The 144,179-nt window shown below is 41.8% G+C and overlaps 1 protein-coding gene across 1 annotated transcript; it reads left to right on the top strand.

The window, feature by feature from the left end:
• Positions 1-30,589: 30,589 nt before the first annotated feature.
• Positions 30,590-141,753, top strand: TYMS (thymidylate synthetase). The gene is made up of 8 exons (XM_053714963.1): positions 30,590-30,741; positions 30,911-31,061; positions 33,687-33,760; positions 51,203-51,377; positions 66,537-66,638; positions 67,401-67,576; positions 97,703-97,774; positions 141,439-141,753. Exons 1-8 carry the CDS (start codon positions 30,697-30,699, stop codon positions 141,574-141,576), a joined length of 933 nt encoding a protein of 310 aa, XP_053570938.1. The 5' UTR covers positions 30,590-30,696; the 3' UTR covers positions 141,577-141,753.
• The last annotated feature ends 2,426 nt before the right edge of the window (positions 141,754-144,179 follow it).

The raw sequence follows: 144,179 nt of genomic DNA, 5'->3' as shown, positions 1-144,179 counted from the left end.
ACGTATTATGCTACGAAGCCAGAAAGAGAGAGAGGTAGCCGAAGCCTTTTGACCTCTCCTTTGTCCAGAATAAACGACAAACAGGGAAGAAGTTTGTCGAAAATCTTTAGTTGCCTGCAAATAAAATTTCAGGGCACGGACGACGTCCAGATTGTGCAGAAGTCGTTCCTTCTTTGAGGAAGGGTTAGGGCACAATGAAGGAACAACAATCTCTTGATTGATATTCCTGTTGGTGACTACCTTAGGTAAGAACCCAGGTTTAGTATGCAGAACTACCTTGTCTGAATGAAAAATCAGATAAGGGGAATCACAATGTAAGGCTGATAACTCAGAGACTCTTCGAGCCGAGGAAATAGCCATTAGGAATAGAACTTTCCAAGATAACTTGATATCAATGGAATGAAGGGGTTCAAACGGAACACCCTGTAAAACATTAAGAACTAAGTTTAAGCTCCATGGCAGTTTTAAACACAGGCTTAATCCTGGCCAAAGCCTGACAAAAAGCCTGAACATCTGGAACTTCAGACAGATGCTTGTGCAAAAGAATGGACAGAGCTGAGATCTGTCCCTTTAACGAACTAGCAGATAAACCCTTTTCTAAGCCTTCTTGTAGAAAAGACAATATCCTAGGAATCCTAACCTTACTCCATGAGTAACTCTTGGATTCGCACCAATGTAAGTATTTACGCCATATTTTATGGTAAATTTTCCTGGTAACAGGTTTCCTAGCCTGTATTAAGGTATCAATCACTGACTCCGAGAATCCACGCTTTGATAGAATCAGGCGTTCAATCTCCATGCAGTCAGCCTCAGAGAAATTAGATTTGGATGTTTGAAAGGACCCTGAACCAGAAGGTCCTGTCTCAGAGGCAGAGACCATGGTGGACAGGACGACATATCCACTAGATCTGCATACCAGGTCCTGCGTGGCCACGCAGGCGCTATTAGAATCACCGATGCGCTCCTAGACCCAACATACAAACTAGAGTGTCTGGTTATAGTGTATCCCCACACAATATTTCCCAGCGCTTCTAGGCCCATAATATAATGCTAGAGTGTCTGGATAAATCTATTATTTCGGCTTTCTACACATACCCCAGCGCTTCTAGGCTATTAACTGCCAGAATGTCTGGAACTGTTAAAGAGAAACCCCTCAATATAATAGTGCAAGTACAGTTAATCTGAGATAAAAGTACAAAGTGTAGAAAAGGCGCTCTGGGAGAGAGGAATATAATGCTGGAAGTGCTGTAAAAAGCACTGTACGTGAATAGCAAAATAATGTTGAGTTCCAGGCAGCAGGTTAAAAAGTAAAGAACAACTTTATTCCAAAAAGCTTTAAAAAAAGGACACTATTAGAATGTCCTGTACAGAGCCAGCAAATAACGCTATAAATCAGGCAAGTGAGCAGATCCCCATGCAGACATGTTTCGTGCACCAGGTGCACTTGATCACTGCTTACCTGGGGATCAGCTCAGACGCCTCTTTAAAGGCTGAGCTAGATCATGACATCACACTAATTATATACCTGATTGGTTACCTATTTCCACTGTTAGAGCAAACAAATTTTACAACATAGTAAACATTTTGTGAAACATATAGTATAACCTATGAACATGTCCAACATATATTACCATATGAATACTTTCCTATATGTCCTAGATATATTACCATATGACTACTTTCCTAACTTGCTAAAAAAGAAAAAGAAAAATAAATTTAAATAAATCCTGACTAGAGTCTTGGAATTTCCACATTCAAATTCCTATTTCTCAAACAGGACATATAGAAAGCACAAAAGAATATTGTTGTAGCAACACTTCCATGTAATATATATTCAAACAATATAATGTTACCACTTTTCAAGATACAGATCAATTTACTGATATAAATATTAACATGTTTAAGTAAAGACATCAAGATCACGTCTGATGTTTAGCCCATCTGGTTCACTAGTTTGCAATCTAAACATCCAGAAAATCTCCTTTTTGTTCAGCAATGTTTCCCTATTTCCTCCTCTCTTCCATTTTGTGATATGATCAATTGCCTGTATCTTAAGGGAAGAAACATCTGAGTTGTGTTTTGTCTTGATACTAGGACATATAGGAAAGTATTCATATGGTAATATATGTTGGACATGTTCATAGGTTATACTATATGTTTCACAAAATGTTTACTATGTTGTAAAATTTGTTTGCTCTAACAGTGGAAATAGGTAACCAATCAGGTATATAATTAGTGTGATGTCATGATCTAGCTCAGCCTTTAAAGAGGCGTCTGAGCTGATCCCCAGGTAAGCAGTGATCAAGTGCACGAAACATGTCTGCATGGGGATCTGCTCACTTGCCTGATTTATAGAGTTATTTGCTGGCTCTGTACAGGACATTCTAATAGTGTCCTTTTTTAAAGCTTTTTGGAATAAAGTTGTTCTTTACTTTTTAACCTGCTGCCTGGAACTCAACATTATTTTGCTATTCACGTACAGTGCTTTTTACAGCACTTCCAGCATTATATTCCTCTCTCCCAGAGTGCCTTTTCTACACTTTGTACTTTGTTCTGTTTTCTGGCGTGTGTGGCTGTCACGCAAGAAAAGGCTGCCTACCTGATTGGATAGCTGAACAGAGGGGTGTGTCCCCCGCCCACTCTCCATAGTGCCGGGCTCCGTTCACTTCACCGCACAGCGAGAGGAGCGCAGTTTACACAGTGAAATACTCGTGTTTGGTTAATCTGAGATATGCTGCAGCGCCCCAGAATAAAAACTGCACTTACCTCCATGCTGAGGAACAGCATGACAACTTCAGTGTCAAGAGGTCCACTCTTCTGAGGTCCTGTGAAAGTAGAAGAGTCTTAGTTACAATCCTCTAAGACCATACACAGAAAACGCAGCACAACATGGGAGGCGCAGTGGAGTCAAAAAATCCACCAGTTCCCATAGTCTAAAAGACTATCCAGAAGCTGCTCTGTAATAAAATAGCACACTTTGATACCATTTAAAAATAAAAAACTCTTGATTGAAGAATCTAAACACCTCACTTTACCTCTTCCTATCACTAACGCAGGCAAAGAGAATGACTGGAGAGGGAGGAGCTATTTATGCAACTCTGCTGTGGAGCTCTTTGCCTCCTCCTGCTGACCAGGAGGCGATATCCCACAAGGATGAAATCCGTGGACTTGTCATCTTGTAAAAGAAAGGGAATTGTTATATCTTCATATCCTGCCAACAGGGCTTATCGGTATATATATATATATATATATATATATATATATATAATATATAATATATATAATATAAGGACAGCACATCCAGACTGGACCGGGTACACATCCCATGACCCACAAACAGGCCCAGCTTTGGTTGCTAACGCACTCACATAAAGCTCCCTCTATTTGCAGAGTCACAGGCAGTTAACCCGGGGCCTGCCAGGGTGCAGGTCCTTAGGGAGAGTTACAGAAACAGACAATACAACACACAAAGTCCAGCACTCACAAACAAGCTCTCAGCTAGGATTAAAAAGCAAAACCGGAAGAGTTAGTTACTGCATTTTGGCCAAATGGGACAAGCCCAGGTGCCCAGGTACCCCGACTTGTTCCCAGTTTGTTTATTAGCTTGCATTTGTGTGAGAGGTTCAGACATTCACAACTATAGAAAATAGGAGGAGCCCAATATTGGGAAAGCATACCAAGTTGCTTGAATATTGGTACAGTACAACCGGCACATAGCCAGGGACTCACAGTGGGATAGGAGAATAACGTTCAAAACATCCAGCAAAAGAAATGGCAACTCCAGTTAGGCCCACGCTGAGATCAATTTGAAGTGAGCACGCGCGTCAGAGGATCCTCAGACAGAACGCTCCGTGACAGCACGTCTGGTGATGTCACCAAACATGGCAGCTATTACTAAAGGCCTTTAGAGAAGACCTATACAGCCGCTTCCACCAGCCAGGATCCATCCACTGCAGGGGAAAAACATAATTTATGCTTACCTGATAAATTCCTTTCTCCTGTAGTGTAGTCAGTCCACGGGTCATCCATTACTTATGGGATTATATCTCCTCCCTAACAGGAAGTGCAAGAGGATCACCCAAGCAGAGCTGCTATATAGCTCCTCCCCTCTACGTCATACCCAGTCATTCGACCGAAACCAAACGAGAAAGGAGAAACTATAGGGTGCAGTGGTGACTGGAGTTTAATTTAAAATTTAGACCTGCCGTAAAACAGGGCGGGCCGTGGACCGACTACACTACAGGAGAAAGGAATTTATCAGGTAAGCATAAATTATGTTTTCTCCTGTTAAGTGTAGTCAGTCCACGGGTCATCCATTACTTATGGGATACCAATACCAAAGCTAAAAGTACACGGATGACGGGAGGGACAGGCAGGACCTTTACACGGAAGGAACCACTGCCTGAAGAACCTTTCTCCCAAAAACAGCCTCCGAAGAAGCAAAAGTGTCAAATTTGTAAAATTTTGAAAAGGTGTGAAGTGAAGACCAAGTCGCAGCCTTGCAAATCTGTTCAACAGAGGCCTCATTCTTAAAGGCCCAGGTGGAAGCCACAGCTCTAGTGGAATGAGCTGTAATTCTTTCAGGAGGCTGCTGTCCAGCAGTCTCATAGGCTAAACGTATTATGCTACGAAGCCAGAAAGAGAGAGAGGTAGCCGAAGCCTTTTGACCTCTCCTTTGTCCAGAATAAACGACAAACAGGGAAGAAGTTTGTCGAAAATCTTTAGTTGCCTGCAAATAAAATTTCAGGGCACGGACGACGTCCAGATTGTGCAGAAGTCGTTCCTTCTTTGAGGAAGGGTTAGGGCACAATGAAGGAACAACAATCTCTTGATTGATATTCCTGTTGGTGACTACCTTAGGTAAGAACCCAGGTTTAGTACGCAGAACTACCTTGTCTGAATGAAAAATCAGATAAGGGGAATCACAATGTAAGGCTGATAACTCAGAGACTCTTCGAGCCGAGGAAATAGCCATTAGGAATAGAACTTTCCAAGATAACTTGATATCAATGGAATGAAGGGGTTCAAACGGAACACCCTGTAAAACATTAAGAACTAAGTTTAAGCTCCATGGCGGAGCAACAGTTTTAAACACAGGCTTAATCCTGGCCAAAGCCTGACAAAAAGCCTGAACATCTGGAACTTCAGACAGATGCTTGTGCAAAAGAATGGACAGAGCTGAGATCTGTCCCTTTAACGAACTAGCAGATAAACCCTTTTCTAAGCCTTCTTGTAGAAAAGACAATATCCTAGGAATCCTAACCTTACTCCATGAGTAACTCTTGGATTCGCACCAATGTAAGTATTTACGCCATATTTTATGGTAAATTTTCCTGGTAACAGGTTTCCTAGCCTGTATTAAGGTATCAATCACTGACTCCGAGAATCCACGCTTTGATAGAATCAGGCGTTCAATCTCCATGCAGTCAGCCTCAGAGAAATTAGATTTGGATGTTTGAAAGGACCCTGAACCAGAAGGTCCTGTCTCAGAGGCAGAGACCATGGTGGACAGGACGACATGTCCACTAGATCTGCATACCAGGTCCTGCGTGGCCACGCAGGCGCTATTAGAATCACTGATGCTCTCTCCTGCTTGATCCTGGCAATCAGACGAGGAAGTATCGGGAAGGGTGGAAACACATAAGCCATGTTGAAGACCCAAGGTGCTGTCAGAGCATCTATCAGAAACGCTTCCGGGTCCCTGGATCTTGATCCGTAACAAGGAAGCTTGGCGTTCTGGCGAGACGCCATGAGATCCAGATCTGGTTTGCCCCAACGCCGAAGCAGTTGTGCAAATACCTCCGGGTGAAGTTCCCATTCCCCCGGATGAAAAGTCTGGCGACTTAGGAAATCCGCCTCCCAGTTCTCCACTGACAGGTGGCAAGAGTGAGACTCTGCCCAGCGAATTATCTTTGAGACTTCCATCATCGCTAGGGAACTCCTTGTCCCTCCCTGATGGTTGATGTAAGCCACAGTCGTGATGTTGTCCGACTGGAACCTGATGAACCTCAGAGTTGCTAGCTGAGGCCAAGCCAGAAGAGCATTGAGAACTGCTCTCAATTCCAGAATGTTTATTGGAAGGAGACTCTCCTCCTGAGTCCATGATCCCTGAGCCTTCAGGGAATTCCAGACAGCGCCCCAACCTAGTAGGCTGGCGTCTGTTGTTACAATTGTCCAGTCTGGCCTGCTGAAGGGCATTCCCCTGGACAGATGTGGCCGAGAAAGCCACCATAGAAGAGAATCTCTGGTCTCTTGATCCAGATTCAGCATAGGGGACAAATCTGAGTAATCCCCATTCCACTGACTTAGCATGCACAATTGTAGTGGTCTGAGATGCAGGCGTGCAAAAGGTACTATGTCCATTGCCGCTACCATTAAGCCGATTACCTCCATGCATTGAGCCACTGACGGGTGTTGAATGGAATGAAGGACACGGCAAGCATTTAGAAGTTTTGTTAACCTGTCTTCTGTCAGGTAAATTTTCATTTCTACAGAATCTATAAGAGTCCCCAAGAAAGGAACTCTTGTGAGTGGCCTTAGAGAACTCTTTTCTACGTTCACCTTCCACCCATGCGACCTTAGAAATGCCAGAACCAACTCTGTATGAGACTTGGCAGTCTGGAAACTTGACGCTTGTATCAGAATGTCGTCTAGGTACGGAGCTACCGAAATTCCTCGCGGTCTTAGTACCGCCAGAAGAGAGCCCAGAACCTTTGTAAAGATTCTTGGAGCCGTGGCTAACCCGAAGGGAAGAGCTACAAACTGGTAATGCCTGTCTAGGAAGGCAAACCTTAGGTACCGATAATGATCCTTGTGAATCGGTATGTGGAGGTAGACATCCTTTAAATCCACTGTGGTCATGTATTGACCCCTTTGGATCATAGGCAAGATTGTCCGAATAGTCTCCATTTTGAACGATGGAACTCTTAAGAATTTGTTTAGGATCTTTAAGTCCAAAATTGGTCTGAAGGTTCCCTCTTTCTTGGGAACCACAAACAGATTTGAGTAAAACCCTTGTCCGTGTTCCGACCGCGGAACTGGATGGATCACTCCCATTAGTAAAAGGTCTTGTACACAGCGTAGAAATGCTTTTCTCTTTAGCTGGTTTGTTGACAGCCTTGAAAGATGAAATCTCCCTTTTGGAGGAGAAGCTTTGAAGTCCAGAAGATATCCCTGAGATATGATCTCTAAAGCCCAGGGATCCTGGACATCTCTTGCCCAAGCCTGGGTGAAGAGAGAAAGTCTGCCCCCCACTAGATCCGTTTCCGGATCGGGGGCCCTCACTTCATGCTGTCTTAGGGGCAGCAGCAGGCTTTCTGGCCTGCTTGCCCTTGTTCCAGGACTGGTTTGGTTTCCAGCCCTGTCTGTAGCGAGCAACAGTTCCTTCCTGCTTTGGGGCTGAGGAAGTTGATGCTGTTCCTGCCTTGAAGTTACGAAAGGCACGAAAATTAGACTGTCTAGTCCTTGGTTTGGCTCTGTCTTGAGGCAGGGCATGACCCTTACCCCCAGTAATGTCAGCGATAATTTCTTTCAAACCGGGCCCGAATAATGTCTGCCCTTTGAAAGGTATGTTAAGCAATTTAGATTTAGAGGTTACATCGGCTGACCAAGATTTAAGCCACAGTGCTCTGCGTGCTTGAATGGCGAATCCTGAATTCTTAGCCGTAAGTTTAATTAAGTGTACTACGGCATCAGAAATAAATGAATTGGCTAGCTTAAGTACTCTAAGCTTGTCTGTAATTTCATCCAATGTAACTGAGTTAATGTTCTCTTCCAGAGACTCAAACCAGAATGCCGCCGCAGCCGTGACAGGCTCAATGCATGCAAGGGGTTGTAATATAAAACCTTGTTGAACAAACATTTTCTTAAGGTAACCCTCTAACTTTTTATCCATTGGATCTGAAAAAGCACAGCTATCCTCCACCGGGATAGTGGTACGCTTAGCCAGAGTAGAAACTGCTCCCTCCACCTTAGGGACCGTCTGCCATAAGTCCCGTGTGGTGGCGTCTATTGAAAACATTTTTCTAAATATAGGAGGGGGTGAAAAAGGCACACCGGGTCTATCCCACTCCTTGTTAATAATTTCTGTAAGCCTCTTAGGTATAGGAAAAACATCAGTACACACCGGTACCGCATAGTATCTATCCAGCCTACACATTTTCTCTGGAATTGTAACCGTGTTACAATCATTCAGAGCCGCTAATACCTCCCCTAGCAATACACGGAGGTTTTCAAGCTTAAATTTAAAATTTGAAATGTCTAAGTCCAGTTTACTTGGATCAGATCCGTCACCCACAGAATGAAGCTCTCCGTCCTCATGTTCTGCATATTGTGACACAGTATCAGACATGGCTCTTATATTATCAGCGCACTCTGTTCTCACCCCAGAGTGGTCGCGTTTACCCCTAATTTCTGGCAATTTAGATAATACTTCAGTCATAACATTAGCCATGTCTTGCAAAGTGATTTGTATGGGCCTCCCTGATGTACTTGGCGCCACAATATCACGCACCTCCCGAGCGGGAGACGCAGGTACTGACACGTGAGGAGAGTTAGTCGGCATAACTTCCCCCTCGTTGTCTGGTGAAATTTTCTTTACATGTACACTGTTATTTAAAGTAGCATCAATGCAATTAGTACACAAATTTCTATTGGGCTCCACATTGGCCTTTAAACATATTGCACAAAGAGTTTCCTCTGTGTCAGACATGTTTAACAGACTAGCAATGAAACTAGCAAGCTTGGAAAAAAACTTTTGAAATAAATTTTCAAGCAATATAAAAAACGTTACTGTGCCTTTAAGAAACACTAATAAACTGTCACAGTAGAATTACAATGAACCAAATTTGTTATAGCAACCAAATTTTTACAATAAATGCAATAAGTTAGCAAAGGATTGCACCCATCAGCAAATGGATGATTAACCCCTTAATACCCAAAAACGGATAACAGATATAAAAAACGTTTTATCACAGTCAAAAAGCACAGTCTCACAGGTCTGCTGTGAGTGATTACCTCCCTCAAAACTAGTTTTGGAGACCCCTGGGCTCTGTAGACGTCCTGGATCATGGAGGAAGGAATAGGAAGACTGTGAGTGAATTCTTACTGCGCAAGAAAGCGCCAAAATAGGCCCCTCCCACTCATATTATAGCAGTGGGGAAGCTCAGCAAACTGAAAGTATTCATAAATAACGACAGCCATGTGGAAAATAATGCCCAAAATTTTTTTATCACCAAGTACCTCAGATAAAAACGATTATCATGTTAGTAAAAACGTTTTAAAATAAAATTATGAAATGATACTAATAAGCCTGCTGCTAGTCGCTTACACTGCAGTGGGGGCTCAAGTATAAGTTAAATGTACACAGTATTTTCTTAGTGAAGTTCCATTCCCCAGAAATACCTCAGTGTAACATACATACATATCAGCCTGATACCAGTCGCTATTACTGCATTTAAGGCTGCACTTACATTATATGGGTATTAGCAGTATTTTCTCAGTCAATTCCATTCCTTAGAAAATAATATACTGCAACATACCTCCTTGCAGGTGAACCCTGCCCGCTGTCCCCTGATCTGAAGTTACCTCTCTCCTCAGAATGGCCGAGAACAGCAAATAGATCTTAGTTACGACCGCTAAGATCATACATAAACTCAGGTAGATTCTTCTTCAAATGCTGCCTGAGAAAAAACAACACACTCCGGTGCTGTTTAAAATAACAAACTTTTGATTGAAGATATAAAAACTAATTTTATTAACCACAGTCCTCTCACACGTCCTATCTATTAGTTAGGTGCAAGAGAATGACTGGGTATGACGTAGAGGGGAGGAGCTATATAGCAGCTCTGCTTGGGTGATCCTCTTGCACTTCCTGTTAGGGAGGAGATATAATCCCATAAGTAATGGATGACCCGTGGACTGACTACACTTAACAGGAGAAAAGTGCTTCCTTTATTTTGAGGGATGGGTGGGGGTAATGAAGAGAGGGGGTACTCATAAATGAAAAGCCTAATCAAGGGGTACAGGAGAGAAAAAAGGTTGGGAACCGCTGGTTTAAGGGGATGTTAAAAATATACCATTAATGGTTTGCTTTGTGGTTTATTAATTGTTTAGTATCCTAACCTCCAACTATAATTCAATTTTTATCCCTATAAGAAATGCAGGAGACATTATAATTATAATACATTATGTATTCTTTCTGAAGGAAGTAATATATATTATTTATTTGTCTCCATTTTGTGTTGCATCAAAGTTGTCATAACTTCTTATCTTATTTGAAAAGGCTGGTAACTATTATTAAAAATAGATATATTAAATATAAGAAAAGAAGACCCCTAAGTGTTTCTATTGATTAACACCTATTTGTTTTACATTCTTATTACAGAATTGTTCCGTGCATTAAATTAGATTTCTCATCAATATAAATCTCTTTAAAGGGACATAATACTCATATGCTAAATCACATGAAACTGATGCAGCATAACTGTAAAATGCTGACAGAAAAATATCACCTGAGCATCTCTATGTAAAAAAGGAAGATATTTTACCTCACAATCTCCTCAGCTCAGCAGAGTAAGTTCTGCGTAAAAAGTTATACTCAGCTGCTCCCAGCTGCAGGTAAAAAAAAAATAAAAAAAAAAAATGAAGAAATGAACAGCAGCCAATCAGCATCAGCAGTGCTGAGGTCATGAACTCTTTTACTGTGATCTCATGAGATTTGACTTAACTCTCATGAGATTTCATAGGCCTAGATTTGGAGTTTGGCGGTAGAAGGGCTGTTAACGCTCCGCAGGCTTTTTTCTGGCCGCACCATAAATTTAACTCTGGTATCGAGAGTTAAAACAAATGCTGCGTTAGGCTCCAAAAAAGGAGCGTAGAGCATTTTTACCGCAAATGCAACTCTCGATACCAGAGTTGCTTACGGACGCGGCCGGCCTCAAAAACGTGCTCGTCCACGATTCTCCCATAGGAAACAATGGGACTGTTTGAGCTGAAAAAAAACCTAACACCTGCAAAAAAGCAGCGTTCAGCTCCTAACGCAGCCCCATTGATTCCTATGGGGAAACACTTCCTACGTCTGCACCTAACACCCTAACATGTACCCCGAGTCTAAACACCCCTAACCTTACACTTATTAACCCCTAATCTGCCGCCCCCGCTATCGCTGACCCCTGCATATTTTTTTTAACCCCTAATCTGCCGCTCCGTAAACCGCCGCAACCTACGTTATCCCTATGTACCCCTAATCTGCTGCCCTAACATCGCCGACCCCTATGTTATATTTATTAACCCCTAATCTGCCCCCCACAACGTCGCCGACACCTACCTACACTTATTAACCCCTAATCTGCCGAGCGGACCTGAGCGCTACTATAATAAAGTTATTAACCCCTAATCCGCCTCACTAACCCTATCATAAATAGTATTAACCCCTAATCTGCCCTCCCTAACATCGCCGACACCTAACTTCAATTATTAACCCCTAAACTTCCGATCGGAGCTCACCGCTATTCTAATAAATGGATTAACCCCTAAAGCTAAGTCTAACCCTAACACTAACACCCCCCTAAGTTAAATATAATTTTTATCTAACGAAATAAATTAACTCTTATTAAATAACTTATTCCTATTTAAAGCTAAATACTTACCTGTAAAATAAATCCTAATATAGCTACAATATAAATTATAATTATATTGTAGCTATTTTAGGATTAATATTTATTTTACAGGCAACTTTGTAATTATTTTAACCAGGTACAATAGCTATTAAATAGTTAAGAACTATTTAATAGTTACCTAGTTAAAATAATAACAAATTTACCTGTAAAATAAATCCTACCCTAAGATATAATTAAACCTAACACTACCCTATCAATAAAATAATTAAATAAACTACCTACAATTACCTACAATTAACCTAACACTACACTATCAATAAATTAATTAAACACAATTGCTACAAATAAATACAATTAAATAAACTAGCTAAAGTACAAAAAATAAAAAAGAACTAAGTTACAGAAAATAAAAAAATATTTACAAACATAATAAAAATATTACAACAATTTTAAACTAATTACACCTACTCTAAGCCCCCTAATAAAATAACAAAGCCCCCCAAAATAAAAAATTCCCTACCCTATTCTAAATTAAAAAAGTTACAAGCTCTTTTACCTTACCAGCCCTGAACAGGGCCCTTTGCGGGGCATGCCCCAAGAATTTCAGCTCTTTTGCCTGTAAAAAAAAACATACAATACCCCCCCCCAACATTACAACCCACCACCCACATACCCCTAATCTAACCCAAACCCCCCTTAAATAAACCTAACACTAATCCCCTGAAGATCTTCCTACCTTGTCTTCACCATCCAGGTATCACCGATCCGTCCTGGCTCCAAGATCTTCATCCAACCCAAGCGGGGGTTGGCGATCCATAATCCGGTGCTCCAAAGTCTTCCTCCTATCCGGCAAGAAGAGGACATCCGGACCGGCAAACATCTTCTCCAAGCGGCATCTTCGATCTTCTTCCATCCGGTGCGGAGCGGGTCCATCTTGAAGCAGGCGACGCGGATCCATCCTCTTCTTCCGATGTCTCCCGACTAATGACTGTTCCTTTAAGGGACGTCATCCAAGATGGCGTCCCTCGAATTCCGATTGGCTGATAGGATTCTATCAGCCAATCGGAATTAAGGTAGGAATTTTCTGATTGGCTGATGGAATCAGCCAATCAGAATCTAGTTCAATCCGATTGGCCGATCCAATCAGCCAATCAGATTGAGCTCGCATTCTATTGGCTGATCGGAACAGCCAATAGAATGCGAGCTCAATCTGATTGGCTGATTGGATCAGCCAATCGGATTGAACTTGATTCTGATTGGCTGATTCCATCAGCCAATCAGAAAATTCCTACCTTAATTCCGATTGGCTGATAGAATCCTATCAGCCAATCGGAATTCGAGGGACGCCATCTTGGATAACGTCCCTTAAAGGAACAGTCATTAGTCGGGAGACATCGGAAGAAGAGGATGGATCCGCGTCGCCTGCTTCAAGATGGACCCGCTCCGCACCGGATGGAAGAAGATCGAAGATGCCGCTTGGAGAAGATGTTTGCCGGTCCGGATGTCCTCTTCTTGCCGGATAGGAGGAAGACTTTGGAGCACCGGATTATGGATCGCCAACCCCCGCTTGGGTTGGATGAAGATCTTGGAGCCAGGACGGATCGGTGATACCTGGATGGTGAAGACAAGGTAGGAAGATCTTCAGGGGATTAGTGTTAGGTTTATTTAAGGGGGGTTTGGGTTAGATTAGGGGTATGTGGGTGGTGGGTTGTAATGTTGGGGGGGGTATTGTATGTTTTTTTTTACAGGCAAAAGAGCTGAAATTCTTGGGGCATGCCCCGCAAAGGGCCCTGTTCAGGGCTGGTAAGGTAAAAGAGCTTGTAACTTTTTTAATTTAGAATAGGGTAGGGAATTTTTTATTTTGGGGGGCTTTGTTATTTTATTAGGGGGCTTAGAGTAGGTGTAATTAGTTTAAAATTGTTGTAATATTTTTATTATGTTTGTAAATATTTTTTTATTTTCTGTAACTTAGTTCTTTTTTATTTTTTGTACTTTAGCTAGTTTATTTAATTGTATTTATTTGTAGCAATTGTGTTTAATTAATTTATTGATAGTGTAGTGTTAGGTTAATTGTAGGTAATTGTAGGTAGTTTATTTAATTATTTTATTGATAGGGTAGTGTTAGGTTTAATTATATCTTAGGGTAGGATTTATTTTACAGGTAAATTTGTTATTATTTTAACTAGGTAACTATTAAATAGTTCTTAACTATTTAATAGCTATTGTACCTGGTTAAAATAATTACAAAGTTGCCTGTAAAATAAATATTAATCCTAAAATAGCTATAATATAATTATAATTTATATTGTAGCTATATTAGGATTTATTTTACAGGTAAGTATTTAGCTTTAAATAGGAATAAGTTATTTAATAAGAGTTAATTTATTTCGTTAGATAAAAATTATATTTAACTTAGGGGGGTGTTAGTGTTAGGGTTAGACTTAGCTTTAGGGGTTAATCCATTTATTAGAATAGCGGTGAGCTCCGATCGGAAGTTTAGGGGTTAATAATTGAAGTTAGGTGTCGGCGATGTTAGGGAGGGCAGATTAGGGGTTAATACTATTTATGATAGGGTTAGTGAGGCGGGTTAGGGGTTAATAACTTTATTATAGTAGCGCTCAGGTCCGCTCGGCAGATTAGGGGTTAATAAGTGTAGGCAGGTGTCGGCGACGTTGAGGGGGGCAGATTAGGGGTTAATAAATATAATATAGGGGTCGGCGGTGTTAGGGGTAGCAGATTAGGGGTACATAGGGATAACGTAGGTGGCGGCGATTTGCGGTCGGTGGATTAGGGGTTAATTATTTTAAGTAGCTTGCGGCGACGTTGTGGGGGGCAGGTTAGGGGTTAATAAATATAATACAGGGGTCGGCGGGGTTAGGGGCAGCAGATTAGGGGTACATAAGTATAACGTAGGTGGCGGTCGGCAGATTAGGGGTTAAAAATTTTAATCGAGTGGCGGCGATGTGGGGGGAGCTCGGTTTAGGGGTACATAGGTAGTTTATGGGTGTTAGTGTACTTTAGGGTACAGTAGTTAAGAGCTTTATAAACCGGCGTTAGCCAGAAAGCTCTTAACTCCTGCTATTTTCAGGCGGCTGGAATCTTGTCGTTAGAGCTCTAACGCTCACTGCAGAAACGACTCTAAATACCAGCGTTAGAAAGATCCCATTGAAAAGATAGGCTACGCAAATGGCGTAGGGGGATCTGCGGTATGGAAAAGTCGCGGCTGAAAAGTGAGCGTTAGACCCTTTAATCACTGACTCCAATTACCAGCGGGCGCCCAAAACCAGCGTTAGGAGCCTCTAACGCTGGTTTTGACGGCTACCGCCGAACTCTAAATCTAGGCCATGGTAAGCTGAATAGGGAAATAATATGAGAGTGCACGAGGCTCATCCCCTAAGCTGTCCTAGGACAGACACACTAAAATGCTGCTTAGAAATCCTTTACAATGGGAGGTGGCTACTGAGGAACTTTTGAGGTAAAATATCTTTCTTTTTTACATAGAGATGTTCAGGAGATATTTTCTAGTCAGCATTTTACAGCTATGCTGCATCACTTTCAAGTGTTTAAACATTTGGGTATTATGGCCCTTTAAGTATGAAAAATAATTATTATTTTCATTGAGGCCGTAATGTTGTACTGTATTGAGCTGCCTCAATGATTTTTTTAAGAAATAAGTAAGGATATATGTGATTTTTTTAGCCTGGTGGTAATATAAGAAATGATAAGCCATACTAGTAAGTCTTTACCATCTTGCAGATCTTTTTCAGCAGAGTTGATGTTTCTTAGATGTTCTAGAATCCTTATTTTGAGTTTTCTTGAGGTAATTCCAATATATAATAAATTGCATTTACATTTGATACTGTAAATAACCCATTCAGTATTGCAGTTTATATGAGATTTAATTAGATGTTCTTTACCAAATCTATCTTTGATGCTGTTGATATATAGCATGTTTACATACAAAGCAATCACCACAGTATGTACTGTATTTCCAGATTTTAGTTTCTTTGTTTTGGCTTTTTGATTCAAAATGGCTTTGACTAAATTTTTATTCTTTCTCCAATAATTTCTTTTAGCTGAATATCTGCTTGCAAATTATCTAATTGTTTATTGAGTATTTCAATAACTTCATGAATCTGAGGACTGTAGGTAATGATCAGTCTAGTTTCTCCATATGTTGTCCTTGTTTTCTTCTTTAACAGATTTTGTCTATCCATCAATGCATGCTGCTTTTCTTTGTGCTTTTTTGATGGATCTCTTACTGTGACCTCTTTCCATTGATCTTATAGACAACTCTTTAGCTCTTATTTTTTAATGTAGTTAAATCTGTACAGTTTCTACAAATTATTAATAAATTCCCCAATTGGGAGTGCCTTCAATGTATGAGGTTATTGGGTGCTGGAATGAAGTAAGATATTGTTAGTTGCCATTTCTTTCCTGTATATGTCTGTATGAATTTCTCCATTTTCTTTTTTCATGATTTTTAAATACAAAAATTATACTTCTGTGGCATCTACTTGCCATATTAGTTTGATGTTTAGATTGTTCTTATTCAGAATTTACAGTAAATGTTTTGAGCCTTCCCATATAAAGAAAATATTGTCTATGTACCTCAGCCAGGTCAGAATAAATTCTGTAAATTTAGTATTTGTGTCAGAAAATACTAAATGTTGTTCCCACCAACCTAAAAAAAGGTTTGCGTATGTTGGGGCACATGCTGTCCCCATTGCCGTTCCTCTGATCTGCAAGTAAAAACGTTAGGAGCTCTATGATAAATCTATCATGGAGCAGTCATCCCGATGAAGATTCCAAATAGCTTTCCATAGCTTGGATGCCCAAGTTGTGTTCACTACTGGTGTACAACGCCTCTACATCTGCAGTAACCAGTAGTGTGTCTTCTTTAACTGTAATATTGTCCAGATGTTCAAGTACCTCTATATTTTATAACCCCACATCTCTGACATAAGATAGCAAAGTAACCACAAATTCACACAATCTTTGGTCAACATGTTGCCTTGCTTTTTCTGTCAGATTACTTAGAGTAAGAAACATATCTTCTTGATCTGTAATTAGTTCATCTTTTTTTACCTCTCTCACAATGTTGTTATATGTATTTAAAAAGTTTTCTAAAGGATTAAACATCAATTCTTTATAGCATTTCTTATTCTTGAGTTGTTGTTTTTTTACCTCTCTCACATACATACTAGTGGGCCAAATAATAACATTACCACCTTTATTTGAATGGTATATGATGATATCATCCCATTTCTCAATTTCTGACAGTGCATGTCTTTCTTTTTTTGTTAGATTTTGAGACGGTCCCTTAGGTGTTAATTTCATAATTTCTTCACAAAATGTCTCATTAAAGACTTCAATGTGTTTAATATTGTTTAAAGGGACAGTATACAATAAAATAGTTTTTCCCTTAATGTGTTTCCAATTACTTTTTTTTTACCAGCTGCAGAGTATAAAATGTATAAGTTTTGCTTTTTAAGGTTTATTTGTGTATATGAATTAGCTGATTTTGTTTTTTGAAGCCACAACATAATAAAATGGGTTGGGCTTGGAAGGTATAATCAGATCTCATTACTTTATCACATTGTGTACATATACATACTTTCTATCTTAAATCTGTCCATAAACCAATCACAAATACTTGGAGAGAACAATGGAAAATTAACATTTGATTACCTTATCTCTTCTATACCCCACTAGGAGTGTAATTTCTTCTACTGGCTATCGCCTAGATTTAGAGTTTTGCGGCCAAAGGGGTGCGTTAGCTACGCATGCTTTTTTTCCCCCGCACCTTTTAAATACTGCTGGTATTTAGAGTTCACAGAATGGCTGGGTTTTCAGTGCGTTACGCTCCCTTTTTGGAGCCTAGAGCATAATTTAACGCCACTGCAACTCTCGATACCAGCGGTGCTTACGGACGCGGCCAGCTTCAAAAACGTGCTCGTGCACGATTCCCCCATAGAAAACAATGGGGCTGTTTGAGCTGAAAAAAAACCTAACACCTGCAAAAAAGCCGCGTTCAGCTCCTAACGCAGCCCCATTGTTTCCTATGGGGAAACACTTCCTACGTCTGCACCTAACACTCTAACATGTACCCCGAGTCTAAACACCCCTAACCTTACACTTATTAACCCCTAATCTGCCGCCCCCGCTATCGCTGACCCCTGCATATTATTTTTAACCCCTAATCTGCCGCTCCGTACACCCCCGCCACCTACATTATCCCTATGTACCCCTAATCTGCTGCCCTAACATCGCTGACCCCTATATTATATTTATTAACCCCTAATCTGCCGCCCCCAACGTCGCCTCCACCTAACTACACTTATTAACCCCTAATCTGCCGACCGGACCTGAGCGCTACTATAATAAATGTATTAACCCCTAATCCGCCTCACTCCCGCCTCAATAACCCTATAAGAAATAGTATTAGCCCCTAATCTGCCGATCGGAGCTCACCGCTACTCTAATAAATTTTTTAACACCTAAAGCTAATTCTAACCCTAACCCTAACACCCCCCTAAGTTAAATATAATTTTATTCTAACAAAATAAATTAACTCTTATTAAATAACATTCCTATTTAAAGCTAAATACTTACCTGTAAAATAAACCCTAATATAGCTACAATATAAATTATAATTATATTGTAGCTATTTTAGGATTAATATTTATTTTACAGGCAACTTTGTAATTATTTTAACCAGGTACAATAGCTATTACATAGTTAATAACTATTTAATAGTTACCTAGTTAAAATAATAACAAAATTGCCTGTAAAATAAATCCTAACCTAAGTTACAATTAAACCTAACACTACACTATCAATAAATTAATTAAATAAAATACCTACAATTATCTACAATTAAACCTAACACTACACTATCAATAAATAAATTAAATACAATTCCTACAAATAAAAACAATTAAATAAACTAACTAAAGTACAAAAAATAAAAAAGAACTAAGTTACAAAAAATAAAAAAATATTTACAAACATAAGAAAAAAATTACAACAATTTTAAACTAATTACACCTACTCTAAGCCCCCTAATAAAATAACAAAGACCCCCAAAATAAAAAAATGCCCTACCCTATTCTAAATTACAATAGTTCAAAGCTCTTTTACATTACCAGCCCTTAAAAGGGCCCTTTGCGGGGCATGCCCCAAAGAATTCAGCTCTTTTGCCTGTAAAAAAAAACCATACAATACCCCCCCCCCCCACATTACAACCCACCACCCACATACCCCTAATCTAACCCAAACCCCCCTTAAATAAACCTAACACTAAGCCCCTGAAGATCTCCCTACCTTGTCTTCACCATGCCAGGTTCACCGATCGGTCCAGAAGAGGGTCCGAAGTCTTGATCCAAGCCCAAGCGGGGGGCTGAAGAGTGACGTCCATCCTCGGGCTGAAGTCTGGATCCAAGCGGCGGCTGAAGAAATCCATCATCGGACTGAAGTCTTGATCCAAGCGGGCGCTGAAGAAGTCCATCATCGGGATGAAGTCTTCTATGAAGCAGCATCTTCAATCTTCTTTCTTCCGGAGCCATCATCTTCCAGCAGATGCAGAACATCCTCTTCTACCGACGCCTACTCGCCGAATGACGTTTCCTTTAAATGACGTCATCCAAGATGGCGTCCGTCGAATTCCGATTGGCTGATAGGATTCTTAAGCCAATCGGAATTAAGGTAGGAAAATTCTGATTGGCTGATGGAATCAGCCAATCAGATTCAAGTTCAATCCGATTGGCTGATCCGATCAGCCAATCAGATTGAGTTTGCATTTTATTGGCTGTTCCGATCAGCCAATAGAATGCAAGCTCAATCTGATTGGCTGATTGGATCAGCCAATCGGATTGAACTTGATTCTGATTGGCTGATTCCATCAGCCAATCAGAATTTTCCTACCTTAATTCCGATTGGCTGATAGAATCCTATCAGCCAATCGGAATTCGACGGACGCCATCTTGGATGACGTCATTTAAAGGAACCGTCATTCGGCGAGTAGGCGTCGGTAGAAGAGGATGTTCCGCGTCGGCTGGAAGATGATGGCTCCGGAAGAAAGAAGATTGAAGATGCTGCTTCATAGAAGACTTCATCCCGATGATGGACTTCTTCAGCGCCCGCTTGGATCAAGACTTCAGCCCGATGATGGATTTCTTCAGCCGCCGCTTGGATCCAGACTTCAGCCCGAGGATGGACGTCACTCTTCAGCCCCCCGCTTGGGCTTGGATCAAGACTTCGGAACCTCTTCTGGACCAATCGGTGAACCTGGCATGGTGAAGACAAGGTAGGGAGATCTTCAGGGGCTTAGTGTTAGGTTTATTTAAGGGGGGTTTGGGTTAGATTAGGGGTATGTGGGTGGTGGGTTGTAATGTGGGGGGGTATTGTATGTTTTTTTTTACAGGCAAAAGAGCTGAATTCTTTGGGGCATGCCCCGCAAAGGGCCCTTTTAAGGGCTGGTAAGGTAAAAGAGCTTTGAACTTTTGTAATTTAGAATAGGGTAGGGCATTTTTTTATTTTGGGGGTCTGTTATTTTATTAGGGGGCTTAGAGTAGGTGTAATTAGTTTAAAATTGTTGTAATTTTTTTCTAATGTTTGTAAATATTTTTTTCTTTTTTGTAACTTAGTTCTTTTTTATTTTTTGTACTTTAGTTAGTTTATTTAATTGTATTTATTTGTAGGAATTGTATTTAATTTATTTATTGATAGTGTAGTGTTAGGTTTAATTGTAGATAATTGTAGGTATTTTATTTAATTAATTTATTGATAGTGTAGTGTTAGGTTTAATTGTAACTTAGGTTAGGATTTATTTTACAGGTAATTTTGTAATTATTTTAACTAGGTAACTATTAAATAGTTATTAACTATTTAATAGCTATTGTACCTGGTTAAAATAAATACAAAGTTGCCTGTAAAATAAATATTAATCCTAAAATAGCTACAATATAATTATTTGTTATATTGTAGCTATATTAGGGTTTATTTTACAGGTAAGTATTTAGCTTTAAATAGGAATAAGTTATTTAATAAGAGTTAATTTATTTCGTTAGAATAAAATTATATTTAACTTAGGGGGGTGTTAGGGTTAGGGTTAGAATTAGCTTTAGGGGTTAAAAAATTTATTAGAGTAGCGGTGAGCTCCGATCGGCAGATTAGGGGTTAATACTTGAAGTTAGGTGTCGGCGATGTTAGGGAGGGCAGATTAGGGGTTAATACTATTTATTATAGGGTTATTGAGGCAGGAGTGAGGCGGATTAGGGGTTAATAACTTTATTATAATAGCGGCGCGGTCCGGTCGGCAGATTAGGGGTTAATAAGTGTAGGTAGGTAGCGCAGACGTTGGGGGCGGCATATTAGGGGTTAATAAATATAATATAGGGGTCGGCGGTGTTAGGGGCAGCAGATTAGGGGTTCATAGGGATAATGTAGGTGGCAGCGGTGTGCGGTCAGCAGATTAGGGGTTAAAAAATTTTAATAGAGTGGCGGCGATGTGGGGGGACCTCGGTTTAGGGGTACATAGGTAGTTTATGGGTGTTAGTGTACTTTAGAGCACAGTAGTTAAGAGTTTTATAAACCGGCGTTAGCCCAGAAAGCTCTTAACTACTGTTTTTTTTCTGCGGCTGGAGTTTTGTCGTTAGATTTCTAACGCTCACTTCAGCCACGACTCTAAATACCGGCGTTAGAAAGATCCCATTGAAAAGATAGGATACGCAATTGACGTAAGGGGATCTGCGGTATGGAAAAGTCGCGGCTGGAAAGTGAGCGTTAGACCCTTTAATGACTGACTCTAAATACCGGCGGTAGCACAAAACCAGCGTTAGGAGCCTCTAACGCTGGTTTTGACGGCTACCGCCCAACTCTAAATCTAGCCGTATGTTTCCACAGCTTGGCCTTAAGGCCAAAAACTTTCAGGATAGGTGGGGATACCACAGGCTAAATCAACTATTTCAAATGCCAATATAAGGGTAATGGAAATACTTGTAAACAATTTAATATACTTTAACAGGTAAAGTGGATCATTGGGAACAAATTAAAGGGGAGAACATTTTTGAGTAAACTGTCCCTTTAACTTAGGGAAATATTTGGATTTATTTTTGATAGATTCCCACCAGTCTTGTTCTTTAGATCCTTCTTTAGATTGTAATAATTCTTCCATCACTTGTAAGGTAGATATTTCATCTTCTGACCAAAAATTGTTGTAATTTTTTTTTTTATATTGAGTCCAGTATCTTCTTTCTTCATAAATAGTTTTGACAATTGATGTCAGCATAACAAATGTCCCCAATGGCTTTATATTTAGAGCTTTAAGTGCCATGTGTATTGCCCAGCAAGGTAACCTCAGTACTAAATGAAATTACGTGTTTTTTGTTTAATTTCCCAAAAGCAGAACTCATTGCCTAATTACAGACATAAAGTGTGTGACGGATACCCGACTACCCCGACTGCGTAGCTCCGCCAAAAAGGTCCTGCTTCCTCCCTGCCGACTGCAGCTGTGTAGCCGCAGAGTGATTACAGCCAGTAGCCCACCCTGATACCAGACAGCACCAGTATTCAGGATCCCACCCTGTGACAGACTCCAGCTACCCAGACTGTGTAGCTCTGCCAGAGGGTCCTTCCTATCCCTGACAACAGGTCGCTATGTAGAAGAGAAAGTGATTATAGCAATCCCCACCCAAATAACTAGACAGACTAGCATTCAGGTGAAACAAGAACTGATTTTATTAGGAAACACACACTCCTTTTATACACAAACAAAGGGTCTTATCTTACTCCCAAATCTCCCGCCATTCCTGCCCCTCCAGACAGGCTGGCGCCTGCCATAGCAGCCACAGTTCCACAGAATCACAGGACCCAGAGGTGGTGGTTTTGGGGTGATCCCGGGGGTGATTTCCATGGTGTCATTTGAAAGCTCTCAGTCCCCAGATGCCACAGTCCAAAAAGCAGTGTGATTCATTACTGGGGACCGGAGTTACAGCCTGGTAAAGATAGGGGGTTTCGGGTTTCCAAAACCCCTGGTTCCCAAAGGAGCTCCCCTCCGGCAATTTCCCCCACCTCTTGTCTTCCCTAGGGGCTACCAATCCCCAAAAGAGCGGAGCTCTGGGGCAAAGGACCGCTGGAGCCACCAGGGGTAAAGTTAGCGGGTGTCTGGCGTGATGCAGCCGACCAGGAGTTCTAGGAGCCCGGCAAAGGGTTAGGCGAGTATCTGTTGCGGTGTAGCCGGCCGTTCCAGGAGCCACAGTTCCAGGAGCCCGGCCAGCCTAGAAGGGTTTTCCCGGTCAGAGATCAGCTCTTCTCTGACAAGGTTCACATAGTAAAAACAACAGATATCACAAATCTGGGAGATCCTGTAAGCCCTGAAATGGCCAAATCTGATGTAGAAAGGAGTCAGCCAGGCAGTAGGGGGGTAGCCTTGGTGGTCTGGTATCCGTGACACAGTGCAAAATAGCTGTGTGCCAGCAGCGAAGAGGGTACCTGGACCAGCCACGTCTCAACCTTGGAAAGTAGCAACAAATCAACCACAGGCGACGGGCAGGGGCCACATTGAGTCAGGGAGATACCTGCCGGTGTTTCCGGAGTAACCAGATTGGGCATCTGAGTGTTACCTGCCCAGAGAAAAATCAGCCTAAAGGGTGGGAAAGTGGCTGGGGGGCCAGCAGCTGTTTTGTTTGTGGGTGGGTCCTCAAAGAAGAAGCGGAGAGAGATAACCTACAGAGGGTATCTATGTGTGGCCATGTGGCAACAGGAAGAGTGGAGCTTTGATTACTTTGGTGCATCCTGGAATAGTAAATTGGAGGATATTATACCAGAGAGGATTGTGTTCATCCAAGAAATTGGGGAGTTTGTCCTGCAGTGTCTGTGACACAAGTGTACCTGGATTGGGGTGCCAGTTTTGTGGGTAGTGGGAATTTTGGAGAATATTTCTATTGAAGTTTTACTGGGGGATGATCTGGGCTGGATGTTTTGTCAGTATGCCCCAGGAGACAGACTGTCAGTGTTTAAACCAGTAATGTCTTGTTCCAGTGATAAGGGATGTATTGTAAATTATGGTTGCAATATTAAATCTCTTGAACATGGTTACTTAGACGGAGAGCCAAGGGTTAATGCAGCTTTGTGCCAAGGGTTAATGCAGCTTTGTGTTTGAACCAGTAGTGTCTTATTCCAGTGAGAAGGGATGTATTGCAATTGGTGGTAATAATGTGTGCCACGTAAAAAAGCAGAGCAACTGGTGGGAGAGCTTGGTTTGCCCCTGATGGGCGGAGAAGAGAGAGAAGGAAACCCTAGAGCAGAGCTTTCCAAACTTTTCATGTTGGTGACACTTTTTAGAGCTACATCATTTCGCGACACAGTAATTCAGTTGTACTAGCAAACAGTAAACTAACTTGTTTTAAGAGCTACCGAGACATACATAAATTGTATAATAACAAAATGTATTTACAAGTAACAGTATGTAAGTATGTGCAAGAATTAAAAAAAAGTTTAATAACACCAATAGCTTCTTACTATTTTAATGGGATGTATCAGGTTGATGGGATGAACACAGTTTCTGAATATTTGGTGGAATATTATATAAAGATACTCACATTTTTAAGCTTCCACTTCCTATCCATATATCAAGAGCAGGAGCAGCAATGCACTACTGGGAGCTAGCTGCAAACCGCCCCCCCACACTGACTTCTGACTTCAGCACAGCGTTTAAGCTGCCGCCCTCAGAGCTCTGTGAGTCTGACTGACTACTGCCCACGCTGCAAACACACTGCTGTTCCACTTATTGACTACACGTGCAGTCACAAGCCGATTGAGGAGACTACACGTGCAGTCAGGAGCCAATGTGCTGCCAACAGGAATAGTTTCAGTTCCTGAGCTGCGCCAATAGGTTAAGATGATCTGTGACCCACTAGGTATCAATCACGTGTCAACCATGTGATATGCATAGCAGGCAGGCGGAAAGTCGGAAACCCCAAAAAAATAAAAATTTAAAAAAATTTGTGCTGAAGCAGGGACACACCTACACACTGCCGCCGACACATTAATGTGTCACGACACACAGTTTGGAAAGCACTGCCCTAGAGGTTCCTGGACTCTGTAGCAGTGTTATGTCTGATGTATTGTATGCAAATGTGAGAAGGCAACATGGTTGGGAGGAAGGGCAGAATGAGTGTGTGTATCCATCTATTCTTGAACCAGTATTGCATGCCCAGGGGAGAGAGGGGTATTGTGTGTTAAAAGGACACTCAAGTAAAAATAAAATTTCATGAATCAGATAGAGCATGCAGTTTTAAAGGGACATTAAGCACTTTGAGATTGTAATATCAAATTATAAATCTTATATATAAATTAAAGTTTGCAATACACTTTTATTATTTATTTTGTCCCGTTTTCCTGTAATTCCATTCAGAAATTGTGAACTTTTCAGTTCCAGTAAGAAATGGAAGTGCAGAACACTGTAATTTTCCTCACAGCCATTGGCTGCACACTCCAGTGACCTATTTATAACTGCCCCTAATTGGCCACAGCAGAGAAGGTAACCTAAGTTACAACATGGCAGCTCTCATTGTTTTATAAACACTAAATCTTTACAATTATTTTGTCAATATTTAGAGAACTTATGAAACTTTAAAAAATACATCTACATGTTATTCTCAGGCTAATGTTCTTTTTGAATGCATCATTCTATCTAGCATTTATTTATTGTTTAATCTCCTTTAAAGATACTTTCCAATTTACTTCCATTATCAAATTTTGCACAATCTTTTTATATTCACACTTTATGGGGAACAAAATCCTACTGAGCATGTGCACAAGCTCAAATGGTATACGTATATTAGTCTGTGATTGGTTGATGTCTGTCACATGATACAGTGGGCCGGATAATGGGAGAAAATAAAAAATTTGTCGGAAAAAAATCTACTGCTTATTTTAAATTCAGAGTAAGTGTTATTGTATTGTCTTTTTATTATCCACTTGATAATTATGCAATTCTACTGCATTGAGTGGTCCTTTAAGCATCTAGTGAAGGAATGCTGGGGGCTGCAGTGGTGTCACTAGGGTTGGTGTCACCCGGTGCGGTAAGTTATGGTGTCAACCCCCCCCAGAAAACAGACACATACAAACACAAAAACACAGGCACAAACACATACAAACACTCAGACACACTTAAAAACACAATCAGATGCACACACAAACACTCGGAAACACACTGTGAAACACACACAAAAACACTCAGGCACACACACAAAAACACTCAGGCACACACACAAAAACACTCAGGCACATACACAAACACTCAGACACACACACAAAAACACTCAGGCACACACACAAAAACACTCAGGCACACACACAGAAACACTCAGGCACACACACAAAAACACTCAGACACACAAACAAAAACACTCAGACACACACACAAACACTCAGACACACACACACAAACACACTCACACAAAAACACTCAGACACACACACAAAAACTCAGACACACACACATACAAAATATGTAAACTGCACTGCATTAATTATAAAGCTCATGCCTAGAGCTGCTCCCTGGCTCAGCAGAGCATCAAATGAAAGATAAACAGAGCACTCTATAATCACTAAATAAATCACTAAAGAAAAGGTTTAGGTGCGCAAACTATGAAAATTCTGCTCTCTGACTCTGTCCCAAGTCTGTCAGTGCACAGCCCCGGGCCACGTGCCTACCGCTTCTTATGGCCAATCACCTCTGCACTCTGGCCACCCCCAGACCCCCCCTCCTACCTCTTCAGTGTGCACTTAGTGAACCGTAACCGTACCGGTCTGGTGGGCATCATACGTGGCTCCTTCACTTTAGAGACACTGTCAGACAGTCATGCGGTCAGGTGCCAGGCATCCCCATCATGATTTCCCGGTTCCCGTTTAGAGAGACAGCACAGCAGTGAGTGACTCCACTGCTCCACACGTCACAGAGCAGTGAGCACAGATAGGCAGGCAGGTTTAGGCTAGCAGCGCAACTTTCGCAAGCCCCACGGCACGCCCACAACATTCATAGTGAAATTGGTCAGGGGAGGAGCAAAGTACAAACAAGCAAAAGCAGCAAAACTATTTGTGGAAATTGCAGCGCTGGCTCAAGGGGCAAAAAAATTAAAATTAAGTGTCTACAACTTCCCCAGGCCCACTAATGTTCACAAATGCTGGCCCCTCTAATAAAAAAATCTATGCATCTCTACATTGTATTTCTTTGAATTTCAATACAATTTAAAAAAAAAAAAAAAAATTCTGGTGGTGTCACCCCCTAGAGGGTGTCACCCAGGTGCGGCCCGCACCCCCCTAGTGACGCCACTGGGGGGCTGGGTTTGATATACCCCAGGAAAAGGTAGAATGTGTGGAGTGAAATAAGACGGCTTATGTGACATGCCTGGTGCCTGAGTGTAGTGTGCCAGCTGAGTGTGGTGAACGGGGGCAGGAGAAGAGGCTTGTTATCTGGTTCACACTGAGGTAAGATGTACTCTTAGTGAGGGATGCCTGGCTCAGTTATGCAGCTGGCAAGGAGAACAGGCGACAGGGATGTGCCAGTCTCTCAAACAGCATTGCATACGCCAGTAGGAATGGCTGGTACAGCTGGGGTAGGGACCAGAGCACCCACCTGTACTGTTACAGAGGGTGGGACAGGATGGGACACCAAGTGTGTTTGTGCTCCCACCCTGCAGGGATGGTATATGGGAAGAAAAGGGGGAGGAGATGGTATTTTTATCCTATAGTTATATCTTTGTGCACTGGATGAATGTGTGGGCCCAGGAGCTACACTGTCGAGTAAACTGCTGTACCTACAGAGCATACAGGGGGAAAGGTGTTAACAGTGGGTTATCTGGCCTGAGCTGTGTAAGAACTGCCTTTAGTCCCCTTGAAAGTCACCATAAGGGAGTTCTTGTTCTCTTTATGAGTGCGTGTGAGGAGAGTCTGACATCTAACAAGGGAGTGCTAACTACTGCAGTGGGTGAGTGGATGCACAGGGAGTGCAAAATGGGCAAACCTGGTATTATGATCGGGAAAGGACTAGGTTTTAGGTAAACATAAGGGAACAGCGTAGGCTTGCCCCCTCTCTCCACTATCTTTAAGGGGAGGTGTCATGAGGAGTAGTAGATGCCTGTAATAGTTGTTGAGCAGAGGTAGTAAGATATCCCAGCATTGCCATGGTTAACTTCAATTGCTTGTTTTTGTGTGTAACATTGTGTGTATGTTTCTAGCCCTCCTTGTCTGTGCTTATGCAAAGATGTGAGATTATTTGATCAAAAGAACCGCTGCTGTGCATATAGCTCGAAGACTGTTCTTGGGGGCTCTAACAGATAAGGAACATGAGCTATGGGAATTCCATATCTAGGTCAAAGAAAGAACTCAAACTCAGAAATAAAGTGTCATAAACTGATGGTGTGAGCATGGAACACCCTCCCGCTGCACCTCAGACAATTCCCCTCCCTTACAAAGTTCAGAAAGGACATCTTTGACTGAACACTCATCCCCCCCCCCCATCTGCTTTCACTTAGCGCTTTGAGACCCTCACGGGTGATTAGTTTGCGCTCTATAAGTACCCAATAGATAGATAGAAAGGGGGCTGGCTTTGCTGGACAAAGGAAAAGGCTCAGGTATATAGTTGAATTCCAGCCCAAGATTCAGTTAGAGCTTCTCTACATTTTATTTGAACAACATCAGAAAGGATTTAACACAAAGTTCCCACTGACCTACTGTAAGGTTATCTGTGATACTTGAGTAACTGTAGGTTCTGTGTTTTTTTGTTGTTTTTTTAAATAAAACTTATTTTGAAATTTGTCAGGAAAAAAATCTACTATTCATGTGAAATTCAAACTAACTGCTTTTGAATTGTTTATGTACTATGCATTTATTAATTGTACTATTCTACTGTTTAGTGGACCTTTAAAGGAACAGTACACCAATTTTCATATAACTGCATGTAATATATACTACTATAAAGAAGAATATGCACATATACTGATCTGAAAATCCAGTATAAAACCTTTTAAAAACTTACTTAGAAGCTCCAGGTTTAGCACTGTTGATTACGTTTGCATGAACACCCAGGGAAAGTGACTAAATTGCAGACACTCCCCCCTCCCCTTTCCCTGCATATGAAAAGACAGAGTATACAAACAGAAGTCAGCAGTAGATTGGAAAAGTAAGTCTGCTTCTGACACCGTGGGGCTTGGTTAGGAGTCTGAAAATATGCACAATGTTATTAAAAGAAATAAGCAAAACTAAATATTGTTACAAAAACACTCCCTGATGGGCTATATAAATGGATCATCTACAAAACATTATGCAAAGAAAAGTTTGGTGTATAATGTCCCTTTAAAGGAGGGGTCACATATACAGGTGCCTATCTGATGACCACTATAGCAACAGCAATCACTTGACAGAAAACAAACATTAGGGTGGTGGTGTATCACCTTTTGCCCACCACAATATATAGACAAAGTTGAGACGTAATATTTAAAAGCAACAATGCTTGTCTTTCAGCATTTACAGCATTGGTTCTATTTTGAGGGTTCTGGCAAATTTTAAGTGGCATTTTTTACACTCTATCCATATAAATATATTATAAGACCCCTAATTTGAAAGTATAAAAAGTTCTCATTATTCAAATAAGGAGTTTCACGTCCTTGAAGCTATCAAGTGATCTGCATAGTAATACAGATCACCTCCTGGCAGCAACCGCCAGCCTAACCTTGTTGTGTTGTTGTTAGGTCTCAAAGATCCATGTTTCTATTAAATAATAATTCCAGGAATATCAAAATAAAAGGGAGACTTGGGAAAATGTAAAAATAGATTATATATGTTATGAAAGTCTTTATAGGATGATATTTAGCACAACTTTGTATTTTGTGTGGTTATATATATATATATATATATATATATATACATGCATATATAGTGCATTATTTAAATATAATTTTCATTTGTCTGATAGCTTGTCCATTCCTGACCACTGTCAAAATATCCTGTATGTGCCTAAAAGCTTACCAGGGACAGTCTCATCCAGAATCTGTATTGTTTAAAAAGATAATCTCTTTATTACTCATTCACCAGTTTTGCATAACCAACACGGTTATTTTAATATACTTTTTACCTCTGTGATTATCTTGTATATAAGCCTCTGCAGACTGCCCCCTTATTCCAGTTCTTTTGAAAGACTTGCATTTTAGCCAATCAGTGCTGACTCGTAAATAACTCTGCAGAAGTGAGCACAATCTTATCTGTATGAGACACACATGAACTAGCGCTGTCCAGCTGTGAAAAATGTCAAAATGCACTGAGATAAGAGGCAGCCTTCAAAAGGCTTAGAAATTAGCATGAATCTAGGTTTAACGTTCAACAAAGAATACTAAGAGAACAAAGCAAATGTTATGCTAAAAGTACATTGGAAAGTTGTTTACAATTACATGAACGTTTAATTTTGACTAATCTGTCCCTTTAACCATTAGGTCTGATGCCTAGTATAGATTTTTGGCATATTATTTGCCTACTGTAACATATATGTCAGAAATCTTCATGACAATGTTTCTGTTGTCTTCCTCTTGCTTAAAGGAACACTAAACCCAATTTTTTTCTTTCATGATTCAGATAAAGCATGAGATTTTAAACAACTTTCTAATTTACTCCTATTATAAATTTTTCTTTGTTCTCATGCTATCTTGATTTGAAAAAGCAGTACTGTAAGCTTTAGAGCCAGCCCATTTTTTGTTCAGCACTTGGGTAGCACTTGCTGATTTGTGGCTAAATGTAGCAAACCAATTAGCAAGCGCTACCCAGGTGCTGAACTAAAAATGGGCCAGCTCCTAACCTTTCATTTACTGCTTGGAGCAAAATTAATTATACAGTATATTATATACATCACATGCACCATTTATATGTACATGCATTCCCTGCAAGCTAGACAGCCGATATCATTATCTATTCTAATTTCCAGGGGTGGGGAGAGTAAAGTCACGTCAGGCGCTGGCGTTCAACTTCAAGAATAAAGCAAAATACCCGCGTAAACTCAAACTGGTATACTTCCTAAGCAAGAATGCCTGCTGTAACTGACGTGATCGCCCCCGGTTCCCAGGAGCGGGTAAATTATATGTTAGGAATTCTAATGCAAAAATACAAGTACAGCTAATAAGGAAAATATATGAAATGATTATTAAGATATCCTAATAAAATTGGCGGGATTTCGTTTTAACCCATCGACTACTAAAAAGACACGCCGTTGGTAACCAAAGGGTTACATTTTTTTGTAGGCACCAGAAGAGGCTAAAGAAACGCCACATGATGAGTTGCAGTATTTAAGCCAGTTAACGTACATACTGGAGAACGGCTACCGCAAAGAAGACCGGACCGGTACTGGCACCCTCTCAGTATTTGGACAGCAGTCCCGGTACAGCTTGCGAGGTGAGGATAACATTTGGGTAATTTTAACGATCTTATTATAGGTGCCCACAGAAGGTCCGTTGACATTGAGCAGTTTCATAAAACAGCAATTTTCCCTTCGTGACTGGTTGTGTAACAGCAGCTGTCACGTTCAGCATTATACACACAGGCCCCCTACTCATGGAGCAAACGAGAGGGGGGGGGAGAGTGTGTGTGTGTTGGTGGTGGGGAGAGAGAGAGAGAGTGTGTGTGTGTGGGGAGAGAGAGAGTGTGTGTGTGGGGGGGGGGAAGAGAGAGAGGGAGAGAGTGTGTGTGTGGGGGGGGGGGGGAAGAGAGAGAGGGAGAGAGTGTGTGTGGGGGGGGGGGAAGAGAGAGAGGGAGAGAGAGTGTGGGGGGGGGGGGGGGAAGAGAGAGAGGGAGAGAGTGTGTGTGTGGGGGGGGGGAAGAGAGAGAGAGGGAGAGTGTGTGTGGGGGGGGAGAGAGAGAGAGTGTGTGTGTGGGGGGGAGAGAGAGAGAGAGTGTGTGTGTGGGGGGGAGAGAGAGAGAGAGTGTGTGTGTGGGGGGGAGAGAGAGAGAGAGAGTGTGTGTGTGGGGGGGGAGAGAGAGAGTGTGGGGGGGAGGGGGAGAGAGAGTGTGGGGGGGGGGGGGAGAGAGAGAGTGTGTGTGTGGGGAGAGAGAGAGTGTGTGGGGGGGGGGAGAGAGTGTGTGTGTGGGGAGAGAGAGAGTGTGTGGGGGGGGGGAGAGAGTGTGTGGGGGGGGAGAGAGAGAGTGTGTGGGGGGGGAGAGAGAGAGTGTGTGGGGGGGGGAGAGAGAGAGTGTGTGGGGGGGGAGAGAGAGAGTGTGTGGGGGGGGAGAGAGAGAGTGTGTGGGGGGGGAGAGAGAGAGTGTGTGGGGGGGGGAGAGAGAGAGTGTGTGGGGGGGGAGAGAGAGAGTGTGTGGGGGGGGAGAGAGAGAGTGTGTGTGAGGGAGGGTAAGAGAGTGTGTGTGTGTGTGGGGGGGGAGAGAGTGTGTGGGGGGGAGAGAGAGAGTGTGTGTGTGTGGGGGGGGAGAGAGTGTGTGGGGGGGAGAGAGAGAGAGAGTGTGTGGGGGGGGGGGAGAGAGTGTGGGGGGGGAGAGGGAGAGAGTGTGTGGGGGGGGGAGAGAGTGTGTGGGGGGGGGAGAGAGTGTGTGGGGGGGGGGGGGAGAGAGTGTGTGAGGGGGAGGGAGAGAGAGTGTGAGGGGGAGAGAGAGAGAGTGTGAGGGGGGGAGAGAGTGTGAGGGGGGGGGGGAGAGAGTGTGTGGGGGGAGAGAGAGAGAGTGTGTGGGGGGAGAGAGAGAGTGTGTGTGGGGGGGGGAGAGTGTGTGTGGGGGGGGAGAGAGTGTGTGGGGGGGGGGGGGGGAGAGTGTGTGTGGGGGGGGGGGGGAGAGTGTGTGTGGGGGGGGGGGGGAGAGAGTGTGTGGGGGGGAGAGAGTGTGTGTGGGGGGGGAGAGAGTGTGTGGGGGGGGGGGGGGAGAGAGTGTGTGGGGGGGGGGGGGGGAGAGAGTGTGTGGGGGGGGGGGGGGGAGAGAGTGTGTGGGGGGGGGGGGAGAGAGTGTGTGGGGGGGGGGGGAGAGAGTGTGTGTGGGGGGGGGAGAGAGTGTGTGTGGGGGGGGGGAGAGAGTGTGTGTGGGGGGGGGGAGAGAGTGTGTGTGGGGGGGGGAGAGAGTGTGTGTGGGGGGGGGGAGAGAGTGTGTGTGGGGGGGGGGGAGAGAGTGTGTGGGGGGGGAGAGAGTGTGTGGGGGGGGGGAGAGAGTGTGTGGGGGGGGGGAGAGTGTGTGGGGGACGGGGGGAGAGTGTGTGGGGGACGGGGGAGGGGAGAGTGTGTGGGGGGGGGGGGGAGAGTGTGTGGGGGGGGGGGAGAGAGAGAGAGTGTGTGTGTGTGGGGGGGGGAGAGAGAGAGTGTGTGTGGGGGGGGAGAGAGAGAGAGTGTGTGGGGGGGGAGAGAGAGAGAGAGTGTGTGGGGGGGGAGAGAGAGAGAGTGTGTGTGTGGGGGAGAGAGAGAGAGTGTGTGTGTGGGGGAGAGAGAGAGTGTGTGTGTGGGGGAGAGAGAGAGAGTGTGTGTGTGGGGGAGAGAGAGAGTGTGTGTGTGGGGAGAGAGTGTGTGTGTGGGAGAGGGAGAGTGTGTGTGTGGGAGAGGGAGAGTGAGAGTGTGTGTGTGGGGGGGGGGGAGTGAGAGTGTGTGTGTGGGAGAGGGAGAGGGAGAGTGTGTGTGTGGGAGAGGGAGAGGGAGAGTGTGTGTGTGGGAGAGGGAGAGTGAGAGTGTGTGTGTGTGGGGGGGGGAGAGTGAGAGTGTGTGTGTGGGAGAGGGAGAGTGAGAGTGTGTGTGTGGGGGGGGGAGAGTGTGTGTGTGGGGGGGGGAGGAGTGTGTGTGTGTGGGGGGTGAGAGTGTGTGTGTGGGGGGTGAGAGTGTGTGTGTGGGGGGGGGAGAGTGAGAGTGTGTGTGTGTGGGGGGGGGGAGGAGAGAGAGAGAGTGTGTGTGGAGGAGTGTGTGTGTGTGTGTGGAAGGAGGAGTGTGTGTGGAGGAGTGTGTGTGTGTGTGTGGGGAGGAGAGAGTGGTGGTGGGGAGGAGAGTTTAAAAACTGATAAAAAATAAATGTTAAAGGTTACATTTGTCATTTTTTCCTCAGACCAGTTCCCTCTGCTGACGACAAAGCGTGTTTTTTGGAAAGGAGTACTGGAAGAGCTGCTATGGTTTATTAAGGTAATTAGAAAATAAATGATTTATTGAGGCTTAGAAAATGTTGCTATCTTGGCCCTCCCTGATAATGATTACCAGTGAGAAGCCCTCTCCCAAAGGGGCGTGCACAGAAATTACCACTCCCTGATTACCTATAAAGGTAATCTGGACCCATTCCCCGTCTCTTCGATCCCGGGCAGTGGTAAGCTGCGAGACTTACCTTGGGAGTTTGCTTTTCCCCTGCAGTGGATGGATCCTGGCTGGTGGAAGCGGCTGTATAGGTCTTCTCTAAAGGCCTTTAGTAATAGCTGCCATGTTTGGTGACATCACCAGACGTGCTGTCACGGAGCGTTCTGTCTGAGGATCCTCTGACGCGCGTGCTCACTTCAAATTGATCTCAGCGTGGGCCTAACTGGAGTTGCCATTTCTTTTGCTGGATGTTTTGAACGTTATTCTCCTATCCCACTGTGAGTCCCTGGCTATGTGCCGGTTGTACTGTACCAATATTCAAGCAACTTGGTATGCTTTCTCAATATTGGGCTCCTCCTATTTTCTATAGTTGTGAATGTCTGAACCTCTCACACAAATGCAAGCTAATAAACAAACTGGGAACAAGTCGGGGTACCTGGGCACCTGGGCTTGTCCCATTTGGCCAAAATGCAGTAACTAACTCTTCCGGTTTTGCTTTTTAATCCTAGCTGAGAGCTTGTTTGTGAGTGCTGGACTTTGTGTGTTGTATTGTCTGTTTCTGTAACTCTCCGTAAGGACCTGCACCCTGGCAGGCCCCGGGTTAACTGCCTGTGACTCTGCAAATAGAGGGGGCTTTATGTGAGTGCGTTAGCAACCAAAGCTGGGCCTGTTTGTGGGTCATGGGATGTGTACCCGGTCCAGTCTGGATGTGCTGTCTATATTATATTATAATATATATATATATATATATATATATATATATATATACCTCGTGATAAGCCCTGTTGGCAGGATATGAAGATATAACAATTCCCTTTCTTTTACAAGATGACAAGTCCATGGATTTCATCCTTGTGGGATATCGCCTCCTGGTCAGCAGGAGGAGGCAAAGAGCTCCACAGCAGAGCTGCATAAATAGCTCCTCCCTTCCCTCTCCTCCCTCCCTCTCCAGTCATTCTCTTTGCCTGCGTTATTGATAGGAAGAGGTAAAGTGAGGTGTTTAGATTCTTCAATCAAGAGTTTTTTATTTTTAAATGGTACCAAAGTGTACTATTTTATTACAGAGCAGCTTCTGGATAGCCTTTTAGACTATGGGAACTGGTGGATTTTTTTGACTCCACTGCGCCCTCCCATGTTGTGCTGCGTTTTCTGTGTATGGTCTTAGAGGATTGTAACTAAGACTCTTCTACTTTCACAGGACCTCAGGAGGAAGAGTGGACCTCTTGACACTGAAGTTGTCATGCTGTTCCTCAGCATGGAGGTAAGTGCAGTTTTTATTCCGGGGTGCTGCAGCATATCTCAGATTAACCAAACACGAGTATTTCACTGTGTAAACTGCGCTCCTCTCGCTGTGCGGTGAAGTGAACGGAGCCCGGCACTATGGAGAGTGGGCGGGGGACACACCCCTGTGTTCAGCTATCCAATCAGGTAGGCAGCCTTTTCTTGCGTGACAGCCACACACGCCAGAAAACAGAACAAAGTACAAAGTGTAGAAAAGGCGCTCTGGGAGAGAGGAATATAATGCTGGAAGTGCTGTAAAAAGCACTGTACGTGAATAGCAAAATAATGTTGAGTTCCAGGCAGCAGGTTAAAAAGTAAAGAACAACTTTATTCCAAAAAGCTTTAAAAAAGGGACACTATTAGAATGTCCTGTACAGAGCCAGCAAATAACTCTATAAATCAGGCAAGTGAGCAGATCCCCATGCAGACATGTTTCGTGCACTTGATCACTGCTTACCTGGGGATCAGCTCAGACGCCTCTTTAAAGGCTGAGCTAGATCATGACATCACACTAATTATATACCTGATTGGTTACCTATTTCCACTGTTAGAGCAAACAAAATTTTACAACATAGTAAACATTTTGTGAAACATATAGTATAACCTATGAACATGTCCAACATATATTACCATATGAATACTTTCCTATATGTCCTAGATATATTACCATATGACTACTTTCCTAACTTGCTAAAAAAGAAAAAGAAAAATAAATTTAAATAAATCCTGACTAGAGTCTTGGAATTTCCCACATTCAAATTCCTATTTCTCAAACAGGACATATAGAAAGCACAAAAGAATATTGTTGTAGCAACACTTCCATGTAATATATATTCAAACAATATAATGTTACCACTTTTCAAGATACAGATCAATTTACTGATATAAATATTAACATGTTTAAGTAAAGACATCAAGATCACGTCTGATGTTTAGCCCATCTGGTTCACTAGTTTGCAATCTAAACATCCAGAAAATCTCCTTTTTGTTCAGCAATGTTTCCCTATTTCCTCCTCTCTTCCATTTTGTGATATGATCAATTGCCTGTATCTTAAGGGAAGAAACATCTGAGTTGTGTTTTGTCTTCAAATGTCTTGATACTGGTGTGTCACTATCTACATCCTCAAACAGACCTTAGATGTTGCAAAAATCTATCTTTTAAGGATCGTTTTGTTTTCCCTGTATATTGAATTTTACAAAGGTCACAGGTCAGAAGATAGACGACATGTGTAGTCGCACAGTTGATAAAAAATCTAATATCATATTCCATTTGGGTTGTGCTAGAAACAAATTTGTCGCCCTCACATATGAAACTACAGGTTTTGCAAACGGGACGTCTACATTTGAAACATCCCTTTTTCTGTTTTAACCAGCATTTGTTCTTCTTGGGTTTCATATCTGAAGGCGACAAATGGTTGGCCAAAGTTTTTGCTCTCCTGGGGATAAATTCACATCCTGCATTCAAAATTTCTTTAATAATTGGATCAGAGTACAAAATTGGAAGAGATTCCTTGAGGATGTAGATAGTGACACACCAGTATCAAGACATTTCAAGACAAAACACAACTCAGATGTTTCTTATAGTAGTCATATGGTAATATATCTAGGACATATAGGAAAGTATTCATATGGTAATATATGTTGGACATGTTCATAGGTTATACTATATGTTTCACAAAATGTTTACTATGTTGTAAAATTTGTTTGCTCTAACAGTGGAAATAGGTAACCAATCAGGTATATAATTAGTGTGTCATGATCTAGCTCAGCCTTTAAAGAGGCGTCTGAGCTGATCCCCAGGTAAGCAGTGATCAAGTGCACCTGGTGCACGAAACATGTCTGCATGGGGATCTGCTCACTTGCCTGATTTATAGCGTTATTTGCTGGCTCTGTACAGGACATTCTAATAGTGTCCTTTTTTAAAGCTTTTTGGAATAAAGTTGTTCTTTACTTTTTAACCTGCTGCCTGGAACTCAACATTATTTTGCTATTCACGTACAGTGCTTTTTACAGCACTTCCAGCATTATATTCCTCTCTCCCAGAGCGCCTTTTCTACACTTTGTACTTTTATCTCAGATTAACTGTACTTGCACTATTATATTGAGGGGTTTCTCTTTAACAGTTCCAGACATTCTGGCAGTTAATAGCCTAGAAGCGCTGGGGTATGTGTAGAAAGCCGAAATAATAGATTTATCCAGACACTCTAGCATTATATTATGGGCCTAGAAGCGCTGGGAAATATTGTGTGGGGATACACTATAACCAGACACTCTAGTTTGTATGTTGGGTCTAGGAGCGCTGGGAAATATTGTGTGTGTGTGTGCGCACTATAACGCGCTGGCTGACGCTTGGGACAGTTTCCAGAGGGAATATGTTTTTTATGAGGATCCGGTACATGGCGGTATTCTGAGGTGATTGACGTGTTTACGCCCACAAAGGGCGGTGCTTAACGTTGCTCGCGCTTTGACAGCGCAGTTGCTATTTCTGTTCCGGTTGGCAGCATCTCCTCACGGCTCCTAAGTCCGCTTGTGATGATACTTTACAAGCTACTTTAGGAGTGCCGTGCTTGCGGAGTTAAGTTGGTCACGTGGAGGCAGGAAGGAGCCGCAGCGGAGCTGCGGTGAGGTGACTGAGTTATTTTTTTTTTAAAGAAAAAAAAGTGTACCAATATATTTTTTTCTAAGGCCATTGTGCAGGGTATGTGAAATTTGCCCTCTGCCTCATTTATTAGCTTAATTCAAATTACTTCCTTAAAGATACAGTATGATATATTATCAGTGATTTTGACCAAGATTACTTTTTGTTTCGGTTATCAAAAATGGATGACCTTCAACAAAGTACATGCCCTATGTGTTTAGATGCCATTGTGGAACCCCCAGTTACACTTTGTCCCCCATGTATTGAGAGGGCTTTACAGTGTAAAGAGCAAATTTTCTTTAATAAAGGGGTATACCGCATCTTTCTCCCCAAGCATCACAGCCTTTAACGTCCGCGCAAGTGACGCCATGTTCATCAACGGCGACTGCGTCATTTACTCTGCAGGATATGGCTGCAGTCATGTCATCTCTTTCAGAAGTTTTGTCTAAGTTGCCAGTGTTACAAGGCAAACGTAGTAGAAGAGAGGCCCAGGTGGTCCATGCGACTTCTGATTCTTTAATGGCGATCTCCGATGTACCCTCCCAGGGCTCTGAAGTGGGGGGTAGGGGGGAACTGTCTGACTCAGGCAGTGCATTACCTCAGACAGATTCGGACGTGATGTCCTTCAGATTTAAGCTTGAACACCTCCGCCTGTTACTACGGGAGGTTTTGGTGACTCTGGACGACACTGACTCTATAGTGGTCCCTGCAGAGAAATTGTGTAAGATGGACAGATATTTGGAGGTTCCTTCTTATTCTGACGTTTTTCCGGTTCCTAAGAGAATTTCGGAAATTATTGCTAGGGAATGGGAAAGACCGGGTATCCCGTTCTCCCCTTCCCCTATCTTTTTAAGAAGATGTACCCTATAGCTGACACCGTGCTACCCTGGCTAAGCGTACGACTATCCCTATCGAGGATAGTTGTGCTTTCAAAGACCCCATGGATAAAAAGTTGGAGGGTCTTCTCAAAAAGCTGTATGTTCATCAAAGGTTTCTTTTGCAACCGACGGCCTGCATTGTAACAGTTACAACTGCGGCGGCTTTCTGGTTTGACGCTCTAGAAGAATCTTTTAGGACTGAGACTAGAAGAAATACAGAACAGAATTAAGGCCCTTAAACGGGCTAATTCTTTTATTACTGATTCCGCCTTTCAGATCACCAAATTGGCGGCTAAGAATTCAGGATTTGCCATTTTGGCTCGGAGAGCTTTATGGTTAAAATTTTGGTCTGCGGACTTGTCATCAAAATCCAAGCTCTTGGCGATTCCTTTCAAAGGAAAGACCCTATTCGGTCCTGATTTAAAATAGATAATTTCTGATATTACGGGAGGTAAGGGTCACCTCCTCCCTCAAGATAAGACATCTAAGCAACGGGGACGACAGAGTAATTTTCGTTCTTTTCGAAATTTCAAGGGAATCCCTCCTTCCGCTTCCAATAAACAGGAGGGGACCTATTCACAAGTCAAGTCCACCTGGAGACCAAACCAGGCTTGGAACAAGGGTAAACAACCCAAGAAGCAGACTGCTGCTACCAAGACTGCATGAAGGGGCGGCCCCCGATCCGGGACCGGATCTAGTAGGGGACAGACTTTCTCTCTTTGTCTAAGCTTGGATAAGAGACGTTCAGGATTCCTGGACACTAGAAATCGTGTCTCAAGGGTATCAATTGGAGTTCAAAAATTCCTTCCCCAGAGGAAGGTTTCTCCTTTCACGATTATCTGTCGACCAGATAAAAAGAGGCGTTCTTACGCTGTTTAAGAGATCTATCCCTCAGGGGAGTTATATGCCCCGTTTCAATTCAGGGGCAGGGGTTTTACTCAAATCTCTTTGTAGTTCCCAAAAAAGAGGGAACGTTTCGACCCATTTTAGATCTCAAAAGTCTAAACAAGTTTCTCAGAGTTCCATCCTTCAAGATGAAAACTATTCTTCCATTGATCCAGGAGGGTCAATATATGACTACCGTGGATCTAATGGATGCATATCTTCATATCCCTATACACAGGGATCATCACAAGTTCCTAAGGTTTGCCTTCCTGGACAAACATTTTTCAATTCGTGGCCCTTCCTTTTGGTCTAGCCACGGCACCCAGAATTTTCACAAAGGTTCTGGGATCTCTGCTGGTGGTTCTAAGACAGCGGGGCATTGCGGTGGCGGCGTATCTGGACGACATTCTGATCCAAGCGTCTTATCAGCTAGCAAAGTCCCATACCAACATTGTTCTGTCCTTTCTAAGGACGCATGGGTGAAAGGTGAATCTCCAGAAAAGTTCACTACTTCCACAGACAAGGGTTCCCTTCCTGGGAACTCTAATCGACTCTCTAGACATGAAGATCTTTCTGACGGAAGTCAGAAAGTTAAAAATTCTGAACACATGCCGAGCCCTTCAGACCAATCCTCGGCCGTCAGTGGCTCAGTGCATGGAGGTAATTGGCCTAATGGTGGTAACAATGGGCATCATTCCATTTGCACGTTTTTAATCTCAGACCTCTACAACTGGACATGCTCAGACGGTGGAATGGAGATTATGCAAATTTGTCTCCTCAAATAGATCTAGCTCAGAAGACAAGGGATTCTCTTCTGTGGTGGTTGTCGCTGGATCATCTGTCCCAGGAGACTTGCTTCCGCAGGCCCACGTGGGAGATGGTAACAACGGATGCCAGCCTGATAGGTTGGGGAGCAGTCTGGAATTCCTTGAAGGCTCAAGGTGTATGAACTCGATCAGAGTCTCTACTCCCCATCAACATTCTGTCAATATTCAATGTGCTTCTGGCTTGGCCTCAGCTGGCTTCGACCAATTTCATCAGGGGGGAACAAGGAGTTCCTTAGTGATGGCAGAAGTGACCAAGATAATTTAGTGGGCAGAGACCCACTCTTGTTATCTGTCAGCAATCCATATCCCAGGAGTGGACAATTGGGAGGCAGATTTTTTGAGCAGACAGACTTTTCATCTGGGGCATGGGAACTCCACCCGGAGGTATTTGCCAGCCTGATTCTCAGATGGGGCAGGCCGGAGCTGGATCTCATGGCGTCTCGACAGAATGCCAAGCTCCCAAGATACGGATCCAGGTCCAGGGATCCTCAGGCCGAACTGATAGATGCCTTGGTCGTTCAACCTAGCGTACATGTTCCCTCCGTTTGCTCTACTTCCCAGGGGGATCGTCAAAAAGGAGAGGGCTTCAGTGATTCTCATCGCTCCTGCGTGGCCTCGCAGGACTTGGTATGCCGATCTGGTGGAGATGTCGTCTCTGCAACCATGGAAGCTTCCATTGAGGCAGGACCTTCTCATTCAGGGACCCTTCCATCATCCGAATCTAATTTCTCTGCAGCTTACTGCTTGGAGATTGAACGCTTGATTTTATCTAAGCGAGGGTTCTCTGACTTGGTCATTGATACCTTGATCCAGGCTCGCAAGCCTGTTACTAGAAAGATTTACCATAATATATGGCGTAAATATCTTTATTGGTGCGAATCCAAAGGCTACTCATGGAGTAGGGTCAAGATTCCCAAGATTTTGTATTTTCTCCACGAAGGATTGGAGAAAGGGTTGTCAGCTAGTTCTTTAAAAGGACAGATATCTGCCTTGTCTATTTTACTTCACAAGAGGCTGGCAGAGGTTCCAGATGTTCAATCCTTTTGCCAGGCTCTGACTAGAATCAGGCCTGTGTTTAGACAGATTGCTCCTCCTTGGAGTTTGAATTTAGTTCTTAATGTTCTTCAAGGGGTTCCGTTTGAACCTATGCATTCCATAGATATTAAGTTATCTTGGAAGGTTTTATTTTTGGTTGCTATTTCTTCTGCTCGCAGAGTTTCTGAGCTTTCGGCATTACAATGTGATTCTCCTTATCTTATTTTCCATGCAGATTAAGGAGGTAGTGTTGCGTACCAAACCTGGTTTTCTTCCTAAGGTGGTGTTGAATAAAATTATTAATCGGGAAATCGTTGTTCCTTCTTTGTGTCCTAATCCTTCTAAGAAGGAGAGACTGTTGCATAATTTGGACGTGGTCCGTGCTCTGAAGTTTTACTTACAGGCGACTAAGGAGTTTCGTCAATCTTCTTCCCTGTTCGTTTGTTTTTCTGGGAAGCGTAGGGGCCATAAAGCTGCGGCTACCTCTATTTCTTTATGGCTGAAGAGTATCATTCGTTTTGCATATGAGACTGCTGGACAGCAGCCTCCTGAACGTATTACGGCTCATTCCACTAGGGCTGTGGCTTCCTCATGGGCATTTAGACATGATGCTTCTGTGGAACAGATTTGCAAGGCTGCGACTTGGTCTTCTCTTCACACTTTTTCAAAATTTTACAAATTTGATACTTTTGCCTCTTCCGAGGCTGTTTTTGGGAGGAAAGTTCTTTGAGCAGTGGTGCCATCCGTTTAGGTTCCCTGTCTTGTCCCTCCCATTTCATCTGTGTCCTATTGCTTTGGTATTGTATCCCACAAGTAAGGATTAAACCTGTGGACTCGTCATATCTTATAAAAGAAAATGGAAATTTATGCTTACCTGATAAATTTGTTTCTTTTACGATATGACGAGTCCACGGGCCACCCTGTTTTTTTTATGAGACAGGTCTTTATTTTTGTTAAACTTCAGTCACCTCTGCTCCTTGGCTTTTCCTTTCTCTTCCTAGCTTTGGTCGAATGACTGGAGTGGGAGGGAAGGGAGGAGCTATTTATGCAGCTCTGCTGTGGAGCTCTTTGCCTCCTCCTGCTGACCAGGAGGCGATATCCCACAAGTAAGGATGGAATCCGTGGACTCGTCATATCGTAAAAGAAACATTTATCAGGTAAGCATAAATTTCCATTTTTTCAACTTTTTGGTGGAAGTGCTGCTGCAGCCACATTTTCTGGTGAACATGGTTCTGACGGTGTTAAACTATCTGACACTGATTCTGAGGGCAAGGCTTCAAGGAGGAACAATCTTCTGTGGCTTCAGACTGGTTTAAATCTGAGACAGATTCTCACATGTCAAATTGATTCATTCATAATGTCTATTTTTCTCCCTCCAAATTGGCAAAATTCTTTCCAAATGATTTTTTTCTGTCCAAAATGTCCAAAATTGATGCCGCAATTTCTAGATTACCTAAGAAGATGCTTTTCCCTATAGATGATGCTGGAGCTTTTAGGGATGTAATGGATAAAAAGATGGAGCATAACCTTAAGAAACTTTATTTGCAGCAGGGGGAGATCTTTTGCATCCGCTTTTGGCTTTATTTTCTGTCTTTAATGCTACCTAGTCTTCTAATATTATGCAAATTACTTCTGCCTCTCAAGATGTGCAAACATGCCTTTTTATTTCAGATTTAAAGAAAGCTTTTTGCCTTTTTCATTATCTGCTTTTTCTGAGATGTTAAATTTAACGGCCAGATCCATGAATACAACTAACATGGTAAGGAGAGCACTTTGGCTCTGTCACTGGGAGGCTGATTCCAGCTTAAAGATACATTTTTGGGCCTACCATTTGAAGGTAACATGTTATTTGGTAAAAGCTTGATACTCTGATTTTTAAACGTTCAGGATGGAAAATCCTTTTCTTTACCAGGCAAGTTTTTAATATTTTTTTTTTTTGTTACTCTCATAGACAGAAACATCAATATCAGGATTTTAAGACTTCTTTCAGAAGTGAGTCCTTTTGCCTTCCAGATTGGAAAAGGCAGGTACAAGCCAGAGGTATAGGTCCATACCAGGGCGGCACATTTTCACCAGAATAAAAAAAACAATAAAAATACACCTGTCCAGATGCCTTTGTGAGGAAGGCTTTCCAGGTTCAGGGACATCTGGATAAAGATCTTTTCAGACAAATGGGCCTTACAGATTCCCAGGAGAGGCTATACACTGGAATTCAAGAGGAGACCTCCAATTCCTTGCTTAATAAGCTCACCACTCCCAGAGAACAAATTGAAACTTCAACCCATTCACAAGTTTTTACAGAAACTTCAGGAACAGGAGGTAATTCAAGAGGTTCCAGTATGTCAGCATTTTCAGGGCTTCTCTCCTCTGGTTTCCATGAATTGTTGTTTTTTTACTAGAAACAGTCTTGGACCTCAGGTGTCTAAATTCCTTCCTAGATATCAAGAAATTCAAGATGGAGTCCCTCATTTCAGTAATATGCATTGTGCCTCCAGAGGCTTATCTGTTGTCAGTGGATTTAAAGGATGCATATTTTCACATCCCTATCACAGATGTTCACAGGCATTTTCTAAGAGTGCAATAGGAAGACAGCACTTCAGTTCACTGCTCTTCCCTTTGGCATATCCACAGATCCTCGAGTATTCACGAAGACCTTGGTCCTTCTAATTGCAGAGCTAAGGATCAGGGGTCTTTGTAAAACATTATCTAGAAGATTACATTCTTCTGATTTCAGCAGTCAGCGTCACAGGGAACAGTTACTTTATACCTTGCAGGAGTTTGGATGGTTGGTAAATCTCCAAAAGATTCAGCCAACTCAGTCTTACTTTCCGGGGGTCACAGTTCAATACAAAGAATGCTCTAGTCTCTGTGCCCCCCACAGAGAAGGAAAGGTTTTGATGACTTACTTCAAAAAGCCTCCTGTCTGAAAGCTTGAGTCTGGATGCAAATGTTTGGTCATATGTCTTCCCTCATCCACTTGGTGAAATTAGCAATATGGAGGATGCGTCCATTTCGGTTCCTTTTTTGAAAATGTTACCTAAAGCACTTGTGACTCGCTCAGCAAATCCATTTTCTGTTGGAGCTAAGAAGATGCCTACATTGGTGGTTTTTGGAGAACCACTACAGATTGGATAGTCATAAAGACAGATTCCAGCAAGCTTGGTTGGGGAACTATTTGCAAGTGGAAATATGCTCAGGGGTCCTGGCAATCTTCCTTCAAATGTACCGGAAATAAAGGCAGTTTCAAAAACAACTTCAGGGAAATTCAGTGAAAGTTTTGACCGACAACAGGATGGCAAGGTCCTACATTTTATTTTCAGGGAGGAACAAGGAGTCTGCAAGCTCTTAAGGAGGTGTCACCTATTTTCATTTGGGCACAGAAGTATCTAAAGAGGTTATCGGCTTCTTATCTTCCCGGTCTACAGAATGTTCAGGCAGACTTCCTCTTTCACAAAGGCAGTGGCAGCTGAACAGAAACCATTTCAGGATGATTGTGGAAAGATTGGGATTGCCGGAAATCTGATGGCTTCCAGTTGCCATCACCAGTTGCCTCTATTTGTCTGCTAACACCATAAGCATTGGGAACTGATGTTTCTTAGGTATGGAGCTTCAACCTGATATGTCTTTCCACCACCCCATCTCATTCCTTGTTTACTTCAAAGAATTTAAAGGGAGAAAGCAACATTTTTGTGGCAGTTCTTCCCTTTTGGTCTTGCAGATATGGTTTCCTCTGCTGTTGCATCTTTCAGTGGAACCTCTGTGGGTCCTTCCACAGTCTCCAGACATGTTGGCCATGCAAAACTTTAACCTGACGGTGTTGATTGCTGTGATCACAAGATATAGACAACTGAATATATCAGATTCGATAATTCAAACCTTTTACTTCAGGCTAGAAAGATGATCACTTCTTCAACCTGTTACAGAGTATGGAATACTTTTTTAGCTGGGATGATTAAACATAATGCTTCTACAGCCAAGATGGAATGACATTTATTGGATTTTCTTCTTGAAGGTTTTCCTAAGGGGTCTTTGTTCTACATCACTGAAGGTTCATGTATGACATTACTGGAGTTGAGTGGGCACAGAATCCTTTGGTTCATCAATTCTTTCAGACCTTGTCTCATATCCCAACCTTCTTCCAAATCTGCCATTCCAACGTAGGATCTTCCTTTTGGTTTTGGAAGCTTTGATGGAAATACCCTCTGAACCCATTAGGGAGATCACACTCTGGTTTCTTACATTGAAGACCTTTTTTTCTGGTTGCGGTTACAACTGCAAGACAAGACTCTGAATTGCAAGCCCTTTCTGTCAAGGAGTCTTTTCTCGCTTTTCATAAAGATAAGGTTGTTTTGCACACAGTTCCTGAGTTTTTACCAAAGGTTGTCTCTGATTTTCATAAATCCCAAGACATTGTGTGGCCATCTTTTTGTCCAAATCTATTAAAGTCTATCAAAAAGACAGATCGTTTGTAGTACCATGGGGTTTACGACAAGATCAAGCTCCTGCAAAATCCACTTTTGGTAGTTGGATAGTACAGACACTCTCACAAGCCTTTAAACAGAAGAATTATCAAGTTTCAGTTGGGCTTAAGAAACATTCTACATGGGTAGTGTCAACATCCAGGGCTTTGAAAGCAGATACTACACCTATGGAGATATATCAAGTGGCGGTCTGGAGTTCTTCATATATCTTTTGTCTCCCATAAGTTGCATGTGTGACAATTCTCTTCAGAAAAGCCTTCTGTGGTGGCCTAAGTAAACTTCTTTATACGAATGAAAAAGGTGTGGAAGGGAGCGCTAGAAGCTTAAAAGGCTGATGTGGTTTGAATAGACAATTAAATACATATAATTACGATATAAAAACAACGATAAAAGCATACAATAATACTCCTGAAGCAATGAGTGTCTAAAAGCTGCATGGATCCATGGTGTATCTAAAAATTAATATACGTTAAGATGAGCCATCAAAAGATTAAACAGTGATGGTTAAAACACATATGAATATCAGTAGTAAGATGTAGGTGACAGTCACAATTTGTACTGGAAATAAAATAAACGCTAGAGATGTCAAACAGATCCAATAAAAAATGTCAAGTTCAAAGGTGTCCAAAAGTTTGTGTATCCAAATAATAATATCCATACAATAATATCCAAATGCTGGTGTGTAATAGTCAATACAAAGTTGGATGTGTCGTCAAAAATTATGTGATACTGTGAAATGTTCTATGAATCTTCAAGAGGAATTCCAAATGATAAACTTGACTGCTGATTCTTATAGATGTGTACAGTATAAAGACGAAGAAAAAAAGGTACCAAAAATACAAAAGAAAAAATGAGCAATAGAAAAAACAAATAGAAAAAACAAAAATGAAAATAGACTGTCCTGAACCTGTGAATAAACAAGAAAATACAATGGTGCAATAAAGTTTTTACACTTAAAATTAGTAGAAATAAGCTCACCAGTATTTCAACGCGTTTCGGCCTTTCCCAGGCCTTTCTCAAGACTATACTGTTATGTGTCTGCTGGGAGCTTATATAGGGTAACAGGGTCAATTGTATCAGTTTTGGCGCCAAATTTGTTAGAAACGCTCCTTCCTGTTGGTCCCATTGCATTCTGGGAATTTATCTTAGTTGGCGATTTCAAGCTTTATTACTGGTTACTATATTATACATGAGATGTGTTTTGGTTTGTAGAATTGTGCTTAACATATACTGATGTTGGTATCTGTAAAAAGATGATTGCCCCGTAAGTTTATTATCTAATTTGCCATTATACTGTTACCAGTGCTGGGCATCACTTCCGGTACACCGTGCCGGTTCCGGTTTAAGAGCTTATTACATCACTTCCGATTTGGTTATTCGTTTTGTCGCTTCTGGTTTTAGTATAACCGAATATTTACCTTATGTCGGGCTTTTTATTGTGTAAAGGATCTTAAATTAGTGATAGAGTCAAATCTGTGGTACTTCTTGTCAGGTGGGTTATGATGAAAAAGTCGTCTGTATACAGAAGTAATAATACATCATAAAGTACATGGTATATATCAAACGAACATTTGTGATAATGTATCAAAACTGTACAAATGACAAAGAGGCACGATTGCCGGGGAAAATTAATGAAATATAAAAAGGTGTGAATGTCATAGATGCCTAACATGGGTGTATATTAAACAGATATTTACGAGAGAATGTGCAACAAGGTATGTGTATACAATAATGGATAGGCTTCTATTACTAGATCATAGTAAACCCATAAAGAGATTGTATTGAATGTAAAAAAGCTTCAGGCTTGTGTCCAGACAAATGTAACTTATCATAAATCTAATACATCATCGTGGGTCATAACAAACATATAATGTAATATGTAAAAACTAATGACAAGGGCAATTTAAAAAGGCTTAAAAACATAAACTGTATAGTTTAAAAACATAAACTAGAAATGTCATGAGGAAAAGAACATTGGGTTTTATAAAATAGATGGAGCTTTCAGGAGGTATAACAGATGAGAACATTAGGTTTTGGCAAGTGGATAGAGCTTTCAGGAGGTATAACAGATGAGACATGTTAGTGTTGTACATGTAAATGTAAATAATCTGTGTGTTATATCTCTGAAATATAACTAAGATCTCTAGGAACTTAAATTTCCTCTATTTCAATCAGATAGAGAGGACTTACATGAAATTATACCAAATAGATCAGATTGGTGCACATGAATGTATTTCTGTATTTTTCTTCTCAATGCACAAGATGTGCTCCCTGATTCTGTCCTTAAGGGCTCTTGATGTTTGTCCCACATATTGTAGATCACAGGTACAGGATATCAAATATATTATTCCCTTGTCATGACATCTTATGAGGTCTCAAATTTTGTACTGATCCCTCTTGTGGTGTGAGGTAAATTGGTTGGTCTTTAACCCACTTTTGCAAGCCTTGCAGCTGGGGCAAGGAAAGAATCCTTTAATTGATTTTCCTTGGTAATTTGTAATTTTTTGTGTCCTGTTTCTCGGAATGTTTTTCAAATTGTTAGTCTTCCTGTAAATGAACCTCGGCTGGGATATCAGTTTCTCGCCGATTACATCATCTTCCTTGAGTATTGTCCAATGTTTCTTGATGATTTTTTCAATAATGTGTTTGTTAGTGCAATACTCTGTAATCATGGGGACATTGATAATGTTCTCATCCCATCTTTCCATCCGCTTGGTTTTATATTTGATAAGTTCCCTTCTGTCAACTTTCCAGACTTCGTCTATTTCTTCCAAGGTCTCCTTAGCATATCCTCTTTCCAGAAATCTTTGCTTTAGTACATTCACTTGCTCTTCCCATTTCTTGGGATTAGAACAATTTTTTTTTCTCACCCTTCACAGTTGTCCCTTCGGTATGTTTGCTTTCCAGGTGAGGTGGTGACAGCTCAAACTGTGAATATAGTTGTTACAATCGACCTTAAAGAAGGTCAATGTCTCAATATTGCCATTTATAATCTCAATTGTCAGATCTAAGAAATGTATTTTACTGTAGCTGTGCTCATACGTAAATCTCAGGTTCATTTTGTTTTTGTTCATTACATCAAAATATATATCTATATATCTATATATCTATATATATCTATCTACAGGGAGTGCAGAATTATTAGGCAAGTTGTATTTTTGAGGATTCATTTTATTATTGAACAACAACCATGTTCTCAATGAACCCAAAAAACTCATTAATATCAAAGCTGAATAGTTTTGGAAGTAGTTTTTAGTTTGTTTTTAGTTATAGCTATTTTAGGGGGATATCTGTGTGTGCAGGTGACTATTACTGTGCATAATTATTAGGCAACTTAACAAAAAACAAATATATATACCCATTTCAATTATTTATTTTTACCAGTGAAACCAATATAACATCTCAACATTCACAAATATACATTTCTGACATTCAAAAACAAAACTAAAACAAATCAGTGACCAATATAGCCACCTTTCTTTGCAAGGACCCTCAAAAGCCTGCCATCCATGGATTCTGTCAGTGTTTTGATCTGTTCACCATCAACATTGCGTGCAGCAGCAACCACAGCCTCCCAGACACTGTTCAGAGAGGTGTACTGTTTTCCCTCCTTGTAAATCTCACATTTGATGATGGACCACAGGTTCTCAATGGGGTTCAGATCAGGTGAACAAGGAGGCCATGTCATTAGATTTTCTTCTTTTATACCCTTTCTTGCCAGCCACGCTGTGGAGTACTTGGACGCGTGTGATGGAGCATTGTCCTGCATGAAAATCATGTTTTTCTTGAAGGATGCAGACTTCTTCCTGTACCACTGCTTGAAGAAGGTGTCTTCCAGAAACTGGCAGTAGGACTGGGAGTTGAGCTTGACTCCATCCTCAACCCGAAAAGGCCCCACAAGCTCATCTTTGATGATACCAGCCCAAACCAGTACTCCACCTCCACCTTGCTGGCGTCTGAGTCGGACTGGAGCTCTCTGCCCTTTACCAATCCAGCCACGGGCCCATCCATCTGGCCCATCAAGACTCACTCTCATTTCATCAGTCCATAAAACCTTAGAAAAATCAGTCTTTAGATATTTCTTGGCCCAGTCTTGACGTTTCAGCTTGTGTGTCTTGTTCAGTGGTGGTCGTCTTTCAGCCTTTCTTACCTTGGCCATGTCTCTGAGTATTGCACACCTTGTGCTTTTGGGCACTCCAGTGATGTTGCAGCTCTGAAATATGGCCAAACTGGTGGCAAGTGGCATCTTGGCAGCTGCACGCTTGACTTTTCTCAGTTCATGGGCAGTTATTTTGCGCCTTGGTTTTTCCACACGCTTCTTGCGACCCTGTTGACTATTTTGAATGAAACGCTTGATTGTTCGATGATCACGCTTCAGAAGCTTTGCAATTTTAAGAGTGCTGCATCCCTCTGCAAGATATCTCACTATTTTTGACTTTTCTGAGCCTGTCAAGTCCTTCTTTTGACCCATGTTGCCTAATAATAATGCACACCTGATATAGGGTGTTGATGTCATTAGACCACACCCCTTCTCATTACAGAGATGCACATCACCTAATATGCTTAATTGGTAGTAGGCTTTCGAGCCTATACAACTTGGAGTAAGACAACATGCATAAAGAGGATGATGTGGTCAAAATACTCATTTGCCTAATAATTCTGCACTCCCTGTGTGTGTGTATATATATATATATATATATATATATATATATATATATATATATATATATATATATATATATATATATATATATATATATATATATATATATATAATATAAAAAAATTTTTTTTTTTTTTTTGCTTTATTCTCTTCTCACTGGTAAGCATTACCAGGGACGGCCAAGATAACTAGAAATTCACAAGCACATATAAGCAATTTCTTTATCTTGGCTCATATCCCTGGATAATGCTTACCGGTCTCCCTTCCCTCTTTTTCCTTTTACATTTTCCACCTTTTAAGGCTGGACATTACTAGGAGGATATGGGCAAGGGGTCCAGATTACCTTTATAAGTAATCAGGGGAGTGGTCATTTCTGTCCATGCCCCTTTGGGAGAGGGCTTCTCCACTGGTAAGCATTTTCCAGGGATATGAGCCAAGATATAGAAATTGCTTATATTAGTTTAATTTCCAGTTATCTAATTTTTGTCCATAAAGCTTTAATGCCCGTGGCCACAAGAGAAAGGCTGTGTGCAGGTCATATCTCACCTTTGTAATTTTAAACACAACTAAATGGTGTTACTTAATTTAGGGTTCCACAAACGCTAAAGAGCTGTCTGAAAAAGGTGTTAAAATTTGGGATGCAAATGGATCTCGTGAGTTTCTGGACAAGCAAGGTTTCCTAGACCGAGAGGAAGGAGACCTAGGGCCTGTTTATGGCTTTCAATGGAGGCATTTTGGAGCAGAATATAAAGACATTCATACTGGTAAGAACTAGCTTTGCTTATTAAGACCATGTGAGTAAACTTGCAGTTTTATACATTCTAAAAAGCTGGATTGATGTTTTATTATTCAAACCTGGAATAATTATTTTGTTTTGTAAAACATTCCATCAATGCATAGTCTACAGTGAGCGCATATATAGTGTCAGCAATGCACTGCACATAAACTACTGCTCTTTATATTAAAACATGATTGAGTTGGGGTGTGTGTGTGTATATATAATATATGTGTGTATGTATATATATATATATAAATAAATAAAGAGTATGAGACAAGACAAGCGCCCAGGGGCACACTTCGTGTAATACGTTCAGATCATTTACTTATAATGTAACAGTGGGAAAAATCCGCTCTCACCTGGTTCAACCTCAACGTATGAGGTATACAAAAGGCACTTCTGTTAGTGTACTCTCAGCTCTTGTAGTCCTCCTGTATGTCCTCAGGTGTCCAATGAATCCTTGGAGTCTGCAGCGTGTCCCTGGAACTCTGCAACCTTTATTTATAGGGGACTAGGGCATGGGAGTGGGGTGATGTGTACTATTTTAAAATATACACAACTACCAATTGATAAAGATAAAAACAGGTGTTTGTTTATATACATAAAATAACTTTTAACAGTGCAAGATAAAAAACCCCTACAAGAGTTTGTTTGTAGGAACAGAGAAAATGTTCCTCGTATTGCAGAAGATCACTATAGAGCTGTAGTCATACAGGTGTTACATCCAGCGTGCAAGGCTAGAAACACAAGTGGCTAATGCGCTCTACTATACATACAATCTGGAATGGAGCACCAAAGGATATTCGCAGATCTGCTTTATAAGAATTTGTAATAAAGCAGTCCAATCCTTTATGCAGCTCCGTGTAGATGTGTAGGCACAGCGTGCAATGTCAGCGGGGGGCGGGGGCGGAGCCTAACGCGTTTCGTAACCAATGGGTTACTTCATCAGAGGTGTGGGCCGCCCCCCAACCTAGATATATTTATACGCATTAGTGAGGCTGATTTGCCTCCTTAGTGCCCCTCTATCTCCATTTTGAATGAGGGCAAGTGGATTTTCGTTCCTGTTGTATGTAGAGAAGTGTGTAATATTACGAAACCACATATAGTATTAGGATCACTTCCTCGGTTGTTTACATGATTTGAGTGTTCTGTCAGAATGTGCTAAAGATTTTTGTCTATATTTCTATAGTGTTTTAGTCTCCTCACACATTTGTATACCAAATTGTCTCAGCTAGAAATCATGCCGGCTGGTATATAAACATAAGTAAATATTATCATTAAAAAACAGTTTAAGAATTCACACAGAAAATTAATAAATAAATATATCATTTAAAACCTTTAAAAGTACATTATAAAGGAACATGAGAGGTTATTCATTTAATAAGGTTGCCTGTTATTGTAGCAGGACCTATTTAAAAACCGCTGCTAACTTGTGGATATTTAGGAAGTTTTTTATTTTTATAAGGTTTAGAACAGTTTTTTTTTTTCTATCACACCCTTTGTATATAAAAACAGATCTTATTCTTATTTTATTATATTAATATATTTTATTATTTCTATTAATACGTATATAGGGTGGGACCAATAGGATGCTTTCTTGGGCTTTAGAGAAAGGCTGCAAGATCAATATCTCTGTTTAACCCTTTGGGTTCCAGAGTTTCTAGTTTGTGAATCCACATAGTCTCCCGTTTGCGTAATTCTAGGAGTCTACTGCCCCCTCTTTTTCCTGGTAGTATGTGATCTATTGCTTTGATAAAAAATTCATTTTTATTTTTTCCATGAATCTGAGAGAAATGGGTTATTAGTGGGTTTTTAAGAATACCGGCCTCAATATTTTTCATATGCTCAAGGCAACGGATTTTGAGACCCCGTGTCGTGCGCCCAATGTACCTTTTGGGATTACTGCATGTGCATTCTAACATATAGACGACAAAGTCTGATTTGCAGTTTAATAAACCTTTAATGGGGTAGTTATCTCCCTTTTATCCCACTGTCAATATACTTATTGTACTTTTTCTCCTTATGTGTGTGTGCACAACAGACGCAATTTTTTCTATAGCACTTATAGAAGCCTTGTAGATTCGTGATCTTACCACTACCTTTTTTCTTTGTCAGTTGTGTGTAAGAATTATAATCAGATTCAGAGAAGCAAATCTTGACAAAGTTACCGCTGTACTACAAAGAATAAGAACCTTACTGTTACCTTTTTAAAGGAGACACACACTATGACAAACTAGATAGTGATATAAGGGAAAGAATGAGCAAACTTAAAAGAGATTTAAAACTTAAGAAAAAGAAAAAACTAGAAAGAGACATCCAAAGGAAAGCTAGTGAACAAACCGGAAACATTGAAGTGGAAACTGATGTACCATTTACACCCATTACACCAGGAGGTAATGATTCACCTAACTCACCACTCACAGTACCTAACACCACTGGTAATACTCTGTATAGTGATATTATTCGAAACAATCACATAACAGAAAATAAAAGATCTGATTTAAGAACTCCTAAATCATCTAACATCAGATTCGAATTCCCCCCCTAGAAAACAAACTCCAAGACAAAATAGATATGACTCTTCTAAAAGAGAGTATCCATCCCAACACATAAATTACAAACAAGAACATTATAGGGATGAAGGATATAGTAGAAATGAATCATACCATTCCTATAGAGGAAACAATCACTACACGAGAGGTAGAAAAATGCATAACTACAATTCGAACAGGAATAATCAAAATTCACATAGGATGAGGAACTATAATCATGAATGGAGGGACACATGGGATAAAACAGGGACACCCCGAGAACAATACACCCAAAATAATTACAGAAATAGAAATAATCATCCAGAAAAGGATTTTCACGAAAGACACTTGACAGACAGACCCAGAAATATAGAGATACAAAGAGAAGGAAGGGAGACACAATATACACCCCTAGAGTGGAGACAACCACAAATACCCCCAGAAGGGAGAAGGGGAAAAAGACAAATGGAAGAAGAAGAGGGTGCAGGGCTGGAAGAAAATCTCAGCTTAAAAAGACGCAGGGAAATGAGTTAAGTTACAAAAGAAGATACTATTAAAATCTTTAACCTCTCCAAACATACACTAAGCCTAGAGGAGACAAGTCTACTAAAAAGGGGCCTATCCTTTGCACCAACTCAGAAACCTAACCCGTTTGAGCTGTTCATTGACATAAACAAATTCATACAAAAACTCACACTAGTCAGACACTTTGAAAAAGAAAAGAGGCTACAAAATTCTGATAGCCTAACGCAGACAGACATGGAAACACTAGAAGCCCTAATGGATTTAGAAAATGAGAGTGGGAATTACTATCATACCCAATTAGAACCCAATAATGATTCTGAAACAATAGAAGAACCTAAAATAATGAATAGTGGCTTACGACCAAAGCCCATATTTTTCCCGGTTCAATCACAGGGTAAATATATCAGTCAGTTTAAAGACAAAGTTACTCAAGATTGTATGGATCTGTGTAACAACTATAAGATCCATAACTATAACCTAAGCATAAAAGAAAAAAAATGTCCTAAAAGCATTAATGGACAATGAACAAATTATAATCCGTGAAGCCGATAAGGGAGGAGGGATTGTAATCCTAGATGGGATAGACTATCTGGAGGAAGCAATACGTCAGCTGTCAGATACCACCACATATGTAACACTGAGGAGTGATCCTACCTCCATATTTATAAGATCATATACAGAACTTATCAATAGTGGCTATCAAAATAGAGTACTGTCTGAAAGAGAGAGGAAATGTTTAGCCAATGACGGCAATATTTTATTACCTGCCGAAAATCCACAAGAGTCTAGAGAAACCGCCCGGGAGACCTATTATCTCGGGAATAGATTCTCTCACATCTAGACTCTCAGAATATGTGGATATATTTCTTAGACCAATGGTTGTAAATTTAAAGTCATACTTGAGAGACACTCCTCACCTCTTACAAATCATAGAGGGCCTAGAATGGAAGCCCACGTATAAATGGGCTACCTTAGACGTAACGGCGTTATATACATCAATCCCACACGAATGTGGGATTGATGCTATCAAAAGATCTCTAAACATGACAAATCATATTGCACCAATACAGAGAAATTTTATACTAGAATCCATCAGGTATATCCTAAAAAACAATTGCTTCAAATTTGAAGGAAATTTCTACCTTCAGTGCACAGGGACTGCAATGGGCACCAAATTCGCGCCCAATTTTGCGAACCTGTACATGGGAGTTTTTGAGGAGGATATGATCTATGAAGATTCTAAGTTTAAATATAAAAATGTAATCCGATGGCATCGGTTCATAGATGACATTCTAGTTATTTGGGATGGTGAAGTAGAATCTTGGAACACCTTTGTACAAGAGCTGAATACAAACTGTATGAACCTCAAGTTCACCCAAAGACTAGAAGAGTCCTCTATTGATTTTCTGGACGTTACACTATATATTTCTGAGGGAAAGACATGTAGTAAACTCTATAGGAAATCTACAGATACAAATGGCTATCTAGACGCAAGAAGCAGCCACCACCCGAAGTGGATAGAAAACATCCCCTTCGGGCAGTTTCAAAGGCTGAGACGTAATTGCACCGATATCAATAACTTTAAATTAGAAGCACAAATTCTGAAAGATAAGTTTGTAGAGAAACATTATCCTATAGAGACTGTCCAGGGTGCTTATGAGAAAGTAATTAAACTGGACAGACAGACAGACACTTATACAAGGAAAAGATACTAGTCTGGAAAAATCAGCTTTCAACAATAATAATAATAAAAATAAAAACACCGCCAGACACAAAAGGGATAATAGAATTAACTTTGTAACTACATTTAATGAAGGACGCTGGAGAATTAAAAATATACTACAGAATAACTGGTCAATATTGAGAAATGACCCCATACTTAAGGATACTATAGGAAATAGACCAAATGTAACATATAAGAAAAACAAATTTGAAGAATTTTCTGGCACCCAGTGACACACAACTGACAAAGAAAAAAGGTAGTGGTAAGATCACGAATCTACAAGGCTTCTATAAGTGCTATAGAAAAAATTGCGTCTGTTGTGCACACACACATAAGGAGAAAAAGTACAATAAGTATATTGACAGTGGGATAAAAGGGAGATAACTACCCCATTAAAGGTTTATTAAACTGCAAATCAGACTTTGTCGTCTATATGTTAGAATGCACATGCAGTAATCCCAAAAGGTACATTGGGCGCACGACACGGGGTCTCAAAATCCGTTGCCTTGAGCATATGAAAAATATTGAGGCTGGTATTCTTAAAAACCCACTAATAACCCATTTCTCTCAGATTCATGGAAAAAATAAAAATGAATTTTTTATCAAAGCAATAGATCACATACTACCAGGAAAAAGAGGGGGCAGTAGACTCCTAGAATTACGCAAACGGGAGACTATGTGGATTCACAAACTAGAAACTCTGGAACCCAAAGGGTTAAACAGAGATATTGATCTTGCAGCCTTTCTCTAAAGCCCAAGAAAGCATCCTATTGGTCCCACCCTATATACGTATTAATAGAAATAATAAAATATATTAATATAATAAAATAAGAATAAGATCTGTTTTTATATACAAAGGGTGTGATAGAAAAAAAAAAAAACTGTTCTAAACCTTATAAAAATAAAAAACTTCCTAAATATCCACAAGTTAGCAGCGGTTTTTAAATAGGTCCTGCTACAATAACAGGCAACCTTATTAAATGAATAACCTCTCATGTTCCTTTATAATGTACTTTTAAAGGTTTTAAATGTTATATTTATTTATTTATTAATTTTCTGTGTGAATTCTTAAACTGTTTTTTAATGATAATATTTACTTATGTTTATATACCAGCCGGCATGATTTCTAGCTGAGACAATTTGGTATACAAATGTGTGAGGAGACTAAAACACTATAGAAATATAGACAAAAATCTTTAGCACATTCTGACAGAACACTCAAATCATGTAAACAACCGAGGAAGTGATCCTAATACTATATGTGGTTTCGTAATATTACACACTTCTCTACATACAACAGGAACGAAAATCCACTTGCCCTCATTCAAAATGGAGATAGAGGGGCACTAAGGAGGCAAATCAGCCTCACTAATGCGTATAAATATATCTAGGTTGGGGGGCGGCCCACACCTCTGATGAAGTAACCCATTGGTTACGAAACGCGTTAGGCTCCGCCCCCGCCACACGCTGACATTGCACGCTGTGCCTACACATCTACACGGAGCTGCATAAAGGATTGGACTGCTTTATTACAAATTCTTATAAAGCAGATCTGCGAATATCCTTTGGTGCTCCATTCCAGATTGTATGTATAGTAGAGCGCATTAGCCACTTGTGTTTCTAGCCTTGCACGCTGGATGTAACACCTGTATGACTACAGCTCTATAGTGATCTTCTGCAATACGAGGAACATTTTCTCTGTTCCTACAAACAAACTCTTGTAGGGGTTTTTTATCTTGCACTGTTAAAAGTTATTTTATGTATATAAACAAACACCTGTTTTTATCTTTATCAATTGGTAGTTGTGTATATTTTAAAATAGTACACATCACCCCACTCCCATGCCCTAGTCCCCTATAAATAAAGGTTGCAGAGTTCCAGGGACACGCTGCAGACTCCAAGGATTCATTGGACACCTGAGGACATACAGGAGGACTACAAGAGCTGAGAGTACACTAACAGAAGTGCCTTTTGTATACCTCATACGTTGAGGTTGAACCAGGTGAGAGCGGATTTTTCCCACTGTTACATTATAAGTAAATGATCTGAACGTATTACACGAAGTGTGCCCCTGGGCGCTTGTCTTATCTCATACTCTTTCAGATTTCTAAGAGGAACCTCGCCCTGCGGGGGATCATTCTTCTCTCAGACGAGCAGCCTATTCCTCCACAGCACACAGGAACTAGCATTGTGGATATTAATGAACAATACACATCCATAGACTTGCCACATTTGACTGAATGAGACTGTTTGCTGCCTAACCTGCAAGTGTCTTGTGTACATATATATTTTCCAGTAGTGGATGGGAAGATATATTAAGACTAACAGCATACTCATACACTTCTAGCGCTGATTTCTCCTGTTAAGTGTAGTCAGTCCACGGGTCATCCATTACTTATGGGATTATATCTCCTCCCTAACAGGAAGTGCAAGAGGATCACCCAAGCAGAGCTGCTATATAGCTCCTCCCCTCTACGTCATACCCAGTCATTCTCTTGCACCTAACTAATAGATAGGATGTGTGAGAGGACTGTGGTTGTTAAACTTAGTTTTTATTTCTTCAATCAAAAGTTTATTTTAAACGGCACTGGAGTGTGTTGTTTCTTCTCAGGCAGCATTAGAAGAAGAATCTACCTGAGTTTGTGTATGATCTTAGCGGTCGTAACTAAGATCCACTTGCTGTTCTCGGCCATTCTGAGGAGTGAGGTAACTTCAGAACAGGGGATAGCAGGCAGGGCTCACCTGCAAGGAGGTATGTTGCAGTATATTATTTTCTAAGTAATGGAATTGACTGAGAAAATACTGCTAATACCGATGTAATGTAAGTGCAGCCTTAAAGGATTACTTTCTGTTATAATTTTTAAGCCAAACAACTAACATATTAAAGTTAATAAACATTAATTAAAACCTACTGACCTATATTTTCTCCAAAATGAAGTTTCATTACGTTATAAAAGTTATATCTTTTATTCGTTGATGATGTCACGTTATCCTGCCCACTATTTTCAGCACTGTGTGTTCAAAATACTTAAACCAATGAAATTGTGTTTAAAGCGCCATTTTGAAACCTAGGTATTGTAAATGGATTGGTACAGAGCAAAGGATACCCACGGAGTGAGTTTGGAAAACAATTAAATTTGCAGACAAGATTTCTGATATACGGTAGAGATATGTTAATGAAATGCTATTGATAAAAAGCATATTTTGGGTAGTTAGTTAGTAACAGGCATAGAAAATATTTACTTACAGTGGCCCTTTAAATGCAGTAGTAGAGACTGGTATCAGGCTGATATGTATGTATGTATGTATACACTGAGGTATTTCTGGGGAATGGAATTTCACTAAGAAAATACTGTATATATTTAAGTAATATTTGAGCCTCCACTGCAGTGAAAGCGACTAGCAGCAGGCTTATTAATAACATTTCATAATTTTATTTTTAAAACGTTTACTGGCATGTTAATCGTTTTTTTCTGAGGTACTTGGTGATAAAACTTTATGGGCATGATTTTTACCACATGGCTGTCGTTTATTTCTGAATAAAATCAGTTTACTGAGCTTCCCCCACTGTTGTAATATGAGTGGGAGGGGCCTATTTTAGCGCTTTATTGCGTAGTAAAAATTTAGTCAGTCTTCCTATTTCTTCCTCCATGATCCAGGACGTCTCTACAGAGCCCAGGGGTCTCCAAAACTAGTTTTGAGGGAGGTAATCACTCACAGCAGACCTGTGAGAGTGTGTTTTGACTGTGATAAAAACGTTAATATTAAATTGTTATCCGTTTTTGGGTACTAAGGGGTTAATCATCCATTTGCTGGTGGGTGCAATCCTTTGCTAACTTAATGCATTTACTGTGAAAATTTGGTTGCTATAACTAATTTAGTTCATTGTTATTTCAACTGTGACAGTTTTTTGTGCTTCTTAAAGGCACAGTAGCGTTTTTTATATTGCTTGTAAATTTATTTGAAAAGTATTTTCCAAGCTTGCTAGTCTCATTGCTAGTCTGTTGAAACATGTCTGACACAGATGAATCTCTTTGTTCAATATGTTTAAAGGCCAATGTGGAGCCCAATAGAAATTTGTGTACTAATTGCATTGATGCTACTTTAAATAAAAGCCAATCTGTACATGTAAAGAAAATTTCACCAGACAACGAGGGGGAAGTTATGCCGACTAACTCTCCTCACGTGTCAGTACCTTCGCCTCCCGCTCAGGAGGTGCGTGATATTGTGGCGCCAAGTACATCAGGGCGGCCCATACAAATCACTTTGCAAGACATGGCTAATGTTATGACTGAAGTACTATCTAAATTGCCAGAATTTAGGGGTAAACGCGATCACTCTGGGGTAAGAACAGAGTGTGCTGATAATAATAGAGCCATGTCTGATACTGCGTCAAAATTTGCAGAACATGAGGACGGAGAGCTTCATTCTGTGGGTGACGGATCTGATCCAAGTAAACTGGACTCAGACATTTCAAATTTTAAATTTAAGCTTGAGAACCTCCGTGTATTACTAGGGGAGGTATTAGCGGCTCTGAATGATTGTAACACGGTTGCAATTCCAGAGAAAATATGTAGGCTGGATAAATATTTTGCGGTACCGGCGTGTACTGACGTTTTTCCTATACCTAAAAGGCTTACAGAAATTGTTAACAAGGAGTGGGATAGATCCGGTGTGCCTTTTTCACCCCCTCCTATATTTAGAAAAATGTTTCCAATAGACGCCACCACACGGGACTTATGGCAGACGATCCCTAAGGTGGAGGGAGCAGTTTCTACTCTGGCTAAGCGCACCACTATCCCGGTGGAGGATAGCTGTGCTTTTTCAGATCCAATGGATAAAAAGTTAGAGGGTTACCTTAAGAAAATGTTTGTTCAGCAACGTTTTATATTACAACCCCTTGCATGCATTGCGCCTGTCACGGCGGCGGCATTCTGGTTTGAGTCTCTGGAAGAGACCCTTAGCACAGCTCCATTGGATGAGATTATAGACAAGCTTAAAGTCCTTAAGATAGCTAATTCATTTATTTCTGATGCCGTAGTACACTTAACTAAACTTACGGCTAAGAACTCCGGATTCGCCATTCAAGCGCGTAGAGCGCTGTGGCTTAAATCCTGGTCAGCCGATGTGACTTCTAAATCTAAATTGCTTAACATCCCTTTCAAAGGGCAGACATTATTCGGGCCCGGTTTGAAAGAAATTATCGCTGACATTACTGGAGGTAAGGGCCATGCCCTACCTCAAGACAGGGCCAAACAGTCTAATTTTCGTGCCTTTCATAACTTCAAGGCAGGAGCAGCATCAACTTCCTCCGCTCCAAGACAGGAAGGAACTGTTGCTCGCTACAGACAGGGCTGGAAACCTAACCAGTCCTGGAACAAGGGCAAGCAGGCCAGAAAACCTGCTGCTGCCCCTAAGACAGCATGAAGTGAGGGCCCCCGATCCGGAAATAGATCTAGTGGGGGGCAGACCTTCTCTCTTCGCCCAGGCTTGGGCAAGAGATGTCCAGGATCCCTGGGCGTTAGAGATCATATCTCTGGGATATCTTCTGGACTTCAAAGCTTCTCCTCCAAAAGGGAGATTTCATCTTTCAAGGTTGTCAACAAACCAGATAAAGAAAGAGGCGTTTCTACGCTGTGTACAAGACCTTTTACTAATGGGAGTGATCCACCCAGTTCCGCGGTCGGAACACGGGCAAGGGTTTTACTCAAATCTGTTTGTGGTTCCCAAAAAAGAGGGAACCTTCAGACCAATCTTGGACTTAAAGATCCTAAACAAATTCCTAAGAGTTCCATCGTTCAAAATGGAAACTATTCGGACCATCTTACCTATGATCCAAAAGGGTCAGTACATGACCACAGTGGAATTAAAGGATGCCTACCTTCACATACCGATTCACAAGGATCATTACCGGTATCTAAGGTTTGCCTTCCTAAACAGGCATTACCAGTTTGTAGCTCTTCCCTTCGGGTTAGCTACAGCTCCAAGAATCTTTACAAAGGTTCTGGGCTCTCTTCTGGCGGTACTAAGACCGCGAGGAATAGCGGTAGCTCCGTACCTAGACGACATTCTGATACAAGCGTCAAGTTTCCAAACTGCCAAGTCTCATACACAGTTAGTTCTGGCATTTCTAAGGTCGCATGGGTGGAAGGTGAACGTAGAAAAGAGTTCTCTATTGCCACTCACAAGAGTTCCCTTCTTGGGGACTCTTATAGATTCTGTAGAAATGAAAATTTACCTGACAGAAGACAGGTTAACAAAACTTCTAAATGCTTGCCGTGTCCTTCATTCCATTCAACACCCGTCAGTGGCTCAATGCATGGAGGTAATCGGCTTAATGGTAGCGGCAATGGACATAGTACCTTTTGCACGCCTGCATCTCAGACCACTACAATTGTGCATGCTAAGTCAGTGGAATGGGGATTACTCAGATTTGTCCCCTATGCTAAATCTGGATCAAGAGACCAGAGATTCTCTTCTATGGTGGCTTTCTCGGCCACATCTGTCCAGGGGGATGCCCTTCAGCAGGCCAGATTGGACGATTGTAACAACAGACGCCAGCCTGCTAGGTTGGGGCGCTGTCTGGAATTCCCTGAAGGCTCAGGGATCATGGACTCAGGAGGAGAGACTCCTTCCAATAAACATTCTGGAATTAAGAGCAGTTTTAAATGCTCTTCTGGCTTGGCCTCAGTTAGCAACTCTGAGGTTAATCAGGTTTCAGTCGGACAACATCACGACTGTGGCTTACATCAACCATCAGGGAGGGACAAGGAGTTCCCTAGCGATGATGGAAGTCTCAAAGATAATTCGCTGGGCAGAGTCTCACTCTTGCCACCTGTCAGCGATCCACATCCCAGGCGTGGAGAACTGGGAGGCGGATTTCCTAAGTCGCCAGACTTTTCATCTGGGGGAGTGGGAACTTCATCCGGAGGTGTTTGCCCAACTGCTTCATCATTGGGGCAAACCAGATCTGGATCTCATGGCGTCTCGCCAGAACGCCAAGCTTCCTTGTTACGGATCCAGGTCCAGGGACCCGGGAGCGGTACTGATAGATGCTCTGACAGCACCTTGGGTTTTCAACATGGCTTATGTGTTTCCACCCTTCCCGATGCTTCCTCGATTGATTGCCAGGATCAAACAGGAGAGAGCATCGATGATTCTAATAGCGCCTGCGTGGCCACGCAGGACCTGGTATGCAGATCTAGTGGACATGTCGTCCTGTCCACCGTGGTCTCTGCCTCTGAGACAGGACCTTCTGATTCAGGGTCCTTTCAAACATCCAAATCTAATTTCTCTGAGGCTGACTGCATGGAGATTGAACGCTTGATTTTATCAAAGCGGGGATTCTCGGAGTCAGTGATTGATACCTTGATACAGGCTAGGAAACCTGTTACCAGGAAAATTTACCATAAAATATGGCGTAAATACTTATATTGGTGCGAATCCAAGAGTTACTCATGGAGTAAGGTTAGGATTCCTAGGATATTGTCTTTTCTACAAGAAGGTTTAGAAAAGGGTTTATCTGCTAGTTCGTTAAAGGGACAGATCTCAGCTCTGTCTATCCTTTTACACAAACGTCTGTCAGAAGTTCCAGACGTTCAGGCTTTTTGTCAGGCTTTGGCTAGGATTAAGCCTGTGTTTAAGACTGTTGCTCCGCCGTGGAGCTTAAACTTAGTTCTTAACGTTCTGCAAGGTTTTCCGTTTGAACCCCTTCATTCCATTGATATCAAGCTGTTATCTTGGAAAGTTCTGTTTTTAATGGCTATTTCCTCGGCTCGAAGAGTCTGAGTTATCGGCCTTACATTGTGATTCTCCTTATCTGATTTTTCATTCAGACAAGGTAGTTCTGCGTACTAAACCTGGGTTCTTACCTAAGGTAGTCACTAACAAGAATATCAATCAAGAGATTGTTGTTCCATCATTGTGCCCTAACCCTTCTTCAAAGAAGGAACGACTTCTGCACAATCTGGACGTCGTCCGTGCCCTGAAATTTTATTTGCAGGCAACTAAGGATTTTCGTCAAACTTCTTCCCTGTTTGTCGTTTATTCTGGACAGAGGAGAGGTCAAAAAGCTTCGGCTACCTCTCTCTCTTTTTGGCTTCGTAGCATAATACGTTTAGCATATGAGACTGCTGGACAGCAGCCTCCTGAAAGGATTACAGCTCATTCTACTAGAGCTGTGGCTTCCACTTGGGCCTTTAAGAATGAGGCCTCTGTTGAACAGATTTTCAAGGCTGCAACTTGGTCTTCACTTCACACTTTTTCAAAATTTTACAAATTTGACACTTTTGCTTCTTCGGAGGCTGTTTTTGGGAGAGAGGTTCTACAGGCAGTGGTTCCTTCCGTGTAAAGATCCTGCCTTTCCCTCCCGTCATCCGTGTACTTTTAGCTTTGGTATTGGTATCCCATAAGTAATGGATGACCCGTGGACTGACTACACTTAACAGGAGAAAACATAATTTATGCTTACCTGATAAATTCCTTTCTCCTGTAGTGTAGTCAGTCCACGGCCCGCCCTGTTTACGGCAGGTCTAAATTTTTAAATTAACCTCCAGTCACCACTGCACCCTATAGTTTCTCCTTTCTCGTTTGGTTTCGGTCGAATGACTGGGTATGACGTAGAGGGGAGGAGCTATATAGCAGCTCTGCTTGGGTGATCCTCTTGCACTTCCTGTTAGGGAGGAGATATAATCCCATAAGTAATGGATGACCCGTGGACTGACTACACTACAGGAGAAAGGAATTTATCAGGTAAGCATAAATTATGTTTTCTATAATCTCTAATATAAATATATATATATATATATATATATATATATATATATATATATATATATATATATATATATATATATATATATATATATATATATACTCCAAGCTGACAATTCAAAACAATGCCCTGGGTACAGCAAATAGACATCAAAGAAAAAGCGCATTTCAAGGGATCCTTATTTTAGGCACTTTTAATAGTGAACGTTTTTGGACTCCTAACGTCCGTCCTCCGACCAAAAAAGTGACACTTTTTTGGTCTGAGAACGGACGTTAGGCGTCCGAAAACGTTCACTATTAAAAGTGCCTAAAATAAGGATCCCTTGGAGTGCGCTTTTTCGTATGTATGTATGATCTATATAATAAAAGGCCAAGTGTTTTTGTGCGAAGCTGTCATTAGCAGTAGAAACTGCGCGAGGACAAACGCACCAGGCCTTCCAACTGACCTGGCGTGGGCCCAGATGCCGACCGGGGCCGACTGCCGAGAGACAGAGAGCTCTAAAGAGAGGGGGGGTGAGAGACAGCAGAAGAGAGGGGGGGTGAGAGACAGCAGAAGAGAGGGGGGGTGAGAGACAGCAGAAGAGAGGGGGGGTGAGAGACAGCAGAAGAGAGGGGGGGTGAGAGACAGCAGAAGAGAGGGGGGGTGAGAGACAGCAGAAGAGAGGGGGGGTGAGAGACAGCAGAAGAGAGGGGGGGGTGAGAGACAGCGCAGAAGAGAGGGGGGGGTGAGAGACAGCGCAGAAGAGAGGGGGGGGGGTGAGAGACAGCGCAAAAGAGAGGGGGGGGTGAGAGACAGCGCAAAAGGGAGGGGGGGGGAGCGCGCAAAAGGGAGGGGGGGGGGGGGAGCGTGCAAAAGGGAGGGGGGGGGAGCGCGCAAAAGAGGGGGGGATAGAGAGAGAGCAAGGGGTGGGACCGCTGTACTGCAAAAAATGGCCCGTGTACATGGGCTTTAGGACGTGTGTGTATGTATATGTTTGTATGTATGTATATATCTCACTGATAACTTTGCATCATTTATACCAGTTTTATATAGTAGGGGCAGAAGGGCTGGTGTGCAGGCAGCTGCTGTTAGAAGAGTTAGTAACTGCTATGTAAGAGAGATGTATTTTAGCTCTCTTTGATATTAGATCTTTGCTGCTCCCTAACTTGTTAAATATCAAAATCGTTGGTGCCAGAGTTTTTCACTTGGTAGTGGGTGGGGGGTTTGACTGACAAACTAGCGCCACTAGCTTTTTTTTTTTGCTTTTTTTTTTTTTGCTTTTTTTTTTTTTAATGAAAAGTTAAACTTTGTTCAGATGCTGTTTGCAAGTACATTTAGGAAAACTTAGGTTTATAGCATATCCGTACGAGCGCTAACAGAACTATATATTTTTTTCTCCACATATCAGGGAGTAGATAAAATGCACTGATGCACCAACTGTCTTCATTTCTAGATTCACAGTAAAACCTGTAGCATTTGTTTTCTTACCTTGACCTTTTCACTGTTTAGTGTTTCAGTATTTAAATATAAATGAAGCAAAATGTGACTTAATGTTATAACATTGATTGTCCAAAAATCATTAATTATGGATACAAAAATTGTTGCTGTCCTCAGATTATTCAGGTCAAGGTGTTGACCAGTTGCAAAATGTGATTGACACAATCAAAAGGAATCCTGATGACAGAAGAATAATCATGTGTAGCTGGAACCCAAAAGGTAAAGTAATGGAGATTAGGTAGTTTTACGGCTCCATATATCAATTTGCAGATGGACAACATTCCCAGCTAAATACAGTAGTATTTAACAACTGACAAATACACAATAACAGGACAATGCAATAGCACTTTGAATTTAAAATAAGCAGTAGAATATTTTCTGGTAAATTTCAACATTCATACATTTTTCCCTACCCCTGAAGAGATGTGCATTCGGAGGTTTTGTGAACCTCAGAATGCAGAAGAAAGTGGCCCTTCATATCACTAGGCTATTTTCATTGCCGTATTCATCCTTGTGCAAATCATATTTTAGCTTGTCTCAAAAGAATGAATTCAGCAACAAAAAAAGCCGTGCTGTATGAAGGGCCGCCACATTCTGAGGTTCACAAAACCCCTGACTGCACATCTCTAACCCGCTGTAACATGTGACAGCCATTAGCCAATGACATAATGCATTTACTGTTTAACATATACTATGCACTTTTGCACATGATCAGTATGAGTTGGGTATTTAGAAAATGTGCAAATAAAACAAATGTTCACATTTTGATAATAAATGTTTATTGGAAAGTTATTTGAAATTGCATTTTTTTTTCTCTAAATCATCAAACTTTAATTTGAACTTCTAGTGTCCTTTTATCATGCATCTAATTTTTAGTCCTATTTGTGATTCCTTTTTTTGCAGTGGCTTTGAATGTGAGTTATAAGGTTAAACTCTTCCTATAAAGTGAACATTAAATAATAGTTTTTTGTTTATGCTTAGACATTTCTCTCATGGCTCTACCACCATGTCATGCTCTCTGCCAGTTCTACGTACTCAACAATGAGCTGTCATGCCAGCTATATCAGAGATCAGGAGATATGGGATTGGGAGTTCCTTTTAACATTGCTAGTTATGCCTTACTCACTTACATGATTGCTCATGTTACAGGCCTAAAGGTATTGTAAATCAAAGTTGATTTTAATTTTGTTCTTCATCTATGTGCTGTTTATGGAAACTTTTTAAATGGATAATGTTTCTCTTTTATTTACCTGTTAATGTTTTTATTTTTAAGGGGCATTTCACTGTAAAATGATCTCCCCTTTAATGTGTTCCCAGTGATCCATTTTTACCTGCTGGTGTTTATTAAAATGTTTACAAACAGATCCTTTATTTTACCATTTTAAATAGTTACTTTTTGTCTGTCCCAATAATTTATTTACATTTTTTGTCTAAATTCCCAATTCCAGAATTTAAGTGCACAGGAGCCTGCTGTATTTGCCTACTGACATTCTGGCAATGCACATCAGTTTTTATCAGTCTGTGCTCTATAGAAATGGTGTTCGTCTAAACAAGCATCCGTTAATTGGTGCCGCTCTATCACTAACTTATGGTTATAGTGGCTCACACAGTGCCGTCTATTCAATGCCCTTCACTCTCTTATTAAGACTGTTGTCTCTCATCCCTGTGCTAATTGTATTGATTATCCTAAGCAATAAGCCCCCTTCCCTTCTATTTGTGTAAATTACTCTGCGCAAGCAGTGGAACAGATCTCACCACCCCTCTGAGTTAGGGGACTTTTAATGCACAGCCGTCTCTCAGCTCACTTAACCCTGCTTTGTCTGTGTGCTGTGAACTCCTCAAGGTTTTGTTGTCATGAAGGGCATTAAACTCCCCCCCCCCCCCCCCCAAACATTTATTCTACATTGCAATATGCACAGCCCCAACAGCTTGCTGTGGCCCTGCCCCTCATACCATGGCCGCGCCCACTATGCACCTGGCCGCTGCTGCATGCTTCCCAGTCTGCGCTTAAACAAATATAAACTGAATATAACTCCTGAATGAATTGAAATGAAGATTTTAATAGTAACACCTTAGCATATTAGTACGAGGGTACCATGCACAGCCCAGTTATGGATCAACAGTTAAAAGTTCATAATTTATCAACGTGTAAAATATACGGAACACTCACATAGCCTGCAGTAGGGATTTTAACCATAAAAGTTAATCTGGAGAGAAAACAACATAATTACAATTAGAGTTTAAATATTATATGTGAATAGGTTTTCTATAAAGTACAGTATGAGTTATTTAATCAGTGTAATTACACTTAGGGCTTTATATGCTAAAGTTCTATACATCATTTTTGTGTCTTTCACTCTATACATCTAAGTTTCTGTATCATACATGTTAAATACACATATGAGTAATTAGTGCCTAAATATTTAGACAAACTCACTGTAAAAATATTTACTACTTATTCCCCTAAAGGGAAAATAAACCCTATTATAATGTTACTTTTCAGCTCATTTATAATTATTAATTGATCTCGGCAAGTGAACTCGCATAAGAACATGACATTCCCCTCTCCAATCAGTTTGGAAAAAGTTTTTGTATCTGTACTGCATTACTAGCTATGAAAAGCTATCAGGTAAATTACAAGTTATGCGCGCTATAGGGAGTTTAACGAATGCAACAATAGTTGCGTTATTTCACTCCCTATAGCGCAGCCATTACAAGTTTTGAAACAGCCGGCTTGTGCGTGCAATATGGTTGCGTTGAGCTCCATACCGCACAAAATACAAGAGCTGTTTTGACGTGCTCATGCACGCTTTCCCCATAGACATCCATGAGGAGAAGGTGTCAGAAAAAAAAACCTAACACCTGCGATTGCGGAATGAAAAGCTCCGTAACGCAGCCCCATTGATAAACCCTAAGTAACCCAACACCCTAACATAAACCCTAAGTCTAAACACCCCTAATCTGCCGCTCCCGATATCGCCACCACCTAAATAAAGCTATTAACCCCTAATCTGCCGCTCCCGATATTGCCGCCGCTATACTAAAGTTATTAACCCCTATTCACCTGCACCCCAACATCGCCCACACTATAATAAATCTATTTACCCCTATTCCGCCGCTCCCCGACATCGCTGCCACTAAATAAAGTTAACCCCTAAACCTCTGGCCTCCCACATCACTACCACTAAACCGCCAGCCCCCCACATCACAACAATCTTAATTAAACTATTAACCCCTAAACCTAACCCTAACACCCCTTATCTTTAACATAATTAAAATAGAGCTAAATTAAAGTTAGTTATTAACTTAATACCTATTTAAAAATAAATATACTTGCCTGTAAAATAAAACCGAAGCTAGCTAGACTAGTTAGTAAATAGTTATTAACTATTTACTAACTACCTAGTTAAAATAAATATGAACTTACCTGTGAAATAAAACCTAAGCTGTTTTACACTAAAAACTAACATTACAAAAAATAAAAAACCTACCATTATAACAAACGAAATTATCCAAAACAATAATTATTACCATTTTAATACCCTGTTTAAATAAAATAAAAAAAAATAACACCCCCAAAATAAAAAAGCCTAATCCTATATAATAAAAGGCCAAGTGTGTTTGTCCGAAGCTGTCATGCGCAGTAGAGACTGCACGCGAGGACAAACACACCTGGCCTTCCAACTGATCTGTTGTGTGATGGGTGGGGCCGTGGCGGGGCCGACTGCCGAGAGACAGAGGGGGGATAGAGAGTGCAGAAGAGGGGGATAAAGAGAGGGGGGGAGAGAGACGGCAAAAGAGAGGGGGGGGAGAGAGACGGCAAAAGAGAGGGGGGGAGAGAGACGGCAAAAGAGAGGGGGGGAGAGCGAGCAAAAGAGAGGGGGGAGAGAGAGAGCAATGGGGTGGGACCGCTGTACTGCAAAAAATGGCCAGAGCGTAAAAAAGAGGGGGGGGGGAGAGCGTAAAAAAGAGGGGGGGGGAGAGAGAGCGTAAAAGAAGGGGGGAGAGAGAGAGCAAGGGGTGGGACCACTGTACTGCAAAAAATGGCCCGTGTGAACGGGCTTTAGGACTAGTCTATAATAAACTACCAAGGGCCCTTAAAAGGGCCTTTTGTAGGGCATTGCCCTAAAGTTAACAGCTCTTTTGCTACAAAACAAAACCCACAAAATAAAAAACCTAATCTAGAATAAACTACCAATAGCCATTAAAAGTGCCTTTTGTAGGGCATTGCCCTAAGTTAAACAGCTCTTTTACCTGAAAAAAAATTGCAAAGACCCACTAACATTGCAAACCCCCCCCACCCCCAAAATAAAAAACCTAACTCTAACAAAAACCTAAGCTACCCATTGCCCTGAAAAGGGCATTTGTATGGGCATTGCCCTGAAAAGGGCATTTAGCTCTTTTGCATTGCATTTGCATTGGTTGGGTGGTGGGTTTTACTTTTTGGTGGGGTCTTTGTTTTTTTGTGTTTTTACAGGTAAAAGCTGTTTAACTTAGGGCAATGCCCTACAAAAGGCCCTTTTAAGTTCTATTGGTAGTTTATCCAAGGCTAGGGTTTTTCTTTTTTATGACCCAATAAGTCCACGGATCATCTTAATTACTAATGGGGATATTCACCTCCTGGTCAGCAGGAGGCGGCAAAGAGCACAACAGTAGAACTGTTAAATAGCTCCTCCCTTACCTTCCCTTTCACCCAGTCATTCTCTTTGCCTATGTTAGTGTTAGGAAGTGGTAAAGTGAGGTGTTAGATAAGATTCTTCAATCAAGAGTTTATTTTTAAAGTAGTGCAATATTGTACTGCTTTGTCCTAGGGTGTAGCCGTAGTCCATATCAGTCTCTTCAGTAGAGCAGTGGTGGCTTTAGAGCAATGGGAACTGGTGGGACATAATTCTCACTGTGCCTCCCATGTATTTCATGCTGCTCTATCTTCTATAGCCTGATGTGGTTTTACTCAGACTTTTATATCTCCACAGGTCGATGTGAGGGATAGGACCTCTCAAGCCTGTGAGCTGCCTTCCTGTCAGGCAGATGTAAGGGCTGCTTTTTTATTCTGGGGCCAAGAAATAAACTCAGAGGAAAAGTGTGCACTTTGTTTGGGACTACAGGCTCTCCTAGTCTGGAGAGGAATTTAGACAGCCATATCTGCAGGCGCTGGGGCTGGGAGTAAGGCTTTTTTATTTGCTCTGGTGGTTTGTCTCCCGACGGCTTTAAAGGGACAATCTAGGCCAAAATAAACTTTTATGATTCAGATAGAGCATGTCATTTTAAACAATTTTCCAATTTACTTTTATCACCAATTTTGCTTTGTTCTCTTGTTATTCTTAGTTGAAAGCTTAACCTGGGAGGTTCATATGCTAATTTCTTAGACCTTGAAGGCCACCTCTTTTCAGAATGCATTTTAACAGTTTTTCACCACTAGAGGGTGTTAGTTCACGTATTTCATATAGATAACACTGTGCTCGTGTACGTGAAGTAATCTGGGAGCAGGCACTGATTGGCTAAACTGCAAGTCTGTCAAAAGAACTGAAAAAAGGGGCAGTTTGCAGAGGCTTAGATACAAGATAATCACAGAGGTTAAAAGTATATTAATATAACTGCGTTGGTTATGCAAAACTGGGGAATGGGTAATAAAGGTATTATCTATCTTTTAAAACAATACAAATTCTGGTGTAGACTGTCCCTTTAATTAGCAAACGGGCCGATCGGGAGATGAGGTGCATACAGTAACGACCACGATGGGCGGTCATAACTGGTTTTGCGCGCCTTTTTGATTGCACAGTTGTCAGACATTTCTTCCGTTGCAGAGACGGCAAAGTAGCGTGTTACTAGAAAGATTAAGCAAGTGCTTCTAGTTAGTGCTATTCTTTTTACTGAGGTCCGGATCGTTCATGCTCCACAAGAGAAGGGGACATTGACTCCTGTTTAGCGGTCAGGTAGGCACCTCAGCAGGGTTGCTGAGATGTAAGGGTGTCTGTAGTGTTTACATTGATTTATGTTTATAATTGACATAGTTGGGTAAAAAAGTTACCTTTTTAAATTTAAAGGCACAGTAATGTTTTTCTGTACAAAAGTTTATTTATTTTTGAGTTTATTAATTTACTCATAGTGAACAATATGGACCAAGGAGCCTTGCAGGATTTCACTTGCTCATTATGTTTTGATGCTAATGTGGAACCACCTATCCCTTTCTGTCCCTCATGTATTGAGAGGACTTTAAATTATAGGGAAAATATTTTTTCTGAGCAAAACTTTTCAAAAGCGGATATTGTCTAAGAGTCTAATGACGAGTTTCAATATATGCCGCAGCTTTCTCCCCAAGCGTCCCAAATTTTACCGCTCCCGCTGGAGTTACCTTAAGACATAGCTTCTCTCATGTCTTCTACAATTTCTGATGCATTGTCTGCTTTTCCAATGTTGCAGGGCAAACTTAAGCGGAAAACCAGACATTCAGTAAGCAAGGTTTCTGACGCAATTGTTGCAATTCGGGGGTGCCCTCCCAAAAACCCTAAGAGGAGGATACCGCTGTAGCATCTGAAGGTGAAATTTCAGATTCAGAAAGTGTAATGCCTCTGACTGATACTGAGGTTGTATCTTTTTAGGTTTAAGCTAGAACACCTCCGTCTGTTACTTAGGAAGGTTTTAGTTACTTTGGACGACAGTGACTCCACGGTAGTGGTTGTCCCTAAGAAGTCTAGTAAGCTGAACAAATATTTTGAGGTTCCTGCCTCCAGACGTATTTCCGGTACCAGACCTAGCTTCTGAGATCATTGCTAAGGAGTGGGAGAGACCGGGTATACCTTTTTTCTCCCTCTCCTATTTTTAAGAAGATGTTTCCCATAGCTGACTATCAAGGAGGCTTGGCAAACAGTACCTTAGCTAAGAGAACTACTATTCCCATAGAGGATAGTGTTGCCTTCAAAGATCCTATGGATAAGTAGTTGGAGGGTTTACTCAAAAAGATATATGTATGCATTGCTACCGTCACTCGTGCCGCGGCGTATTGGTTTGATGCTCTGTCTGAGGCTCTCGGGACATAGACTTCTTTGGATGAGATCCAGGATAGGATAAAGGCTCTTAAACTAGCTAATGCCTTTATTACAGACGCTTCCCTTCAAGTTATCAAGCTGGGGGCTAAGATTTCGGGGTTCTCTATTCTAGCTCGCAGAGCCTTATGGTTAAAACCTTGGTCTGCGGAACGTTTCCTCTAAGTCTAAACTTCTGGCTATTCCATACAAGGGGAAGACCTTGTTTGGACCTGGCCTAACGGAAATTATCTCTGATATCACGGGAGGTAAGGGTCATCTTCTTCCTCAAGATAAGAGAAACAAACAGAAAGGACAACAGGGTAATTTTCGTTCCTTTCGAAATTTCAAGGGAAATTCTTCCTCCTCTAAGCAGGAACAATCTCTAAAACTGCATGGAGACCCAACCAGTCTTGGAATAAGGGAAAACAATCCAAGAAGCATGCTATTGAATCGAAGACAGCATGAAGGGCATGCCCCCGATCCGGGAACGGATCTGGTAGGGGGCAGACTTTCCTCCTTCGCTCAGGCTTGGGTTCGGGATGTTCAGGATCCCTGGGCAATAAAAATAGTGTCTCAGGGATACAAACTAGAGTTCAAAAGTTTCCCTCCCAGAGGCAGGTTTCTACTTTCAAGATTATCTGCAAACCAGACAAAGAGAGAGGCGTTCTTACACTGCGTAGGAGACCTCTCCGCCCTGGGAGTGATTGTCCCTGTTCCAGTACTGGAACAGGGTCGGGGTTTTTATTCCAATCTGTTCGTTGTTCCCAAAACGGAGGGAACCTTCAGACCAATTTTAGACCTCAAGAGTCTAAGCAAATTTCTCAGGGTGCCGTCTTTCAAGATGGAAACTATTCGTTCTATTCTTCCCTTGATCCAGGAGGGTCAATTTATGACCACATTGGATTTAAAGGACGCGTACCTACATGTTCCTATTCACAGGGATCATCACAAGTTCCTAAGGTTTGCCTTCCTGGACAAACACTTCCAGTTTGTGGCTCTTCCTTTCGGTCTTGCCACTGCTCCCAAAAATTTTTACAAAGGTTCTGGGGTCGCTGTTGGTGGTGCTTCGGTCACGGGGCAGTGCGGTGGCACCCTATCTGACGACATCCTAGCGCCATCCTTTTAACAAGCAAGATCCTACACTGAATGGTGTTATCTTTCCTGCAAACTCACGGGTGGAAGGTAAATTTGGAAAAGAGTTCCTTAGTTCCAAATACAAGGGTAACTTTCTTAGGAACCATAATTGATTCCCTGTCTATGAAGATTTTTCTGACAGAAGTCAGGAAATCAAAGATTATCGATACTTGCCTAGTCCTTCAAGTCTACTCCTCGGATGTCAGTGGCTCAGTGTATGGAGGTAATCGGGCTGATGCTGACGGCAATGGACATCCCGTTTGCTCGGTTCCACCTCAGACCTCTGCAGTTAAGCATGCTCAGACAATGGAACAGAGATTATGCAGACTTGTCTCCTCTAATAATACTAGAGCAGGAGACAAGGGATTCTCTTCAATGATGGTTGTCTCTGGATCATCTCTCCCAGGGAACCTGCTTTCGCAGAGCATCTTGGGTAATTGTGACAACAGACGCCAGCCTTCTAGGGTGGGGAGCAGTCTGAGGCTCCCTAAAAGCTCAGGGAGTTTGGACTCAGTCAGAGTCTGTTCTTCCTATAAACATTCTAGGACTGAGAGCGATCTTCAATGCCCTTCTGACCTGGCCCCAGTTAGCCTCGGTCCGGTTTTATCAGGTTCCAATCGGACAACATAACTTCAGTGACTTACATCAATCATCTGGGAGGAACGAGGAGTTCCTTAGCGATGACAGAGGTAACCAAATTAATCCAGTGGGCGGAAGCCCACTCTTGTTGTCTGTCGGCGATCCACATTCCAAGGGTGGACAACTGGGAGGCGGATTTTCTGAGCAGACAGACCTTTCATCCGGGGGAGTGGGAACTCCATACGGAAGTGTTCTCCAACCTGATTCTCAAGTGCGGTCAGCCGGAATTGGATCTCATGGCATCCCGACAGAATGCCAAGCTCCCGAGATACGTGTCAAGGTCCAGGGACCCCCAGGCGGAGCTGATAGATGCTCTGGCGGTCCCTTGGACCTTCGGTCTAGCATACCTATTTCCTCCGTTTGCTCTTCTTCCTCGGGTCATTGCTCGAATCAAACAGGAGAGGGCATCGGTGGTCCTCATAGCTCAGGCTTGGCCTTGCAGGATTTGGTATGCAGATCTGGTAGAGATGGCATCTCTGCCTCCTTGGAGACTTCCGTTGAGGAAGGACCTTCTAATTCAGGGGCCCTTCACCCAAATCTAGTTTCTCTGAAGCTGACTGCTTGGAGATTGAACGCTTAATTTTATCCAAGCAGGGGTTTTCTGACTCGGTCATAGAGACCATAATTCAGGCTTGTAAGCCTGTAACTAGGATTTAGCGTAAATATCTCTATTGGTGCGAATCTAAGGGCTACTCATGGAGTAGAGTTAGGATTCCTAGAATTTTGTCTTTTCTCCAAGAGGGTTTGGAGAAGGGATTATCAACAAGTTCCTTAAAGGGTCAGATCTCAGCCTTATCTATTTTGTTACACAAACGTCTGGCGGAAGTTCCAGATGTACAATAATTTTGTCAGGCCTTGGTCAGGATCAGGCCTGTTTTCAAACCAGTTACTCCTCTATGGAGTCTTAATTTAGTTCTTCAAAGGGCTCCGTTTGAGCCCATGTATTCCTTAGATATTAAGTTGTTGTCTTGGAAAGTTTTATTTCTTGTTGCTATTTCTTCTGCTCGGAGAGTGTCTGAACTCTCGGCATTGCAGTATGAATCTCCTTATCTTATTTTCCATTCGGATAAGGTAGTTTTACGTACTAAGTTAGGATTTCTTCCTAAGGTTGTTTCTGATTGGATCAAGATATTGTTGTTCCTTCGTTGTGTCCTAATCCTTCTTCTCAGAAGGAACGACTTCTGCATAATTTGGACGTGGTCCGTGCTCTGAAGTTTTACCTGCAGGCGACAAAGGACTTTCGTCAGTCTTCTGCCTTGTTTGTGATTTTTTTTTCGGGTAAACGTAAGGGACAGAAAGCTACGGCTACTTCTTTCTTTTTGGCTGAAGAGTATCATATGGTTTGCATATGAGACTGCTGGACAGAGTTACGGCAAATTCCACGAGGGCTGTTGCTTCCTCATGGGCATTCAAAAATGAAGCTTCTGTGGAACAGATTTGCAAGGCTGCAACTTGGTCCTTTCTTCACACTTTTTCAAAGTTCTACAAATTTGACACTTTTGCCTCGGCTGAGGCCGCTTTTGGGAGAAAGGTTCTTCAAGCAGTGGTGCCTTCCGTTAAGGTTCCCTGTCTTGTCCCTCACGTATCATCTGTGTACTCTAGCTTGGGTATTGAATCCCATTAGTAATTAAGATGATCCGTGGACTCATCGTGTCATAAAAAAGAAAAGAAAACTTATGCTTACCTGATTTATTTATTTTGACACAATGAGTCCATGGCCAACCCTGTTCTTGTAAGACAGGTTGTGGGCAATTGTAAACTTCAGACACACCTGCACCTTGGTTTCTCCTTTCTATCCTTAACTTCTGTCGAATGACTGGAGTGGGAGGGAAGGGAGGAGCTATTTAACAGCTCTGCTGTGGTGCTCTTTGCCGCCTCCTGCTGACCAGGAATATCCCATTAGTAATTAAGATGATCCGTGGAATCATCGTGTCAAAAAAGAAATATATTTTAGAAGGGAAGCATAAATTTTCTTTTTTTTTATTTTATAGGGCTATTAGATTAGGTTTATTCTTTTATTTTTGATGATTTTATTTTTATTCATAATTTAGTGTTTTTGTAATTTAGTCTTATTTTTTTTGTAATTGGATACTTTGTAATTTTTAGAGTAGTGTTAGGATTTTTTTTTTTAATGTGTATTTTTTTTTTTTTAAATTAGTAGTTTAATTTTAGTTTAATAGTTATATTAGTTTAATTGTTAGTTTAAACTTAGTTTTTTTTAATTTGACAGGTAAGTTTAAATTTAAGATAGGGAAATTGTAATTTTAATACAAGTTAGGGGGGCGTTAGGTTTAGGGGTTACTAGTTTAAATTAGTTTATTGCGATGTGGGGGGTGTTAGGTTTAGGGGTTACTAGTTTAAATTAGTTTATTGCGATGTGGGGGGCTTTCGGTTTAGGGGTTAATAGGTTTATTATAGTGGCGCCGGAATTGGGGGTTAATATTTAAATAGTGATTGCGATGCGGGAGGATGGCCGTTTAGGGGTTAATAATATTTAAATACGGTTTACGATGCGGGAGGGCGGCGGTTTAGGGGTTAATAACTTTAGTATAGTGGCGGTGATGTCGGAGCGGCGGAATAAGGGTTAATTTTTATTAGTGTTGGCGATGTCGGGAGCGGCAGATTAGGTGTTAATAAATTTAATTTAGTGTTTGCTATGCAGGAGGGCCTCAGTTTAGGGGTTAATAGGTAGTTTAGTTATGATATTTTTTGTAACAGTTTTGTTGCGTAAAACTCATAACTACTGCTTTTAGATTGCGAAACGGATCGTGTCGGTATAGGCTGGAACGCAAGCTTTTTAGCCTCACTGCAAAACTTGTAATTCCAGCGCTATGGAAGTTCCATGAAAAAACGTCATTTCTTTCTAATGACACAGTGAGTCCACGGATCATCATCAATTACTGTTGGGAATATCACTCCTGGCCAGCAGGAGGAGGCAAAGAGCACCACAGCAGAGCTGTTAAGTATCACTTTCCTGCCCACAAACCCCAGTCATTCTCTTTCGCCTGCATTGCAAGGAGGTGGTGAAGTTTTAGGTGTCTGATAGAAATTCTGCAATCAAGATTTTATTTTTTTAAAGCAGAGTAGGTTTGCTCTGATCTTTCCTGGAGTCTAGCTGTAGTCCACTTCAGTCGAGCTGTGGTGGCTTTTAAGCAATTGGGAACTTGTGGGGTACAATCCCCACTGCGCCTCTCAAACAGTTTTTGCTGCCCTATCTTGAAAGCCTGAGTAAGCTTACTCAGTCTTTCTTTTTTTCCCACAGGTCCATGTGAGGGAGGACACCCTCTCAAACCAGGTGAGCTGTCCTTCTGCCAGACAGATGTAGATTCAAAAAAAGTTTTTTTCTTTTTATAGGGAAAATATGGCACTTCAGCAGTTAAATCTGCATGGGACGTTAAATACCAGTAATCCTATTAAGGGTTAATTGTAGGCAGATTATGCAGGCACTGGGGACGAGAGGAAAATTTTTAATATTTTTTGGTTGGGCTCAGTCTCTGTCCTTTTCTCCGGTTTAGATTCGGACAAGGACTGTGTATGTTTTACTTTTATGGGTGCACAGAGTTTCACTGTTGCGGCTCTGCTGTAGATTTTAATGGCCGCCGGGAACACCCACAATTAAGGAGGCGGTTTCCTTCAGAGTCAGCAAGGCAGTTTTTGCGTGCTTTCCGGACTCACTTTCTGTGAGTTCCGTAATAGACTTGAGTTTAGTTTGTGGCTCTGCTGTATTAGAGGATCGCCCAGCCGACTGCGCAGTAGGAAAGGTAGGCACCTCAGCAAAATAGCTGAGGTGTAGAGGCTGTCTGAGGTTTTAATAAAGACCGCTGCTCTGTAGTTAAGTTTTCAGAAATAAAAATTTAAAGAGACTCGTTTTTTTCCGTGATAATATCCAGGGGAAATAAAGTTTTTGTTTTTTACCCTCCTTTTCTTGGTCAAAGATGGATCAAGAGGCCTTACAAAATGTTACATGTAGCCCTGTGTTTTGACTCCCAGGTAGAACCACCAATTCCTTTTTGTTCATGTATTGAAAGAAAATTGTGTTACAGGGATAGACTTTTTGATCCTGAGCCATCATTAGCTAATGCGGATGCTGTTCAGGGGTCTCCTGTACCAGATATGCCGCAGCTTTCTCCTCAAGCGTCCCAACTTTTTCCGTCTACACATGCAGTGCCCTGCGTTACCTCTCACGCTCTGCTTGGAGTTTCTTTGCAAGCTATTGCTGCCCATGTATCCTAGGCGCTGTCGGCTTTTCCCATGCTGCAGGGAAAGCGCAAGAGGAAATTTAAAGAATCAGTGAGCAAGGTTTCTGATCGTGTTGTGGCTACTCAAGGTGCTTCGTCTCAGAAGTTGGAGGAGGAAGACACTTTAGTAGCGTTTGAGGGTGAAATCTCAGATTCAGACAGTATAATCCCTTCTTCTGACTCTGAAGTTGTATCCTTCAGATTTAAGATGGAACACCTCCGTCTGTGTTACTTAAGGAGGTTTTGGCTACATTGGACGACTCCGATACGACTGTCCGTAGTCGATCCTAAGAAATCTAGTAAACTGAACAAGCACTTTAATGTTCCCTCCGCGGTGGAGGTATTCCCTGTACCAGACCGTGCTACTGAGATTATTGCACGGGAGTGGGAGAGACATGGAATTCCTTTTTCTCCATCCCCAATTTTCAAGAAATTTTTTCCAATAGCTGACTCTATTAAGGAGTCTTAGCAAATGGTCCCCAAGGTGGAAAGGGCAATTTCCACTTTGGCTAAGAGAACCACTATTCCCATAAAGAACCTATGGATAACAAGTTGGAAGCATTGTTAAAGAAGATGTATGTTCACCAGGGTCTGCAATGGCAGCCTGTGGTGTGTATTGCCACTGTCACCAACGCAGCAGCCTACTGGTTTGATGTGTTGTCTGATTCTATTCAGACAGATACTCCTCTTGAGGAGATCCAGGATAGGATTAAGGCTCTTAAATGGCCAATTCCTTTATCATGGATGCTTCCTTACAAGTCATTAAGTTGGAAGCAAAAATATCTGGTTTTGCTGTACTAGTTCGCAGAGCCTTATGGATGAAAAATCCGCAGTCCAGGATTTCAACCATAAGTACAAACTTTTGGCGATTCCCTACAAGGGTAAAACCTTGTTTGGGCCAGGCTGGACCAAGATTATTTCAGATTATCTCCCACCGGATAAGAGAAATAAACAGGGCATCAGAATAATTTACGTTCCTTTCAAAACTTTAGAGGTAAGCCCCCCTCTTCCAAGCAGGAATAGTCCAAACCTTCCTGGAAGCCCAATCAGTCTTGGAACAAGGGGAAGCCATCTAAGAAGCCTGCAAATGAATCAAAGTCAGCATGAAGGGCCTGCCCCTGATCCGGGAGCGGATCCTGTAGGGGGCAGACTTTCTTTATTCGCTCAAGCCTGGGTTCGGGATGTTCAGGATCCCTGGTCGGTGGACATCGTATCCCAGGGGTACAAACTAGAGTTAAAGACTTTTCCTCCCAGGGGCAGGTTCCTTCTTTCAAGATTATCTGTAGACCAGATAAAGAGGCATGCTTACATTGTGTCCGTGATCTTTCTGCTCTGGGAGTGATCGTCCATTTCCCATGCAGGAACAGGGTCTGGGATTCTCCTCCAATCTGTGATTCCTAAGAAAGAGGGAACTTTCAGACCAGTTTTAGACCTGAAATGTTTAAACAAGTTCCTCCTTCAAGATGGAATCTATACGTTCTATTCTTCAAGAGGGTCAGTTCACGACAACCATAGACCTAAAGGATGCGTACCATCATGTTCCCATCCACAAGGATCATCACAAGTTTCTGAGGTTCGCTTTTCTAGACAAGCACTTACAGTTTTTGGCGCTTCTGTTGGCGGTGATCCGGTCTCGGGGCATTGCAGTAGCACCTTATCTGGACGACATTCTGGTTCAGGCGCCATCTTTTCTTGTCTTCGCTTCCTTGGATGGAAGGTAAATCTGGGAAAAAGTTCCTTGGTTCCAGCTACAAGGGTAGTGTTCTTGGGGACCATAATAGACTCCCTATCAATGAAGATATTTCTGACATAGGTCAGGAAAACTAGGATCTTCGACTCTTGCCCTTCAGTCCTTTCTTCGGCCGTCAGTGGCTCAATGTATGGAGGTAATTGGTCTGATGGTAGCTGCCATAGACATCATTCAGTTTGCTCGGTTCCATCTCAGACCTCTACAGTTATGCATGCTCAGGCAATGGAACGGGGACTATGTGGATCTGTCTCCCTGAATAGATCTGGATCAAACGACAAGAGAATCTCTTCCATGGTGGTTGTCTCGGGAACACCTCTCCCAGGGAACTTGCTTCCGCAGACCTACTTGGGTGATTGTGACCACGGATGCCAGCTTGCTGGGATGGGGAGCAGTCTGGGGCTCGTTGAAGGCTCTGGGTCTATGGACTCGGGAGGAGTCAGCTCTCCCCATAAACATCCTACAGCTGAGGGCGATCTTCAATGCTCTACTGGCCTGGTCTCAGCTTCAGCCCGATTTATCAGGTTCCAGTCGAACAACATAACCTCGGTGGCTTACATCAACCACCAGGGAGGAACTCAGAGGTGGCCAAAATTATTCAGTGGGCGGAAACCCACAACTGCTGTCTATCTGCAATACACATTCCAGGAGTAAACTATTGGGAAGCAAATTTTCTGAGCAGACAGACCTTTCACCCGGGGGAGTGGGAACTCCATCCAGAGGTGTTTCTCCAACATTGGTGTGTCCGGTCCACGACGTCATCCATTACTTGTGGGAAATATTCTCCCCCACAGGGAAAGGCAAGGAGAGCACACAGCAAGAGCTGTCCATATAGCTCCCCCTCTGGCTCCGCCCCCCAGTCATTCTCCTTGCCGCTCTGAACAAGTAGCATCTACCACGGGGATGGCGAGGAGTTTGTGGTGTTAGTTGTAGTTTTTTATTCTTCTATCAAGAGTTTATTTTAAAATAGTGCTGGCTTTTACTATTTACTCTATAACAGAAAAGTGATGAAGATTTCTGTTTAAGAGGGCTATGATTTTAGCAGACAGTAACTAAAATCCATTACTGTTATCACGCAGGACTGTTGAAACAAGAGAACTTCAGTTGGGGGTAACAGTTTGCAGACTCATCTGCTTCAGGTATGACTGGTCTCTTTCTAACACAGGCTAATGCTAGATGACAGTCATATTTCCCCTCAGGGGAAAAGGTAAGCCATTTTTCTTTCACCTCAGCAAAAAAGATAACAGGCTTCCCCTTTTTGTTTTTTATGCTGGTAGACACTGTTAGGGGCAAAATCGATTGGTTTTTATTACAATATGATACCATTTTAAATATTTTATAAGCTCACATACACTGGGGAACGTTTTTTATTGATCTGGCTTGTTTTAGACACCTAAATCTAGTCAGGAAGGCCCCTTCACTCTAGTGTGCTGAGGGAGGAAGCCTCATTTTGGTGCTTCAGCTGCACAGTTGATTTACAAGGCAGTGCATGCAGATAGGGTCCTGTGGCTCAGAAAGTGACTCTAAAAGGCTTTTTTCTGTGAATGGTGACCCCTAAGGAAGGTAAAAAGCTGCAACAAGGCTGTAGCAGGGATTGTAGTGTATAAAAACGGTTAAATCCAACAATTAGCTCCGGTTTGCTTGTTTTAAGAGCTAGAGTCTCCATATTTGCTGTGCAATACTTTCTAAGCATTAAGACACTGGGGTCCAAATTTCAGAAAAATCGGATATTGCCTTCATAGTTTTTTGAACATTCAGAAATAAATGTCATTTTATTATTTAAAGAGACAGTAACGTTTTTGTTTAAAATCGTTTTTATTGCATTGTTTGCCTGCCTAAATCTGTTTAACATGTCTGTTCCGTCAGATAACCTATGTTCTGTGTGTATAGAGACAAATGTGGTTCCCCCTTCGAGCGTTTGTGATAATTGCGCCATAGCGTCCAAACATAATCAGGACAGCTCTGTTATTTTTCATAATGTTGCCCAAGATGATTTATCTAATGAAGGTAGTGGGGATAGCTCTACATCCTCTCCTTCTGTGTCTACACCAGCTTTGCCCGCGCAGGCGACACCTAGCGCGCCAGTGCTTATTTCTATGCAGCAATTATCAGTAGTAGTGGATAATTCTATAGCAAATCTTTTATCCAAACTGCCAGCTTTTCAGAGAAAGCGTGATTGTTCAGTTTTAAATACAGATAAAAAGGATGAACAATCAGACGCTGACGATGCCTTATCTATTTTACCCTCGCATCAATCGGAATTGGCTGTAAGGGAAGGGCTGTCTGAGGGTGAAATTTCAGATTCAGGAAAAATTTCTCAACAGGCAGAACCTGATCTAGTGGCATTTAAGTTTAAGCTAGAACATCTCCGCGCTTTGCTTAAGGAGGTATTAGCTACTCTGGATGACTGTGATTCCATGGTAGTACCAGAGAAGTTGTGCAAATTGGACAAATTTTTAGAGGTCCCAGTGCACGACGACGCTTTTCCAATACCTAAGAGGGTAGCGAACATAGTGGAAAAGGAGTGGGAGAAGCCAGGTGTACCCTTTGCCCCACCTCCTATATTTAAGAAAATGTTTCCCATAGTAGACCCTAGAAGGGACGCATGGCAAACGGTCCCGAAGGTTGAGGGAGCTGTTTCAACACTAGCGAAGCGCACAACTATTCCTATAGAAGACAGCTGCGCTTTCAAAGATCCTATGGATAAAAAATTGGAAGGATTGCTTAAAAAGATTTTTGTTCAGCAAGGGTTCATCCTTCAACCAGCTACGTGTGTTATTACTGTCACTTCAGCGGCGTCCTTTTGGTTAGAAGAACTAGAAAGGTCGCTCTAGAAAGAGACTTCCTATGAAGAAGTCATGGACAGAATTCACGCATTAAAGTTAGCTAATTCCTTTATATTGGATGCCGCCTTTCAAATAACGAAATTGGCGGCGAAAAACTCAGGTTTTGCTATAGTAGCGCGGAGGGCGCTTTGGCTAAAATCCTGGTCGGCAGATGTGTCGTCCAAGACTAAGTTACTGAATATTCCTTTCAAGGGTAAGACCCTTTTTGGGCCGGAATTGAAGGAAATTATTTCAGACATCACTGGGGGTAAGGGCCATGCCCTCCCACAGGATAGGCCTTTTAAGGCTAAGAACAAGTCTAATTTTCGTTCCTTTCGCAATTTCAGGAACGGACCGGCTAATAACTCCACTGCCGCTAGACAAGAAGGTAACGCGGCCCAGCCCAAACCCGCTTGGAAGCCCATGCAAGGCTGGAACAAGGGTAAACAAACCAAGAAACCTGCTGCTGCTACCAAGACAGCATGAAGGGGTAGCCCCCGATCCGGGACCGGATCTGGTAGGGGGCAGACTATCTCTCTTCGTTCAGGCTTGGGCAAGAGATGTTCTGGATCCCTGGGCACTAGAGAGTTTCCAAGGGATACCTGTTAGAATTCAAGGGACTTCCTCCAAAGGGAAGGTTCCACCTGTCTCGCTTATCTTCAGACCAGATAAAGAAACAGACATTCTTACATTGTGTAAGAGACCTATCAAAGATGGGAGTGATAAACCCAGTCCCCTCCGGGGAACAAGGTCTAGGTTTTTACTCAAACCTGTTTGTGGTTCCCAAAAAAGAGGGAACTTTCAGGCCAATTCTGGATTTAAAGATATTAAACAAGTTCCTCAGAGTTCCATCCTTCAAGATGGAAACCATTCGGACAATCTTACCGACAATCCAGCAGGGTCAATTTTTGACTACCGTGGATCTAAAGGATGCGTATCTGCATATCCCAATCCACAAATCTCATCATCAGTTCCTGAGGTTTGCCTTTCTGGACAAACATTACCAGTTTGTGGCTCTTCCATTCGGTTTAGCCACCGCTCCCAGAATTTTCACAAAGGTGCTAGGGTCCCTTCTAGCGGTCCTAAGGCCGAGGGGCATCGCTGTAGCACCTTATCTAGACGACATCCTAATCAAAGCGTCGTCCCTTTCCAAAGCGAGGGCTCATACAGACATTGTGTTGGCCTTTCTCAGATCTCACGGGTGGAAGGTGAACATAAAAAAAAGTTCACTGTCCACAAGGGTTCCTTTTCTGGGAACAATAATAGATTCTGTGGAAATGAAGATCTTTCTCACAGAAGTCAGAAAGGCAAAGCTTCTAAAAGCTTGTCGAGTTCTTCATTCTATTCCTCAACCCTCCATAGCTCAATGCATGGAAGTAATAGGACTAATGGTCGCAGCAATGGATGCTCAATCAGTGGAATGGGGACTATACAGACTTGTCTCCCCAAATTCAAGTAGATCAGGTAACCAGGGACTCACTTCTCTGGTGGTTGACCCAGGATCACCTGTCTCAGGGAATGAGTTTCCGCAGACCGGAGTGGGTCATCGTCACGACCGACGCCAGCCTCTTGGGGTGGGGCGCGGTCTGGGACTCCCTGAAAGCTCAGGGCCTATGGTCGCGGGAAGAGTCGCTTCTCCCGATAAACATTTTGGAACTAAGAGCTATATTCAATGCGCTCCTGGCTTGGCCTCAGCTAGCGGAAGCCAGGTTCATAAGATTTCAGTCGGACAACATAACGACTGTTGCGTACATCAATCATCAGGGGGGAACAAAGAGTTCCCTAGCGATGAAGGAAGTAACCAAGATAATCCAATGGGCAGAGAATCACTCCTACCATCTATCTGCTATTCACATCCCAGGAGTAGACAACTGGGAGGCGGACTATTTGAGTCGTCAGACTTTCCATCCGGGGGAGTGGGAACTCCATCCGGAGGTCTTTGCTCAGTTAACCCAATTATGGGGCATTCCAGACATGGATCTAATGGCGTCCCGTCAGAACTTCAAGATTCCTTGCTACGGGTCCAGATCCAGGGATCCCAAGGCGACTCTAGTGGATGCATTAGTGGCGTCTTGGTCGTTCAACCTAGCATATGTGTTTCCACCGTTTCCTCTCCTTCCCAGGCTCATAGCCAGGATCAAACAGGAGAAGGCCTCGGTGATTCTGATAGCTCCTGCGTGGCCACGCAGGACTTGGTATGCAGACCTGGTGAATGTCATCGGCTCCACCATGGAAGCTACCTTTGAGACAGGATCTTCTAGTACAAGGTCCATTCGAACATCCAAATCTAGTTTCTCTGCAGCTGACTGCTTGGAAATTGAACGCTTGATTTTATCCAAGCGTGGGTTCTCAAATTCTGTGATAGATACTCTGGTCCAAGCCAGAAAACCTGTGACTAGAAAGATTTACCATAAAATATGGAAAAGATATATCTGTTGGTGTGAATCCAAAGGATTCTCCTGGAGTAAGATTAAAATTCCAAAGATTCTCTCTTTTCTCCAAGAAGGTTTGGATAAAGGGTTGTCAGCTAGTTCTCTAAAAGGACAGATTTCTGCATTATCCGTCTTGTTGCACAAACGACTGGCAGCTTTGCCAGATGTACAAGCTTTTTGTTCAGGCTTTGGTTAGAATCAAGCCTGTTTACAGATCCATGGCTCCTCCTTGGAGTCTAAATTTAGTTCTTTCAGTTCTTCAAGGGGTTCCGTTTGAACCTTTACATTCCATAGATATTAAGTTATTATCTTGGAAAGTTCTGTTTTTGGTTGCTATTTCTTCTGCTAGAAGAGTTTCTGAATTATCTGCTTTGCAGTGTAATCCACCATATCTGGTTTTTCATTCAGATAAGGTTGTTTTGCGTACTAAGCCTGGTTTTCTTCCAAAAGTTGTTTCCAACAAGAACATCAACCAGGAAATAGTTGTTCCTTCTTTGTGTCCGAATCCAGTTTCAAAGAAGGAACGTTTATTACACAATTTAGATGTTGTTCGTGCTTTAAAGTTCTATTTAGAAGCAACAAAAGATTTTGGACAAACCTCATCTTTGTTTGTCGTTTACTCTGGTAAGAGGAGAGGTCAAAAAGCTACTGCTACCTCTCTCTCTTTCTGGCTGAAAAGCATTATCCGCTTGGCTTATGAGACTGCCGGACGGCAGCCTCCTGACCGTATCACAGCTCACTCTACTAGGGCTGTGGCTTCCACATGGGCCTACAAGAACGAGGCTTCTGTTGACCAGATATGTAAGGCAGCAACTTGGTCTTCTCTGCACACTTTTGCCAAATTCTACAAATTTGATACTTTTGCTTCTTCGGAGGCTATTTTTGGGAGAAAGGTTTTGCAAGCCGTGGTGCCTTCCGTTTAGGTAACCTGATTTGCTCCCTCCCTTCATCCGTGTCCTAAAGCTTTAGTATTGGTTCCCACAAGTAATGGATGACGCCGTGGACCGGACACACCAATGTTGGAGAAAACAGAATTTATGCTTACCTGATAAATTACTTTCTCCAGCGGTGTGTCTGGTCCACGGCCCGCCCTGGTTTTTTAATCAGGTTGAAAATTTTTTCTTTATACACTAGTCACCACGGCACCCTATAGTTTCTCCTTTCTCTCCTAACCGTCGGTCGAATGACTGGGGGGCGGAGCCAGAGGGGGAGCTATATGGACAGCTCTTGCTGTGTGCTCTCCTTGCCTTTCCCTGTGGGGGAGAATATTTCCCACAAGTAATGGATGACGCCGTGGACCGGACACACCGTTGGAGAAAGTAATTTATCAGGTAAGCATAAATTCTGTTTTTCCAGTCTGATCCTCAAATGGGGGCAGCTGGAGCTAGATCTCATGGCTTCTCTGCAGAATGTCAAGCTCCAGCGGTACCGTTCGAGGTCAAGGGATCCACAGGCAGTCCTGATGTGCTGGCAGTGCCGTGGAATTTCAGTCTAGCATACCTGTTTCCTCCGTTCACTCTCCTTCCACAAGTCATTGCTCGGATCAAGCAGGAGAGGGCTTCAGTGATTCTCATAGAACCTGCATGGCCTCGCAGGATCTGGTATGCAGAACTAGTGGAAATGTCATCTCTTCCACCTTGGAGACTTCCGCTAAGGAAGGACCTTCTGCTTCAAGAGCCCTTCCTTCATCCAAATCTTGTTTCTCTGAAGCTGACTGCTTGGAGATTGAATGCTTAATTTTATATAAGTGCAGGTTTTTGGAGTCTGTCATTGAGACCTTGATCCAGGCTCGTAAGCTTGTGACTAGAAAGATTTACCATTAAATATGGCGTAAATATCTGTACTTGTGTGAATCCAAAGGTTTCTCGTTGAGTAGTCAGGATTCCTAGGATTTTGTCTTTTCTCCAGGAAGGTCTGGAGAAGGATTTGTCAGCGAGTACTTTGAAGGATCAAATATCTGCCTTGTCTATTTTGTTGCATAAGTGTCTGGCGGATGTGCCAGATGTGCAATACTTTTGTTAGGCCTTGGTCAGAATCAGGCCTATGTTTAAACCTGTTACTCCTCCCTGGAGTCTTAACCTTGTTCTTAAAGTCTTTCAGCGGGCTCCGTTTGAGCCTATGCATTCCTTAGCTATTAAGATGTTATCTTGGAAAGTTTTGTTTCTTGTTATTTCTTCTGCTCAGAGAGTCTCTGAACTCTCGGCGTTGCAGTGTGATTCCCCTTATCTTTCATTCTGATAAGGTGGTTCTACGTACTAAGTTAGGGTTCCTTCCTAAAGTGGTTTCGGATAGGAATATTGATCAGGAATTTGTTCTTCCTCCTTTGTGTCCTAATCCTTCTCATAAGGAGGGTTTACTGCACAATCTAGATGTGGTGCGTGCGTTGAAATTCTATTTGCAGGCAACTAAGGATTTTCGCCAGTCTTCTGCTTTGTTTGTTGTTTTCTCTGGGAAAGGGTAAGAAAGCTACGGCTACTTCTTTCTCTCTGGCTGAAGAGTATAATTCGCTTGGCCTATGAAACTGCTGGACAGCAGCCTCCTGAGAGAATCACGGCTCATTCCACGAGGGCTGTTTCTTCTTCCTGGGCCTTCAAAAATTAAGTTTCTGTGGAACAGATTTGCAAGGCTGCAACTTGGTCCTCTCTACATACTTTTTCAAAATGTTATAAATTTGATACTTCTGCCTCGGCTGAGGCTTCTTTAGGGGAGAAAGGATCTTCAAGCAGTGGTGCCTTCTGTTTAGGTTCCCTGTCTTGTCCCTCCCTTATCATTTGTGTCCTCTAGCTTGGGTATTGATTCCCAACAGTAATTGATGATGATCCGTGGACTCACCGTGTCATTAGAAAGAAAACAAAATGTATGCTTACCTGATAAATTTCTTTCTTGACACGGTGAGTCCACGGCCCGCCCTGTAATTTTTAGACCGTTTTTTTTTTTTTTTTTTTTTTTTTGTGTAAACCTCAGGCACCTCTGTACCTTTGTGTTTCTTTCTTTTTAAAGACACGATGAGTCCATGGATCATCATCCTTGTGGGAATTCACCTCCTGGTCAGCAGGAGGAGGCAAAGAGCACCACAGCAGAGCTGTTAAATAGCTCCTCTTTTCCCTCCCACCCCAGTCATTCTCTTTGCCTACGTTAGTGATAGGAAGAGGTAAAGTGAGGTGTTGGTATAGATTCTTCAATCAAGAGTTTATTATTTTTAAAGTAGTGCAAGATTGTGCTGCTTTGTTCTAGGGTGTAGCCGTAGTCCATATCAGTCTCTTCAGTAGAGCTTTTGGTGGCTTTAGAGCAATGAGAAATGGTGGGACATAATTCTCACTGCGCCTCCCATACTTTTCTGCTGCCCTTATCCTGATGGCCTAAGCAAGTACTAACTCAGGCCTTATCATTTTCCACAGGGCTATAGGAGGGAGAGGACCTCTTAAACCTGTTGGACTGTCCTGCTGTCGGACAGCATTAAGGTAAGTGCAGACTTTTTTTATTCTGGGGAATACTAAAGACTCAGAGGAAAGTGGGCACTTCAAATTTAACTTTATTTTATATAAGGCAAATGGAGCCTTTGACTTGGGACTTCTGGCTCTCTATGTATGGAGGGTGCTCTTTTATGACAGCGTAATGTACAGGCACTGGGGCAGGGAGTAAAGCTGGAAAATAGTTTGCTTTTTCTCTCTCTCGTTATATTTTAAGCCGGTCGGACTGTGTAGTTATTGACGCCCACGAGGGGCGGGGCCAAAATTTTGCGCGCTTCATACTTCCACTGCGCAGTTTCATATAGCCCGGCATCCAGAGAAAGTTCCGGTTTAACTGTGGGGCTCATCGGCTATCAGACTTGCAGGACAGTGACGTCCTTTCTTTGCTCTAGAACTGCATGGTTTTTCCCAAACAAGCAAGCTGTTGTTAGCGCTCCTGGGTCTTGTCCTTCTGCACCAGGAATTTCAGCAAGACCATTCGGCAGGTAGGCGCCTCAGCAGAGCTGCTGAGGCGTAGAGGTGTCTGATTGTGTTTTAAAAAGTTTTTTATTTAGCTAAGAAAGTGATACGTTTTTGTTTTATACAGGAAAATAGTTTGCATTTAAAACTAGGCACAGTATCCTGTTATTTTTTCAAGTTTTAAAGGGCCAGTAACAATTTTTTTTTGTTTTTGTATTAAAAAATTGTACAATATTGTCTGTAAAAATATTGTCTCTAAAATGGATTTAGAAGCTGTGCAAAATGTTACTTGCACCATGTGTTTGGATGCCAATGTGGAACCACCGGTTCCTTTTTGTCCCTCATGTTTTTCATGCTCAAAATTTTTCAAAGGCGGATGCTTCTCAGGAGTCTGATGAGATGCAGAGTATTCCGCAGCTTTCTCTTTAAGCGTCCCAATCTTTAACGCCCACTCAAGCAGTGCCCTGTACTTCTACTCTTACTGGAGTTACTTTAAAGGACATAGCTGCACTTATGTCTTCCACAGTTTCTGATGCGTTGTCTGCTTTTCCTATGCTTCAAGGCAAACGTAAGAGGAAAGACAACCATGTGGTCAGTGAGGTTTCTGATGCTATGGTGGCAATCTCGGATGTACTCTCCCAGGGATCTGAGATGGAGGGTATAGAAGTTCTATCGGAATGCAAAATTTCAGGCTCTGAAAGTTCATTACCTTTGACTGATTCAGAGGTTGTATCTTTCAGGTTTAAACTTGAACACCTCCGTCTGTTACTCAAGGATGTTTTGGTCACTTTAGACGACTGTGTTTCTACAGTAGTGGTCGATCCTGCGAAGTCGAGTAAATTGGATAGATATTTTGAAGTTCCCTCTTACTCAGACGTTTTTCCAGTGCCAAAGCGAGCTTCAGAGATTGTTTCCATTGAATGGGAGAGACCAGTTATTCCTTTCTCTCCGTTCCCCATTTTCAAGAAGATGTTCCCTATAGCCGACGCTGTCAGGGAAACTTGGCAGACGGTCCCTAAGGTGGAAGGGGCTATTTCCACCTTAGCCAAGCGAACTACTATTCCCATTGAGGATAGTTGTGCTTTTAAAAATCCCATGGACAAGAAGTTGGAGGGTCTACTTAAAAAAGATTTATGTTCACCAATGTCTGCTATTGCAGCCGGCTGTGTGCATTGCCACTGTCACCAGTGCAGCAGCTTATTGGTTTGAGGCTCTGTCCGAGTATCTTAAGACTGAGACTTCTTTAGAGGAGATCCAGGATAGAATTAAAGCTCTGAAATTAGCCAATGCTTTTATTACAGATGCTTCTCTGCAAATTACTAAGTTGGCAGCTAAAAGTTCAGGATTCTCTATCCTAGCCTGCAGAGCCTTATGGTTTAAAACCTTGGTCTGCGGACGTATCATCTAAATCTCAACTTCTAGCAATTCCTTACAAGGGAAAGACCTTGTTTGGGCTTGGACTGAAGGAAATTATCTCTATCACGGGAGGTAAGGGTCATCTCCTTCCTCAAGATAAGAGAAGTAAACGGAAAGGACGACAAAGTAATTTTCGTTCCTTTTGAAATTTGAAGGGCAATTCCTTCTCTTCCTCCTCTAAACAGGAAGGAAACTATTCGCAATCTAAGCCTACTTGGAGACCAAACCAGTCTTGGAACAAGGGTAAGCAATCCAAGAAGCCTGCTGCTGAATCCAAGTCAGCATGAAGGGCTTGCCCCCGATCCGGGACTGGATCTGGTAAGGGGCAGACTTTTTTTTTTTCGACGTTCAGGATCCCTGGGCGATAGAAATAGTGTCTCAGGGATACAAATTGGAGTTAAAATTTTTTCCTCCCCGAGGAAGGTTTCTTCTTTCAAGATTATCTGCAGACCAGATGAAAAGAGAGGCGTTCTTACATTGTGTAAGAGACCTCTCCTCCCTGGGAGTAATTTTTCCCATTCCTGTACAGGAACACGGGCAGGGTTTTTATTCAAATCTGTTTGTAGCTCCCAAAAAGGAGGGAACTTTCAGACCTATCCTAGACCTCTAAACAAGTTTCTCAGAGTTCGATCATTCAGGATGGAAACTATTCGTACCATTCTTCCATTGATCTAGGAGGGTCAATTTATGACGACAGTGGATTTAAAGGATGCTTATCTTCATGTTCCTATCCAGAGATTATCACACGTTCCTAAGGTTTGCCTTTCTGGACAAACACTTTCAGTTCGTGGCTCTTCCTTTCGGTCTGGCCATGGCACCCAGAATTTTCACAAAGGTTCTGGGGTCTCTGCTGGCGGTTTTAAGACTGCGGGGCATTGCGGTGGCCCTTATCTGGACGATATTCTAATCCAGGCACCATCTTGTCAACAAGCAAGGTCCCATACCGACATTGTGCTATCCTTCCTGAGAACTCATGGGTGGAAGGTAAATCTGGAAAAGAGTTCCTTAATTCCGAAGACAAGGGTAACTTTCTTGGGAACTCTAATCGATTCTATATCTATGAGGATTTTTCTGACAGAAGTGAGAAAATCAAAGATTCTAGAAACCTGTCGAGCCCTTCAGTCCAATTCTCGGCCGTCAGTGGCTCAGTGTATGGAAGCAATCGGACTGATGGTCGCGGCAATGGACATCATACCGTTTGCTCGGTTTCACCTCAGACCTCTGCAGTTAAACATGCTCAGGCAGTGGACTGGAGATTATACAGATTTGTCTCCTCGAATAACCCTGGAACAGGAGACGAGGGACTCTCTTCAATGGTGGTTGTCTCTGGATCATCTATCTCAGGGGACATGCTTTCGCAGACCTTCCTGGCTGATTGTGACAACAGATGCCAGCCTTTTAGGATGGGGAGCATTCTGGGACTCCCTAAAGGCTCAAGGGGTATGGACTCAAGCAGAGTCTGTTCTTCTGATAAACATCCTGGAACTAAGAGCGATCTTCAATGCTCGCCTGGCCTCAGGTTGCTTCGGCCCAGTTCATCAGATTTCAGTCGGACAACATAACGACAGTGGCTTTCATCAACCATCAGGGAGGAACAAGGAGTTCCTTAGCGATGACCGAGGTAGCAAAGATAATCCGGTGGGCGGAGGCCCATTCTTGCCATCTGTCAGCGATTCACATCCCAGGGGTGGACAACTGGGAGGCGGACTTTGTGAGCAGGCAGACTTTTTTCATCCGGGAGAGTGGGAACTCCATCTGGAAGTGTTCTCCAGCCTGATTCTCAAATGGGGTCGACTGGAGTTAGATCTCATGGCATCTCGTCAAAATGCCAAGCTCTTGAGATACGGGTCAAGATCCAGGGATCCCCAGGCGGAACTGATAGATGCTCTGGCAGTTCCTTGGTCCTTCAACCTAGCATATCTATTTCTCCCGTTTGCTATTCTTCCTCGGGTCATTGCTCGAATCAAACAGGAGAAGGCATCAGTGATCCTCATTGCTCCTGCGTGGCCTCGCAGGATTTGGTATGCCGATCTGGTGGACATGTCATCCCTGCCACCTTGGAGACTTCCATTGAGGAAGGATCTTCTCATTCAAGGACCCTTCCTTCACCCAAATCTACTTTCTCTGAAGCTGACTGCTTGGAGATTGAACGCTTAATCCTATCCAAGCGGGGTTTTTCTGATTCGATCATAGAGACCTTGATTCAGGAGCGTAAGCCTGTAACTAGAAAGATTTACCATAAGATATGGCGTACATATCTTTATTGATGTGAATCCAGGGGCTACACATGGAGTAGTTAGGATTTCCAGAATTTTGTCTTTTCTCCAAGAAGGTTTGGAGAAGGGATTATTGACTAGTTCCCTAAAGGGTTAGATCTCTGCCTTATTTATTTTGTTACAAAAGTCTTGCAGATGATCCAGATGTTCAAACTTTTTGTCAGGCCTTGGTTAGGATCAGGCCTGTGTTCAAACCATTTACTCCTCCATTTTTGTCTGAATTCAGTTCTTAAAGTTCTTCAAGGGGCTCCGTTTGAGCCTATGCATTCCTTAGATATTAAGTTATTATCTTGGAAAGTTTTATTTCTTGTTGCTATTTCTTCAGCTCGAAGACTGTCTGAGCTTTTGGCGCTGCAATACAATTCGCCTTACCTTATTTTCCATTCGGATAAGGTAGTTTTACGTACTAAACTAGGGTTCCTTCCTAAGGTTGTTTCAGACAGGAACATTAATCAGGAGATTGTTGTTCTTTCCTTGTGTCCTAATCCTTCTTCTCAGAAGGAACGTCTTCTGCACAATTTGGACATAGTCCGTGCTTTTAAAGTTTTACTTACAAGCAACTTAAGATTTTCATCAGTCTTCTCTGTAATGTTCTCTGGAAACCGTAAGGGTCAGAAAGCTACGGCTACCTCTTTCTTTTTTGGTTGAAGAGCATCATCCACTGGACAGCAGCCTCCTGAAAGAGTTACGGCTCATTCCACTAGGGCTGTTGCTTCCTCATGGGCCTTCAAAAATGAAGCTTCTGTAGAACAGATTTGTAAGGCTGCTACTTGGTCTTCTCTTCACACTTTTTCAAAATTTTACAAATTTGATACTTTTGCCTCGGCTGAGGCAGCTTTTGGGAGAAAGGTTCTTCAAGCAGTGGTGCCTTCCGTTTATGTTCCCTGTCTTGTCCCTCCCTTATCATCCGTGTACTCTAGCTTTGGTATTGTTTCCCACAAGTAAGGATGATGATCCGTGGACTCATCGTGTCTTTAAAAAGAAACAAATTTATCAGGTAAGCATAAATTTTCTTTTCTTTTTAGACACGATGAGTCCACGGCCCGTCCTGTTCTTTTAAGACAGGTTGTTAATTTTTGTAAACTTCAGACACCAATGCACCTGGGCTTTTCCTTTCTCTTCCTAACTTCGGTTGAATGACTGGAGTGGGAGGGAAGGGAGGAGCTATTTAACAGCTCTGCTGTGGTGCTCTTTGCCTTCTCCTGCTGGCCAGGATTTATTATTATTATTATTATCGGTTATTTGTAGAGCGCCAACAGATTCTGCAGCGCTATAAACAGAGGCGGAGTACAACAAACCAATTATAGGGATCAAATGGGTAGAGGGCCCTGCCAAGAGTTGCACTGTTGTAGTCAGCTCTTAAGAAGGTGATCTACAAACAGCTGGACTTTTAGGCTTACATGCTAAAGGGGTTCAGGGGATAGCAATGGAGGAGAGGAACTGGCATAAAGAAAGGTTAGCGTAGGTTGTATGCATCCCTGAACAGTAGAGTCTTTAGGGAGCACTTGAAGCTTTTAAAACTAGAAGAGAGTCTTGTGGAGCGAGGCAAAGAGTTCCACAAGATGGGAGCCAGTCTGGAGAAGTCCTGTAAACAGGAGTGTGATGAGGTGACAAGAGAGGAGGAGGTCGTGAGCAGAGCGAAGGGGACGGGAGGGAGAGTATCTGGAGACGAGGTCTGAGATATAGGGGGGAGCAGTGCAGTTGAGGGCTTTGTATGTCAGAGTGAGAATTTTGTGTTTGATCCTAGAGGCAAGAGGAAGCCAGTGAAGGGATTGGCAGAGAGGAGCAGCAGATGAAGAGCGATGTGTAAGGAAGATGAGTCTGGCAGAGGCATTCATTATGGATTGTAAAGGAGCTAGGCGGCAGGTGGGGAGACCAGAGAGGACAGAGTTGCAGTAATCAAGGCGGGAAAGAATGAGAGAGTGGATTAAAATCTTAGTTGTGTCTTGTGTACGGAAGTGTCTAATTTTAGAGATGGTTTTTAAGGTGGAAGCAGCAGGCTTTAGCCAAGGACTGAATGTGAGGAGTGAAGGAAAGATCTGAGTCAAATGTGACCCCGAGACATCGGGCATGCGGAGTAGGGGTAATGATGGAGTTGTCTACAGTTATAGAGATATTGGGGGTGGAGATTTTGGAAGAAGGGGGGAAAATGAGGAGCTCAGTTTTAAAGAGATTTAGCTTGAGGTAGTGAGAGGACATCTAGGAAGAGATGTGAGAAAGACAGTGACACGGGTTAGCAAGGAAGGAGATAGGTCTGGTGCAGAGAAGTAGATTTGGGTGTCATCGGCATACAAATGATATTGGAAACCGTGGGACTTAATTAGGGAACCTAGTGATGACGTATTGATTGAGAAGAGAAGGGGACAGAGCCTTGCGGTACTCCGACAGAAAGTGGTGACGGGGCAGAGGAGGCCCCAGAGAAGGCTACACTAAAGGTACGGTTTGACAGGTAGGAAGAGAGCCACGAAAGGGCTGTGTCACAGATGCCGAAGGATGGAGGGTTAGGAGTGATATTCCCAACGGTAATTGATGATGATCCGTGGAAACACAGTGTCAAGAAAGAAAGAAATTTATCAGGTAAGCATACATTTAGTTTTTTACGTGTGCGGGACTGACATTGCGTTACAGGCTAAAAGGCTTGTGGTACAGCTATACCGACAACACTTGTAATAGCTGCGGTGCTGTTTTAATGCTAAAATGACCATTTTTTCAGCGTTAAAACACGAACGCAAAACTTGTAATCTAGGTGTATGTAAACAAGTGGGGAGAAAGATACCAGCCTATTTGAAAGGTTATTCCTGCAGCAGCTTTGAATAAAATGAACCATTAGCTGCTTGCCTGAGTACATCGCCACTTTAAAGATGCACTAAATTCATTTTTCTTTGCATCTAAAAAATAGCATTTTACAATGTGTAATTTTTTTATTTTTTTTTAAATGTTATGTCTCCTGTTCATTTAAGTATCTTCTTAAACTGTTTTAACAATTGAAACCTCTATTAACATACTTAATTATTAAATTGTTATTTAATGCTTAATTGCTACCTATTCATGCCCATAGGGAAAATTACAAAATGATCAACACAAACCTGGCACTCTTTCAAGTACACAGCAAGATTAATATGAAAAATGGAAGAGTTTGTTTACAGCATTTATCCAAAAGATTTAAGCCCAGGAATACATCATGGTCTCTTGCTCCTTGAGTCCCGACCTACAGCCACACAATACAGAGGTTAATTGCCTGATGGGATGTGAGTTTTACAGTGACATAGGATGTGTTCCCAGTCCAGTTAGAAAGTGCAGTCTATTTTCATGTTTTGTATGTGTCTACAGAAATTACACAAGGCCTGTGTTGACTGAAATCATGCATTGTGTGGCCCCAGGGAGGAAGAGTCTTCTACTTTTGCTTTTAACCTAGCTGTTTGCTTATCAGAGAGTGCCAGACTTTGTGTGTATGTATACACACACATAGATAGATATAGATATAGATATATATATATATATATATATATATATATATATATATATATATATATATATATATATTCTATCAAGCTTTCAAACATTGAGTCCTGATTTTATTAATTGTTTGACTTTCTACTCATTTATTTTATTTTTCTTTCAGCCTGGTGATTTTGTACACACGTTGGGAGATGCTCATATTTATCTAAATCACATTGAGCCTTTGAAAATTCAGGTAAGTTGTTTGAATTTACAAAAAGGTACAAGCCAAAATTTTAAATTTCATTCAGGATTCGTTCTTAGTATCCTTTGTTGCTCCTTTCCAAGAGAGCATAACTGAGGTAGGCTCAGGTGCGTGTACATTAGGATCTGGATTTGCACAGATCCTAGTGTGTTGAACTTCACAAGAAAAATTGTGGGCCTGGATGGAGCTGAATCTTAAGAGTGGTCTTTGCCTTGCACATTCGGATCTGAATGCACACCCCTATAAAAACAATATTTCTTCTATAAAGGTAAGACGAGTCCACGGATTCATCCTTTACTTGTGGGATATAGTCCTCCTGCTAACAGGAAGTGGCAAAGAGCACCACAGCAGAGCTGTCTATATAGCTCCTCCCTTAGCTCCACCCCCCCCAGTCATTCTCTTTGCCTACTCTAAGTACTAGGAAGGGTAAAGTGAAAGAGGTGATAAAATATTAGTTTTTAATTTCTTCAAGCAAGAGTTTGTTATTTTAAATGGTACCGGTGTGTACTATTTACTCTCAGGCAGCAGATGGATGAAGACTGCTGCTTGGAGGATGATGATCTTAGCATTTGTAACTAAGATCCATTGCTGTTCCCACAGAGGCTGAGGAGTACAGGAAACTTCAGTGTGAGGAACGGTTTCATGCTATGCAGCAATGAGGTATGTTCAGTCATATTTTTCTGGAGAGACTGTATTTCAGAAAGGCTGACATTATACCCAGGAGGGTAAGGGTAAGCAGTAATCCTAGAGCTAAAAGAAGGGCATTACTTAGCTTGCATATGGGGCCAATTACAAATATGGTTGACACTGACTTGCAAATGTTTGGGAGCAAACTTTTTTGACTGGGGAGTGCTTTAACATTTTTGTGGGCAATATTGTTTGGGCAGCTTTATTAAGGGCACACATGGCTTAACTTTTGGGTCTCAGAACCCACATGGCTAGTTATAACCGCTCTGGTGCGGTTCTGTAAGGCTGTGTAGACATCGAGTGAGATGGGCGGGGCCTATTTTCGCGCCTCAGATGCGCAGTTAGTTTGATCAGCAAGCTCTAACTCCTGAGGGCCCTGGTGTATGGTTTGGGCCAAATCGAAGCTTTTACCCCACATTTTCGATCCCTGAGGGCAGGTAGGGCCACAGCAGGGCTGTGGCAAGGTGCGGAGAGGGTTTTTTTCCGGATCTGGGCCTATTTTCGATCCGGTTTGCAAATTAAGGGGTTAATTGTTAAAATATTTTGTTGTGCAATCTTAACTACCTATATTGTGTCTACATACAAAATTTTGAAAAATTTGGTGCATGTTTAGGCTGTTTTGCAGAACGTGTATGCTTTTATTTTCTCTTAAAGGCGCAGTAACGTTTTTTAAGATTGTTATTTTTTTCACTAAATAAAGTGTTTTCATGCTTGTTTGTAGTCATTACTAGCCTGCTCAACATGTCTGACATTGAGGAAAGTCAATGTTCAATATGTTTAGAAGCCTTTGTGGAACCTCCACTTAGAATGTGTCCCTCATGCACTGAAAGGTCAATAAATTGTAAAGACCATATTTTAGCTACTAAAAGTATGTCGCAGGATGATTCTCAGTCAGAAGAGAATCAGGTTTTGCCATCTAATTCTCCCCAAGTGTCTCAACCGTTAACTCCCGCACAAGCGACGCCAAGTACTTCTAGTGCGTCTAATTCTTTCACCCTGCAAGATATGGCCGCAGTTATGAATACTAACCTCACAGAGGTTTTATCTAAGCTGCCTGGGTTGCAGGGGAAGCGCAGTAGGTCTGGTGTGAGAACAAACGCTGAGCCCTCTGACGCTTTATTAGCCATATCCGATGTACCCTCACAATGTTCTGAAGTGAGGGATTTGCTGTCTGAGGGAGAGATTTCTGATTCAGGAAATATGTTCCCTCAGACAGATTCAGATATGACGGCTTTTAAATTTAAATTAGAACACCTCCGCTTATTGCTCAGGGAGGTTTTAGCGACTCTGGATGATTGTGACCCTATTGTAGTTCCAGAGAAATTGTGTAACATGGACAGATTCCTAGAGGTTCCTGCCTACACTGATGTTTTTCCGGTCCCTAAGAGGATTTTGGAAATTGTTACTAAGGAGTGGGATAGACCAGGTATTCCGTTCGCTCCCCCTCCTACTTTTAAGAAAATGTTTCCCATATCAGACGCCGTGCGGGACTCGTGGCAGAGGGTCCCTAAGGTGGAGGGAGCTATTTCTACACTGGCTAAGCGTACAACTATACCTATTGAGGACAGTTGTGCTTTCAAAGACCCTATGGATAAAAAATTAGAGGGTCTCCTGAAGAAAATATTAGTTCATCAAGGTTTTCTTCTCCAACCTATAGCGTGCATTGTTCCCGTAATACTGCAGCGTCCTTTTGGTTCGAGACTCTGGAAGAGGCTCTTCATTTTGAGACCCCATTAGATGATATTCTGGATAGAATTAGGGCTCTCAAGCTAGCTAATTCTTTCATTAAAGATGCCGCTTTTCAACTGGCTAAATTAGCGGCGAAGAATTCAGGTTTTGCCATTTTAGAGCGTTATGGCTTAAGTCCTGGTCTGCTGATGTGTCATCAAAGGCTAAGCTTTTAGCCATCCCTTTCAAGGGTAAGACCCTATTCAGGCCTGAACTGAAAGAGATCATTTCAGACATCACTGGAGGGAAAGGCCATGCCCTTCCTCAGGATAAGACAAATAAGATGAGGACCAAACAAAATAATTTTCGTTCCTTTCGAAACTTCAAAGGTGGTCCCTCTACCTCTTCCCCTGCCGCAACACAAGAGGGGAATTTTGCTCAATCCAAGTCAGTCTGGAGACCTAACCAGACTTGGAACAAGGGTAAACAGGCCAAGAACCCTGCTGCTGCCACCAAGACAGCATGAAGGGGTAGCCCCCGATCCGGGACCGGATCTAGTAGGGGGCAGACTTTCTCTCTTCGCTCAGGCTTGGGCAAGAGACGTTCAGGACTCCTGGGCTTTAGAAATCGTAACCCAGGGGTATCTTCTAAATTTCAAGGATTCTCCCCCAAGGGGGAGATTCCATCTTTCTCAATTGTCTGTAAACCAGAGAGGCGTTCTTACGCTGTGTAGAAGACCTATATACCATGGGAGTGATCTGCCCTGTTCCGAAAACAGAACAGGGGCAAGGGTTCTACTCCAATCTGTTTGTGGTTCCCAAAAAAAAAGGGAACCTTCAGACCAATTTTGGATCTCAAGATCCTAAACAAATTCCTCAGAGTCCCATCCTTCAAGATGGAGACCATTCGGACTATTTTGCCGATGATCCAGGAGGGTCAATATATGACCACCGTGGACTTAAAGGATGCGTATCTACACATTCCTATCCACAAAGATCATTACCAGTTTGTGGCTCCCAGAATGTTTACAAAGGTGCTAGGGTCCCTTCTGGTGGTTCTAAGGCCGCGGGGCATAGCTGTGGCGCCTTATCTGGACGATATCTTAATCCAGGCGTCGACTTGCCAAGTCTCACACGGACATCGTGTTGGCTTTTCTAAGATCTCACGGGTGGAAGGTGAACGTAAAAAAAGAGTTCACTTATCCCTCTCACAAGAGTTCCATTCCTGGGAACTCTGATAGATTCGGTGGACATGAAAATTTTTCTGACGGAGGTCAGGAAATAAATTTTTTTATCCATCTGCTGAGCTCTTCATTCCATTCCTCGGCCGTCAGTGGCTCAGTGTATGGAGGTAATCGGCTTAATGGTAGCGGCAATGGACATAGTTCCGTTTGCTCGCTTACATCTCAGACCACTGCAACTATGCATGCTCAAACCGTGGAATGGGGATTATGCAGATTTATCTCCTCAGATAAATCTGGACCAAGAGACCAGAGACTCTCTTCTTTGGTGGTTGTCACAGGATCATCTGTCCAAGGGAATGTGTTTCCGCAGGCCAGCGTGGGTCATAGTGACGACGGACGCCAGCCTATTGGGCTGGGGTGCAGTCTGGAATTCACTGAAAGTTCAGGGTTTGTGGACTCAGGAGGAGGCTCTCCTCCCGATAAATATTCTAGAACTGAGAGCGATATTCAACGCACTTCAGGCGTGGCATCAGCTGGCGTCAGCCATCTATCAGCAATCTATATCCCAATGGTGGAGAACTGGGAAGCGGATTTTCTAAGTCGTCAGACTTTTCATCCGGGGGAGTGGGAATTCCATCCGGAGGTGTTTGCACAATTGATTCAGCAATGGGGCACACAAGAATTGGATCTGATGGCGTCTCGTCAGAACGCCAAACTTCCTTGTTACGGGTTCAGGTCAAGGGATCCTCAGGCAGTACTGATAGATGCTCTAGCAGTACCCTGGTCGTTCAACCTGGCTTATGTGTTTCCACCATTTCCTTTCCTTCCTCGTTTGATTGCCAGAATCAAACAGGAGAGAGCTTCTGTGATTTTGATAGCACCTGCGTGGCCACCCAGGACTTGGTATGCAGACCTGGTGGACATGTCATCTCTTCCACCATGGACTCTGCCACTGAGACAGGACCTTCTGATTCAAGGTCCGTTCCAGCATCCAAATCTAGTTTCTCTGCGGCTGACTGCTTGGAGATTGAACGCTTGATCTTATCCAAGCGGGGGTTCTCGGAGTCGGTCATAGATACCTCGAAAGCCTGTCACCAGGAAAATTTATCATAAGATATGGCGTAAATATCTTTATTGGTGTGAATCCAAAGGCTACTCATGGAGTAAGATCAGGATTCCTAGGATTTTGTCCTTTCTCCAAGAAGGATTGGAGAAGGGGCTATCAGCTAATCAGGAAATTGTTGTTCCTTCTCTGTGTCCTAATCCTTCCTCTAAGAAGGAGCGTCTATTGCACATTTTGGACGTGGTTCGTGCTTTGAAGTTTTACTTGCAAGCGACCAAAGATTTCCGTCAAACATCTTCTTTGTTTGTTGTCTATTCTGGAAAACGTAGATGTCAAAAAGCTACGGCTACCTCTCTTGCCTTTTGACTGAAAAGCATCATCTGTTTGGCATACGAGACTGCTGGACAGCAGCCTCCTGAAAGAATTACAGCTCACTCTACTAGAGCGGTGGCTTCCACATGGGCTTTTAAAAATGATGCTTCTGTTGAACAGATTTGTAAGGCTGCGACTTGGTCTTCGCTTCATACCTTTTCCAAATGTTACAAATTTTATACCTTTTGCTTCTTCGGCTATTTTTGGGAGAAAAGTTCTTCAAGCAGTGGTGCCTTCTGTTTAACCATCTGTCTTGTCCCTCCCGTTCATCCGTGTCCTGTAGCTTTGGTATTGTTTCCCACAAGTAAAGGATGAATCTGTGGACTCGTCTTACCTTTATAGAAGAAAACTAAATTTATGCTTACCTGATAAATTGATTTCTTCTATGGTAAGACGAGTCCACGGCCCGCCCTGTCATTTTAAGACAGATTATATTTTTTTGATTTAAACTTCAGTCACCTCTGCACCTTGTAGTTTTTCCTTTTTCTTCCTGTACCTTCGGTCGAATGACTGGGGGGTGGAGCTAAGGGAGGAGCTATATAGACAGCTCTGCTGTGGTGCTCTTTGCCACTTCCTGTTAGCAGGAGGACTATATCCCACAAGTAAAGGATGAATCCGTGGACTCGCCTTACCATAGAAGAAATCAATTTATCAGGTAAGCATAAATTTAGTTATTCCATAAAATGACAACCACTTCTCAAATTTATTAAAATACACCAAATATATTTGTCAGGATTTATATAACGGTTATAGGGATATGAAACCCATTATTTGAATGGTGGGATTTAGTGGCTAAGGATTTGTTTAGAACCACCAGACCCCATCAACATAGCCAGAAACGTGGAGTATTTTCTGTAGTCATCTGACAACTGAACAGATGCAGGACCACTCGTTTAAAATAGAAAGATTTTCTATTTTCTTCCATATGCTTATAGATAAGGTGATTGCTATTGTTGACTACATGATAGCAACCAAACATGTAGCTCCTCACTTAAAAAAGAAAACTTTCTGAGTAGTAACTTCCATCATTTTGGTTATTACATTTGTAAATGCCAGAGTCTCTAACCGGCCAGGGTACTGTAAATACCTTAATAGGTGATTATCACTTCTGTTTCAAACACCTACCTAGAAGGTTATGAAACTCTTTTTAGAAAAAAATATCTACAAGAAAAGAAATAGGGTACTTCAATTGGTTTTCTAGTATAGTAAGGGAACACAGTACTAGAGCTAATCGGCAATCTTTACATAGTTCATATACCACACTTTTAGCCCTTAAGCAAATGTTAGATTGTTAATTGCAATCCAAGCATGCGTTTAATTGCCATGCATGATTTACTAGGATTGTAACAGAATCTTATAAAATGTCTTTTTAAATGTTCTTTGTTCCACAGTCATAGCTTTCTGAGCTTAGCGTCTGAATATTATCCTATCACCCGCCTTCATATCATGCACTAGAGACACACACACACACACACACACACACACACACACACACACAAACACACATTCCTCCCAGGTGTTTTACATCCAAACAGGATTCCTGATTATTCATACCTGTATCATCAGTGCATTTTGTTTCCAAACAAATTATCCTCTATCCTGAGTTGTCATGAACAGCCCAGTAAGGCACATACCATTGTACAGACACACCACACTGGGAACCCAATGAAGGAGCTGGAGTGCAAAATAGCTGTGAGCTGGAAAAAAATAAATGGGAGCTCCCTAGAAAGATGATTACATCCTGGAAAGTAATATGAAGGTAAAGGCTTGTGTGTGATGAAACTACAGCCACTTTGGAAACAGCCAAAACATAAATTATGCTTACCAGATCATTTCCTTTCCTTCTGTACAGGGAGAGTCCACAGCTGCATTCCTTACTTGTGGGAAATACTGAATCTGGCCACCAGGAGGAGGCAAAGACACCCCAGCCAAAGGCTTAAATACCTCCCCCACTTCCCTCATCCCCCAGTCATTCTGCCGAGGGAACAAGGAACAATAGGAGAAATACCAGGGTGAAAAATGTGCTAGAAGAATAAATTAAAATGTAGGGCCCCCCATTGGAGAACACGGGCGGGAGCTGTGGACTCTCCCTGTACAGAAGGAAAGGAAATGATCTGGTAAGCATAATTTGTTTTCCTTCTTAATACAGGGAGAGTCCACAGCTGCATTTCTTACTTGTGGGAAATTTATACCCAAGCTCCAGAGGACACTGAATGCTAACAGGAGGGTAAAAAAGAGAGGCGGCCCCTAATCTGAGGGCACCACAGCCTGCAAAAACCTTTCTCCCGAAGGCTGCTTCAGTAGAAGCAAAAAACATCAAACTTGTAAAATTTGGAAAATATGGAAGGAGGACCAGGTAGCCGCCTTACAAATCTGATCCATAGAGACCTCATTTTTGAAGGCCCAAGAGGAAGCCACTGCTCTCGTAGAATGAGCCATAATCCTCTGAGGAGGCTCAAGACCCACTGACTCATGCTATGCGGATGATACTCCTCAACCAAAAAGATAAGAAAGTCGAAGAGGCCCTCTGACCCCTACGCTTCCCTGAATAGATAACAGAGAAGAAGTTTGTCTAAATACCTTTGTAGCCTGAAGATTGAACCTTAAAGGGACATTAAACCCAAAACATTTTTTTCATGATTCAGATAGGCCACAATTTTTAAAAAGTTTCCAATTTACTTCTATAATTTTTTTTTCATTCTCATGTTATTCTTTGTTTAAGAGATACCTAGGTAGGTAGCGTGCACATGCCTGAAGCACTACAGGACAGGAAATAGTGCTGCCATCTAGTGCCCCTGCTAATGTATAGCATTGTTACAAAACTGCTGCTATATAGTGCTGCAGACATGTGCGCACTCTTAAACTTCCATTTTTTTTTCTTTCATGATTTAGAAATGTGTTTTATGTCCCTTTTTAAGGCATAAACCACATCCAGATTATGCAGTAAACGTTCCTTCGATGAAGAAGGATTAGGCCATAAGGAAAGAACCACATTTTCTTGATTGATGTTGCGATTTGACACAACCTTAGGAAGAAATCCTAACTTAGTTCGTAGAACAGCCTTATCAGCATGGAACTCATGCATAGGCTCAAACGGAGCCTGTTGCAAACTTTAAGAACAAGATTTAAACTCCAAGGAGGAGCATTAGATCTCAACACCGGCCTGATCCTAGTCAGAATCTTAACAAGACTGTACATCCGGAAGCTCAGCGAGCCTCCTGTGCAGTAAAACAGACATGGCCAAAATCTGTCCCTTCAAGGAACTAGCTAAGAGGCCCTTCTCCAGTCCATCCTGGAGAAAAGAAAGAAAGAAAGAGAATCCTGGCAACCTTTACTTTGTGCCAGGACAAACAACGCTCTTTACACCAGAATAAGTAGGTCCTCCACACCTTATGATAGATGTGACGAGTAACTGGCTTACGCGCTTGAATGAGTATCAATAACACTCTCATAAAAACCCTCTCTTGACTAAGACTAAGCATTAAATCTCCACGCAGTCAGTCTTAGAGAATCTAGATCTTGATGAAGGGGCCTTGTTCCAGCAGATCCCTGCGACAAGGTAACCTCCAAGGAGGAGATTACATCCCCATTAGATCCGTGAACCATATTCTTCACGGCCACGATGGAGCAATCGGTATCACTGACGCCTGCTCCTGTATGATTCGAGCCACCACTCGAGAAAGGAGTGGAAATGGCAGGAAAAGAGAAATTAGATTGAACCTCTAAGGCACCGCTAATGCATCTATTAGCTCTGCCTGAGTATCCCTGGACCTCGACCCATATCTGGGTAGCTTGGTATTGAGAGGGGACGCCATGAGATCTATCTCTGGCGTTCCCCACCTGTTGCATATCTCCGCAAACACTTCAGGATGGAGAGCCCATTCCCCCGGATGAAAGGATTGTCTGCCGAGAAAAAACGCTTCCCAGATGTCCACACCTGGAATGTGGATCGCTGACAGCGAATAGTTGTGGGTCTCCGCCCACTCCAGAATCCAAGATACTTCCTCATTGCCAGGGAGCTTCTCGTTACCCCCCCTGATGGTTGATGTAAGCCACCGAGGTTATATTGTTTGATTGGAATCAAATAAATTCGGACGAACCCAGTAGGGGCCAAGCCTTCAGAGCATTGAATGTTGCCCGACGGTCTAGAATGTTAAACGGGAAGGAGCTCTCCTCCTGCGTCCACAGACCCTGCGCCTTCTTGGCGCCCCAAACAGCTCCCCATCCTGACAGACTTGCGTCTGTAGTCAGTCACCCAGGATGGTCTTAAAAAGGATGTCCCTCAGGACAAGTGATCTGGACAGAGCCACCAAGAGAGTGATTCTCTTGACCGGTTGTCCAGAGAAATCTGTTGAGACAGATCCAAATGACCTCCGTTCCATTGCCCCTCCATGCTGGACACCATTAGACCAATCGCTCCATACACTGAGTCACAGATGGCCTTAAGGAAGTCTGGAGGGCAAGACATGTTGAAGCTAGCTCGCAACTTCTCTGGTCTGTTAGAAATATTCTCATGTCTATGGAGTCTATTATCGTGCCCAGGAATTCCACTCTGGTGCTTGGAATAAGAGAATATATAGAAGAGAGATTCCGAATGGTCTTCCGCCAGACGAAACAATGGTGCTTGTACCAGAATATCCTCCAAGTAGGGAGCTACTGCTACACCCCGGGTTCTGGCGACTGCTAGAAGAGCCCCTAGAACCTTCAAAAAAAATTCTTGGAGCAGTAGCTGGATCAAATGGAAGTGCAATGAACTGGAAGTGCTGGTCCAGGAACGCAAACCTGAGGAACTGGAAGTGTTCCCTGTGGATTAGAAGGTGAAGGCATGCCGACTTCATATCTATAGTGGTCATAAACTGCCCTTCCTGAATTAAGGGAAGGATCGACCTTATTGTCCCCATCTTGACGAGAGGACAATTAGAAATTTGTTTAAGCACTTTAGGTCCATAACTGGACAGAAAGTTCCCTCCTTCTTTGGGACCACGAAAATGTTTGAATAGTATCCTAAACTTCTCTGACTCCAAAGGAGGACAGATCCCTTACACACCCCAGAAAAGCTCCCCTCTTTCCTAGTCTTGAAGACAGATTGAGAGGATGAATCTGCCCCTGAGTGGATGAGATTTGAAGCTATCTTGTAACCCTGAGCTATGACCTCCAGTGCCCGAGGATCCTGTGCGTCCCTGAACCAAGCCTCTGAAAGAGCGAAGTCTGCCCCCTACACGATCCAAAATAGGACCGGGGGCTGTCCCTTCATGCGGACTTAGTCTTGGCGGGCTTCTTGCTCTACTCTGCTTGGATCTATTCCAGGAGTGAGCCGGCTTCCAAGAACGCTTGGTTTGCTCTGGCTTAGCGGAGGCCTCTGACACTGGGCTTTCATCAAAACTAAAGGAACGAAAATACGAACTTTGTCCCTTAGATTTGTTCTCCTCATCTTATGGTATGAAGGCACCCTTGGCCCCGGAAACCGAGGAGATAATCAAACAGACTATTTCCGTTAAAGGAGAGGGAAAGAGACTAGACTTAGAAGTTATATCTGTCAACCTCAACAGAAAACCTGAAGTCTTAGCCTTAGGCTAATTAATCTGTGTAATAACAGCACAGATAAAAGAATTAGTAACCCAGAAGGCCGTAATTCTTTCCTGAAAAATGTCGAGGGAACCCTCCACCTCGATCAATTTCAAGAAGGAGACACACTAAAAGGAAACCGCTGCAGCAACCAGCACCGCGAGTAAAAGAAAATATCCCCTAGGTTGAAACACCCTCTTTAACAGAGTTTCCATCCTCTATGAACGACAAACTATCCTCACACGGGCTAGTATTACGTGTGGCAAGCGTAAAAATAGCGCCAACCAAGTAGGGATAGGAAAAAGAAAACCCACCCTCAAAGAGCCCGGAACCGGGATCCTTAAAAGGCAGACGGGGAAGAGAAATCTAATCCTGTCCCACTCGTCCTTAATAATTGCAATCAAATTTAGGACCCAAAGGTTCGCCTGGCAGCTCGACCTTTGAAACCTCTAATGTAGTTTAAATCTCCTTTAGTAGAAAGCGTAAAAGTTCTGTCCTAAATCTAAAAACTGGATCCTCCACAGGCGGAGGATTAAAGGGAACAGGCTCCAACCCTGAAAGTTCATACTCTGATGGTTATTTGAGGATTAGGTTCTCTCTAAAACTTTAGATATATCCAAAAAATTACATGATGCCCCCTGGGCAGGAGTACAATATTTAACCTTGCGCTTAGCAGTGCAAAGGAAATCGCTGATAGCCGCAGACACCACCATATGAAACTGCGCAGTAATGTCTGGTGAATAAAGGTCTCCTCCAGATGGAGGATTAGCAGTGCAATAGGAAGCTGCATGTGTATAAAAAGATGCATGTAGGGTGAGTACCTCACTGGACAAGGACTCCTCAGAGGTGGGCGGCTCAGTGGTATCAAACATGTCAACCTTATTTGATATAATCCCCTTATCAAAAGGCATATGGAACATAATTTTGAGGGCGGATATTCCAGAGCTCCCTCACAATATAAACAGGCCTTACTCTTTGAAATAGAGGGAGAACCCTATAATGAATCGGAATCCTCCATAGTTAAAGTACGATATGCGGAGGACTACAGAAAAAAACTAACTATTTTAAATAAACAAAATTGCACCTTTATACCCAAATGGCTGGGGCACTCACCACCTCCTATGACCCAGACAGAACAGAGATAAAACTCCTCTCTGGTAGTAACTCGGTCAATGGAAGCCTCGACCATTCTGGTCACATGGTGCGCAATGCAGGACCGTCCCTGCTATGAGAAAAAGCATGCCAAGTTTTTAAGCTGCGCAACCTTTAAAGTGAAAGTGAAACCTGTATGTTCCATCTCAGCCTATGAGCCCATAAACATCTTACACATAAAGCAGCATAAAATCAAATAAAGCATATATGATTAAACACAATTGTTCATAATCCCCCCTCCAGAAGATATTAACCCTTGATTCCATATAGATAAAAGTAGCCACACTGTAACCCTGTCTTCTAGCGTTTGCAATATGTGTAAAAATTGAAACGATCTTACCGGAATCTATGCCGTGGAACAGAAACATGATCCTTCACGTTTGACAGATTGTAGCAGCGCTTCTGACATGGCCTTAAGTAAAGAAAAGCAGGCAGCGAAACTTGTCAACGCTGATTGCTTAGGAGCTGTTAATGAGTCTGAGTGGTTTCGCAGAAAGATTCTCCCTGCATCTCAAGACTCTAACTTTCATCAATGCTCTCACTAAGAGGCTGACAAGACTACTTAAAACTCCAGTCCCATCTCGAAGGGTACTACTCTGAAATCTTTTGAGACTTCTCTGCCAACCTCCTGTGATGAAAGGCAAAGAATGACTGGGGGATGAGGGAAGTGGGGGAGGTATTTAAGCCTTTTGGCTGGGGTGTCTTTGCCACCTCCTGGTGGCCGGGTTCAGTATTTCCCACAAGTAAGGAATGCAGCTGTGGACACTCTCTGCATTAAGAAGGAAATGCACTTATGATACAGGTATGAATAATCAGGAATCCAGTTTGGATGTAAAAGCACCTGGCTGTAATGTGTGTGTCTAGTGCATGATCTGAAGGGTGGTGGCAGGATAATATTCAGACACTAACCTCAGAAATTTATGGCTGTGGGAAAAAGTATATTTAAAGAGACCGCTTTACAAGATATATATTCTGTTACAATCCTAGTAAATCGTGCATAGCAATTAACCACAGTATGCTTGGATTGCAATTAACAACTTAACATTTACTCGAGAGTAGGGCTGCACGATAAATCGCATATGCGATTTAAATCCGCGATTTAAAAACTGCCAGAGTTCGCGTTTTCCTCAAATTAGGCTGTTTGCATTAAAGGGACAGTCAACCTTCACAACAATGTATTATCTATCGTTAGTTTTAGCTTTAATTAGTTTTCCTACCGGTTTCCCAGCACGCTGCCCACAACGGTCTCACTGATATTTTCAAATGAATCACGATGAAAAACGATGTCTTCCTTTTACAAATGGCCCCTGAACTCCTCCTACCGCCGTCTTCTTCATTCACAGGCCTCTTGTATTTATTTTTTTCAAATTTCGTGCCTGTGGACGTTGATGACGTCATTGCGTTGTCCCCTATTAACTGCGCATGCGCAAACCCCGCCGGAAGTGTTGGGGATGGTATTTAGGAAACAAACATTCTGCCTGTGCCCCTAAGAAATATAGATTTGCCTGTTCTGCAGTGTCATGAAAGGAAACATAAAATATGTAACTAAAAAAAAAAAGTCCGGAACTGTTTTGATCACATATTAGGAAAATTGAATGTGTGTTATACTAAATGAAATGGAATATTTAGCTAAAATTAGAACTCGTAAGAAAGAAAGGATCTAAAATCATTCTGTTTCTGACATATTGCATCATTTTATTTCATCTGTAAACATAGTAAACACAGAATTATTACAATATAGTTACTGCATGTAGAATGTGACCAAATAAAATATCTCAAGACAACACAAGCAAGCAAAACAGTAGGGCTGCAACTAACGATTATTTTCATAATCGATTAATCGGCCGATTATTTTTTCGATTAATCGACTAATCGGATAAAAAGAGAATCAATAATAGTTTTCTAAACTTCAGCCTAAAACTTTACATTAACACAACTGTTTCTTCAATTTTTAAGCAGCAGAGCACAGTTTTATAATTAAACAAAACAAAACCACAAACTGTTTGAAAAGAGGTAGAACTAGAAAGAGTTAGACTATCACTGTTAATAACATTCTGTTTTTCACTCTTTCAGAAACTTTGCATTGAAATGCAAAAATCTCAACATGTCCACATGCTTCTGGCTAAGGCTGGTTCTCCGTTTGCAGCTATATTTCCTGCAGCAGAGAAAAGGCTGTTGAGGTGTATAAGTAGGGTTTTGCCAATTTTACCAAAGTGGTATATTTATCTTTGTTAGCTCTTCACCAATGCTAAGTGTTTTCTACCTTGGCAAGAGGCCTCTCAATAAAGTAACCCTTGACTTCATTCTAACATAAAAATATCTTGAATATCTATATGCAATGGTAAATAACCAGCTATAAGGTTAGGGGAAATATCTAGTCCGCTCTAAAAATAACGAGTATATACTTATAAAGGTTGACTCTGGTACATATCACAATTTATTAAAAATATTAAAAAAACTATAAAAAACAAAATCAAAAGCGCTAAGGACTATATATCAATAACAGGACAAAGCCTTACACATTTATTTATACAGTACATATAATCAGCAATAGCAAGCAATCTGCTAATAATTGTGCAAACAGATAATAGTGCACATCAATTTAAATAACTTCCATCAATCTAGGGGCAAGGTGTAAAAAACAAGCTTGGCACTATATCATGAAAAGCATAGTTCCAAATCACCTGATTTAAAATAAACAATCCAAATGATGACTATTATATCTGGGTTGCACATAAGCCAGGGGTAGTTGTAAACGTATACTGTCCTGAAAAAGTGAAAAGTAGACGTCCTTTAGGCTAAGGACATAACCATAAAACACAATACCATATGCATGAGTTCATTGGAGTGAAGCAGCTGGTGTTGTGCACAGACCAACTAATTGCAAACCAACTAATCGATTAATCTATTATGAGATTCGTTGACAATTATTTCCATAATCGATTATTATCGATTATGACGATTAGTTGTTGCAGCTCTACAAAACAGTTATTTTTCTCTTCTAATTCTGTTATTCACAAATGAAATACCTTGTAGCACATACATACATGTTATATACTCCCACAAAACTATTATTAGTGGCTGTAGGGACACCAAAAAATGGTGGTTCTTGGCAGCGAAAAAAAACAAACAAAAAAACAAAGATTGCAGGGGTTACACACATACATATACACATGCAACAGTGCAATAATAAAATGCCCCAACACATTACAGCTTTATTTATTTTGCACAGATTTTCTCTTTGTTGCGCTCAGAGTGATCATTGGCTCTATCATAATAATGGCACCATTATTACTGTGTACTCATGGGTTAGCGCTGAAAAAAATTGTACTTTAGGATCACTTGATTCCTTCAATTGCACTGGAAACTCAACTGTGCTTTGGAGGTTCAACATAATTTACTGTGGGACAAGAGACCACCAGTTTCTTAACTGAAAAACCCCTTCCTGCCTCTCACAGGAAAACTTATTTGTCCCATGCATGAATTTAGTGAGGAAGTGAACAGATCTTCTCTCTCATGAGAAATACTTCAATACACACTAAACCAATTTTTTGTGAGCTTTCTGCAGTTTGCCAAATGTTGAGTGAAACCATCTGATAAGAAACAGAAGAAGATGCAAAATTTTGACTTGAAAACTATAAATGTGCTGTATTCTACACTCCAGCACTACCATCTGTTGTGAAACACCCAGTATGTTTAATTGTTCTGTGTTCTAACTGTAGTCTATGAATGAAGGCATCCTTGCTGTCCTACCATAAATGATGTCAGTGTATACATCACAGAGAGAGGAGATGGTCAGTTTTTTGGCAAAAGTGCTTCATGTCACACCCTAGTCTAAGAGGACGTTTTTAGCCGATACCATGTCTGAGTATCCCTTGACCCTGGTGTGTCCAGTGTGCAGTATGAGCTTAGTGACATATGAGAAGATAGTAACAAAGCATGCAGGAGTCCCCAGTCTCAAAATGCCAAATGTCCCAGGGGTTTCAGGAGATCCACCTGTGTACTCATAGAGCAGAACATTTACTGCCGCATAAACCCCAAAGCAAAAAACTCAGAGGGGAATGGAAGCAGCAAATAAACCTTTAGCACCAGAAATGCCCAGAATCTAACGCTGATAGCTCCAAGCGCAACTGAAACAATGTTCCCTAGGAACAAATGCGCTCTGTGTGCAGTGACATCACTAGCTCCTTAATGAGCATGCGCAAAGCTCCGGGAACGATTATTTGCGAGCTCAGGGACTATACAGGTTAGTCTTTTCAAAGTGAGACCTGAATGATTTCATAGGAGGAGGAGTTCAGGGGCCATTTTCAAACTGAGAACATCGTTGTTCTTTTGAAAATATCAGTGAGACCGTTGTGGGCAGCGTGCTGGGACACAGGTAGGAGACTTTATTAAGGACCAAACTAATGATATATAACAGATTGTTGTGAAGGTTGACTGTCCCTTTAATTTGTATGTGATTTCTTGCAAACCAGCTCCATCTAGTGGTTGCTTTTAGCAAACATTTGTAAAATGGCTGTTTTTACTTTTAGTTTCTGTTTGAGATCTATAGAAGTCTAAAAGCAGAGCCCATGCAGGAGAGTGAAGAGGAGGGAAAGCATAGCATTTCTGAAAGGAGCAGCCCCCCACCCCTAATGCTATATGCCTGTATTGGATTCCTGCACAGGAGCAGGGCTCATTATCAGTCAAGATAAAATGTTTTAAAATAAATAAATATATATATATATATATATATATATATATATATATATATATATATATATATATATATATATATATATATATATATATATATATATATATATATATATAGTGTGAAAATGTGTGTGTGTGTGTATGTGTATATATATATATATATATATATATATATATATATATATATATATAGTATTGATATATATATATATATATATATATATATATATATATATATATATATATATATATATATATATATATATATATATATATATATATATATATATATATATATATATATATAGTATTGATATATATATATATATATATATATATATATATATATATATATATATATATTCACACGGTTTTTATTTTTATGCTCCCAGAGTGTATTGGACATTGAGAAAAATGTACATTAAGATTCTGTAGTTTTGAATATTTTTTTTTTTATTGAAAAATGAAGGTGTTGCAGTCATTTTGAATAAAAAACGCAATTGTTTTTTTTTTTTTTTTTTTTTTTGCCCATATCGCCCAGCCCTACTCAAGGGCTATAAGTGTGGCATATTAACTGTGTAAAGATTGCCCACTAGCTTTAACTGTCTGACAGCTTCTGAATATCTAAACACTGCTTGTGAAACACACATGGAATTATAAATTTGACAGTACTGGGAACAAGAGGACCTGAGAATAACGGGGTTAATCATCCTAAGAATAAATAGCAGTAACGGTTTGTCTCTCTGAAGTATGATGGTGTACCCTGTAATATGAATATTTTTTTCTGAAGACAGTTAATATTTAGAGTGCTGACATTAGGTGTTCTTTTTCTAGTTATCCTGGGACAAGATTTAGAGGTGGTTGTCTTAATTCATCACCATAAAGTTTTTTGTTTTTTTTTTGTTTGTTTTTCATGAAGTGTAGAGGTAGAGTATACTTTTTAAATTGTAACAATTTTGTGTGATGCATTGCTTATTAATTTCTATTTTTGAACAAGAAAAAATATTTCTTTCTAATGACACGGTGAGTCAACGAACGGATCATCATTAATTACTGTTGGGAATATCACTCCTGGCCAGCAGGAGGAGGCAAAGAGCACCACAGCAAAGCTGTTAAGCATCACTTCCCTTCCCACAACCCCCAGTCAGTCTGTTTGCCTCTAGTGCAAAGAGGAGGTGAAGTAATTAGATGTCCTGATTAAGATTTTTCTATCAAGATTTTTTATTTTGAAGTCAGGGTAGGATTGCTCTGATCTTCCATCACAAATTGGGTATAGCTGTACTCCACATTACTCTCTTCAGTAGGGCAGTGGTGGCTTTAAAGCAGTTAGGACAATGCAGCAAAGCCCACTTTACAAGTTCCTAACATGTTGCTGCCCTGGTATAGAAAGCCTGAGTAAGTTTACTCTGTCTTTCTTTGTTTCACAGGTCTCTGAGGAGCGGCATCCTCAAGCCCGCTGAGCTGTAGTCCTGCCGGATGCAGATAAGTGCTTGGTCTTCTATGTTTGGGGGACATGCACTTTTGAAAGGGCTTTCTACTGCATTATTCTGGGACATATATATATCCTTAGGCAGGATATCATAGGCAGGAAGCAGGCCCTTATAGTGACTTGGGAGATGAGGGGTTAATATATATTTTTTTTTTTATATTTGAGCTCATCATTATTATTATGTGACTATGCTTAGATAGAATTGTTCCTTGGATAATTCTAATAACTGATTCAGCACGGAGCGCTTTTCAATGTCTGAACAGACTTCTAGTTTATACATCAGAGTCCTAGAGGTTCTGACAGTTCATTACGCTTTTAACGGCTTTCATAAGATCGGCACATCTATGTTTCTTTCATGTAATTGGCAAGAGTCCATGAGCTAGTGACATATGGGATATACAATCCTACCAGGAAGGGCAAAGTTTCCCAAACCTCAAAATGCCTATAAATACACCCCTCACCACACCCACAATTCAGTTTTACAAACTTTGCCTCCTATGGAGGTGGTGAAGTAAGTTTGTGCTAAGATTTCTACGTTGATATGCGCTTCTCAGCATTGTTGAAGCCCGATTCCTCTGAGTACAGCGAATGTCAGAGGGACGTAAAGGGAGTATCACTTATTTGAATACGATGATTTCCCTAACGGGGGTCTATTTCATAGGTTCTCTGTTATCGGTCGTAGAGATTCATCTCCTACCTCCCTTTTCAGATCGACGATATACTCTCAATTTACCATTACCTCTACTAATAACTGTTTTAGTACTGGTTTGGCTATCTGCTATATGTGGATGGGTGTCTTTTGGTAAGTATGTTTTCATTATTTAAGACACTCTCAGCTATGGTTTGGCACTTTATGCATTTATATAAAGTTCTAAATATATGTATTGTACTTATATTTGCCATGAGTCAGGTTCATGAATTTCCTTCTGCAGACTGTCAGTTGTTTCATATTTGGGGAATATAAACATTTTAAGAAATTTATTTCTTACCTGGGGTTTAGTCTTTTTTTCAATTAACTACTTCTTGCAATTGCGGGTATTAGGCCTGTGGGTGCGTCAAATGCTAAACTTGATTGCGTCATTCTTGGTGCGAAAATATTTTTGGCGCGAAAAAAATACGTTTATGACGCAACTTTGTCATTTCCGGCGTCATACGTGACGCCGAGACCTTTTACACGGCAGCGTCATTAGTGACGCGAGTGTTTAATTTCCGATTATTTTTGGCCCCAAAAAAAGTTTACGTTACGTTGTGCGTCATACTTGGCGCCAAACTTTTTCATTATTTCAATACCCCTTGTATGTTTGCCTCTTGATTTTTTTTTCTCTATCAGAGGCCTATGCTATTGCATTTTTTCCCATTCCTGAAACTGTCATATAAGGAAATAGATAATTTTGCTTTATATGTTGTTTTTTCTCTTACATTGTGCAAGATGTCCCAATCTGATCCTGTCTCAGAAGTTTCTGCTGGAACATTGCTGCCTGACATCGGTTCTACCAAAGCTAAGTGCATTTGTTGTAAAATTGTAGAAACGATTTCACCGAATGTCATTTGTAATAGTTGTCATGATAAACTTTTACATGCAGATAGTGTTTCCATCAGTGATAGTACATTGCCAGTTGCAGTTCCTTCAACTTCTAATGTGCATGACATTCCTGTAAATTTTAAAGAATTTTTTTCTGATTCTATTCTGAAGTCTTTGTCTGTTTTTTTTGTCTTTATTTTTTTTATTTTTATCTAGAGGTACTGACATGACATAAGAGTATAGGGAAGAAGCACTTTGGTTCCCTTTTTAGCGAGTGTTGCTGACAGTGTGAGACGCACAGTTAATTTTGGTTGCGCACTCTTTCTGTGGGCTAAGATTGCTCCTGCTCTCTTCTTCCCTGAATATGCTGGATAAGCGCCATTTGCTTCAGTACAGAGCGATGTTCTGAACATGGCTTGTGACACACCTTCTTTTGTTTCTCCGTTGCAACGGAACTGTGTGTCCATAGTGGTGTGTATGTGTCATACTACGGAGCTGAAAGTAGCTTCTATGTTCTGAGTGACACAATACTATATAACTGGGTGACAGTCAGAAGGCATTATAGATTTTGCAGATGTCATTCAATCTCTAATATTTTAAGCCTTGAATAGTGCTCTTTCATGTAGTTTTGGCCCCTTATGTTAGGGGTAATATTCTTTTAATTATAGGTTTGTTTTCCTTCAAACCTATCTTGGGGGCAGTTTTTCCATGCATTAATATATGTTTCTCCTGATGTGTCTCATACCCTCTCCTCGGCTATATAAATATAATAAATACCAGGTTGTGAGTGCCTCAGGATTATTATAGACTGTTATGTCCTGCAGCATTTTTTTCTTGTCATAATTGTGCTGCATGACCACTAGGTGAGCTCATGTCTCTTAGGATGATACTGTTTTTGAGTATGCAACAGTTTTTTCACCTTTATGTCCCAAGCCTTAATGACGTCACATGAAGTGCCCTGTGGTTCCTCTCAATCTCCAAGAGGAGTGTTTTGCATACAGAATTGAGCCCAGATATACTCTACGGGATCTGCGGCTTGGTCTGTTTTCCTTTTCTTAGGGAAAGTGCAAAGGAACATTTATAATTCAGAATTTGAAGGTTTCTGTTTCACATTTGGCTACACAGAGATCCATCTCCTAGGCGAGGATATTTCAGTAGTTTCTGAGGGTGAAATCTTAGACCTGGACGGTATAATACCTTCATCTGAGGTTGAAGTTGTATACTTCAGATTTAAGCCTGAACACCTTTGTGATGTTAAGAAAGGAAAAGCAGATACTATCACAGAACCTCCTTTAAGGGGAAATCGCTAGAGGAAATTTAATTTACCAGAGAAAAACTCCTATGAATAGTAAGGTTTCTGCTCCGCTTGCTACAATCATATTGCCTTCCTTAGTCTGCCAAGGAGGATAGTCGGTAGTATCTGAGGGTTAAATCTCGGTTCGGATAGCATCATTCCTTCATCTGGTGTTAAAGTAATTCTTTTCAGTTTCAAGCCTGAAGTCCTTTTTTCTTTAGGAAGGCTGGCTACTTGGTAAACCTCGACTCTCCTGTCGTTGTCCATCCTCCATTTTCTAGTGAAATTTATATTTAATAGGATTCATTGTAAAAATGTTCCTGTTCTCGACCATGTTAGGAAAACTTTCTCAGGTATGGGGTGCAAGGTAGCGTGACCGAGCGGTCTAAGGTGTTGGATTTAGGCTCCAGTCTCTTTGGAGGTGTAGGTTCAGATCCCACCGCTGCCAGAATCATTTAAAACGGGGATTGTTTTTCCCCTTCTCCTGCCTGTAATACGCTGTCTCCTTTAATATCATGGTGCTTATTAAGGGCCATTGATATTCTGGTCAAGAGAACTTCAATCCTTATATTAGGATAGATGTTACTTTATGAAACTTTTATGGATAAGTCCGGCATCCTTTTGGTGCGACGCCTTGTCTGATTCTATTTTGATGGACTCCATGAGGAGATCAATGTCAGGGGCTGTTAGGCCAATATTTTATTTTCTGTTGCTGCTTTTTCTTCCTTTGTTAAAGAAGACCATAGATAACTCATTTAGCATGAAGGTTTGTCCCAGAATCGGGTTTGGATCCTGGAAGGGGCAGTCTATCTCAGTTTTTTCGCTTGCCTGGATATGGTTTTCCTAGATCCCTAAGGGGCTGTAGATTTCGTATCTCAAGGTTCTGAATTGATATCAACTCCTTCCCAGGAGTAGATTCTTCTTCTCTAGTTTGTAGCCTAGATAAAGAGAGGTGTTCTTGAAATGTGTAAAGGAAATAAGGAATATCCCAAAGAGATTGCAATGTTAATATAAGTGATAATACACACCGTTCCAGTGTCCGGTTCTTATATAGGAGCACAGTCACCCCTGCAGCCCAAACTGCAGGGAGATGGGAGGGGTGAGGGTTTTTTCGCCCGGTGCTTGATAATCATTTGAGGGAAAGCGGAACAAGTGACTGGTAAAGCCAATATGGAATAAATGAAGAAATGGTCCCGCTGAATATAAAAGTTCAAATTTATTGTGCATCAAAAAATGTTAAAAACATCTGAAAGGACGGTCACAGATGCAAAGGACATCAGAAGGCGTAGCACCAATCGGCTGACATGTTTCGGCACTAAGCTGCATTGCCTAAGGTGCTACACCTAACACATTGTCTAAAAAGGTGAAAACTGTAATTTGATTGGATAATTGCTAAGTCGCACATCAGCCCTTAACAGCTAGTGTATGCAAATGTGTCAGTATAGTTACAAGTAAGAAACCAATATTAAATAAATGAAAATTATAAATATACACTCTAAATACAATATGGTACACTCTGCAGTAGAAAAAATGGGGTTTTATTTAGCAGCGCTAAAAAAAGCTAGGAAATGATTATACCAATCTAACTTATGTTTTATACAATCTTGTTTATTTAAAAATTCTTATAACACAAAAACTGTTGTTTTTATGTGTTATAAGAATTTTTAAATAAACAAGATTGTATAAAACATAAGTTAGATTGGTATCCTCATTTCCTAGCTTTTTTTTAGCGCTGCTAAATAAAACCCCATTTTTTCTTCTTATCCACCATTTAGTTCTCTTTGAGGGAAGAACTTTTTTAGCAGCAGGAATCCACCTTTAGGCGCTCCTATCACACTACACATAAACACTCTGCAGTAGAAACATGATCATACGGTCACTAACACATTATGGTCAAGCATCACCATATGGATAAGTAAAAAGATTGAGAACAGCAAAAAATTTATACATAAAATTTAAGTAACATATAGTGACTGAATATACCATATAGTAATGAATAAGGTAATAGTAGGCATCTATAATTTACACAAATAGAGAATACGGCAAACATTTATTTATTGTATTATATATTAAATAGAGACATAGTAAAGTAATCATAAAGTTGGCAGTAACTGATAGAGCCCAAATACCTGTTGTGATGAGATGTGACACTAGATGCAATATAGAACACTATATAATAGCCAAGAACAAATATATAGATGGCTGAATATTCTATTCTAGTTCTAAAAAACAAAACTACAACAGCTATATAATTAGAGGGTATGCACATATGGTAAATGGATAAAATGAAAGAAAAAAACAAGCATGGAGAATTGGTTAATTCCAAAGATGACGTTTACAGAGTAATAGATCACTTCCAGAAATTGATGAGGTCATATTTAGAATTTAACCCTTGAGGTACTCCTGGTTCTCGGCTGGAAAATCCAGAAAACCTCACGTTTGGCTAACAGGGTATCAATGCCCCCTCCTCTCTTGGGTACCATAACTCTTTCAATAGCTACCCATCTGAAGGTATTGAGTTCACTATTATGTTGGGTAGTGAAATGTTGCACTAAAGGAGTAGTGGATTTCCCTCTAGATATAGTGGACATGTGCTCACGGATGCGTGAGTTGATGTCTCTATACGTGAGACCAACATATTGTATGTTATTGTATGCATGAAATGAGATAGATGACATATGTACAAGTACAGTTTAAACATGTTTTTATTGGATAAGTCTGTCCACTTACTGCTGATGAAAAAGTATCAGTAACCTGCACAAAATCACAGGGTTTTCCTTTCCTCGTGACCACACTTGAACATGCCAAGGTGCCTAAGCAAAGAGCTTTGTGATCTGGTGTACTGTCTGAGTTGAGTTGGAGAGAGTATAGATGCCAGAGTAGGACACTTCTTATAAGAACACAGTACCCCCTTTCGAACCAATTCAGTTAGCTTATCAGCAGCTAGAAGGGAAAATGTTTCCTAATTATGCCACAGATTTGGGAAAATTGGGCACTGCAAGTAGTGACAAAATAAACCCCCTTGAAAGTTCTGACATTATCTCTTGATTTGTCTTGTAAGAGGGTATCTCTTAAAACTAGGCCCACTTGTTTTTTGGCTTCCTGAATATGGCTGCGAACATAGTTCCTCTCTGTAAGCCTTATCTCCAGCAACGTGGCTGCCTGCACGTAATCCTGCTGTCTACTGCAGTTTCTTTTAAGCCGGGTAAATTGACCCTTGGCGACTGCATAAGAAATATTCTTAGGGTGACAGCTGGATGCATGCAGTCCACATTGCCAACCAAACATAGATCCAAGTAGTTGATACTAATCGGATCAAAAGTGAAACTGAGGTCCACATCATTGTGATTGACCCACTCCATGAAAGCGGCAATAGTCTGGAGGCCCCGACCAAATAAAAAGCAGGTCATCTATATACCGCTTAAAAAAAATAAACGTAAATGGGACCTAAAGGGATAACTTTCTCCAATCTGCCCAAATATAGATTGGCATATGAGGGGGCGAACTTCGCCCCCATGGCAGTACCACATCTCTGGAGATAGTATTTACCCTCGAAAGGAAAGCATCTGAATGATGTTTACTTGAAAATCAACAGTATAGTCAGTGTATCTGTTCAAGAAATACTCAACCGCTTTTATACCCTTTGAGTGGGGTAAGGAGGAGTACAGAGAAACTGCATCCACAGTGACCCAAGTGAAAGTGTCTTCCCATTTCATATTGTTAAGCAGATTCAAAATGTGTTTGGAATCCCTTGTATAAGAAGGCAACAAAATCACTATGGATTGAAGGATAGCATCAAGCCACTGGGAGAGTCTTTCCAGGAGTGTGAGTACACGCGAGTCTTGAAATGTGTTCAGAATCTTCCTCCCTAGGAAGAATTGTTCCAGTTCAGGAACAGGGTTTAACTTCCTTTTCCATTCTGTTTAGAATTTAGACTTGACATGTTTAAATAAGTTTCTCTGAGTACCGTCTTTCAAGATGGAGACTATTCGCTCCATTCTTCCTTGGTGCAGGAGGTTCCATTTATAACGGCCTTAGACCTAAGGATGCGTTCCCTCATTTTACCAATTAAAAGGATCATCTCAGATTTCTGAGTTTTGCCTCCGGCAAACTTCAGTTGTGGGCCATCATGGCTTTGCGATAGCTCCCAGAGTTTTTCCAAGGTTTCTGGGTTGCGATTCGGTTCTGGGATTTCAGTGGCGCCACTCCTGGACATCTTATGGGTCCAGGCGCCGTCCTTCACGCAAGATCTCATTGGAGGCTTTTGTTGTCTGTCTTCGTTCCACAAATGGAAGTGGAGCTGGAAAAGAGCTCCCTTGTCCCAGCTTCATGGGTTTTCTGCTTAGGAATTCTTTTTGATCCTTTTGAATGGAGTATTTTCTGTCGGAGGTCAGGAAGGCCTAGATCCTTCCTCCTTTTTCTTCTGTCCACGGTACAGCCTCAATGACTGTCTGATTCCGTTAGAGAGTTCAGCATTTCTGCATGCTCAGTCATTGGAATGGGGCTGTCGACAAGAGTCTTTTTCCAGTGGTGTTTTTTTACAAGAGCAATCGTAGGAAGGGAAGTGATACTTAACATCTCTGCTGTGGTGTTCTTTGCCTCCTCCTGCTGGCCGGGAGTTATATTCCCAACAGTAAATTAATGATGATCCGTGGACTCATCGTGTCAAGAAAGAAAGAAATTTATCAGGTAAGCATAAATTTCGTTTTTTGATTAAACCAAGAGTGCTGTGTTCCCCTTTTTATACTAGGAAACCAACTGAAGTATCCTATTTCTTTTTCTTGTAGATATTTTATCTAAAATTAGCTAGAAGTTTCTGCAGCATTAGATATACTTTAAGTAAAATCTATAATAAAAATAGAAACGCTTACTCAGTGCTGGTTCAAATTAAGTAATACGACACTCTTTATTTCACATTGGTTGGATCCTCTTTCATGAGTGTGGTGTATTTAATCTTTAATCTATGGCAATTTTCTTGTTAGTCTTTCTTTCCTAAGATATAGTGAGTCCACGGATCATCTTAATTACTGTTGGAATATCACTCCTGTCCAGCAGGAGGTGGCAAAGAGCACCACAGCAAAGCTGTTAAATACCACAATAGATATATGAAACTAGAAGCGCTTGTCTCAACCAAATTATGAATAGTTAAAAAGGAGGAATCAATAAATTTCCAATAATCTTAATAATAGTACACACTTATGAACTAATCAATTGGTCAATGTTCTTACTGATATAAATGTCTGTAATGTCCATAAGCTTTGATGTTATAAAGTGTAGCAAATGTCCTCCAGCGTTACACACTTTGTATCAGTCACTTTTCAAACTGCTGCTCACAGGGGGTTGGCTGTTTGTCCGGCAGCCGGGTAGAGTAATCCAAAGTAGAAAAGATCTGGAGCGCAAAAAGAAAAGGGAACTGCAATAGTGTGAGATCCAACAACACTTTTAATTAGCACGCAATTAAAATCTACTCACAAAATTTCCAAATAAGTCAAGCACATAGCATCAAACATGAAGAGTATTCCGGTGCTTCTCTCACGGCTGTATCCTTGCAAGACTCGGCGTGTGACGTCACCACCCGATCTACTTGACTGCTCTCATCCAAGGCAACCCCGAAAACCTGGCCTGCCGGGGAGGCCTGAGGACAGATCCGAAATCCAGTGGTTTATCTGCAAAGGGGTTAAATGCTGTCAAAGTTGTAGTGGTGTCACAGCTGGTGAACCAATCAGAAGAAGGCATACATGTGTATGGGCCAATCACTGGCAGTATTTTCACCTGGAGGAGACTGAAGTAGTTCCAGGAGGACGTTAACTATGTTCTTGTCCCCTTTAATTCCTTCTCCGTAAAACCTTCTCCGGGAAATCTAACCTGCAAATCCCTTCTCCCAATCACATGTCCCCTGCTGAGTTGTTTTGTTCTCTGGAGACAGGTGCAAATAGTCTCAGCAGTGAAGATAAAACAGGTTAAATAACTTTATATTAAATACCACACCCTTACCCATAACCTCCAGTCATTCTCTTTGCCTATGCAAGGAGGTGATAATGTTTTTAGAGTGTCTGTAGATTCTTCAATCAAGAGTTTATTATTTTTAAAGCAGAGCTGTTTGTTCTGTTTTTTACTGGGATCTAGCTGTGTTCTACATCAGTCTCTTCAGTAGAGCTGTGGTGGCTTTTGAGCACTTGAAAACTGGTGGGATTTTTCATTTCACTGTGCCTTTCTTGTTTGGTGCTGCCCTACACTGAATGTCTGATTAACTTTAGTCAGTCCTTCCTTTGTTCCACGGGTCTTTTGAGGGAGGAAGCCTTTCTGTATCTGTGAGCTTGCCCTGCTGCCGGGCAGATGTGACTCAGGTAAGTGCCGGTTTTTATTTCTTTATTAAAAGAGAGTTTGGCACTTTGATGGGTACAGGGACTGTTAAGCCAGTGTGGGTTTATATTTGGGCACTGTATGACACTCAGGAGAGGCTCTGTGTGGTTTTTTTAAAACGTTTTTTCTCCAACATAGGTGTGTCCGGTCCACGGCGTCATCCTTACTTGTGGGATATTCTCCTCCCCAACAGGAAATGGCAAAGAGCCCAGCAAAGCTGGTCACATGATCCCTCCTAGGCTCCGCCTACCCCAGTCATTCTCTTTGCCGTTGTACAGGCAACATCTCCACGGAGATGGCTTAGAGTTTTTTAGTGTTTAACTGTAGTTTTTATTATTCAATCAAGAGTTTGTTATTTTAAAATAGTGCTGGTATGTACTATTTACTCAGAAACAGAAAAGAGATGAAGATTTCTGTTTGTATGAGGAAAATGATTTTAGCACCGTAACTAAAATCCATGGCTGTTCCACACAGGACTGTTGAGAGCAATTAACTTCAGTTGGGGGAACAGTGTGCAGTCTCTTACTGCTTGAGGTATGACACATTCTAACAAGACGATGTAATGCTGGAAGCTGTCATTTTCCCTATGGGATCCGGTAAGCCATGTTTATTAAGATAGTAAATAAGGGCTTCACAAGGGCTTATTAAGACTGTAGACTTTTTCTGGGCTAAATCGATTCATTATTAACACATATTTAGCCTTGAGGAATCATTTATTCTGGGTATTTTGATATGATTATATCGGCAGGCACTGTTTTAGACACCTTATTCTTTAGGGCTTTCCCTAAGCATAGTCAGAGCCTCATTTTCGCGCCGGTATGGCGCACTTGTTTTTGAGGACAGCATGGCATGCAGCTGCATGTGTGTGGAGCTCTGATACATAGAAAAGTCTTTCTGAAGGCATCATTTGGTATCGTATTCCCCTTTGGGCTTGGTTGGGTCTCAGCAAAGCAGATTCCAGGGACTGTAAAGGGGTTAAATATAAAAACGGCTCCGGTTCCGTTATTTTAAGGGTTAAAGCTTCCAAATTTGGTGTGCAATACTTTTAAGGCTTTAAGACACTGTGGTGAAATTTTGGTGAATTTTGAACAATTCCTTCATACTTTTTCGCAATTGCAGTAATAAAGTGTGTTTAGTTTAAAATTTAAAGTGACAGTAACGGTTTTATTTTAAAACGTTTTTTGTGCTTTGTTATCAAGTTTATGCCTGTTTAACATGTCTGAACTACCAGATTGTGTTCTGACTGTGGGGAAACCAAGGTTCCTTCTCATTTAACTATATGTATTTTATGTCATAAAAAAATTTAGTAAAAATGATGCCCAAGATGATTCCTCAAGTGAGGGGAGTAAGCATGGTACTGCATCATCCCCTCCTTCGTCTACACCAGTCTTGCCCATACAGGAGGCCCCTAGTACATCTAGTGCGCCAATACTCCTTACTATGCAACATTTAACGGCTGTAATGGATAATTCTATCAAAAACATTTTAGCCAATATGCCCACTTATCAGCGAAAGCGCGACTGCTCTGTTTTAGAAAATTCTGTAGAGCATGAGAACGCTGATGATATGGTTTCTGAAGGGCCCCTACACCAGTCTGAGGGGGCCAGGGAGGTTTTGTCTGAGGGAGAAATTTCAGATTCAGGAAACATTTCTCAACAAGCTGAACCTGATGTGATTACTTTTAAATTTAAGTTGGAACATCTCCGCGCTCTGCTTAAGGAGTTGTTATCCAATTTGGATGATTGTGATTATCTGGTCATTCCAGAACCACTATGTAAAATGGAAAAGTTCTTAGAGGCCCCGGGGCCCCCCGAAGCTTTTCCTATATCCAAGCGGGTGGCGTACATTGTTAGTAAAGAATGGGACAGGCCCGGTATACCTTTAGTACCTCCCCCCATATTTATAAAATTGTTTTCCTATAGTCGACCCCAGAAAGGACTGATGGCAGACAGTCCCCAAGGTCGAGGGGGCGGTTTCTACTCTACACAAGCGCGCCACTATACCCATAGAAGATAGTTGTGCTTTCCAAGATCCTATGGATAAAAAATTAGGTCTGCTAAAGATGTTTGTTCAGCAAGGTTCCCTTCTACAACCAATTGCATGCATTGTCCCTGTCACTGCAGCCGCGTGTTTCTAGTTTGATGAGCTAGGAAAGGCGATTATTAGTAATTCTTCTTCTTATGAGGAGATTATGGACAGAATTCGTGCTCTTAAATTGGCTAATTCTTTCACCCTAGACGCCACCTTGCAATTGGCTAGGTTAGCGGCGAAAAAATTCTGGGTTTGCTATTGTGGCGCAGAGCGCTTTGGTTAAAATCTTGGGCAGCGGATGCGTCTTCCAAGAACAAATTGCTTGACATTCCTTTCAAGGGGAAAACACTCTTTGGCCCTGACTTGAAAGAGATTATCTCTGATATCACTGGGGGCAAGGGCCACGCCCTTCCTCAGGATAGGTCTTTTCAAGACCAAAAATAAACCTAAGTTTCGCCCCTTTCGCAGAAACGGATCAGCCCCAAGGGCTACGTCCTCTAAGCAGGAAGGTAATACTTCTCAAGCCAATCCAGCCTGGAGACCTATGCAAGGCTGGAACAAAGGAAAGCAGGCCAGGAAACCTGCCACTGCTACCAAGACAGCATGAAATGCGGGCCCCCGATCCGGGACCGGATCTGGTGGGGGGCAGACTCTCTCTCTTCGCTCAGGCTTGGGCAAGAGATGTTCTGGATCCTTGGGCGCTAGAAATAGTCTCCCAAGGTTATTCTCTGGAGTTCAAGGGGCTTCCTCCAAGGGGGAGGTTCCACAGGTCTCAGTTGTCTTCAGACCACATAAGAAGACAGGCATTCTTACATTGGGTAGAAGACCTGCTAAAAATGGGAGTGATTCATCCTGTTCCATTAGGAGAACAAGGGATGGGGTTCTACTCCAATCTGTTCATAGTTCCCAAAAAAGAGGGAACGTTCAGACCAATCTTAGATCTCAAGATCTTGAACAAGTTTCTCAAGGTTCCATCGTTCAAGATGGAAACCATTCGAACACTTCTTCCTTCCATCCAGGAAGGTCAATTCATGACCAAGGTGGATTTCAAGGATGCGTATCTACATATTCCTATCCACAAGGAACATCATCGGTTCCTAAGGTTTGCATTCCTGGACAAGCATTTCCAGTTCGTGGCATTTTCTTTCGGATTAGCCACTGCTCCTAGGATTTTCTCATAGGTACTAGGGTCCCTTCTGGCGGTGCTAAGACCAAGGGGCATTGCTGTAGTACCTTACTTGGACGACATTCTGATTCGAGCGTCGTCCCTTCCTCAAGTAAAGGCTCACACGGACATTGTCCTGGCCTTTCTCAGATCTCACGGATGGAAAGTGAACGTGGAAAAGAGTTCTCTATCTCCGTCAACGAGGGTTCCCTTCTTGGGAACTATAATAGACTCCTTAGAAATGAGGATTTTTCTGACAGAAGCCAGAAAAACAAAACTTCTAGACTCTTGTCGGATACTTCATTCCGTTCCTCTTCCTTCCATAGCGCAGTGCATGGAAGTGATAGGTTTGATGGTAGCGGCAATGGACATAGTTCCTTTTGTGCGCATTCATCTAAGACCATTACAACTGTTCATGCTCAGTCAGTGGAATGGGGACTATTCAGACTTGTCTCCGAAGATACAAGTAAATCAGAGGACCAGAGACTCATTCCGTTGGTGGCTGTCCCTGGACAACCTGTCACAAGGGATGACCTTCCGCAGACCAGAGTGGGTCATTGTCACGACCGACGCCAGTCTGATGGGCTGGGGCGCGGTCTGGGGATCCCTGAAAGCTCAGGGTCTTTGGTCTCGGGTAGAATCTCTTCTACCGATAAATATTCTGGAACTGAGAGCGATATTCAATGCTCTCAAAGCTTGGCCTCAGCTAGCGAGGGCCAAGTTCATACATCAACCATCAGGGGGGAACAAGGAGTTCCCTAGCGATGGAAGAAGTGACCAAAATCATTCTATGGGCGGAGTCTCACTCCTGCCACCTGTCTGCTATCCACATCCCAGGAGTGGAAAATTGGGAAGCGGATTTTCTGAGTCGTCAGACATTGCATCCGGGGGAGTGGGAACTCCATCCGGAAATCTTTGCCCAAGTCACTCAACCGTGGGGCATTCCAGACATGGATCTGATGGCCTCTCGTCAGAACTTCAGAGTTCCTTACTACGGGTACAGATCCAGGGATCCCAAGGCGGCTCTAGTGGATGCACTAGTAGCACCTTGGACCTTCAAACTAGCTTATGTGTTCCCGCCGTTTCCTCTCATCCCCAGGCTGGTAGCCAGGATCAATCAGGAGAGGGCGTCGGTGATTTTGATAGCTCCTGCGTGGCCACGCAGGACTTGGTATGCAGATCTGGTGAATATGTCATTGGCTCCACCATGGAAGCTACCTTTGAGAGACCTTCTTGTTCTAGGTCCGTTCGACCCACTCCAGCTGACTGCTTGGAGATTGAACGCTTGATCTTATCAAAGCGAGGGTTCTCAGATTCTGTTATTAATACTCTTGTTCAGGCCTGAAAGCCTGTAACCAGAAAAATTACCACATAATTTGGTATATCTGTTGGTGTGAATCTGCAGGATTCCCTTGGGACAAGGTTAGGATTCCTAAGAGTCTATCCTTCCTTCGAGAAGGATTGGAAAAGGGATTATCTGCAAGTTCCTTGATGGGACAGATTTCTGCCTTGTCTGTGTTACTTCACAAAAAGCTGGCAGCTGTGCCAGATGTTCTAGCCTTTGTTCAGGCTCTGGTTAGAATCAAGCCTGTTTACAAAATTTTGACTCCTCCTTGGAGTCTCAACCTAGTTCTTTCAGTTCTTCAGGGGGTTCCGTTTGAACCCTTACATTCCGTTGATATTAAGTTATTATCTTGGAAAGTTTTGTTTTTGGTTGCAATTTCTTCTGCTAGAAGAGTTTCAGAATTATCTGCTCTGCAGTGTTCTTCTCCTTATCTGGTGTTCCATGCAGATAAGGTGGTTTTGCGTACTAAACCTGGTTTTCTTCCAAAAGTTGTTTCTAACAAAAACATTAACCAGGAGATAGTTGTGCCTTCTTTGTGTCCTAATCCAGTTTCAAAGAAGGAACGTTTGTTGCACAACTTGGATGTAGTTCGTGCTCTCAAATTTTACTTAGCAGCTACTAAGGATTTCAGACAAACTTTGTCTTTGTTTGTTGTTTATTCTGGTAAACGGAGAGGTCAAAAAGCAACTTCTACCTCTCTCTCCTTCTGGATTAAAAGCATTATCCGATTGGCTTATGAGACTGCCGGACGGCAGCCTCCTGAAAGAATCACAGCTCACTCCACTAGGGCTGTGGCTTCCACATGGGCCTTCAAGAACGAGGCTTCTGTTGATCAGATATGTAAGGCAGCGACTTGGTCTTCACTGCACACTTTTTCTAAATTTTACAAATTTGATACTTTTGCTTCTTCTGAGGCTATTTTTGGGAGAAAGGTTTTGCAAGCCGTGGTGCCTTCCATTTAGGTGACCTGATTTGCTCCCTCCCTTCATCCGTGTCCTAAAGCTTTGGTATTGGTTCCCACAAGTAAGGATGACGCTGTGGACCGGACACACCTATGTTGGAGAAAACAGAATTTATGTTTACCTGATAAATTACTTTCTCCAACGGTGTGTCCGGTCCACGGCCCGCCCTGGTTTTTTTAATCAGGTCTGATAATTTATTTTCTTTAACTACAGTCACCACGGTAACATATGGTTTCTCCTATGCAAATATTCCTCCTTAACGTCGGTCGAATGACTGGGGTAGGCGGAGCCTAGGAGGGATCATGTGACCAGCTTTGCTGGGCTCTTTGCCATTTCCTGTTGGGGAGGAGAATATCCCACAAGTAAGGATGACGCCGTGGACCGGACACACCGTTGGAGAAAGTAATTTATCAGGTAAACATAAATTCTGTTTTTTTTCTTCTCACTTTAATGGAAGCCGGTCTTTTAGCCACGCTTACGAATGGGGCGGGGTTTAGTCTATGTGGCTTTCATTGCTTTCAAAGTCTGCTTGGGTCTGGATTGTCAATTTTTTCTGGCTTCAGGGGGTCAGGTAGGCACTTCAGCAGGGTCTGTTGAGGTAAGGAGGCTGCCTGAAGGTGTTTTTTAATTTTTAAAGCAATCATATTTTTTTTGCAATAAAAAAGTTGGTTTAAAATTTAAAGTGACAGTAACGTTTTTTGTTTTTAAATTTTTTTTTTTTAAGCCAATTTGATTTGTTTTTGGTAAAGATGGAAGAAGCTCTGCAAGATGTTACATGCAGCTTGTGTTTTGATTCTAATGTGGAACCTCCAATGCCTTTTTGTGCCTCATGTATTGAGGACTTTACAGTGTAGGGAAAATATTTTTCCTGAGCCATCATTAGCTGGGGTGGATGCTGTTCAGGGGTCTCCTGTTCAGAATATGCCGCAGCTTTCTCCTCATGTGTCCCTTCATTCAGTGTCATCTCATGCAGTGCCCAGTGTTTCTACTCCAGTTGGAGTTTCCTTGCAGGACATTTCTACCCAGATATTCTCTGCGGTAACTAATGCCCTGGCGGCTTTTCCTGCATTTCAGGGAAAGCGGAAAAGGAGATATAAGGATTCAGTTGTCAAGGTATCTGAATCAAGTATGGCTATGCTGAATGTTTCTTCCCATAGGTCTGAGGGGGGAGGATTCTTCCATAGCGTCTGAGGGGGAAATTTCAGATTCAGAGAGTATAGTTTTTGTTCTGATTTTGAAGCAGTGATTTTTAGATTTAAGCTTGAAGTTTTGGCTACTTTGAAGGATTTTGATACTACGTTAGTAGTTATTCCAAAGAAATCTAATAAACTTAACAAGTATTTTGATGTTCCCTCAGAGGTGGAGGCTTTTCCTGTTCCTGACCGTGCTTCTGAGATTATTGCACGGGAGTTTGAGAAGCCAGGGGTTCCTTTTTTTTCCCCTTCTCCTATTTTTAAGAAAATGTCTTATCTCCCTCAAGATAAGAGAAATAAGACCAAGGGTCCCCAAAGTAATTTTCGTTCTTTTTATTACTTTTCAGGCACTCCTTCCCCTTCCTCTGCAAAGCAGGAACAGTCCAAGTCCTTCTGGAAGTCCAATCAGGCCTGGAACAAGGGGAAGCAGTCTAAGAAGCCTGTCTCTGACTCAGTCAGCATGAGGAGTCTGCCCCGGGAGTGGATCATGTGGGGGCAGACTTTCCCTGTTCGCTCAGACTTGGGTTTGCAATGTTTCGGATCCCTGGGCAGTGGACGTAGTGTCCTATGGGTACAAATTGGAGTTCAAAAGTTTTCCTCCCAGGGGCATTTTCCACTTATCAAGGTTATCTGTAAACCAGATAAAAAGAGAGGCATTTTTAAAATGTGTTCAGGATCTGTCCGACCTGGGAGTAATAGTTCCTGTTCCAATACAGGAACAAGGTCTGAGTTTTTATTCCAATCTGTTCTTGGTTCCCAAAAAAGAGGGAACTTTCCGACCAATTCTAGATCTCAAGAGTATAAACAAATTCCTCAGTCTTTCAAGATGGATACTATTCGCTCCATCCTTCCTCTGGTTCAGGAAGTTTAGTTCATGACTACTGTGGATTTAAAGGATGCGAATCTACATATTCCCATCCACAAAGATTATCACAAGTTTCTGAGGTTTGCTTTACTAGACAAACATTTTCAATTTGTGGCCCTTCCTTTTGGTCTGGCAACGGCTCCCAGAATTTTCTCAAAGGTCCTGGGAGTTGTTGATGACACTTTTTATTACCAATTGAATTTACCGCAACCTTTTTTGGACCTATCAGATCCCTGTACAGTTCCCTTTTTAAGCAGCCTGAATACCACTATTTCATACTCTCCTCTTGACAAAGTCCGGACGTTGCTGGACGAAACACGTTGAGGTCATCCAACGCTCTGACGTCCCTCGACGAACCAGGCTCGTCCTACCAGCCCACAGGTACAGCACATACCTTTGAGACACGGACAAACGCTCCATCTCTCCCTGGCTCTCCTTGGACGTTTCAGGCACTCAGAGCTTATAAACATTGCTCTTTTTTATCTTCTTCCTGTAAGAGTTCATTTTAAAAGCGCAACATGTGCGTGTATTAAATGTTTTTACTCTTAGATGGGATGCTCTGTGTTTTCTTTTTCTGCAATTTCTACGTTTGTTTGCTACTCCTCCATGTAGTCTTAATTTTGGTTCTAAGACTTCTTCAACAGGCTCCGTTTGAGCCTATGCATTCTTTAGATATTAAAATGTTAACCTGGAAGGTTTTTTTTTTTGGTTGCTCTCAGCACTGCAGTGTGAATCTCCTTTTCCTTTTTTTTAATTCTGATAAGGTGGTACTGCGTACTGCCTTAGGTTTCCTTCCAAAAGGGGTTTTGGATAGGAATATTAATCAAGAAATTGTTGTTCCTTCTTTGTGTCCTAATCCTTCTCAGAAGGAGCGTTTGTTGCACAATCTGGATGTGGTTCGTGCGTTGAAATATTATTTACAGGCGACTAAGGATTTTTGACAGTCCTCTTCTTTGTTTGTTGTGTTTTCTGGAAAAGGGTCAGAAAGCTACGGCTACTTCTTTCTTTTTGGCTGAGGAGTGTTATTAGTTTGGCATATGTGACTGCTGGACAGCAGCCTCCTAAGAAAATCACGGCTCATTCCACAAGGGCTGTTTCCTCATCTTGGGCCTTCAAAAATGAAGCTTCTGTGGAACAGATTTACACACTTTTTTTTTTCTAATTTTTCTAAGTTTGATACTTTTTCTTCAGCTGAGGCTTCTTTTGGGGGACAGGTTTTCCAAGCAGTGGTGCCTTCTGTTTAAGGTTACCTGTCTTGTCCCTCCCTAATCATCCGTGTGCTATGGCTTAGGTATTGGTTCCCAACAGTAATTAAGATGATCCCTGGACTCACTATATCTTAGGAAAGAAAATATAATTTATGCTTACCTGATAAATGTATTTCTTTCCGGATATAGTGAGTCCACGGCCCGCCCTTATTTTCAGACAGTTTATTTTTTATGTAAACCTCTGCACCTTTTTGTCACTTCCTTTCTCCTTGCTTCTGGTCGAATGACTGGAGGTTATGGGTAAGGGTGTGGTATTTAACAGCTTTTCTGTGGTGCTCTTTGCCGCCTCCTGCTGGACAGGAGTGATATCTCAGCAGTAATTAAGATGATCCGTGGACTCACTATATCCGGAAATAAATTTATCAGGTAAGCATAAATTATATTTCTCTTGTAAGGTGTATCCAGTCCACGGATCATCCATTACTTGTGGGATATTCTCCTTCCCAACAGGAAGCTGCAAGAGGATCACCCACAGCAGAGCTGTCTATATAGCTCCTCCCCTAACTGCCACTACCAGTCATTCTCTTGCAGCTCTCGACAAGTAAGGAAGTAGCTAGAGAGATGTGGTGTTTTTTTATTTAGTTTATCTTCAATCAAAAGTTTATTTTCAAATGGTACCGGAGTTGTACTATTTTAGCCTCAGGCAGAAAATAGATGAAGAGTCTGCCTGTGGTCTTTGATGATCTTAGCAGGTTGTAACTAAGATCCATTGCTGTTCTCACACATAACTGAAGAGAGAGATAACTTCAGCTGGGGGAATGGCGTGCAGGGTCTCCTGCTATGAGGTATGTGCAGTTTAAATTTTTCTAGAGATAGAATATGCTAGAAAATGCTGTTAATACTGGAGTTATTTAAGGTAAGCCTGATTACAGTGATTTAATAACGACTTGTATCATGCTTGCTGTAAAAGGTAATATTCTTATTACTTTCTCACATTACTGAAAAATAAAACATTTGCTGGATAGCAGCAGCCCCTTACTTAGACGACATTCTGATACAGGCGTCGAATTTCCAAATTGCCAAGTCCCATACGGACATTGTTCTGGCATTCCTGAGGTCTCATGGGTGGAAAGTGAACGAAAAAAAAAAATCTCTATCCCCTCTCACAAGAGTTTCCTTCCTGGGAACTCTGATAGATTCTGTAGAAATGAGGATTGACCTGACAGAGAACAGGTTGTCAAAACTTCTAAATTCCTGCCGTGTTCTTTATTATACTTCTCGCCCTTCGGTGGCTCAGTGTATGGAAGTAATCGGCTTAATGGTAGCGGCAATGGACATAGTTCCGTTTGCCCGCTTACATCTCAGACCGCTGCAATTCTGCATGCTCAGTCAGTGGAATGGGGATTACACAGATTTGTCCCCTCTACTAAATCTGGATCAAGAGACCAGGGATTCTCTTCTCTGGTGGCTATCTCGGGTCCATCTGTCCAAAGGTATGACCTTCCGCGGGCCAGATTGGACAATAGTAACAGATGCCAGCCTTCTGGGCTGGGGTGCAGTCTGGAACTCTCTGAAGGCTCAGGGGTCGTAGACTCAGGAGGAGGCACTCCTTCCAATAAACATTCTGGAACTAAGAGCGATATTCAATGCTCTTCAGGCTTGGCCTCAGCTAGCGGCAGTGAGGTTCATCAGATTTCAGTCTGACAACATCACGACTGTAGCTTACATCAACCATCAAGGGGGAACAAGGAGTTCCCTAGCGATGTTGGAGGTTTTTCAAAGATAATTCGATGGGCAGAGATTCACTCTTGCCATCTATCGGCTATCCATATCCCAGGAGTAGAGAACTGGGAGGCAGATTTTCTAAGTCGACAGACTTTTCATCCGGGGGAGTGGGAGCTCCATCCGGAGGTGTTTGCACAGTTGATTCAACGTTGGGGCAAACCAGAACTGGATCTCATGGCGTCTCGCCAGAACGCCAAGCTTCCTTGTTACGGATCCAGGTCCAGGGATCCCAAGGCAGCGCTGATAGATGCTCTAGCAGCGCCTTGGTTCTTCAACCTGGCTTATGTGTTTCCACCGTTTCCTCTGCTCCCTCGTCTGATTGCCAAGATCAAACAGGAGAGAGCATCGGTAATTTTGATAGCACCTGCGTGGCCACGCAGGACTTGGTATGCAGATCTGGTGGACATGTCATCCTTTCCACCATGGACTCTGCCTCTGAGACAGGACCTTCTACTTCAGGGTCCTTTTCATCCATCCAAATCTTATTTCTCTGCGGCTGACTGCTTGGAGATTGAACGCTTGATTTTATCAAAGCGTGGTTTCTCCGAGTCGGTCATTGATACCTTAATACAGGCGCGAAAGCCTGTCACCAGGAAAATCTATCATAAGATATGGTGTAAATATCTTCATTGATGTGAATCCAAGGGTTACTCATGGAGTAAGGTCAGGATTCCTAGGATATTATCTTTTCTCCAAGAAGGATTGGAGAAGGGTTTGTCAGCTAGTTCCTTAAAGGGACAGATTTCTGCTCTGTCCTTTTGCACAAACGTCTGGCTGAGGTTCCAGGCATGCAGGCGTTTTGTCAGGCTTTAGTCAGAATCAAGCCTGTGTTTAAACCTGTTGCTCTGCCTTGGAGTTTAAATTTAGTTCTTAAGGTTCTTCAAGGGGTTCCGTTTGAACCTTTGCATTCCATAGATATTAAGCTCTTATCCTGGAAGGTTCTGTTTTTAGTAGCTATCTCCTCGGCTCGAAGAGTTTCGGAGTTATCTGCTTTACAATGTGATTCCCCTTATCTCATTTTTCATGCAGATAAGGTAGTGTTACGTACCAAACCTGCTTTTTTTTACCTAAGGTGGTATCTAATAAAAATATCAATCAGGAGATTGTTGTACCGTCACTGTGTCCTAATCCTTCTTCAAAGAAGGAACGTCTTTTACACAATCTTGACGTGGTTCGTGCTTTAAAGTTCTATTTACAAGCTACTAAAGATTTTCGTCAAACATCTGCATTGTTTGTTGTCTACTCTGGACAGAGGAGAGGCCAAAAGGCTTCGGCAACCTCTTTCTTTTTGGCTAAGGAGTATAATACGCTTAGCTTATGAGACTGCTGGCCAGCAGCCTCCTGAAAGGATTACAGCTCATTCTACTAGAGCGGTAGCTTCCACATGGGCTTTTAAAAACGAGGCTTCTGTTGAACAGATTTGTAAGGCGGTGACTTGGTCTTCGCTTCATACTTTTTCAAAATTCTATAAATTTGATACTTTTGCTTCTTCGGAGGCTATTTTTGGGGAAAGGTCTTGCAGGCAGTGGTGCCTTCCGTTTAAGCGCCTGCCTTGTCCCTCCCTTCATCTGTGTCCTATAGCTTTGGTATTGGTATCCCACAAGTAATGGATGATCCGTGGACTGGATACACTTTACAAGAGAAAACAAAATTTATGCTTACCTGATAAATTTCCTTCTCTTGTGGTGTATCCAGTCCACGGCCCGCCCTGTCATTTTAAGGCAGGTGTTTTTTATTTTTAAACTACAGTCACCACTGCACCCTATAGTTTCTCCTTTCTCTTGCTTGTCTTCGGTCGAATGACTGGTAGTGGCAGTTAGGGGAGGAGCTATATAAACAGCTCTGCTGTGGGTGATCCTCTTGCAGCTTCCTGTTGGGAAGGAGAATATCCCACAAGTAATGGATGATCCGTGGACTGGATACACCACAAGAGAAATAAATTTATCGGGTAAGCATAAATTTTGTTTTTTGGATATAACGGGCTTCTGCAGTTTAATTGTGCTTTCTGTGTAATGTTTGATGTTATGTTGACAGATTGTGCTGTGCTAATGCATGTTCTTAGCACCTCTCAGACAATCCTCATTGGCTAAAAGATAGGTGTATGCATGTGCTCCCTTCCTAACCTTCGGAGTCTGCTGTATGTTGGATTTTCCATATTGCTGTCAGTTCAAAACCCTGATATGTTGATGTCATAATTTTCTTTAACACATATACGGCTAGATTACGAGTTTTGCGTTATGAGCGGTGCTAACTTGCATGTTATTGTCACCGCTCACCTCCATACAGCGCTGGTATTACAGGTTTACAAAAACCCGGCGTTAGCAGGCAATTTAGCAGCATAAAGCAAAATTGAGCTCCATACCGCACTCCAATACCAGCTGTATGTTGGATTTTCCATATTGCTGTCAGTTCAAAACCCTGATATGTTGATGTCATAATTTTCTTTAACACATATACGGCTAGATTACGAGTTTTGCGTTATGAGCGGTGCTAACTTGCATGTTATTGTCACCGCTCACCTCCATACAGCGCTGGTATTACAGGTTTACAAAAACCCGGCGTTAGCAGGCAATTTAGCAGCATAAAGCAAAATTGAGCTCCATACCGCACTCCAATACCAGCGCTGCGGTGAGCTGATTTTAAGTGCTCGTGCACGATTTCCCCATAGCCATCAATGGGGAGAGCCGGCTGAAAAAAAGCCTCAACACCTGCAATAAAGCAGCGTAAAGCTCTGTAACACAGCCCCATTGATTCCTATGGGGAAACTAAAGTTATGTTTACACCTAACACCCTAACATAAACCCAGAGTCTAAACACCCATAATCTGCTGCCCCTGACATCGCCGACACCTACATTATACTTAACCCTTAATTTGCCACCACCTGCATTTATTAACCCCTAATCTGCCGCCCCCAATGTAGCCGCCACCTACCTACACTTATTAATCCCTAATCTGCCGCCCCAATGTCGCCGCCTCCTACATTACACTTATTAACCTTTAATCTGTCACCCCCAATGTTGCCGCCACCCACCTTCACTTATTAACCCCTAATCTGCCACCCCTAACATCGCCGCCACCTACCTACATTTATTAACCCCTAATCTGTCGCCGCCACTATACTAAAGTTATTAAACCCTAACACCCCCTAACTTTAATGTAATTAATATAAATCTAAATAAAACCTACTATTAATAACTAAATAATTCCTATTTAAAACTAAATACTTACCTATAAAAGAAACACTAAGCTAGCTACAATATAACTAATAGTTACATTGTAGCTATCTTAGGTTTTATTTTTATTTCACAGCTAAGTTTGTATTTATTTTAACTAGGTAGAATAGTTATTAACTATTTACTAACTACCTAGCCAAAATTAAATACAAATTTACCTGTAAAATAAAACCTAACCTGAGTTACACTAACACCTAACCTTACACTACAATTAAATAAATTACATAAAATAAATACAATTAATTAAATTACAAAAACAAACCCTAAATTACACACAATAAAAAATAAATGATCAGATATTTAAACTAATTTACACCTAATCTAATAGCCCTATCAAAATAAAAAAAGCCTCCCAAAAAAAACAAAAACCCTAAACTGCTAATAGCCCTTAAAGGGCCTTTTGCGGGGCATTGCCCCAAATAAATCAGCTCTTCCCAACCCCCCCAACAGTTAAACCCACCACCCACACAACCAAACCCACCAAATAAAATCCTAATCTAAAAAACCGAAGATCCCCATTGTCCAGAAAAGGGTATTTGTATGGGCATTGCCCTTAAAAGGGCATTTGGCTTTTTTTTCAACCCAAACCCCTAATCTAAAATTAAAACCCACCCAATAAACCCTTAAAAAAACTAACACTAACCCCCGAAGATACACTTACAGTTTTTGAAGACCGGATATCCATCCTCAACGAAGCCGGGAGAAGTCTTCATCCAAGCCGGCAGAAGTAGTCCTCCAGACGGCGCGGAGCGGCTCCATTTTCAAGACATCCGGTGCGGAGCATCCTCTTCAATCGATGTCTTCTTCCGAATGAAGTTTCCCTTTAAATGATGTCATCCAAGATGGCGTCCCTTAGATTCCGATTGGCTGATAGATTTCTATCAGCCAATCGGAAATAAGGTTGAAAAAATCCTATTGACTGTTGCAATCAGCCAATAGGATTGAAGTTTCATCCTATTGGCTGATCCAATCAGCCAATAGGATTGAGCTTGCATTCTATTGGCTGATTGGATCAGCCAATAGGATGAAAGTTCAATCCTATTGGCTGATTGCAACAGCCAATAGGATTTTTTCAACCTTAGATTTCTATCAGCCAATCGGAAATTATCAGCCAATCGGAATCTAAGGGACGCCATCTTGGATGACATCATTTAAAGGGAAACTTAATTCGGAAGACGACGATTGAAGAGGATGCTCCGCGCCGGATGTCTTGAAGATGGAGCCGCTCCGCGCCGGATGGATGAAGATAGAAGATGCCGTCTGGATGAAGACTTCTGCCCGTCTGGAGGACCACTTCTGCCAACTTGGATGAAGACTTCTCCCGGCTTCGTTGAGGATGGATGTCTGGTCTTCAAAAACTGTAAGTGGATCTTCAGGGGTTAGTGTTAGGTTTTTTTAAGGGTTTATTGGGTGGGTTTTAATTTTAGATTAGGGGTTTGGGCTGAAAAAGAGTTTTTTAGATTAGGATTTTATTTGGTTGGTTGTGTGGGTGGTGGGTTTTACTGTTGGGGGGGGGGTATTTGTATTTTTTTTTTTTTTTTTTTACATGTAAAAGAGCTGATTTCTTTGGGGCAATGCCCAGCAAAAGGCTCTTTTAAGGGCTATTGGCAGTTTAGTTTAGGCTAGGTTTTATTTATTTTGATAGGGCTATTAGATTAGGTGTAATTAGTTTAAATATCTGATAATTTATTTTTTATTTTGTGTAATTTAGTGTTTGTTTTTGTAATTTAGTTATTTGTATTTAATTTATTTAATTGTAGTGTAAGGTTAGGTGTTGGTGCAAGACAGGTTAGGTTTTATTTCACAGGTAAATTTGTATTTATTTTAGCTAGGTAGTTAGTAAATAATTAACTATTTACTAACTATTCTACCTAGTTAAAATAAATACAAACTTACCTGTGAAATAAAAATAAAACCTAAGATAGCTACAATGTAACTATTAGTTATATTGTAGATAGGTTAGGGTTTATTTTACAGGTAAGTATTTAGTTTTTAAATAGGAATTATTTAGTTAATGATAGGAATTTTTAATTAGATTTATTTTAATTATATTAAAGTAGGGGGTGTTAGGGTTAGACTTAGGGTTAGTTTTAGGGGTTAATAACTAGTATAGTGGCAGCGACATTAGGGGCGGCAGATTAGGGGTTAATAACAGTTATGTAGGTTGTGGCGATGTTAGGGACAGCAAATTAGGGGTTAATATTTAACTAGTGTTTGCGATGCGGGAGTGCGGCGGTTTAGGGGTTAATATGTTCTAGTGGCGGCGATGTCGAGCGGCAGATTAGGGGTTAATAAATTTATTGTAGTGTTTGCGATGCGGGAGGGCCTCGGTTTAGGAGTTAATAGGTAGTTTATGGTTGTTGGTGTACTTTTTAGCACTTTAGTTATGAGTTTTAAGGTACAGCTTTGTAGCATAAAACCCATAACTATTGACTTTCAGTTTACGGTATGGATCTTGGCGGAATTGGCTGTACCGCTCACTTTTTGGCTTTCCAGGCAAACTCGTAATACCGGCGCAAAGGAAGTCCCATTGAAAAAGGACTTTTTGACAGCATCGGTAGTTGCATTGCGTTATGGCCAAAAAAGTGTGCAGTACAGAAATACCTGCAAGACTCGTAATACCAGCGGTAGTGAAAAAGAGCCTTAACGCTGCTTTTTCACTTCCGCAAAACTCGTAATCTAGCCGAATGTTTTTAAATGCAACCTTCTGCGTGAAAGGTGGTAATCGGAATAAGCAACAGCGACTTTGAGCATTCTATTTAAAGTTGGTAAAGAAATAGCTACAATCTATTAACATGATCTATCCTTTTCCAGCTTCAAAGAAAACCCAGGCCGTTTCCCAAGCTGAAAATTCTTCGTACAGTAGAAAACATCAGTGATTTCAAAGCCGAAGATTTTCTGATAGAAGGCTATGACCCTCATCCTACTATTAAGATGGAAATGGCTGTGTGAACATATTTGTACTTGTGTTTAACTCGGTGCTTGTTGTGTCAGCTCTGGTTATCTGTATATAGATTTGTATTAATGTAAAAAATGTGATTACAAAAAAATGTTTGCTTTTTCTTAAAGTTAACACTTTTTCTCTCTTTCCATAAATTTTGTAGCTTAATAAATTTGTATATCTAGTTATATTGGTGTATATGCAAGTTTTTTTTTTTTTTTTTTGTCCTGTGTACTTTGGATAATATAGGATTTGGAGAAAATGTAGAGGTTGTTCATCTTAGTGAATGTAGAATAATGTGTGTTTACCAATATAATACGTGTCAACATCTCACAGCTTGCATCAACATGCTAACAATGGGACATATTAAATTAAACTATGGGTATTGATTCAGTACTGGGTTACAAAATAAATTTTTCTTAGGGATGTGCATTTAAATCCTTTTTCATAGCCGGGTTGATTCTTGTAAAATATCCCCACTCTAAAGATTTGGATTTGCGCAGATCTTTGTGTGGGGATCTTTAACCAGAACCAATCTGGCTACGAAAATATCTGAAAGACACAAGCTGCTGCTTTCTTTCGCGAAGGATCCAGTGCACATTCCTAATTTCTTTCATGTAATTAGCAAGAGTCTATGAGCTAGTGACGTATGGGATATACATTCCTACCAGGAGGGGCAAAGTTTCCCAAACCTCAAAATGCCTATAAATACACCCCTCACCACACCCACAAATCAGTTTTACAAACTTTGCCTCCCATGGAGGTGGTGAAGTAAGTTTGTGCTAGATTCTTCGTTGATATGCGCTTCGCAGCAGGCTGGAGCCCGGTTTTCCTCTCAGTGTGCAGTGAATGTCAGAGGGATGTGAGGAGAGTATTGCCTATTTGAATTCAATGATCTCCTACGGGGTCTATTTCATAGGTTCTCTGTTATCGGTCGTAGAGATTCATCTCTTACCTCCCTTTTCAGATCGACGATATACTCTTATATATACACCATTACCTCTACTGATTCTCGTTTCAGTACTGGTTTGGCTTTCTACTACATGTAGATGAGTGTCCTGGGGTAAGTAAGTCTTATTTTTGTGACACTCTAAGCTATGGTTGGGCACGTTTATATAAAGTTCTAAATATATGTGTTTAAACATTTATTTGCCTTGATTCAGGATGTTCAACATTCCTTATTTCAGACAGTCAGTTTCATTATTTGGGATAATGCATATGAATAATCTTTTTTTCTTACCTTAAAATTTGAACTTTTTTCCTGTGGGCTGTTAGGCTCGCGGGGACTGAAAATGCTTCATTTTATTGCGTCATTCTTGGCGCAAAAAATTTTCTTTGTCATTTCCGGCGTCATACTTGTCGCCGGAAGTTGCGTCATTTTTTTTACGTTTTTGCGCCAAAAATGTCGGCGTCACCGGATGTGGCGTCATTTTTGGCGCTTAAAGCATTTAGGCGCCAAATAATGTGGGCGTCTTTTTTGGCGCTAAAAAATATGGGCGTCATTATTGTCTCCACATTATTTAAGTTTCATTGTTTATTTGCTTCTAGAAGCTTGTTCATTGGCATTTTTCTTCTGTTAAGTGTGATCAGTCCACGGGTCATCATTACTTCTGGGATATTACTCCTCCCCAACAGGAAGTGCAAGAGGATTCACCCAGCAGAGCTGCATATAGCTCCTCCCCTCTACGTCACTCCCAGTCATTCTCTTGCACCCAACGACTAGATAGGATGTGTGAGAGGACTATGGTGATTATACTTAGTTTTTATCTTCAATCAAGAGTTTGTTATTTTAAAATAGCACCGGAGTGTGTTATTATCTCTCTGGCAGAGTTTGAAGAAGAATCTACCAGAGTTTTTGTTATGATTTTAGCCGGAGTAGTTAAGATCATATTGCTGTTTCTCGGCCATCTGAGGAGAGGTAAACTTCAGATCAGGGGACAGCGGGCAGATGAATCTGCATAGAGGTATGTAGCAGTTTTTATTTTCTGATAATGGAATTGATGAGAAAATCCTGCCATACCGATATAATGTCATGTATGTATACTTTACACTTCAGTATTCTGGGGAATGGTACTTCACTAGAATTACACTGTAAGAAATACATAAAGCTGTTTAATAACTAGAGATTATGTTTAACGTTTTTGCTGGAATGTAAAATCGTTTTCATTTACTGAGGTACTGAGTGAATAAATGTTTGGGCACTATTTTTCCACTTGGCAGTTGCTTAATCTGTTTTCTGACAGTTTCTGTTCTCCCTCACTGCTGTGTGTGAGGGGGAGGGGCCGTTTTTTGGCGCTTTTACTACGCATCAAATATTTCAGTCAGCAACTCATTGTATTCCCTGCATGATCCGGTTCATCTCTACAGAGCTCAGGGGTCTTCAAACTTATTTTGAGGGAGGTAATTTCTCTCAGCAGAGCTGTGAGAATTGTAGTTTGACTGAGATAAAAAACGTTTATTCTGTAATTTGTTTCCTGCTTTCAGAATTTGTTATCTTTGCTAATGGGATTAAACCTTTGCTAAAGTTGTGTTGTTTACAAGGATTGAGGCTATAACTGTTTCAATTTATTAATTTTCAACTGTCATAGATCTTCTGTGCTTCTTTAAGGCACAG

This window comes from Bombina bombina, chromosome 5 (genome assembly GCF_027579735.1).
Source record: "Bombina bombina isolate aBomBom1 chromosome 5, aBomBom1.pri, whole genome shotgun sequence".
In the NCBI taxonomy this organism is placed as follows: domain Eukaryota; kingdom Metazoa; phylum Chordata; class Amphibia; order Anura; family Bombinatoridae; genus Bombina; species Bombina bombina.
This window is presented reverse-complemented; position numbering and strand designations above follow the sequence as displayed.

Bases quoted from the DNA above. Each gene is read 5' to 3' on its own strand.
- TYMS (XM_053714963.1), top strand. From the start codon at position 30,697: ATGCCTGCTGTAACTGACGTGATCGCCCCCGGTTCCCAGGAGCGG. The intron at 30,742-30,910 runs GTAAATTATATG...ATTTTTTTGTAG, and splicing joins CCCCCGGTTCCCAGGAGCGG to GCACCAGAAGAGGCTAAAGA. The intron at 51,378-66,536 runs GTAAGAACTAGC...TGCTGTCCTCAG, and splicing joins ATATAAAGACATTCATACTG to ATTATTCAGGTCAAGGTGTT.